Source organism: Lynx rufus, unplaced genomic scaffold, assembly GCF_022079265.1.
Source record: "Lynx rufus isolate CCGP_SWC_20201006 ecotype Redwood Valley unplaced genomic scaffold, mLynRuf1.p SCAF_2, whole genome shotgun sequence".
Taxonomy (NCBI): Eukaryota; Metazoa; Chordata; class Mammalia; order Carnivora; family Felidae; genus Lynx; species Lynx rufus.
The window spans coordinates 82289076-82426920 of NW_025814834.1; the positions used below are offsets into that span (position 1 = coordinate 82289076).

The 137845-nt window shown below is 37.0% G+C and overlaps 1 protein-coding gene across 3 annotated transcripts; it reads right to left on the minus strand.

Moving 5' to 3' along the window:
* Nucleotides 1-246: 246 nt before the first annotated feature.
* On the minus strand, nt 247-119335 carry EPC2 (enhancer of polycomb homolog 2). 3 transcript variants are annotated; one of them, XM_047082942.1, is made up of 14 exons: nt 118905-119335; nt 71743-71902; nt 39147-39292; nt 32779-32985; nt 26612-26760; nt 25709-25841; nt 23337-23528; nt 18959-19048; nt 17549-17694; nt 17114-17457; nt 5556-5686; nt 3998-4157; nt 2753-3086; nt 247-1511 (listed from the first exon to the last, which is right to left on the minus strand). In XM_047082942.1, exons 1-14 carry the CDS (start codon nt 119055-119057, stop codon nt 1439-1441), a joined length of 2418 nt encoding a protein of 805 aa, XP_046938898.1. In that variant the 5' UTR covers nt 119058-119335; the 3' UTR covers nt 247-1438. The 3 variants fall into 3 exon arrangements, with proteins under 3 accessions (XP_046938898.1, XP_046938897.1, XP_046938899.1); XM_047082941.1 differs by having other exon boundaries at nt 5556-5692; nt 118905-119334; XM_047082943.1 differs by lacking the exon at nt 23337-23528 and having other exon boundaries at nt 5556-5692; nt 118905-119334.
* Nucleotides 119336-137845: the final 18510 nt, after the last annotated feature.

Consider the following 137845-nt stretch of genomic DNA (forward strand, 5'->3'; position numbering starts at 1 on the left):
TTCAGTGAATGTTATACTGCAAATTACTTACATTCCGTAAACTATTTTAAGAACTTTTCATATCAAAGGTAGTTTATATTGGATTATCTGAAACCCAATAGTGCCCACAGATGAGCTTCTTACAAATCTTTTCATTAATGCTTGGAAAGCACTGTGAAAATGAAAAGTGCTGTTAAGTGCTATCGTCTCCCTTAAATTCTCACTTACGCTGTGTGCACATTGTGAAATAAACACATATGCAGCATGTCCATGTTTTGATATGTATTTTTATTTCCCTGCAGTTTTCACTTATCAAGAACAAGTAACAGGGAAAGTTGTCTGAACTAGTGCATAAACAAACATTCTGAAACACCACTACACGTATCTAATTTACAAGAACCGTATAAAAAAAGTCACTAAAACACTACACTATGAAGGTGTCCAACGCTTACAGTCAGACTTTTTCCAACCCGTTACTTGCCTTGTAGCCACAGGAAAACTCTCCAAAATTGAAAAGACAGTCTTGCCACAACCCTCCCCCCCTCCCAACACCTGGGATGGCTCGATATCTAGACTTCCAATAATTATTGCAATGATATGATGCAATACATACCTGGTAAAATATCCTTTATGTGGTGTGTTACAGTTTTAAAGCCAGTTAAAATATGCAGTCTTCAGATAAAATGTAATCCTTGAAAAATTTTCTTATCTGCACAGTTTAAATGTGCTAGATGCATAATTTTTCCTAGTCCGTTTTTCCTGTGTAATTATTTTTTATAAACTGGTATTATAAATAGAAATATACATTCAAAATATATGGAAAAGTGAGTTACTACATTAAATTTGCATGTATCGATCCATCCCTTTCCCCTGCACAGTAATAGAAAATACTATTTTGCCTTGAACTTCATATTTGACAGTGAAATGCCACTAGTATTTACCAAAAAGTCCATCTAGTCAAATTGTGAAACAAAATGAACCAAGTGAAAACTTTACAGTTTCTTTAGAAAAAAATTACAAGAATTTCATTTCCTAGCTATGAATCTTTAACTTTTTAGACACAAAGTTGGATTTATTTTTACAAGATACAAAATGTAAACATGGCAAAATAAATAGTTAAAACAAGTGATGCAGGATCCCATTTCATGCTCATGATCCCATTAAAGAATTATTTTTTAAAATCCATTCAGTTGCAAATTCAAGTGCAAAAGCATGATGATGAATATCTACTATTCAAGTAACAGAAATAATATTGATGATACAAATAAACTATTTTACAAGGTAGTGATTTTCCCAATTTTACAAAATATACATCATATATCGATTTCATATCCGATATACTGTAGTCCATTTAGGTCCATTGTTACGCTCTGTGATCCACAGAGTGTCGCCTTTTGCATTCAGCTGGAATATGAATGACTGCACACCATCAGCACAGGTCAAAGCCACACGTTTTAGGTTATGTCACTTCCATAGCTACTGTTGTCTCTGCTATTCCATTTAAACCCAATCTTTCTGGTTCATGGTTCTCTCTATAATAAGGCAAAGAGTAAAATAAACATTAATACTCTCCAGAATATGATATTATCACTCAGTATTTACAGATACGGTTTTACGTAACTACAACTAAACATGTACTTCACAAGAACATTTCCTACTTTTACAATTGCTATACAGGAATGAGGAAAAGTTTTGTGTATCTAAGAAATTCTATTATTTCCTAATTACTTGATTATAATTGTTTACTTAGGAAACACAGTAATTTAACATAATATTTCGGGGGAAGCCAATGATAAACTACTTATGAAAATATGTAACACAGGACAATCCAAGTTTTTTACAATAGATGAAGCATATGATGTTCAAAAAGAATAATCATCAGGGGTGCCTGGGTGGCTCAGTCGGTTGAGCGTCCGACTTCGGCTCAGGTCATGATCTCACGGTCCGTGAGTTCAAGCCCCATGTTGGGCTCTGGGCTGACAGCTCAGAGCCTGGAGCCTGCTTCAGATTCTGTGTCTCCCTCTCTCTGACCCTCCCCCGTTCATGCTCTGTCTCTCTCTGTCTCAAATAAACATTAAAAAAAAAATTAAAAAAAAAAAAAGAATGATCACCAGAAGCACAACAGTACTTAGATTACTTTCCACTACAGTTTAATTTTATAGGTTTAAGGTCATGCAGTAAGTTATTAACTCATGCACGTCAAGTTTTTTTCTGATTCGTTGCTCTCATGTACTAGTATCACAGAAATATAAAAACATACCCTGAAATACATGATCACAGATTTAGCTAATCCCAGAAGAGTCTCAATTTTAATATATACATAGAATAATTTACTTTCTTCTTATAATGTTGAAGAAAACACAAATTTTGATTTGAAAATTAAAGCTCTGACGTGGGAATCAGTAACAACTCTAACCTCCCCAAGTGTCTAAGCTACAAAAAAACAGTAGAAAACTCAAGCTTCTAAAATATCCTTTGATTTATTTTTTGGGCTTGATGGTCCCCAATTTGATGTGCTTTTCCCCCTTGTTTTTTATGCTTCTGGTTGGCACGTAAACATCCCAGTATTGACCTCAAACAAATAATCTAAGTCACAGAGCTTTACCCTGAGTAGAACTCAGTATGTGTTAAAAGCAAGTCAATCAATAGACATCTACTGCAGTAAAAAATGTCTTTTTCCTCCCATAGGACAGCCAGCAGAAAGGGACAGGATGGTACCAGAAATACACACACACACACACACACACACACACACACACACACACACACACACCTTGCTATGCTGCTGATGGCACTGCTGGGAGTAACCTTTGGCACTCTGTCCATACTGGCAGCAACCGTGGCAAGTTTTAAGGCTGTTGGCGATGGTGCTGAAGTCCGTGTATTGATATGCACATTGACTGGAGAAACAACACTGACGTTATTGAGGTGCACTGCATTTGTCAGGCAGGAATTGTTCATGGGAAGTGTTTGAGGACTGCTTGTGCACAATGCTGGGATTAAGTGGTTTGTAGTGGTGTGGCCAACTGTCCTTACAAGTTGTACAGCTGAAATCCCTGGGCTGGATGATAAAGCCATATTGGTGGAGTATAATGTTTTAGAGGTTCCTGGAGGAGAAAAATAACATCATTTAATTCGTATCATGAGACATTAATTAAACTCTCAGAAAATCAGAGTTTAATAAAAATCCGTGCAAACATTTGTATTCTAATTACATACCAAATTAACTTTCCACATAATGGCCTCTCCAAAGAGAGTTCCTGATCACAACATACTTACCTGTTACAACCCAAAGACACATTTTTCTACTAGCCTGCATAAAAGTCTACATTTGGAAAGTAGAAAACAACAGGGCAGAGAGGTCCTCTCTGGAGGTTGAGACCATGTGGAAATGACAGTCGGATTCCATCACAATTCACGCATGCAAGGAATCAGTAAGGCAGGGTAATCAGGATCATGGGTGTATCTAAAAGCAAGTGGAAAAACCCTAGGGTCTGAGTAGTAGCTGAAGGCTGATAGGAACAGCAAGTCTTTGAGGACTCAGGGTGGTAAGAAGCAGACAAGGTTTCAGAGTAATACTGTATTTCAAGAGGAGGAGTCAGAGAAAGCAGTCCCATGAGTATGTGCCAGTGGGAAGGTAAACCCAATTTCAAACTTACTGACAGACCAACCTGGATTATATTTTGCCTATCAATGCATGGATAATTCCAGCGTGATGGTTAGCGATTAGCTCAGTATGTTTCCTAAGATGTGAGGCAACTGACAGTATGTGGATAAAACCAGGCAGGATGGAGAGTTACACAGGAAGGTATCTAGTGGGAGCAGGAGGAAACAGGGAACAGGCTCTACGTGATTTCCAGAAAATATGCAGCTATTCCGCCACACCTATCCTCAGAAATTCTGGAGTCCTGACTTCTTGTACGATTTTTTTCCCCTTGTATTTAAAACAAACACCATATCTCCAATCAGTAAGTTACAACCTCGAGCTAGTAAGTATCGCATGAAACCACAGGCTTACCTGAAGGCTGGACAACACCGTTTATGTTGTTGTGGCCAGTGTTCTGTTCCTTGGCTACCTCACTGCGACTTGGAACAGGTGCACTGACTACTGCAGATGCAGCAAAGTGGGCGCTGGCTGAGTCAAGTGTTTTAGACATACAGTCAGAGGTGCTTGAGCCCTATAAAATGAACAAAATTAAACTCTCAATTTTTCAAATGTGATTTCATGAATGTGAATATTAAGAAATGGGCAAACCCAAAAGGTGGTTTCCTTTTTCATCTTGAACAGGTGTAAGTGCTAAGATTAAGAGATCCAAGGCTCCACAGACTATTTTTGGCATTTTTAAGCAGGGAGTGACTAAAAATTGGGAAGCAACTATTTCTGAGAAAGAACTAGGGGATTAAAAAACCTCAAACCTTTTATGCTCTATTAATTTTTCCAGTAAGTGTTAAAGAATGCCTTTAAAAATACTTGACAATCTAGATACTAGGGACAAAATGAAATTTAACCATCCTTTCTGTCACAATGTAAAAACATGTCTTGCCTAACTAACCTCGCAAGTAGGCTAGTTACCCGAGAGATTCAGAAAAAGCAAACAAAGGCAAGTTTAATGGCCATTCCTCTTGATTCTGCATGAAACAGGTCAGCCAATAGCTCCAGAATGCAGGCTAGTCCCAAATCCACCCGGATGCTAGAGGAGTGCTGAGGGCTCCTGGTGTCACTGAGATTTTCATGTTGCTGGATTCAGGATTTCCAAGGTCAGTGTATTTAGTGACCCTCTGAGAATGAACTGACCTACTATCAGCAGACGCTGGCCTGAGAGCTCACAGAATACAACAAAGATTGAGTTAACCTCAGTTATTACTTCAGAGTTACTTTTGGAATTATGAAGTAACAAAACTTAAGACCTAAAGTATTAGATTTATTTCTTTCAGATGGCTCAAATTTCAAACAAACTTTTCAATTACACTTTTATTTTTAGTGGCTTAACAACAGAAATTTATTCTCATACAGTTTTGGATGCCACAACTTCAAAATAAGTGTTATAGGGCTCATATCAAGGTGTTTGCAGGGTTTCTTTCTTCCGGCAATTGCAATTTTAGAAAGTATTTTTGTTCTTAACCCCTAGCATATTCGTCTAATGGGGCCAATGGAAAACGTCACCTAGTGGCAATTTTTTTCTTCAGGGAAATGTGATTCAAAGAGGCAAGGGACTATGTTGTTTGGATTTAGAGGACAAGTCAAGAAAATTACCTCCTAAGTCATGGGGCACACCCAAATGGCACTTAAAAACACAGTTTAGGAAGGGGTTAAGATTGGGGAAAAAAAGTTTTGGAGGCAGAGTAGGGGTAGGGATGATAATTTTAAGAGTATCTAATTCCTTCCACAAATTCTCAATACCCCTCTAAAACAATGTGGTTTCTTTCCTAAATTACAAATACCATATTTGACTCTAGTATTCTCCTCATTAAATATACATTAGTTTATCAAGGTTATCTTTGACTTGACAAAATTGTACAAAACTATGTAATTAAAGAAGAAAAAGGAAACAACCACGATTAAAAGACAGGTTCACCTGTGCTTTTGGGTGCGTCTGTTGCGAGGAATGCTGAGATTGCTGTTTCTGCTGAAGCTGAGCAAGCTGCTGCCTTTGCATTTGAACTAACTGCTGTTGATGTGTCTGAAACTGCTCTTCTGTGATACCCCCTGTTACTGGCAAAGGATATTCAGTTCAGACGTATGTTTTAAAGTACTTTGCACAACACAAATAGAACACAATATAAAATTATTGCACAATTAAGATGAAAAGCAAGTGCAAATCATACATCAGCAAGAAACTCAATAAAAAGCAAAAGTGGTTTATGTTAATATCCATGATCTTCTAAAATCACATGCCAAAAGAAGTTCCTACATGCTGTGTTTATACTGTACAAAATAGTCCTAACATGAGGATTCTATTACTTATTCAGACTTCGTGTCTTTGGAATCATTCTTAGCTCTCTACATTGTGGAAGTATATAATGAGAAAACTGATTAATACAAATAATAATGATGATTACTAAGTGATAGCCTTATTAAGAAAGCAGGACCATCTGCAGAACTATAAAGGATTCTTACTGCTGGTTCTCATCTAGGACATTTTCCCTGGTTACAAATCAGAGTAGAGGACAAAGGCGTTCACCTTGCACAATCAGTAACTGTAGTTCAAGCCAACAGATTTGATGCTAAAATAAGTCTTATCTATAGAAATATGGGTTAGAAATCAGAGAACTCTTCAGAAAACTAAAGACAGAATATATCCTCAGATGCAATCAAGGGATGACCAACTGTGTTAACAGTAGATTTCAAGTAAAAATGAGACATCTAAAACGTTTGTTTATAAGATTAGCCAAGAAAAAGTTATAAGAGGAAAGCATTTTTCTCAAAGAAATGTAAAAAATTTTCATTAACTTTCAAGTAAATCACTGGTAAACTGACTTAGAGGACATAAAGCTATTTCCATAGAAGTCAGTACATTATCAAAATCAAGAAGTATTAAATCAGATCAGAATACATGTACTACTAGAGTAAATTTGCTCTATTTTTCTTCATTGCTTTCTTTCCTCTCTCCTATCTCTTTCAGTCAATCAGTATTTACTATTTACGATGATGCAGAGTGCTACATTAAGAGTTAAGTGAATACATGGCAAAATAAAAGGCAAAATGAGGGTCCCAGCTATAAAGTCCAAAAGTGTAGTTGGAAAGAAAAGATACATATAAAGGAATAGCAACTAATATGAGCCAACCTTTAAATGCAAGTGAGCAATCTCATCAATTGGACCTAAAGTTTCATTAACAGGACCTAAAGGAGTTTAGCTAGAAGAGGACACAGCCTGAACCTAAGTTACTCTTGACTACTCCCCCAAGTTTTCCATTTACTACAAAGGAGAAATTTTAAAAAATGTGATGGTAAATTAGACATATAACAAGCTATGAATAAATACAGTCTATTTTCTATTAAAAGGGAGTTAGGCCCCAGAGATGGACAAAACATTAAATATGCCTTCATTTCTGTTCGACAACGTTATCATTTAAAATTTGTATTGGGCTATGAAGGAAAAAAAGTTCTTAGATAGCAATTTTATTTTTAGAAGATTCAAAGACCTGGGGCTATGATAGCGTGCACTCTAAAATTTTAATATTACCTGCATTTTTGAAGTACACATTAGTTATCTTACTGAATTACCAACAAAATCAAATGTTTTTCTTTGTTTGCACATGTTAAATTCACTGCAAGTGTTCTATTTTTAAATGTAAAAAACATTTTTAATTCTAAATTTACAATCTTCAAAATCAAATGAAAATGTGAAGTATTCATAAATTTCCAGTTGTTTGAAAACCTTGGGAAAGAGATGAAAAATAGTTTATTAGATAAAAGGCAGGAAGGAAAACTCTTAAGTTAAACCCAAATAAATATGTTTAATAAGTCTTATGTGTATAAAGGATTGTGCCAATTCAAATTAAATGAACTTGGTTGGAATCTGGTGTTAGCATGGTCTAGTCCCTCAAATCCAGTGTTAAGTTTATCTGGAGCTAAGTTTTTTGTTGTGGTGAAAAGGTGGGAGTCACAGTGATTAATTTTTAATGAGGAAGAAAATTAAGTGAATACAGTTTTAACAGCTACTTCAAAATTGAGAGAGAAATGAGAACAATGAGAATCTTCTTCTCTAAAATCTTTTAAGCCAGAAAATCATAAAATCTCACTAATTCAGAATAAGTATGTACTTAAATTAGTAGAAAGAACAAATAGCATTCTTTTAATTAAAAAATTGCTTTTGGGGCGTCTGGGTGGCTCAGTCGGTTGAGCACCCAACTTTGGCTCAGGTCATGATCTCATGGTTTGTGAGTTCGAGCCCTGCCTGCATCTGTCCTGCTCTGTGCTGACAGTTCAGAGCCTGAAGCCTGCTTTGGCTTCTGTGTCTCCCTTTCTCTCTCTGCCCATCCCCACTTGCACTCTGTCTGTCTCTCTCAAAAATAAACAAACATTAAACATTTTTTTTCAAAAATTAAAAAAATTACTTTTGGTTGGTAGTCCATGAGTAACAAAGTGTTGCCAACTATAGATGGTTCTGCTTGTTTTTTATGAATGGATGATCATTTACGTATATATTAAAAAGGAATGCTGATAAAATTGCCTGTTTTGGGGTGGGGTTATATCTGTTTATTGCCCTGTCTTGTTGAGACCATTAATTTGCTCAGGAACCCCATCTTTTTTCCCCATTAAAAATGCATTAAGGGGCGCCTGGGTGGCTCAGTTGGTTGAGCATCTGACTTCGGCTCAAGTCACGATCTCATGGTCTAGGAGTTTAAGCCCCGCGTCAGGCTCTGTGCTGACAGCTCGGAGCCTGGAGCCTGCTTCGGATTCTGTGTCTCCCTCTCTCTCTGCCCCTCCCCCGCTCATGCTCTAATAAACATAAAAAAAAAAAAAAAAAAAAAGAAACGCATTAAAATCCTAACCAATCAAGGCTCAATCCAAATCATTCAAATGGTCACTGTTTCCTAACCTTTTTAAACCCTGGCTGATTTTAATAATAAAAATGTCACCCCTGATCCCATTACTGGTTAAGAATTACTAATATAGGGGTGCCTGGGTGGCTCAGTCGGTTAAGCGTCCGACTTCGGCTCAGGTCACTATCTCATGGTCTGTGAGTTCGAGCCCCGCGTTGGGCTCTGTGCTGACAGTTCAGAGCCTGGAGCCTGCTTCGGATTCTGTGTCTCTCTCTCTCTCTCTCTCTCTGCTCCTCCCCTGTTCATGCTCTGTTCTGTCTCAAAAATAAATAAACATTAAAAAAAAAAAGCATTAAAAAAAAGAATTACTAATATAAACTCAATTTAACTCTATAATATGGATATGCCTTAAAAAATGACATTTATTTTTTTCTCCTCCCCGTTACTTCAAGCTCAGCATGTTATATCCATTCTTGACCTCTAGCTCTTTCTTTACTATAAAGTTCCTCATTCGGAATTTTCTAGAGCATTATTTCATATCATTTTCAACTCTTTAGACAAAAAGAGCAATTAGTACTCATGACACAGAATTGGAACACATACAAAACACCCTTTCTAACTGACCTCTTTCCTTTTGTTAGGTGGAAAGCAGTAAGAAATGTATGATTTTAATAGCACAGACACAGTACTGAATTATCATTCTTAGAGTTGACCTAATGGTAGGTGGAGACAGGTGTTTGATGGAAAGTACCTTTCCTACTAATTATGTTTCCTTTCATAAATTACTTAAATATTTCCACAAGAAATTTATTTCTTACGTTGACTTACAATCATCAAGAGGCAAAAGTTAAAACAGGTCAGAAAAAGTCATAGTTATAGTGTGAAGAAGACTGTTTAGAAATTAGGGGCCCAGCTTTGAGGTGGGGGGGTGGTGGTGTGTGTAGTGGCAAAAGGGCAACTGGGAATATGCAAGAAAGAAGCCTTACCTGCTTCTCTTGCTTAGGGCCAAGCCAAGTTCTTTCTACTAGTTGCTTACACGTTGCTAGCTTAAAAGTAAAATTTATGCTGGTCATAATCTACCCTACCCCATGCCCTCCAATTCCTGCCAGTTTAAAAGTAACCACAAAACTGATTGTTTTGTGAAGGTAGCAATATTTCCTTAAAATCCAGATGGATGGAAGTGTCTTTTTACCTGAGTAACTTCCAAATTTCTGTAGTTAACACATGCTGATAGGTATACATATTACTGAATTTTCCTCATTATATATGCAAATATGTCATTCTATACATTAGCGGCATACCTGCATTTCTAAATATTTTGTGTATATAACCAAAACTCTGTTTTTCAGTAAAGCCCCTAACCTTCCTGGCTATCTACTTTATACCTGGCTTATTACCTATCTTAGATTTATCAGTTGCTTTATTTACTAGATGAATCCATGTAGTTTTTGTGAGAATATTTGTTACCATCCTTGGAATGTTGATTTTACTTTCAAAAGTCCTAGGTATTCTTCATGTCATCTTTTACCTTTCAAGGATGTGATTCCTATATGGTGGTCTGCTAGGTTGACCCCTTATCAGCTTTCCCTCCCGTATTTTGACAGATCCACTAAAAATATACTCAAGGTATCTCCCCTAGACTTTATGCTGGTTTCTTAACCTTGGGGCCACAGAGATATTCTTCAGTATGTGTGAAATCTTTACAAGTATTTGCTAACTTTGTATAGTTTTGTTGATTAACTAAAAAGAAAAATCTAACAGAAATACATTGTGGAACTTTCGGATGACCATCTCATAACAGGGTATGAACATACGGTTTTTGTGCTTGTGTGTGCCTTTTTATTTTTTTAATTTTTATTTGAAAGAGAGGGCACCTGTGTGTGCGGGAGTGGGAAAAAGGCAGAGGGAAGGAGGGAGGGAGGGAGGGGGAGAGAGAGAGAGAGAGAGAGAGGGAGAGAGAGAGAAACCCAAGCAGGCTCTGCACCGCCACCGCAGAGCCTGACTTGGGGCTGGATCTCACCAACGAGACCACCACCCAAGCCAAAATCATGAACTGTCAGCAGAGCATGACAGATGTAGAAGTCGAACTCAAGAACCATGAGATCACAACCTGAGCCAAAGCTGGATGCTCAACCGACTGAGCCATCCAGGTGCCCCTGCGTGTGTGCCTTTTCAAAATTCTCTTTTAACACAGTATTTCTCCAAGTGGGCTAATACAGTGTATTCTTGGGAAGCTATGAACTTTTTAAAACACTAGTCTAGACCAAGTTTTCATAGCTTAATGAAGAACATCTAATATGGTAATAAAGATCTAAAAGTCAAGATGAATATATTATCCAGTATTCTCCATCTAAAAGGTAGGTCTTTGTTACAAAAGTCTTAATATACGCTTTATTAAGCAAAGCTGACTATATGCATTTTTGTCTGTTTTAAAAGACAGATTTGGGGCTGATGGGGGTGGGGGAAGATGGACAACCTATTTTATTTAAAAAAATTTTTTTTAATGTTTATATTTATTTTTGAGACAGAGAGAGACAGAACATGAGCAGGGGAGGGAGACAGAGAGGGAGACACAGAATCTGAAGCAGGCTCCAGGCTCTGAGCTGTCAGCACAGAACTGTGAGATGAACTGTGAGATCATGAACTGAGCCAAAGTCAGACGCTCAATTGACTGAGCTGCCCAGGCGTCCCTGGACAACCTATTTTAAACCTTGTATGTCTTAGTGAGGAGTCAGGTGAAAGTTCACATAAGCCACTCTGAGGTACTCTGAGGACAAATGCTTCAATCCTTGAAAGCTGACATTATGTGTCTAGGACTATATACATCCTGTAATGTAACTGTCACAGTTAAAGGCAAACTCATGAATAAACTGCAAAACTGTGGGTAGAAAGGGTGAAGATGAGAGGGGAGGTCAGGAGTGAAAGGTGAGGGGGATAAGGAATAAGGAACAAATGAAATGTGAAAATAAAAAAAATAAAGACCCATTTAAGGGGCACCTGGCTGGCTAAGTTGATGGAATGTGTAACTCTAGATCTTGCGGTTGTAGGTTTGAGCCCCACGCTGGTACAGAGATTTAAAAAAAATAAAATCTTTTTTTTTTATTTTTTAATTTTTTTTTAACATTTATTTATTTTTGAGAGACAGGGAGAGACAGAGCATAAGCAGGGGGAGGGGCAGAGAAAGAGGGAGGCACAGAATCTGAAGCAGGCTCTAAGCTATCAGCACAGAGCCTGACGTGGGGCTCCAACTCACAAACCATGAGATCATGACCTGAGCCAAAGTCGGACGCTTAACCGACTGAGCCACCCAGGCGCCTCCAAAGATAAAATCTTCAAAGACGCATTTAAACTTCTGACACCCAACCTAAATAGTTACAACTGAAATTTGAATATTATTTCCTTTAGCAATCAAACTAAAATCTTTTTAATTTCTGAAATCTGAATCTATTTCTCACCTTTGGAAGCAATCCTAACTCAAAAAATAAATCCTTGTGAATACCTTAGCTCATTGTTAAAATGTAGTTCTATCTATTGAAGAACTTTTTATACTTGCAAACATTTTATGGCAATTTAAGAAAGAATGGTGGGGGGCATGTGGGTGACTCAGTCAAGCGTCCAACTCTTGATCTCAGCTCAGGTTGTGATCTAAGGATTCCTGAGTTTGAGCCCTGCGTGGGGCTCCACACTGACAGTGCAGAGCCTGCTTGGGATTCTCTGTCTCCCTCTCTCTCTGCCCTTTCCCCACTCACTTGCATGGAGCTGTGCTCTCTCAAAAACAAATAAACACTAAAAAAAAAAAAAAAAAAAAGGAAAAGAAAGAATGGAAAAAGAAACAAAAAATCAGGAATTTCTGTTGGAACACTGTTCAAATTGATGTTCTTACAAATTGGTAATGGTAAGATATTTGAAGCTGATCAAAAAGGGTGCTGGTACCTACTCAGTACACTAAGATGAGGAAAAAAAGCATTCATTTGCAACCATGCATTAGTCAAAACCAAGACTGAATGTAAACTAATCCATCTCTTCAAATCTGAACAAAGCTTGCTTCATTCATTCATTCATTCATTCATTCATTTTTAAAGTAATCTCTATGCCCAACATGGGGCTTGCACTGATGACCTCAAGATCAAGTCACATGCTCTACCGACTGAGCCAGCCAGGTGCCCCAAGCAAAGCTACTGTTAGATGTGAAATACAATTTCATTTCGGAGTTTGGGATTTAAGAACAATATCTCAAAAAAAAGAGCTAAATAATAGTGCAGTTTCAAATGACTAAAAACTTTGATCTATTTATATAAAGAATGTAATACTTGCCATGTGCTGTAAGCTCCTTGAAGGTAGGGATTATTGTCTTACAAAATCTCGCAACTTTTAAACACTTAACAGAGTGCTTTCCATATAATAATTCTAAATCATTACCTATCCTTGGTTATTCACTTGCCATGTTCAGCACAATCCATCTTTCCTTTCTCTGTCCTACTTCTATTCTTTGAAAAGAGTTTTTCAATTAAGAAAACAGATCTTTATTTTACTTAATAGTTAATAAGATATGTCTTTGCTTTAAAATGAAGTCTTTAGTTCTAGTTCTAATACCTAGGACATACATTTTAATTTGTTTTAAGTCCTTTAAGTATGATATCAAAAATAACAATTAGATATTCTTTAGGACACAGGAATTATGACTCAAAAAAAAAAATTTTTTTAAATGTGTATTTATTTCTGGGGCGCCTGGGTGGCGCAGTCGGTTAAGCGTCCGACTTCAGCCAGGTCACGATCTCGCGGTCCGTGAGTTCGAGCCCCGCGTCGGGCTCTGGGCTGATGGCTCAGAGCCTGGAGCCTGTTTCCGACTCTGTGTCTCCCTCTCTCTCTGCCCCTCCCCCGTTCATGCTCTGTCTCTCTCTGTCCCAAAAATAAATAAACGTTGAGAAAAAAAATTAAAAAAAAAATGTGTATTTATTTTTGAGAGAGAGTGTGTGCAAGTGAGTGGAGGAGGGGCAGAGAGGGGGAGAGAGGATCCAAAGTAGGCTCTGTGTTGACAGCAGAGAGCCAGATGTGGGCTCGAATTCACAAACCGTGAGATCATGACCTGAGCCATAGTCAGATGCTCAATGATTGAGCCACCCAGGTGCCCCAGGACTTGAAAAATATTAACTGGGTTATTAACAGCATAAAAGTAGGAATATTCTTCGCCACTAGCCCTCAAGTTCAAGTTTTTTTTTCTAAGAACTAAGAAACTTGGGATATAAATAAATATTATGGTCAAAGGTATAGAGTTTCTATTTCTTTTTTTTTTTTTTGAGAGAGGAAGAAAGAATCTTTTTTTTTTTTTTTAACTTTTATTTATTATTGAGAGACAGAGAAAGACAGAGCATGAGCATGGGAGAGGCAGACAGAAGGAGACACAGAATCTGAAGCGGGCTCCAGGCTCTGAGCTGTCAGCACAGAGACTGACGTGGGGCTCGAACTCACAAGCCGCGAGATCATGACTTGAGCCGAAGTCAGACGCTTAACCAACTGAGCCACCCAGGCGCCCCAAGAGAGGAAGAGAGAATCTTAAGCAGGCTTCACACCCAGCCCAGAGCCCAATGCAGGGCTCGATCTCACAACCTTGAGATCATGACCCTGAGCCAAAATCAAGAGTAGGACTCTTAACCAACTGAGCAACCCAGGCAGCCGCAGTTTCTACTTCTGATTAAACCCTTTATTTGTTGAGATTCCCCAGCTGTGAAACAGAAAATTCAGTACTTATAATTGCCAAGATCAGTGACATACTCTGCAACATAAAAATATGGTCCTGTGTCAGTTTTGTTAAACTCTTAAAGACACACATGCTCTCATGACCAAGTCCATTAAGAAGAAGCAGAAGGCAACAGTATTAATAAAGACAAAGATTAAAAGAAATCAAATATACGAAGATTCAATTCTTTTGTCTCTGTCCATCAAATATAAAAATGTAACTTTTTAAAAACTCCTACATCCTTCTCTTTAGATAGATGAAAGAATTCTTATCAAAATTTACTGAATTGTAATGGAATCCACTGGTGCAAATGGGTACCTAAAATTGTCAGAGCTTTTCAACTTTTTACAAAAATGCTGTTAAAAGACTTGTTCCATTATGCATTTATATACCTGTTCCCAATATTTTGAAACCTAACATATTTATTGAAAACAAAACAAAAACCTTGTGGCCTCCATGACTAGAGGGTCACAGCAGAGAAGGAAAATTTCAAACAAAATCCTTTACTCTAGTAACAGATTTAAACATATATTTGACAAATTCTACTTAAAAACACTGACTCTATGTAGTTTAGCTGTTTCTTAAGCCTTGAGATTTGTCAAAGAAAGAAGGAAATGGTACTCTGTTGAGAATACTAAAAAATGTAAGGCAGGAAAAATTAATACAGACCAAAAAGAACACTTTTTTTTTTTTTAATGGTAGGGGAAAGGCAAAAAATAAAAAACGTTACTGTCTATGATGTTAACATCACGTATTTGTCACTTAAGTTACCTAAAAAGTGCACGTATGCCTAAGATACTTTAAAGCTTATTTATTTTGAGAGAGAGAGGGAGGGAGAATCCCAAGCAGGCTCCGTGCTGTCAGCACTGTGCCTGACTTGGGGCTCAATCCCACAAACTGTGAGATCATGACCTGAGCTGAAATCAAGAGTTGGAGGCTTAAACAAATGAGTCATCCAGGCATCGCATGCCTAAGATACTTTAAATGCTTATTTTATGCTGATGTATGGTAGTGTCACAAAATTCTACAGGTAGCTATTATGGAATTATTTAAGTTATATTAAGTTGTATTCTGGATCAAAACATACAGAGTATTGATGATACTGTAACATACACAACCATACATATTTTCTGGACAAGAGTCAAGTCAAATCCTTCTGGAGTATGTTGGCAATGTACAGCAGAAAGTTGCAAATATCTGGCTATGTTCAAGTTGAGATGAAACAAAATCATTATTTTGCTATGGTACACATTATTAGAGAAGAAACTCAATCCACTGTCAAATCTAATTATAAATGCCTATTTTTAGATGTTTCATTTTTTAAATGTTTATTTTGAGAGAGAGTGAGTGAGCACATGAATGGGGGAGGGGCAGAGAGTGAGGGAAAGAGAGAATCCCAAGCAGGTTTTCAGCATACAGCCCAACGCAGGGCTTGATCTCATGAACCATGAATTCATGACCTGAGCTGAAATCAAGAGTTGGATACTTAAGTGAACGAACCACATAGGAGCTCCAAGATGTTTTTAAACTCCTCTTTTGGCAAAAATTATTTTGAGTAATTTTTGATACAGGAGTTCTAGTTCAGTTAAATAATTTGAACATGGTCTTGGAGTCGGCAGAAATAAAATCTGACCTAATATTCATGAACTTCCTACTACCTTTAGATTTCTAAGAAGCCTGCCACCACAAATCATATTAGGTATTTATTTCGGCTTTGAAAGCTTATTAAACTTCGCAAACTCATGAACCTTATATACAGGATGCCGTTTTCCTTACCTAAGTTTGTTTAAGAGAAAATTAACCAACTAATTTGGAGAAATGACATGTCAACTTCCAATCATTCAAACAAATCCAATTTTCCATTATAATCTTTGAACAGATATATGTCTAGGTCAAGTCTGAAAATAAGCAGTCCAGTAACTAAAAATGACTGAACACTACTGAGACCAAATAAAATGCTTTAAAATCACTTTAAGGAGGTTCAACATAATTTCACTTAGTAAAATGTACATCCAGGAAAGAATTTAGAAACATTCACGTTTTACAAGAAGAAAGGATATCAACAGTGTGAGTCAAGTCACATTTAGTTTTGACTCTGGATACCATGCAGTGTTTGTATATATCATAAGGATATTCAAAATTATACCTACTTATATATGTGATAAAGAGAAGACTATCCACAGATAAAAACAAATCAAAATTACATTTTAGATTTTCTAGATACTATACATTATTTACAATGTACATGTCATAAAAATATTAAATTGAGCACAGTGTTTCTTAAAATGAAAAATGCTTTCTAGTCTCAATCAGAGGTTAGCTATCAGACAAAATTACAACTATTCATAGGGAGACTCTTAAAAAATCATTTTTCAGAAAGAAAGCTTTCAATGGTACTCTGGAGGAGCAATGCCTACATTTGAACAAAGTTAATATACACAAAAATGAAACTTGCCTTTAACAAATGCACACTATGGTTATGATACTCTGGTAGCAGCTTATAACCACTTTACCCGTAGGGAACTCCCTATGCATTCTGCCTACACATTCACCATACCAGGCACACACACTCAAAATATAAGTCTGGTTTAATAGGTATCATGACATTGGTTAAAATGTGAACCACAATACTAGGGTTTAGTTTCTTAGGCTGGAAAACAAAAATATAATAGGTTAAGATAAAATTCTTTTCCATGATGGGATCATGAAAATAAACCTTCAAAATTTACCCTGAGCCCTTATTTATTTATTTATTTATTTATTTATTTATTTATTTATTTCAATATATGAAGTTTATTGTCAAATTGGTTTCCATACAACACCCAGTGTCCTGAGCCCTTATTTAGTGGATAATGAAAATTAAGTCGGAAAAAAGAGCAGGATATATTTTTAACAAAGTGACAGCTTACCTGATATGCCATTCTTGCTGGTGTTCAATAAAGCTACAGATGCTGCAGAAACTCTTTTATTGTTCACAGTCTGCCCTGATTTTCTTGAGGTACATTCTTCACTATCACTGTCCTGTAAATTTAGTAGCCTTGGCTGGAAACACTGTAGTCGACATGATCTGATATTGCTTAATATTTCAGAAAGGGACAGTCTGTTTTCACAATGTTTACTGGAAGCATTGGTCCGAGTGAAATTAGAAGAGAAGTCTATAGTTTGGGAAGAGCTTGAAAAACCATTCAGCATTTCAGGGTCTATCTGTTTCAGGACTGGGTCATGTTCTGTGGATATTCGGTCCATTATGACCCTGAAAAGCAATATAAAACCAAATATTATCTGGAAGAATTAGTTCCCTTCTACCTTGTAAAACAAAAATCAGGTCAAGACAAATAGTATACCTTCCACCTCTGCCAATTCGCCTCCTTGCAAATCCTATACATCTTCTTGGGACTGTGAGTGTTGTAAGGCAATGCCTGTATCTCAACTTATCCAAATCTGCCAATTCTGAATTTTCAAAGGAGTGGTTAGCTTGGTCCAAACGAGGCTGCAAAGAAAGAAAAAAAAGAAAATCAAAACCCACGGAATAAATCTGAAAAGAAAAAAGGTTAAATCATGATAAAAATAAAATTCAGCATTAACAGAACAATTAAAATTTAGATATAAAACTGTAAAATTGTTTTATCTGTAAAAAACCAGATAAAATTTTACAAAACTGAATCAAAAGTTCACTCACCAAAATAACTCAAAGTGTATTTAATATTTTAGGGTATATTTTAAAAGAAATATATCTTTAAAGAATAATATGGCTTTTTAACATCTATGGCAGAAAAAGTAGAGATAGGAAAGTTAGTAATTTATAAGCTTCCTATTGAGATATATCAGAAAGAAATTTTTTTTTGGACCAAAAATTGTACTTCAAGCATGTATGGGTCAGGCTGACACTTCTTACTTTTAAGAACATACGGTTCATTTCTCTGCCTTCCTATTCCCTTTATTATTCTATTTTTCTGGGTCTTAAACTTCTCTATCCTTTCATAATATTTTTTTCTTTCTCTCATTAGCGTAACTTGTAAAAAACTTTCTACCTCTTCTATACTACTCTCTCTCTCTCACACACACACACACACACACACACACACACACACACATCCTAAATAAGTTGGAAGTGTAGATGTTTACCATAATGCAACAAGGCAAATGGTCTCCACAAGCCATACCTCATTTACTCTATAGTTACACTTTATCTGAAAATCTGAGCATCTGGGAATCAGGGTCCCTCCTGATAGAATGTTGCACGAAAACTTAATAACGCAAAGCAATTTCTAAGTGTGTCAAAAAGTTATGAATATAATTATTAGATAAAATATTGCCATGAGGAGAGTTTAAAGATGATTCTTTTATGTTTGATACTTACTTGGTATGTACATACAGGATGGGCTTGCTTAAAATAAATTTTAATGAACAGCAACTATCAAAACTTCAATTAGAGATTCTGGGCTTACCTAAGTCTAGCAGTGACAGTAAATTTTCATAACTGCTAAACTACAGTTAAAGCCCAAAGTAAAACTAAATTTTTAAAACTTAGAATTCTAAATTATCAATTTCCAAGTAAAGGATTATGAGATTTTTGGATATCCTCTGAAAGGACTAAGTACCTTTTAGCATCTTTTACTGGTATGTGTATAGGCAATATTAAATAAAAAATGCTGATGGACTTCCCATTTTTAGATCAAGACCAAGTTACCCTGACAAGAGTTACCTATGAACATCTGGTTCACAAAAACACTACAAAAAAATAAAATTCTTACAGCGTAATACTGGCATCCTGCTCGCCTCCTGAAAGCACAGGGACCATCAGGATCATTTTCTTCTTCAGGTTCTGATACTGGGGATGGTACCTAAAAAAAAAAGAGGCATGAGACATTCCATTTAGGAGTGATCAGAAGTCAACAGATCAATCTTTGTAATAATCTAAAATCAGAATCTGATCACAAACAGTATGCCTACGTTACACATAGTAGACAGTAAATTCCCCCCAAACAGCTAAAGGCTAGCAATGATTTTCTATGGTTAAAAATGATTATTTTGAAAGGATTAGTTCTTGCAGGTATGTTAACATAGTATTGTGTAATTGCTTCTGAACACGTTAAGTACTTAAAAAGAATTAGTACAGTTTTTATGTATCCCACTTATATTTTCTAAATAATAGATGCGGCCATAAATATTTTTATTTTGACAGTTATGGTTCACCTATATAGGCAGATGTATTTTTCTCCAATAACTTTCTTTCCCTGTAATAAAAGTCAAAAACTAGGAAGTAAAAAAGGTTTATGAATAGTGCCCCCTCCAAGGCCATAAAAGGTCATACGTTTTTCTCAAAGGGAGTCCCTACTCACTTTTTTAAAAACACTTTTTTAGTTTTTATTTATTTAAATTCCAGTTAACATATAACGTAATATTTCAGGTGTACAGTTCAGTGAAATCACGTTTTAAACTTGGCAGATGATAAGCAGAAAAATTAGAAAAGGACAGAAGGCTTGCTAAAGGTAAGCAGACTGGTTGCAAAGAGAAATGATAAGCCCATAGCCTGACAGCAAAAGAAAAAATAAAGACTTTCAAAAAGTCGTCACATAATTAAAATGCACTCTGCCTGGGAACCATGTGATCTTAGGTGAACTATCCCTATAAAACTTGAGTGGACCCCTGGGCAACACTGATACTTTGGAGCAAACTTTGTAAGTGTCATCAAAAACGGAGTAAATTATATACAAATATACTCTAATACAGCAGAGAAATAATATGGTTTAGATAAATTTCTACCCATAATGGTTAAAATTAAAAAAAAAAAAAGTTTTGGTACTTAAGTTTCAGTAGTCTCGCAATTTCACTTTGGAGTACATCTCTTTTTCTGACAACGCTGGCTCAACCAAATTTACTTGCAAATTTTGAACCTCACAAATCCCTCTCTTCCTATTTTGAGAGGAAAAATGTGTTCTCCACATTATTTCCAAACTGTGGTAATTACCACTGAGCAGGGTCATCCAGGGGAGAAAGGCATTTGGTGAGGTTCCAATATACCTCCACCAACCCTATGGGGGAGACACAGAAACAGTAAGCTGGGGCTGATTCTTCTTCCGGTGGAACCAAGCCCCAAACCTGAAATTTGAAAGGAAATCCCCAATGTGAATTTTATACTTTGGTTCCTTTGCAAATCCTCTACCTCCTCTAAAATACACACAGGGGAAGTGTCACAAAATCTCAGAAATTCTTTGCATAAAATATACCACCCCTTCCTCCCGACCACCATTCTTCAGGAGTGGATTCGAGGATTTAGTCTGAGACACAGGAAGAGAGAGCTGACATTAGGAGAATCAGAAGTGTGATTAAGAAAAGACAGGGCTTTAATTCTGCTCTGTTGCAAATCAGTTGGAGAAGTCTGGTTAAAATGTCTGTTCTCTTAAGTCTCCCTATTCTCTTTTTCCTTGTTTACTGGACAAAGAAGCAGCACATCATTATTTTACAGATCTTTTTAGCAATAAAATCCTGATTTTGTAAGAGTTCCAGCCTAAATAGCTGCCTCACTGAATAACATCCAACTGTATAGGTAAATACTTATTCTTCAGTGACAGGGGATACCATTATAAAAATTGATGAGAGTTGTCAAAGACCCAGTAAAAGGACTCAAGAGGAACTTAAAAGTTTCAAAATATAATTTGAAATTTTGATGTGGGTTTGAAGGCTGGGGACTATATGAATAAACACAAGAATTTAGAATAGAAACAAAAGCCCCCTAATGCGAGAGGAATATATGACTAATATGTAAGTGTGTCCCACTATCAGGAGGATGGACTGATTCCAGCACTAAAGGAAAAGTTTCCATAGGTCATAATATCCCCTGGTGTCATTCTTAAGAGCTGGGAGTGTACAGCAAAACTTTAAAGGCTCTCTTCAGTACCACCAATATAAGGCTATTATTAATATATACTGAAACCAAGTCATCTTCTTACTTAAGATTCTTTAATAATGTTCTAGTGTGTATAATGGTAGATAGAAGCCATCTGCCACCTGGCTACTACTGCAAGCATCATTCTGTTCAACCTCTCTTCCCCTTTGCATTTTATGTTCCAGTAATGCCAAACTGCAAGCAATTCTCACTTACATGCTGTTTCCTCTGCCTAGAAGCCCTCCCTACACTTTCTATCAGAAAACTACTATGTGTTCGGACGTTATTTTCCTCATTCCTCCAAAATGGCCACCTAATTAATATCCCATGGCTCTTTAATGCACTGAGTCTAACTGGATGATCCTTTGACAAAAGTAATCAATTATTTCATTAAGTGCTTTTCAAGCGCGTACTAAATTAAAACCTGTATTTGTGCATTTTACAATACATATGAATGCTAAAATATCTGGGATAGAAAAACTAGTGATAAAAGAGTAAAAAAACACATAGTCTAGTCAAAGGGAATACATTTTACGATTCTATATTTTAAATAGTTACAACCATAAAGTGTTTTATAAAACAGTTTGTTTCCAAATGTCTGTAATGTTGGTTAGAATTTTTTTTTCTCTTAAAGCAATGAAATAAAAATGTTAAAATATAATAAAATGTATTTGTTATAGCATTCTCTTTACATTGACTATACCATATAGACAAGAAAAAAGAGGGTGTTGCTAGACCAGGTGCTAAACTATAAATATGTATTTATCTTTTAAAATTCATCCTTTGATACATAAAAGTCTTGTTTTAAAAACAGCACTTGTGAAAGTGAAATTAAGAATTTAAAATTGCAGGGGCACCTGGGTGGCTGAATTGGTTAAGCAACTTCAGGTCAGGTCACGGTCTTGTGGTTTCATGAGTTTGAGCCCCATACTGGGTGGGCTCTGTGCTGATGGCGCAGAGCCTGCTTATGATTCTCTCTCTTTGCCCCTCCTATGCTCTCTCTCAAAATAAATGTAAAAACTTAAAAAAAAAAAAAAGATTTTTAAAATTGCAAACATCTTGCTATAAACTGTTGCAATATAAATCAAAGAATTATCTTCATGATTTACAATTTGCATTAGTTCTTTGGAATCTTTATAATTAAATGATTATTGCCAGGGGCGCCAGGGTGGCTCAGTCAGTTAGATGTCCAACTCCTGATATCGGCTCAGGTCGTGATCTTGAGCCCTTCATCAGGCTGCATGCTGAGTGTGGAGCCTGCTTCAGACTCTCTCTCTCCCTCTTTCTTTAGATAAATAAATAAACATTAAAAAAATATAAATGGTTATTGCCCAAATTAGCAAAGTTTACATTAAAAATTGCAAAACAAAATGCTAAAAAATTGTTAAAAAATTATTGTTGGTTATTGTTGGTGAATATTTACAATTATGTATTAAGTAGCAAAATATTGATAACCTTTGGTTCAGTAATTCTACTTTTTTTTTTAAGTTTATTTATTTATTTTGTGAGAGAGTAAGCATAGAGAGAGAGAGAGAGGGAGAGAGAATCTCAAGTAGGCTCTACATTGTCAGTGCAGAGCCTGAAGCAGGGCTCAAACTCATCAACTATTAGATCATGACCTGAACTGAAACCAAGAGTTGGACTCTTAACTAAGCCACCTAGATGCCCCTCAGTAATTCCATTTTTTTTTTTTTAACGTGTACTTATTTTTGACAGCCAGAGGGAGGGAGAGTGAGAGAGAGAGCATGCATGTGAATGTGAATGGGGGAGAGGCAGAGAGAGAGAGAGAGAGAGAGAGAGAGAGAGAGAGAGAGGAACAGAAATACCAAAGCGGGCTCTGCTCAGACAGCAGAAAGCCTGATGTGGGGCTCGAACTCATGAACCGTTGAGATCATGACCTGAAGTTGGCCGCTCAACCAACTGAGCCACCAGGTGTCCCAGCAATTTCATTTCTAATAATCTACTTTAAATACAGACGGAAAAAATAGAAACATTCATTTTTATAAAAAGGAACACTGAAAACCACCTAAATATTCCAGAGAATAAATTCTATCCAACTGAGAGAACATAATGGAAAGTAAATACCACATGAGTGGCTACATAAATAATGTGGAAAATGTTTATGCTATACAACATTAGGTGAAGAAAGTAAGAATCAAAACTAAGAGGTCAATTATGTTTTAAAATATAGCAATATAAAAGACTAGAAGGAAATGTCTTTAAAATAGTTTTAAAACAAGCACCTGTGGAAATTCATCTTCATCTGAGCTGTGAAAGTCATATTGCTTAATGTCACTCTTATTGATCACAGGCAATGTCTCAGGAGTGGGTTGCTGAGATGTTATCAAAGCCTCTGCTTTAGGCTTCTTTGGGTACTTCTTCTTTTGACGAACCACATCAGAAGCCTCTTCTTTCAAAGACAAATGATGAGGGTGCTGTTTACATGACGATTTTTCCCCCAAAAGGAAGAAATGAAAATCATTTTAGAAATCATGAAAAACTATACTGCTCTTTGAAAAACATACATTTTTACCCAGGAGGTGATTTTATTTACTGTTTTTAATATGCAAAAATTGTGGTCATAAATTGAAAAATGTTTTACTTTTTTCAAGTTGTGATTAAAAATAATAATGGTACCTAAATTTGCTTTTTATATTGTTATTTATACTGTAACTATGATGTTAGTGATTTAAAAAAATTACTCTATTATTATGCAATCCAGCATTTAAAAGCACTTACATTTAATTTTAATTTTATTTAAATCCACTGTATTAATGATGATTAATAAATTTATTTGAAAAATAACTTGAATTAGATTATAAATTCATTAATTTATTTCTACACTTACTTTCAATTTTTAAAAATGTCTATGGCTGGTAATCTTTTTGAGGAAAATGAGTTTATTAACTAGAAAAAAATTCGCTTTTTTAGAATTACTGCCTCAACTGAACAGTAATCAAACTGTTCTCAAGTACCCTAGAGTTCTGTGATAGCACTTTAGAGGTCATCTGGCAACCAGACTGACAGATGGGGTGGGTTTCCAGCGCCCCCTGCTTTCCACCCCTCAGCAGAGAAGCTCTGTTACTGTTTTGACATACATAGTGGTATTCCTCTTAATAAATAGGGTTCTACTACTTAAAAAGTTTGGAAATGATTGTTCTAATAGAGCACCAAAGTACAAGCAATATTGAAGTGAAAAAATATTTAAGAGGTTCTACATTTTCCCGTGTAGTCCACATTTTTGTTAAAACTACTGCAGGGTCAAAAATGGTACATACAACGAAAATGTTGCTTAAATGGCAAATTATTTAGTGATAGCTAGGTTTCCTACAATGGTTAAATCTATGGCATCAAAAAGAGAACCTCACCCTCTTAGAAACTACCTATATTTTAAGGTGGGATGTGTGACAAGGTAAATAAAGTTAGCTATGTGTAATGGGGTGGATCAACAATGAATGAGCAACCGTATCTCTAACACTAGTAAACATTCTGAGTGTTTTTCCTACAGATGATCTAAAATAAAAACCTAAAATATAGGAAAGGCTGATTCTGTCAGTAATTTCAGGTTGAGATTTTCATCTTCTCTACCAATCATATACTTGGAAAAAGCATTGGTTTATATAAAATGGATTTTAAAAAATAACTTAGAAAATAACATTTATTGCACTGATAACATTTTAGGCTATAGAGGCAAGTGTGTTTTAAAAAGAATCAAGTAGGTGGGCTAGATGCCTGTGATTAATAAGAAAGAACTTTTGTGTTTGAATTGACATCAGCTGATTAAAGGAGGAGTCTTCCTGCTCCACATTCTTCTTTGACCTTTAATAACGAACCCAGGAAAAGTAAGAATTGTGTACATTTTTAAAAGATGAATTTTCCACAAACACCCTATGTTGCTTTTTAAATCTTGCTATATACAAAGTTCCACTGTCTAAATGCTCAGTCAATACCTATTTCTTAGTTAAATCTAAGCTCCTTAAAGGTTTTATTAATGAATACTTTAATTAATGTACCAAGTGAATACTGAATAAATACAATTTCTTGAAGCCTAAAAGACTTAAATAATCACTGAATCTGGCTCTTTATTAGCAAAGAAAATAGCATCTGGAAGTTACAGGACTTCTTCAAATCACTCAAAGTAGATAGCAGTTGATTCTGGAAGTGATAATGAAACTAAGAATAACTTTCAATAATAAATAGTCTCAATGAAGAAAGCTTTAATCTTAGATTTTGATGCCTGCCACTACAACGCACGATTTGCTAAGGCTAGTGATAACAACTCAACTTTAATTACCCATATTCTCTAGAGAAGCAGATAGCACAGTGAAAAGCACATGGTTTTTGGTGTTAGACCTAGACCTAAATCTCGAATCAGCCACTTATTAGCTATATAATCTAGAAGTCACTCAGAGATAAAATCTGTGTCAATGGGCTGCTATAACGATTAATGAGTTAATATGTATGTAAAAATTCCTAGCAAAGTGCTTGGCTAATAGTAAAAACTAACGCATGTTAATTACTTTCTTCTTTAACCAAACTATACTAAGACAGCTGATGAAACCCCTAATTGTCTAAACAATATTATCATATGTGCTTCTCCCCAGAGGATATTCACCTTAGTTTTACATTCTTGGACTTTGTGATGATTTCCATTATGAAGAGTTGCTGGAGTGGCATATAACTCTTTTTCTGATCTATTGATTTTCACTTCATTAAGGATTTCACCGCCATAGTCTCCCAAATGATATCTTGAAAAGGTCACAAAATATAAGAAAATGTTTTGTAGTTGAAAAATAAATTAGAAAAAAAAAAAACCCAATGATATCGCAATTAACTAGAACAAACTAATTAGTCAGATTATTCTTTTAAAAAAAAGATTATTCTTGAAAGAAAATTTACAGGAATAAAGAAGTTCATATTCGGGATATAGTAAGACAAAAACCAAAAAAACCTCTAAGGTATACAGAAGACAAATTTCTCATATATTTAATATTTTCAAACAGTGGGAAATGATGTTTAGAATGCTTACCTCAGGAATCACATAAAATTCTGTCAGGTGTAGTTTAGTCTATTTAGTTATGCAGGAAAAGGACTACTGCATTAGAGACACATTTTTAAAATGTGTTGAAACAAAAAATGTTTTCTACCTAGTTAGAAAATAAAATCATTTAAACATTTATTTCCCTCAAATTTTAATAGAAACTTTAATAAAAAGGATGGACAAAATGATCTCTAGATTCTTTTCTAAATAAAACTAAAGGATTCTGAAAAAAAATTAAGTATATTAGAGGATCTACACATAATACACACAAAAATATACCCCAAATTCGCAATCCAAACTGATAATCTAACTTAAAAAAAACTAGCAATACCCGGATTCTTCAAAAAATGTAGATTTCATTTAAGAATCCATTTTAACTGTTTTAAAGCATGGCAAAAAATAAAACAAATCATTTGGTTATATTCTGACCATCATTTAGCTAAAGCTACCATTAGTATACAACAGCAGCAAGGTTACCTTTTTTCCACAACTTCTAAGGTTAAGTGCAATAATTCTCGTTTTGTTTTCTCTCTTCTCTTAATCATTTCCAAAATTGTTATGGCTCTACTAAACTCTCGTCTCAGTTTCAACATCTTTTCATAAGAGGCTTCATCATTCTTACGATTCTGTTGAAAACAACAATTTTAGAAGAATAAACAATCCAATCATCATTTCCATTTTCATTCAACAAAATCTTATGAGATCCAAAACTGTTTCATAAAGCAAAATGTTAAAAAAGTATTAAATATAAAAATGTTAAAAATCATCTTAAACAGCAACTGCATAAGAGAACCTATTTAACTCTGAAAACAGAAGTATAAGCAAGTATCTCTCAAATATTAAAAAAAAAAAATGCTGCCCACTGTTGAAAAGATGGAATGATAGAAGGGATAATTCCAACGTACACACATTTTTAGAAGTCTGCCTGAAACAAAACCTAGTGTATCAATCAGAAAATGCAGTCCATTGAAATTGATGCAAGGCATTTTCCAGTGACAGAAACAGTTCTGTTAAATCAAGGTTACCTACCAAAAAAAAAAAAAAAAAAAAAAAAAAAAGCCAAAATGGGTCTCTATCATTCACCTCTGTAACTGCAGGTTGGAAGGTTCAATATACCACAATGTAAACACTCACAATGACAATGACAAGCAAAACCCCCTATCAGAAACTCAGATATAAAACTGAAAGTAGGATATAAAGTATCTCAAAGAACTGGACTGTCATGTTTCAAAGTAATAACACCTCACTGCAGGGCAGAAAACAAGTGAAAACTCTAAATTTCAGAGTGTTGTTAAGAAGGTCCCACTGTGAAGCCTGAGATTTAATTTGAACAACTCCAAATCAAAGTCCTGCTTAATAATGAAAGAAGGCTCAGTTGTAATTAGCAACTATTTGCATAAAAGTTACTGTTAATATAAAATATTGTGTTTAATCAAATAACCATAGAATATTTATAGTAGGCATGGAACTATTTGTTTAAAAACAGACCATTACCACCTCTCATTCTATGTATCCAGACACTGCACTTAAGCAATCTTCCCATCCTTGAGTTAATAATACAATGACATTAGAAAGAACCTGAAGCCAGGTTTCATATTGGAGGATTATAAAACAGAAAATAAAACTTAAAGATTCAAAGTTTTACTTTTTTCTTTAATGTATAGTTTCTTGTATTTGAAACTTAATCATCACCTATAAAACATAACCTAAACTAAATCTCATTAAGGTACTGCATACCAAGTATTTTAAATGTTATATTAGTCATTCTTTTATTTCATCAAAAGGAAATTAATTTTTTTACCCCTTCAGTACTATGTGACAAAAGGCAAAATCTACAGCATGGTTTTAAGCAAGAAAACTTGGCAAGCAGGCAGAAATACCTCCCAATTGAAAAAAAAAATTAACATTACCAAGAGCAAATATTAAAGTGTCCCCCTGTACAGAGTACTGCACATGTCCCCTATCCTCAAAAGGCTTACAGTCTAGTAAGAATGAGACATACAGATTCAAAAGACGAGTAATAATATAAGGCTACATGCCAGCTGAACAATATTCAAAAGTGCACCAGAACCTTTTAAGATCACCCCCCTCTTCACTAAGTGTTTTTTGTGGACTATATGCTTCTGCCCTGTCTTAACCATTCATTTTCTGCTCTCTTTAGGCCCAAATTAACTACCCTTACTAATTTTTCCTTTCTCTAGTCCTCTCTGTTTTTTTACTTTTTATTTTGAAATAATTTCATATTTACATAAAGTTAAAAAAATAGTATGAACAATTCTTCTGTATTTTCATCCAGATTGCTCAAATGTTATTTATTATTTTACATTTGTTTTATCTCTGTCTCTGTATGTATTTATTTAGTCTATGTTATGAGGAACTAAAATGTTTGTGTCCTCTGAAAATTCATTTTGAAACTCCAAGGCCCCAATGTGATGGTATTTAGAGGTAGGGCCTTTGGGAGGTGATTAGGTCATGAGGGAGGAGTCCTCACAAATGAATTTGTGCTCTTATAAAAGAGACCTCAAAGAGCTCTTTCTCTTGCTCCTTCCACCATGTGAGGACACAGTAAGATGATCACTTCTGAATCAGCAAGTAGGCCCTCACCAGACACTGAATCTGCTAGTACCTGTATCTAGGACCTTCAAGCCTCTAGAACTGTGACAAATAAATATTTGTTGTTTAAAGCACTCAGTCTATGGTGTTTTTTGTTACAGCAGCCTAAACGGACTAAGGCACATACACATGAATGTATAATAAACACATACACAAATATGCAAAATTAGCATATTTTTTTAGAGTTTATTTTGAGAGAGAGAGAGAGAGAGAGAGACAGACAGACAGACAGAGAGAGGGAGGGGGAGAGAGAAAGGGGGAGAGAGAAAGGGAGGGAGAGAGAGAGAGAGAGAATGCGGGGCTCAAACTCACCAACTGTGAGCTCATGACCTGAGCCAAAATCAAGAGTCGGATGCTTAACTGACTGAGCCACCCAGGTACCCCTATTTAAAAAACATTTTTTGAGAATGGTTGGGATGTGTACTGTCCCTTCATCTCTAAGCACTTTAATATGTACTTTCTAGAAACAATGATACTCTCTTATATAACCAGTAACCATTATCGAAATCAAGAAATTAACACTGATGTTATCGTATTATCTAATTTAAACACTTTATTCATGTTTCACCGGTTGTCCTACTAATGTCCTTTATAGCAATAAATATAATTGTTAAATATGTATTTTTATATGTTTACGTAATTGATGCTATAAAGGACATTAGCAGGACAATTATTTTTATTATTAAATTCACTCATAACAGTAAATTTTTTCCTGGTCTAGGGTCTGATTCAGGATTACAATTGCACTTAGCTGTCATGTCTCTTTAACGTCCTATAATTTGGAATAGTTCCTTTGACTTTCTATAGTGATCATAGTCTTGACATTTTTAAATAGAGGCCACTTATTTTGTAGGATGTTCCTCACTATGGGTTTCTTCAATGTTTTCCCACAATTAAATTCAGGTTATGTATTCTTCATAGGATTATCACAGAAGTGATCATTGTATCCGTCTCTTATATCAGGAGTTAAATGATAACTATTTGTCCCATTACTGTTGATGGTAATTTTTATCCCTTGATTAAGATGCTGTCAGGTTCCTTTAGTCAAATTACTATTTTTAATTAAAAAGGACACTGTAGGATTATGTACCTTGTTTCTCACCAAATTTCCTCCCACTAATGTAGTATCCACTGATTCTAACTTTTGCCTGAAACAATTATTACTATCGTGGCGGCCAAATGGTGATTTTCAAACTTCATCATTCTACTGAAACTTGGTAATTTTAAAGTTCTACTGTAAGGAAAAGTGTTCCCTTCTCTTTTATCAGTCAATCTACCAACCAACCATCCATTCATCCATCCGTCCCTCCCTCCCACCCTCCATCCATCTATCCATCCATTTATATTAGTATGGACTCATGGGTTACTATGGGTTATTCATTATTTATTTTGACATTTAAAACTTTCCCACATCTGGTTAGTAGAGTCCCCCTTCAAGCTGGCTCTTGAGGCCTTCTGACATGGGTCCAACATGCTTTTATCTTTAATTAACAGTCTTACTTTCTGGCATAACAGAATTTTCAAGCGTATCTTTATATTTCCCACCCCTAGACCTGGAAACACTATTTTTCTAAGGATTTCTGGTTCCTTTTGATGGAAAATGGCATTTAAAAATCAAGATCTACATGCTAGGCATGCTCACTGCTACTGAGTATCATTGCTTCTAGACTCACCGAACAGAGCTAGAAAATACACCTGTAATATATGTATGTACACATACATTCACAGATCTATTAAAAACAATGAATTCATACTGATATCTTTTCTGTGCTTTTAAGATGGCCCTATCCCTGTTTTCAAATCTATTCACTTCCTTTACCGTTCCTCACAATGGTCTCTGCTCTGGACCAACTCTTTTTTCCCTATTCCCAGTTACATATTATAGTTCTGACCTACTGCCCAATCTTCAAGGAAGTAGTTCTCAAACTGCTGCACTTTAGATTTAACTGGAGACCTTTTTTATAACCAAGGATAATTCACAGGAGATTGTTACATGTGGCCAGACTGAGAACAACTACTTTGAGTTTCCTCTCTTGTCTTTCTCGTTTATTCTGGGCCACAGAGAGGGAGGAGAGAAAGCACAGATGTTAACAGTTGTATATATGGGGTTAAACATATTAAACACACATGCTGATTTAAGACTTCCCAATCAGCACTTTCAGACTTGTTGGTGCCTTAAGACTGTCTCATTTAAGAATGTCCTAAAAGTACTTAAGCACTCCCAAATTAAATATTAGTTTACCAAATTAAAATTAAATTCTAGCCTGCCAAGCAAATATTTCAGAAGTCCTTTATTTTAGCACCTCTGTATGTAGCTATACATGTGTTTTCAATCTGTGGAAACAAAAAAGTAGAGAACCTTTGCTAGCAGTATTCATTTTTGCAGATCCCAGTGCTTGCCCACCTCTGGAACATCTAGGGGTATTCATTGTTGACTGCGTTCCCAACTTTCTCATTTTGAACCATAAACATTTTGAAGCAGCATCAGTGTGCATGAAGGGGAAAAGTCTTTGGTCCCAAAATTGAAAAGAGAGAGGAATAAAAAGACTACTGGAAAAGAAAATGTACCACTCTGCAGAGGAAGGTGAAAATAACAGGCAAGAGAAAGGGAAGAAATCAGAGTGTCAGGAAAAAGCAATACTAGTTATTGCACAATGAAAGCACCTATACATTGGAATGCACTACTAGCAATTCCCAATATGCACTGGTTAGAAAACAGTGATTTAACCTATTTAAGAATAAAGCTGATTTAAACACTTAAAATGTTGTTTACATGTTAATAAATACTGCCTAGTTTTCAGTTCTTCACACCCACTCACTGAAAGTCTAATGGTATACTTCCTTCAAAAGACACTGCTAAAAATCTGTTTAGGAATGTATCTGAATTAATTACATTTCTTTTAAAAAGCAATTAGTAGTTCATATTTTTCAATGATTCAGGTAAACTTCCCCTTCCTCATGTCTAATTGCCTATATTTACAAATTTACCTCATTCCAATCTTTTCTAAGCAAGATGTTACACTTTCATAAAATATCTCAGACTATCTTATCTAAGAACTAAAACGCCAAATTGAAAACTTAGCCTGGTTTAGGCAATGTCATCTAAACTTGGGACATCTAAGACAGACTTACAGAAACTGGTTATTAACCGGTAGTAGAATTTTTCCTAAAATATACTATTCCTGGCAGCTGTTATGTTTCACAGCTGTTACATTCACAACTGACAAGGACAAGCTTTTCATGTTAGGAGAAACAGGAATCCATAGAAAAGGCTTTGCCTCCCATCATAATTCCTCATGGCTTTTACATTTATATGTTCTAATTTTTTGCAATGCTAGAGAATGTGTTATTGTGTATGGTGTTTACTGTTAATTATGAGAAATAGAAGACAATGAATACCACCTGTACAATAACACTTTCTTCTATAACATATCATTCCACAGCATGAGACCCTGTTTCTCTTATGTAAAATTCTGGCTCACACTGCTTGTGAAAGGCAGATGGGGACAAGTTCATCAATTAGAAATCTGACACAACTGACAACACAGAAAAGAAGAAAAAGATTCCACTGTTACTTCTGACTATGGGAAGAACAGGCTTGAAAAGAACCTTTCCTTCCTTCCCATGACCCCACAGTAGCTAAAGGGAGTCAAGTTCTTTTTTATACCCAAGAATTAGAATATGGTTTCAAAAGAGCTATAAGCTCTTAAGCTTCCCAAACAAGAGGATATGTATAAAATGTATAGTTTACTGAAGAGCTCAAATTTCTGAGATATATAAAGATATAGAATTCCTTTTACTACTTCAACTGTAAGTCTGAAATGGTAAAATCAGGAGACTATAAAGGGCATGGATATTGGTTATTGTACCAACAGAAGCTACTGAAGAGCAGGATTTCTAACATTTGGTTCAACAATGTTATTAGCTCCTCTTTATGTTCAAGGTATTCAAAATTATTGAAATTATTAGCAGAAAAAAATTGATCTTAAATACTATTAAGGCATACTAATTAAATCTAATTTGCCCATTACCTTTCGAGTTTGCATTTTCTCTGTTCTCCTCCGAAAGGCAACATAAGGGTCATTGTTGGTGGAGCCATCTCTTTTCTCTTGTTTTATCTGAGGAATGAGGGACGGCCCTCTACAGTTTTTACGTTTTCTTACCCAGTAGTCATACACAGCTTTAATAAGGTAATCATCTTCGTTTAGCAGCAGTTTTGCTTCCTGAAGTGTTACAAGCTAAATGAAAAACACAAATTGTCATCAACTATGTTTGAAAATGAGAAATCAAAGTTAAACTATTCCTATAGAAAAAAAAGTGATCAGTCTAACGATGATCAGACATCATGATCGCAGAAAACAGAATTCAATTCAATCTAACAAAGGATTTGTTAATAAGGAGATTCATTCAAAAATTTACATTTTGCCCTAAGAGGTAGTAAGAACCACAACTTAAAATACTTAAGAAGACTGAATGAACAGTAGTTGGGAAGACTGCAACAGATCTACGCCTCAGGTAAGTCTTGGACTAGAAGACACCTCGGGTCCATCAAAAATCTGATAATCTGTGATTCTATACATTTGAAGATCTAGTTTTCAACAGTCTACTAGGTTCTTTCTGTGCTTTTGTTTTCCAACAGAAACCAGAAGATACAGAAGGTTTCCTTCTATATCTATCTACAATGAAAGATTAATATTTTCTAATATATTACAACTAATATAACAACTTTCTTTTGAAACTGTGAAAGAAAAAACTTAGCATGTTTCCAGAGGTTTAACATTAAGCAATCTTGAATTTCTTGTATGAATTACATATAAAGGCAATTCTTCTAGCGAAGCTACTTTAGTACTAGAGAATCCTTGTTCTCAACACTCATTCTGCTAATAACATTGTTACGTCTGTGACAGCAGCCCTCAGATGATTCCCTTGGAGTTTTGACACAGGTATCTCAAGGATGTCCTTCTCTGTTATCAATACAGTCAACATAATGTTGACATATCTCAAACTAAGGTTTGTAAAAATTTGCTTGGTCACATCTGTTTCCTTGTTCCTTGTGAAGACTGATCAGCTTGAGCAGGATGGATTATGGGTTATCCATACCCATTTACAGGGAACTCTAGAAAAAGATCATGGAGTTAAGGCTGGAAAACGTCAACGAAGTGCTGTTATCACAATCTTTCTACTTTATCACTTTGGAAATGAAGATTCATTTTCAAAACAAGTTGAGATATCTCTAACAAATGTTTCCCTGAAACTCAGAAATTAAGGGAAAAATTTTCTCAATGAAACTGTAAGATCAACATATGAATCAATATGAGGGTTATATGAAGTCAATGGAAGACGGCATGACCCACCAAATAAATTTGATCTCTGATTTCTCATACTGGTATAAATTCATAGAATAAATGCAATAATCATTTGGATTTCCAGTCCTGTGATGGTGATTACCAGGGTTAATTAATTAGTTGGTTTCTTATTATAATTTGGCTGCCAAGATTGGCCACAGGAAGAGACTACACTGACAATGTCAACTCAAGCATTCTAGTCCATGTAATGATTACTTTTAGTGTAATGAAATTATATGTGCCCATACTTTGGCTTATTCAATGTCTCAGTGGAGTCAGCTTCAACTCATCTGAGAGTCTGAGTAACTTGGTCTTTAAAGTGGAGGGCCACAGCCTGGAATAAGAGACCAAACCAAAAGCAGCAATACTTCCAAACATCACTCTAAATGGGCAACTCTGTTAGCTCAAGTTCTCTGGAACGGCCCAAAGTCTACAAGGCCAGTGGTAGAATAAGAATCAAACTTTCTGGATCCAGTAAAATTCTACCTCAGGACATCTGAGTGGCTCTCTCGGTTAAGTGTCTCTCAATCTCTGCTCAGGTCATGGTCTCACAGTTCATGAGATCAAGCCCTGCGTCGGACTCTGCACTGACAGTGTGGAGCCTGCTTGGGATTCTCTCCCTCTCTCTCTGCCCCTCCCCTGCTCGCTCTCTAAATAAATAAACTTAAAAAAAAAAAAAAGAATAATTCAAAAAAACACACCTTAATAAAACACAAAAACCAAAAACCAAAAACTCGACCTCATGCTTACAGCATCATAGCATTACGAGCAGCTCTCATGTGCTCTGGGGACCAATGGTGTGATATGCTACACACCTTCAGCTGTTTGTGGTCATTCTGCTTCTGATAAAATTTTGTAACCTTCACTAATTATACTTTAACTCTAGAGTGTGGAGGAGGATAGGTTTCTTTCCATCAAGCTGCAGAGCAGTAATGAGTTTCTTATCCAACATTACTACCAGAATAACACTGCTTCCTATCTCCTGCAGGAAGTGTCATGGGATTAAAACACTGCCTCAGGTCTCCTTCTCTGGTACTTCTTGTTCCTTCTAGGAATGTCCTTCTGCGTGGTTGATACATACCCTCTTTATATCTCAGGTAACAAGAATTCAACACATTGTTTACAGTTAAAGATCCTGACCTTTCTTTCCAGTGTTAACTGTATTTTCTCAGTTGACTGATGTTTTTATGTTGCTATACAGTAAATTTTTATTTTAACCATTCTGTTAAAAGTATCTTTAGCTATTCTAAGGCAATTAGTGTCACTGGCATCATTATGATCACAGTGACAGCATCAGTTTGAGTGGGCAAAAACTATTTGCACAGTCTCAAATTATGACACACGATTAAATATCCACAAAATCAGAATCTTACTACTTTTCTATCTTAAGAAAAAACTTCTGCCATTTAACACTTTCTACCAGAAAGCAGTGGAGACCACTATTTACTTGATAAATTTTACTTGTGGTAAAATTTATTATTTTTAAGACAGCTCAGAGTTGTTTGGTTTCCTTACTTTGGGGGCCTGGAAGTGAGGAGATTAAAAATTATTCTACTAGTGGGCTTTTCTTCTAGACTACTACTAGCTCCATGAAGACAAAGATCATTTAGTTTGCTTACATACAGATTTATGGCTTAGCAATTTCAATAAACACATTTATAATACACAAATGAATAAATTATGCATAAAATTAATGTTTTTTTAATATAGTCAATTAAGCAGTAAGTAGTTAATAATCAACTCCTATCAGTCCACCATTGTGTTATATAGCTTGTAGGGAAGACAGAAAAAAAACTGATAAAACCACACCTACAGAAACTTACAATATGGCAATGGACGCAAGGCAAATACAATTTAAACAATAAGTGAACAACGTAAGAACTTTAGAACTGAGTATTAGTGCATTAAAATATATGAAAGAATCATAAAATACTCCATCTGGGAGTGCCTGTGTTGATAGCTTAAGATACAAGCATAAATTCTGAGGACAGATATTGAGGGAAACAGCAACAAACACGATGTAGAGGAAAAACGGAAGAGAAGATGAAGAAAGAAGACAAGACTCAAGAAATGTGGAGGTCAACAGCACCCACTACTCTAGGGACATTTAGTAGGTTACAGGCTAAAATGGATGGATGACAATGAGAAGGTCAATGGTGCCCTGTGTGCAATTTCAGTAAACTGAAATGGACTGTAGTATGGTAAGAGTTAAACAATACAGCTAATCTTTTAAAAATTTAACTAGTGACAAAAAAAAGAGGAAAGACACGGTAGTATTTTATAGAGAAATATGAGGTCGAATGAAAGGCTTCTCTTGGAAATAGGGACCCCATGACATATTTTTGGGCAAAGGTAGAAAGACTGAAGAAGTGAGAGAAGGGATAAAGATGAAATATTCAAGGAATATACAGGTGGAAAAAGAAGAGTGAGAATTAGAAATTTAGGGACCGAAGGGATTAAAAAAAACCCCACATCATTGTGAGTTTTGGGAGTCACTGGAGAGATGAGGAATACAGTACAGGACCATGTGGAGTTAAGAGAGTAAGTCAGAAAAGTTAAACTTGAGAGGTCTGGGGACTATCTAGGTGGAGAAGCCAACAGGCAACACGAAAAGAGAAAAAAGAAAGTCCTGGAGCTTGAGAAGGAAGTCAAGGGTAAAGATATATGTATTATTACCCTCAGAAAAATGCTTGCTAAGGTGGTATTATCCCAAAATACATAAGGTAAGAATATCAAGAACAGAATTTCAAGAAACCCTGATGTTTGCAGAAATTAATGAAAAGGACTCAGTAGAAGACAATTAGAAGGAATGGTCAAAGAAAATAATGTAAAAAATCAGAAGAGAATGAAGTATATTCCAAAGAGCAAAGGTGAGGTGTTTCAAGAAGTAAAGAGAGCTCAATTAAAATAAATGAATGAGGACTGAAATTAATCACGGCATTTGGCAATAGGAATTTTCAATAATGACTTCACTGCAGTAGTCTCCACAGAATGATGGGAGCAGAAGCTTTGTCTCAGTCTATCTTTTATGTCTTTTCTCTGTCAACCTAATAAATATTGCTTTAACCACAAACTTGATTCCTTGCCTTGAGATCTGCTACTATGTTAGCTGCCAAAAAGGAAAAATAAAGAAATCCGTGAATCCATAGTTCAGGTACCTGGAATGAGAAGAGTCTTTGGTACCTTTAATCCTTAGTTCTAATAACAGGACCATTATCTTGTCCCTAAGGCAAACTTTACCTTTGTCTACACTGCCAAAAGCAGGTGCTACTATGCTCTGAGCCTACCCAATTTTAGGGCTTTGAAGCTTGTCACTGAACAAAAAGAACTAAAAAAGGATAGTGTTGATTGTATGTGGACAGTTAAGTGTATTATTGTTCACGTGTGTTTTGTTTATCCTGCCCCACTTAGATGAGAAGCTCCCCAAGGGCAGAACTTCTGTCACCTCCCTTGTTCACCTAAGCACTAAGTAATTACTGACTGAAATGAAAGAAAGCAAATTACAGAACAGAGCATTGAAGGCTTCTGAGGATATTAACTTCAGCCACCAAGAGTAATTTTTGAGCAATCATGAAAAATAGCAGATATACCAAAATAAAGACTGAACCTAAGATTGCTAGAAGTTTGCATATAAAGAAGAAAAATGAACCTGTATCTTAGGAAAACTGTGAGCACTAATAAGAATATTTTCAATATTCAATTTGATAATTAAAACAAATTTCCAATGAAAAAAGACAGTCTTTCAAAAAACCAACTAAGTTGAATTTTACAACATTCGGTTTCCAATGTACTTTTTTTGATTGCACATCAAATATTACTTTCCATCCAAATGGGAGGAAAAGACTGGAAGAAAGGCTAAATATGCAGCAGGCATTTCACAATGGAAAAGTTTTGAAAAATGTTCTGAATAGCTGGTAATGCCTTAAGGATTTAAAGGACTTTAGTTGGGAGGTAAAGGAAAATAATGAATTTGTAATGGGTAAACTACTGAAAAGTGTTAACAGTCTACTATAAAATGTTTACTTTTATCTCTAACTTCTTACTACATTAATAACAATTAATATATTAATACACCACACAGATACACCAAGCAATTATTTTTTAAAACAATTTATTTTTAAAATCTAATTACAACAATCTATACATCTTCATTATAGTAAATTTGGAAAACAGAAACAGAATAAAGAACATAATAATCACCAATAATCCTACCACTTAAATAGAACCAATAGTGGTATTTTGTTGGATTTTCTTGATCTTTTATTCAATGCGCACATATAAATGTAAACACTTTAAATGAATCTCAGAGTTTTGCACTTAAACAATTCTGTATCCTTTTTTGAAATCTAACATTATATAATGAGCAATTTCTGTTAATATTCAAAATAATTATTTTTAATGGCTATGTGATATTTTACCCTACAGACAACTTGTAAGTTATTCTGAACATCCTTGTTCAAAAATCTGACATTTTTACCAGTTATTTTTTTTGAGAATGACTCCTAGAGGTAGGATTACTAAATCAAAAGGTACACACATTTTAAGGTTCCTGACATATGCTGCCTAACTGCTTCCCAAAAAGACCATACCCTTTTAAATTCTCTATACCATATTTAGAATGACCCACTAAAAAAATTACTTCTTTGCGAATAATTTTTTCTTCACTTAAAATTTTAAGTAATATATACGTAAAACTAAAATGATAATGAGTACCTTAATAAATCTGAGCTTAACTAAGCCAGATTTGGTATAAGATATCTGCCTTAAAGACCCAACCAAGCAAATTTAGTCCTATGAAAAGGATCGAGAAGGTATTAAATACTATTGCAGCTAGTAGTATTTTTATATCCAAACAAGAAGTCAGAATAGTACTATTCATACTCCTATTCAAAGAAATTATGCTGAATTATTCAGTTCAAGGAATACTGTAAACAGAAATTCTAAGATGTCAGGGAAATTTAAAAGGCAATATACTCAGGTCTAAAGAAAATGCAAAATAAAGCTACTAACTGGATTAACTTTAAGACAGGAGACATTTTTACAAGGTACAGTACCTGATTAGAACTGGCTTTTTCAAGTCTGTCAATCATAATTTCAAATTGCAAAGGCTTAATTTCCATCTTTCTGTTAAGTCTATTTAATAAGGTCTCATCTTCTGAATCCATATCATAATCTGGTTGCTCGTTGTCTAGATTAAAGGCTAGAAAAGAAAAGAAAAATTCTTCAAACTGAGGAGAAATTATGGAGTTACAGTGTGTTTATATTTGACCACAGAATACTACTAAATCACAACGCATTGACCAAAGAGAAGCTCATGAGCAGACATCTAAAAATTGGTTTCAGAGTACACCCAAAACTAATGTAACATACATCGTATGTCAACTATACTCAAATAAAAAAACAAAAACAAAAACAAAAAATTCGTTTCGGAGACTGGAAGCACAGTGTAAGAAAAAATAAAATCTGAATTCATAGATGTGAATTAAAGTTTAACAGAACAGTAAAAGCAGTAACTAAAATTAATCTATTTTAAAAATAGAGGATCACAACAACCTACTGAAGATATCTGCAAGTGACATATTCAATAAAGACTTAGTATCCAAAATACATAAAGAACTTACACAACACCAAAAAAACAAATAATCCAATTAAAAAATGGGCAGAAGACATGAACTGATGTTTCTCCAAAGAAGACCTACAAATGTCCAACTGACAGATGAAAAGATGCTTAACATCAGTCATCATCAGGGAAATACAAATCAAAACCACATGAGAGATCACCACACATCTGTCAGAGTAGCTAAAATCAAAAACCCAAGAAACAACAAGTGTTGGCAAGAATGTGAAGAAAAAGGAACTCTCTTGCACTGTTGGTGGGAATGCAAACTGGTGGAGCCACTGTGGCAAACAGTACGGAGATTCCTCGAAAAGTTAAAAACAGAACTGCCCTATGATCCAGTAATTGCACTACTGGGTATCTACCCCCAGTACAAAAACACGAATTCAAATACCCCTACATTTATTGCAGCATTATTTACAACAGCCAAGTATGGAAGCAGCCCAAGTGTCCATTGATAGATGAAGAGATAAACAAGATGTGCTATATATATAACAGAATATTATTCAGCCATAAAAAGAACTGAAATCTTGTCATTTGCAACAACATGGATGGAGCTAGACAGTATAATGCTAACTGCAACAAGACAGTCAGAGAGACAAAAATACCATATGATTTCACTCATATGTAGAATTTAGGAAAAAAAAAACAAATGAACAAAGGAAAAGGGAAAAGAGAAAGACAAACCAAAAACAGACCCTTAACTATAGAGAAAAACAGATGGTTACCAGAGGGGAGGTGGTGGGAGATGGGTGTAAGAGGTGAAGGGGATTAACAGTACGCTTATTTGGATGAGCACTGAGTAATATATGGAATTGGTGAGTCACAATATTGTACACCTTAAACTAATAAAGCACTATATGTTAACTATACTGGAATTAAGATTTAAAAAATGAAAAATAGAACATCATGAAATATATGCCAAAATAGTAGCAATTATTAAAAAAAGATGTTATATACTTGTCAACATGGTAGTTTGGTAATATAATGAGAAGCTATCTAAGAAAATTAAGAATCTAGAAATAAACTCAAGTGCAAAGTGTATGTATCATAAGAATGGTATTTCAAATCACTGAGGATAAAGGAGATTATTAATAAAAAGGGATTATACATACTAGTTACCTTTTAAAACTTAAGTTAGAATTCTACCTCATTCCTAATACCAATAAATGATGTATTTAACAAAATTTTATAGTAAAAAATAAAATGCAAAAAATGCTAGAGGAAAATGCAAGGGGAAAAATGTTTGGGTAGGTACAAGCTCAGAAGCCATAAAGCGAATTAAATAAATGCAAACACAGCAACAAGATATATTTCACTCATCAGACAGACAAAGATCTAAAACTTGATGGTATGCTATTTTGGAAAATGGAGGAAGGAAATCTCAAACACCATGAAGAGGAAATTAAAACTGGTATTCAGTTCAATTAGAGACACCTACTCCTGGACTTGGCAATTCTATTTCTAGGAATTTATCGTATAAATATACAAACAGACAAATATACATATACAAGAATATTAGATGTGACACTGTAAGAAGTAAAAAATATAAAAACAGGGGCGCCTGGGTGGCGCAGTCGGTTGGGCGTCCGACTTCAGCCAGGTCACGATCTCGCGGTCCGTGAGTTCGAGCCCCGCGTCAGGCTCTGGGCTGATGGCTCAGAGCCTGGAGCCTGTTTCGATTCTGTGTCTCCCTCTCTCTCTGCCCCTCCCCCGTTCATGCTCTGTCTCTCTGTGTCCCCAAAAAATAAATAAACGTTGAAAAAAAAATTAAAAAAAATATATAAAAACAAGCAATGTATGTGGGAATACAGAAATACTGTATATAACGGTTTGTACATACATGGAATAGACTGAAGCCCTAAAAATGAATGATAATGATGTATGTATACTGATAGGGAAAGACACCTATTTTAACAAAAAGTGAGAAAAGCTAAGGTACAAAATAGTGTATATGTGCACTTACTTTTAAAAAATATAAATAGAATATATATGTATACATATATACTCTTTTAAGTGCACAGATTATTTTTATATAGTGCACAAAGATACGTTTTTATTTATTTTTTAAATTGTTACATATTTATTTTTGAGAGAGAGAGAGCGGGAGCAGGGGAGGGACAGAGAGAGAGAGAGAGAGAGAGAGAGAAGAGAGGGGGGAGAGAGAGAGAAAGAGAGAGAGAGAGAGAGAGAGAGAGAGAGAGAGAGAATCCGAAGCAGAGCTTTTAGCACAGAGCACAACATGGGGCTCGAACTCACCAACCATGAGATCATGACCTGAACCAAGTCAGATGCCCAACTGATGAGCCACCCAGGTGCCCCAAAGATATGTTTTTAAAAGGGTAAGGAGAGGTGCGCCTGGGTGGCTTAGTCCCTTAAGCATCTTGATTTCAGCTCAGGTCATGATCTCACAGTGCATGGGATCGAGCCCCACACTGGGCTCTGCTGCACTGTCAGCACAGAGCTTGCTTGGGATTCATTCTCATTCTCTCTCTCTCTCTCTCAAAAATTACTTCTGGTTAAAGGTACCTTTCAAAGTCCCTTAGATTACCTTCTACTTGGATATATTCACATGCAAGTATCTGACAGGCATAATTATATAGTGCAATGAAAATATGAAGAATCCAGAAGTAATAATACAAGAAAATTTCTCAGAGCTAATAAATAAATGGCAAGAAGTTTTCAGATTAAAAGACTTTACCGACCATGGTATGAAACGAGTGGCATGCAATTCAATGCGGCACATAATGATGGGCTAGCTACTGCCCATTACTTCATGATATTATTATGAATATGAATATTACTACTACATAATATTATGCCTATTATATATTTTGTGTTAAAGGGAACTATGTGCTCCCCACATTTCCACTCAAATCTTCAGGAGGGAAAAGTACAGGAAAAATACTTTCAGCTTCTCTCTATCCCTGTACTTTCTCCTCAGCCAAGGAAGGCGTGACTTAGGCAGATGAATTTGCAAGGAGGACCTAATCAGTTCAATATCTTTGAGTGCATAATCTCCTGTGCTTCTTCCTTCTCTTGAAGAGGGGCATTCTAGTCAGCCCTCTACTACATGGTAAGCATAGGGGCCAATTCTGTCCTTGTATGCGGAGGCCTGCTTTGTCTCCAACCAGTGCCCAAACAATGGTGGGTAAGCTTGTCTAATTCAGGGGTTAAATATGAGAAAGTCCACTGAGGTCACGTATCTATGTCTTGTCTTCCAACACCATTTTTATTAGTATCCGTGTCTGTTTCTCAATTGGTTCCAAAGTAGAAAAGAAAAAAGAATATTGCTTTTTGTCCTCCTAAGCAAAATTTGCAGGCTACACTCAACAATTTATAAGTGGCAATGTTTTTTTTGACTTCAGAACATTCTATCTTCTATACTGCAGTCTCCATCATATGGCCTCTAAGATCATACATATTCTCTGTTCAGTTTATTCCACTCACCCTATTCTCTCTGGTTATTTGCATAACTACGATGCAATAGCACATGTGGTGTAAGTACTCTCTAACACACTGAATATAAGTTAAATGAGAGCGCTTTAAATTCCCAGCCTTGTAAAAACATAGTAAAACAAACATGGATAATTTCCCTATCTCAATTCTGTGAATTTAGAACTCTTCACATAAACCTATCCTTGTTATTTATAGATATTAATCACGATATCTGTCTGTGAACCCTCCTATGCCATGTTTGATACCATGTGACATTCCATTCCACAGGGTTAGAGTAACTGACCCTCAACACCTAACCCATTGGTAACCAGTGACCTATGAAATAGAACAGGGTTTAAAGCTTTTGTAACAGAAATGTGAACACAAAGACTGCTTCTGGTTAAATAAGGCAGAACGAACACAAATATGTGTCCAAACATTCCAAAATAAAAGCAGAACAATGTTTTTTTTCTTCAAATGGCATTTATCTTCAGAGGTGATGAGAACAAGGAGGTAAGAATTATCAATCAAATTTTCAGACTTACAAAAGCTACAGCTTAGCAGACAAGAGAACACTGAAATATAAAACAGTCAGGGCAGGGCAGTGGGGGAGGCAGGTGGAGAGAAAACAACTTGAAGCAGGAAAACTCCCCCTATCTATCTAAAGACTTATTAAGAGTTGAGATCAATGGTTACTCTCTGAAAGAAGGGGTAAAACACTTCTGAAAATAGGAAAATTAGTTAAAAATCTTTATATGGAGAATTAGATCCTTCTCTTGTCCAGTGTAGCTAACCAACTAGTTTTTCTCCCAAATGGTAGAAGCCTGGCAGATTAATCTGCAAAGGCCGATCCAGAAAGCCTGTGGGCTCTGGAGCACCAGGCATATACCGAGGGAAAGTAAAAGGCTCCATACCAAATGAGAAAGGGTAAGCAACAGGCTATGTGTTGAATCATGAAATCTGCCAGCACTGCCATCCACTGCCATCTCACCTTGCCATCCCCACCTCCCAACTCAGCTATAAAAACAAAAACAGGGGTGCCTGGGTGGCTTAGTTGATTGAGTGTCCCACTCTTGAATTCGGCTCAGGTCATGATCCCAGGGTCGTGGGATCGAGGCTCATGCTGGACTCTGCTGAGTGTGGAGCCTGCTTGGGATTCTCTCCCCCCACCCTGCCCCTCTTCCCTGGTCACACACTCTCTCGCTTTAAAAGAAAAACAAAACAGGAGCGCCTGGGTGGCTTCACTGGCCGACTTCAGCTCAGGTCATGATCTCATGGCTTGTGAGTTCGAGCCCCGTGTCGGGCTCTGTGCTGACAGCTCGGAGCCTGGATCCTGCTTCAGATCTGTGTCTCCCTCTCTCTCTGCCCCTAACCCACTCGCATTCTGTCTCTCTCTCAAAAGTAAATAAATATTTAAAAATTTTAAAAAAAAAAATAAAAGAAAAACAAAAAGCCAAAAAAAAAAAAAAGTTAGCCACCACATAAATGATCTTATTCCAATATAACTGGGACAGTCAAGTAATCCAGATATTTGAGAAAAGACAGCAAAACAAATATAATGAAAAAAAGAAACTCAGAGAAAAAAATGAGAATGAAGAGAAAGAAAAAAATAACCCTTACAGAGATATTACTGCATCCATGAAAGTAGAACAGAAACAGGATACTATATAAAAGGAACAGTTAGAGAACAGAAAGTTAAAATTTTAAAGTATAATAGCAAAAATAAATAACATCAGCATTCTCAACAACGCTAGATGTTAAAGACAACAGTGTTCAAAATTCCTAAGTGTTCAAGAGTTGAAACAACCTAAACCCTCTATCCAGCCAAACTATCAATCAAGCATGAGGCTACAATAAAAATATTTTTTTTATTTTTTTATTTTATTTATTTATTTTTAAAAAAATTTTTTTTTCAACGTTTATTTATTTTTTTGGGACAGAGAGAGACAGAGCATGAACGGGGGAGGGGCAGAGAGAGAGGGAGACACAGAATGGGAAACAGGCTCCAGGCTCTGAGCCATCAGCCCAGAGCCCGACGCGGGGCGAACTCACGGACCGCGAGATCGTGACCTGGCTGAAGTCGGACGCTTAACCGACTGCGCCACCCAGGCGCCCCAAGGCTACAATAAAAATATTATCAGACATGCAAGAACCCAAAAAATTGCACCTTCCAAACACCCTTTCTCAGAAAGCCACTGGAAAGTGTGCTCCATTAGAATGGAGTATATCTAAACATAAGAGAAGTCTGGAATCCAGGAAAGAGGGAAGCAAACACATGAGAGAAGCGAAGAAATTCCCAAGATGATGGTGACAGATGACAATCATATAGTAAGCCTAAGAGCAACCAGTCTAGAATAAAGCAGCAAAATTAATGGTTCCAGGAAAAAATGTCCATGAAAGAAATAAAATTAACAGATTATTTGACTATTTGAACATATTAAAAGAGGGGCGCCTGGGTGGCGCAGTCGGTTAAGCGTCCGACTTCAGCCAGGTCACGATCTCGCGGTCCGTGAGTTCGAGCCCCGCGTCGGGCTCTGGGCTGATGGCTCAGAGCCTGGAGCCTGTTTCGATTCTGTGTCTCCCTCTCTCTCTGCCCCTCCCCCGTTCATGCTCTGTCTCTCTCTGTCCCAAAAATAAATAAACGTTGAAAAAAAAAATATTTTGAACATATTAAAAGAGTTATACTTCTATGGGAGAACTTGCATTGAATTAATGAAAGGCACATAGAAAAAGAAACAGAAACAGATAAGAGAGTTGTCTCCTTTGAACATAAAAACCTAAGCAAGAAAGGAAATGTAATCATTAAGTACTTGTTTCAGTTGCTAATATTTGCAGAATACTGTATACACTGAATACTGATTTAATAATGTAATTATAGCCAAAAAAAGGGGGGGGGCAGGGAAAGTGTGTCGAGTAGATAAGTAAAATGAAGAACATTTTAACGTTTATTTATTTTAGAGACAGAGAGAGACAGAGCATGAACGGGGGAGGGGCAGAGAGAGAGGGAGACACAGAATCGGAAGTGTGCTCCAGGCTCTGAGCCATCAGCCCAGAGCCTGATGTGGGGCTTGAACCCACGGACTGTGAGATCATGACCTGAGCTGAAGTCGGACGCTCAACCGACTGAGCCACCCAGGTGCCCCAAGAAGAACATTTTAAATAGAGGAGAGAATATATTTTTCTAAAAAGTAGCTATCTCAGGGTGCCTGGGTGGCTCAGTCAGTTGAACATCTAACTTCAGCTCAAGTCATGATCTTGCATTCATGGGTTCGAGCCCTGGTCTCTGTGCTGACAGCTCAGAGCCTGGAGCCTGCTTTGGATTCTGTGTCTCCCTCTCTCTCTGCCCCTCCCCTCCTCATGCTCAGTCTCTCTGTCTCTCAAAAAAATAAAATGTTAAAAATAATAAAAATAATAAAAAAAGAGGTGGACATACATTTTTTAAAAAAGCAGCTATCTCTCAGAATGGGATAAAGACTGCCCTTATTAGGGGAAGAAAATCTCAACTAAGCCTATTGATAAGCGTATTAACCTGATAAAAACATGTGATTTAAAAGACCTAAAAACCCAAACCAACCCCCCCCCCACCCCCCAGAGGCAATATGTGTGTTAATGATGGGAACAAGTGAAAAGGTACCATTTATAATATGGGCCATGGAAGACCAAAGCTGTGAGGTAACAGAAATGAGAAGGAAAAAGCAAAAGAATTCCAGTTCTAGTTTATAAGCATTAAGAATCCTTATAAAAGGCACTTGGGTGGCTCAGTAGGTTAAGTGTCCGACTCTTGATTTCAGCTCAGGTCATGATCTCACGGCTTTTGAGTTTGAGCCCTGCATAGGGTTCAGCTCTGACAGTGCAGAGCCTGCTTGGGATTCTCTCTCTCCTCCCTCTCTGTCCCTCAACTCGCAATCTCGTTCTCTCTCTCAAAATAAATAAACATTAAAAATTTCTTTAAGAATCCTTACACTAATTCCCTTTTTGCTTTAGTTAATCTGAATCGTAATTGCTAACCTTATAATAAAAAATATCTATTTAATACACTTAATCCTTTGTAAAAAATGTTTCCCCGAGGGTTAGTACAACTTATTTTGAGGTTTTAGGTTTCAAGCAGAACTTTATTTTTCCTTTGATTTGTTTGTAGTCCTAAACATTTCCAGTTAGTATTCAGTAGCTTAATAAAACCCTAATTCAGTTGTTGCTTGTAAGTACTGTGAATTACAATTACTTATAACAATGGTTATCCCTGATGCAATTCCTATTATCCTCAAATGAATGCTTCACATACGTTTTCTCTAATGTTCCCAAAACCCGGGAGAGGATGGTATTGTATCTTCACTGCAAAATAAAATTGAGATTTTAGAGGTGTTTCAGTTAGTTTGCACCTTGTCACACAGAATTTGAACCCAAGTATGTTGGATTCAGAAGTACATGCTACTTTCCCTTTACCACAACTTGCCTGAAAGGAGTGCATTTATATGTGCCCCTAGTCTGTGGGTTGTTCTTACGATTCTTTGCTTGTACAGAAATTTTAAGTTTTAATAGAGTACAATTTATTAACCTTTCCCTTATGGTTTCTCTCTTTGCCTTAAGAATTCTTTAAGTCATAAGGTTATCCTTTTTTTTTAAATGTTAATATTTTGTGTTTCATATTTAGTCTTTATTTGGTTGTTCTTCCATATGGATAACCATTGTCCCAGCACTACTTATCAAATATTTTCATTCTTGGGGTGCCTGGGTGGCTCAGTCAGTCGAATGTCCAACTTCAGTTCAGGTCATGATCTCATGGTTTGCTTCTTGAGTTCAAGTCCCACACTGGGCTCGCTGCTGTCAGTGCAGAGCCCACTTTGGATCACTGTCCCCCTTCTCTTCTGCCCCTCCCCTGCTCACACTCTCTCCCTTAAAAATAATAAAAATTTTTCATCCTTTCCCCACTGACTTGGAATGTCTCTCTGATCACACATCAAATTTCCACATATCTGTAGGTGGGTATGTTTGTTTCTTAGCCTTTTTTCCTTCCATGGGTCTGCTTACCAGTCACTGAATAAAAGATTAATATCTCAAACCATAGAATTTTAAGAAAGCATTGACTATGAAAGGAAAAAATGAAATTGGGGCAGGGGAGGCAGAAAATGGATAGCAACTAGACTTCTTTGAATATGGCTTCTTTTATAGATATGACTTTTAGAACCAATTTTACATAATATGAAACAAAATAAAATCTTGGAACAAAATCCTTAAGAACAAAATTAAATGGAACAAACAAAGCCAACTGTCATTTGGGTTCTATTACAAGTATCTTTAAAATATAGTAAAATGGAATTTCTAGTGGGAAATACTCTTAAGACCAAAAGCAAAAACGAACCAACCAACAAACCAAAAAAACTTCAAACTGTTTTTGATAATTATATTATTGGTACAACGTGTTGGCATTATTATTCTGAGACTATTGTGGTGTAAGGTGGGATAAAACAAGGTAATTATTTGGCCACCCTTGAGAACTGATAGACGTGAAGGTTTTAAGTTTGTAAAATTAAAACCCTGTAGTCTTGATTTAAGTAAGAAATACTAGTAAAAAACTCATATGTATTTTACCTTTGAAATTGTAAAAGTACGTATTTCCCTGTGAGGTCCACTAAAAAGTCTTAGAGAAGCTGGCCAACCCAGTAGCAGTGAACATCCCTAGTGCCCAGATTGTAGTCTCCAACCAGAATATGCCACTAAAAGGAACATAAACTCCCTGGAGAAATGGATGCTTTCAGATCTGAGCCAGGAAATACAAAAGGTGAGCCTATAACATCTTAGTTTTCTTGCTTTTGGGTACGGTACAGCCATGTCAAAAGGATTTAAAAGCTAACCTGACTGTTTTTTCCTACAGGCCAGAAATGGATGAATATGAATATAAGGATAATAATGCAATGAATTAAATCATAATAAAAATATATGTAAGTTCATGATCCATAATGACTCTAATAACAATAAACATCCTCGCAGTCACTTTTAGAAGGTACTAAGAAACGAACCTCCATCAGGAAGTTCAGAATTTTTGGTTCTCTCCTTTTGTTTTTAGGATCTAGAGAATGAGACCCCACCCCCAAACCCCACCCCCAGCTACCAGCACATGGATAGGGTGGTACATGCAGTGGAGTCCATACAGGCTGGAGGCATCATGAGGGGTTAAGGGTGGTGAATGGTGCCCCATCCGTCCCTGGACTTCAGTGTAAAGTGACTCCTTCCAGGATGGGGGGAAGGAGGTGGCATTCCAGAGGCAACACAGTGGGGAGGAGACCTGGAATGTGATTTTCTTCATTGTTTGAGCCTCTGGTGGCAAGCAAAGACTGGCCACGGGTCTGACTCGCGCCTCTCCTTGTACCTGCAAGTACTATGGACAAGCTGTTCTACTGTGGAAGCCCATGCCAGGGCCTGGGAACTGCTTTATCCCAAAATATTTATGAGCATGGGGCCTGTGCCAAAGACCGTTTTTCCTAAATGACTCTGACTGTGGAGGGAGATGCTCATTTTGGTGCCTCTGCAACCCAACTATAGTCTATTTTTGCTTTTCTTTTTTTTTTTTTCCATATTGTATAATTTTATTTATGTGAAATGTTCAAAAAAGACATATAGAGAAAAAGATTAGTGTTTGCATAAGGCTGGGGGTGGGAAAAGGAAGTGACTCTCAATGGGCATGAGCTTTCTTTTCAGGGTGATGGAAATTACAATTACAACAGGAGGTGCGGGGGGGGGGCAGGAAAACAGGATGCAATGAGTCAGGTTAGCAAGAAGGTAAGAAACTCTGATCTAGATTCACAGGGAGAGGATGAAGAGATACAGTTTTCAGTCTGGCCAATTACACTGAAATAGCATCATCAGAAAAGTTCTCACAAGTGAGTGTGTTCTGCCTTTTGAAAATAAATCTAGACATTCTGTTTCCCTCCATTTATATAATCTGTCAATTTATTTGTGAACTCAGATCAATTCACAAAAGACTTGTGCCCATTTGAAAAGGGAATAGTGATTAGAGATCTGGGCCAGTGAGTCCTGTGTTTACTTCTTTTTCTTTCAACGCCTTTGTCAGGATATCATCTATATACCATATAATTCACATGTCTTTAAGTGAATAATGTATTAATAAAGCATTTAGTGTATTATGTCACCATTATACTACATCAGTCTAATTGTAACGTCTTTCCTTCTGTGACAGTGGCAACCATTAATGATCACTGCCTTGATCCATTAACTCCTCAGGGGTTGCAAAACAGTGACACTCTATCCTTCCTTCTTGTTTTGCTTTAGCTGGAATACTTCTATACAGAGAAACATCCCTGCTTCAACCACTTAGGGAGCCTGAGATACAGTTCATTAGAAAAAGGCAAGATAAATGTTCAATTTCCAATTATATTAAGAAAATGCTGTTTTTCTTGTAAGGAGTGGTGTGAGAATGGTATTATGTTTATATTTTTAAATTCCCAGATGAAATGACATTGGATTGGCTATATAAAATCATGGGGTGGGGGAAAAATGGTTGTAGAAGAACAATATTACAATGTTGAGTGATGAGTTCAAGGCAGTTCAATGTATGACTTTTTCTACTTATTCATCTTTTTAAAGTTTATTTATTTATTTTGAGAGAGAGAGAGAGAGAGAGAGAGAGAGAGAGAGAGAGAGAGAACTGCCTGTGAGTGGAGGAGGGGCAGAGAGAGAGAGAGAATCCCAAACAGGCTCTGCACTATCAGTGCAGAGCCTGATGTGGGGCTTGAACTCACGAACCGTGAGATCATGACCTGAGCAGATCCAAGAGTCACTGAATGAGCCACCTAGATGCCCCTACTCTTTCTACTTTTGGAGATGTAACTTTTCTATAATAAAAGCTTCTTAAAATATAAATATCTAGGGGCATCTCAGGTTAAATGTCCAACTTCGGCTCAGGTCATGATCTCACGGTTCATGAGTTTGAGCCTTGCGTCAGGATCTGTGCTGACAGCTCAGAGCCTGGAACCTGATTCAGATTCTGTCTCCCTCTCTCTCAGCCTCTTCCCCACTCACACACCATTTCTCTCCCGGTTTCTCTCTCTTTCTCTCAAAAATACACAAACATTAAAAAAATAAATAAATAAAAAATAAATACCTAAAATATATAAAGAATCTCTAAAAAAGAATCAGTAAATGGTCCCAAAGATATGAAGAGGTAACTTACATAGCAAAATGCTTAACGTCACTATAATTGGGAAAAGGCAAATTTAAATCAGCAAATACCATTTCATATCCATCAGACTGGGAAAAATTATAAAGCTTAACAATAACAAGTGTTGGTAAAATTATGAAAAACAAGAACTCTTTACACTTCTCGTAAAAATACAGACTAGTATAACCAGTTTGGAGAGCGATTTTGCAATATCTAGTAAAGTTAAACATGCACATACTAAAAGACCCAGCAATTCCACTTTACAAGTCTATATCCCACAGATGTACTCACAAATGTGGACAAAACAAGTACAAGGCTGTTCACTGCTACATTACTCACAAGAGCAAAACATTAGAAAAAAAAAAACCCTAAATGTTCAATAGAACAGAGAAATAGATATATTTATACAAAATTATATTTATAAAATGAAAACTTATGTTGACACAAAACATGCACATGAATGTTCATAAGCATCTTTATTCATAATAGCCAAAAATTGGAAACAACAATCCAAATGTCCTTCAACAGAAGGGTTAAACAAACTGGGGAACATCCACACTACAGAATTACATTCAGCAATACATAGGATCAAACTAAGGATACATGCAACACTTGGATTAATCTCAAGGGAATTATGTTGAATGGAAAAAAAAAAAAAAGCCAATTCTAAAGGGTAAGTACTATAGATTCCATTTATATAACATTCTTGAAATGATAAAACTACAGACATGGAAAACACATTAGTATCAGTAAAACAAGGTCAATAAATGCATCTATCTCATAAGATTCTTGTCAGGATTAAATAAAATAATTTGTGAATATCATAGGGCCCAGTACAGAGGAACAGTGCTCAATAAAGGTAGGCTGTTACTATTACTCAACTCCATTTATAGACAGATCAAGACTATCCTGTGATTTAGCAGAAGTGATACTAAAGTAATAGGTAGGTCTTTTTAGTATTAATGCCCTTAATAATCAGGTATATAGAAACGAGGGCTTTTAGTTTAAATTCTTTAAAGCAGGCCCAACTATGAATAACTGAAAACAGTAGATTATTGCAAAAAAGGTACTTTTTTCTATTTCTCTGAAGACTAAGACTTCCCATATAAGAAGAGCTGCTACATCTATTTCTCTGGCCTATTTCCTTAAGACTGATTTGTACCCAATGTATTAAAGTCACAAATACTTTGATAGAATCTGCAAAACTTTTCAAATTAACCCACAGTTTAACCTTGTATCTAGTCATGGTTATACTTGGAAGTAATTTTTTTCTATTATTCTTTAAGTCCGGACATGGGAAATTTTAACTTAAAGCAAAAAAGAAATAACAAACATCCAGGGGTGGGAGCTTGTTAAATGACTGACAGTTATGTCACAAATGACTTCTTCTCCTATATGTTTCACTTATCAAAGGAGAAAAAAATGATTTTAGGTGAGTTACCAGTGGATTTTAATTAGTATTTTAGTTAAAAATAGTTAAATCAAGGAATAGTGAACTATGGCCTACAATGAAATCTGGCCAGCAGTTTGTTTTTGGTAAGGCTGTGAATATGTAAAAAGATTTTCACATTTCTACAGAGTAATTAAAACAAACTGTTTTAAAGAGAAGAAAAAAAGAAGTAAAATATGTGGTAGAGACATATGTGGTACCCAAAGCCCAAAACGTTTACGATCTAGCCCTTCACAAAAAAAAAACTTGCTAACCATGGTTTAGATTAGTAAAGAAGAACGAATTGCTTCTGAAACACTGGGGTATGAAAGATAAGCAAAGATTTACTAGGGAAGTAGTTTTCACAATTTCACTCTGTGGAGTGTGGTTTCTTCTCTCTTGGCTATCTCTCAGGCTCATCACCCATGAACAAAGAAAACAATCAATATGGCAAGTTACTAGGAGATACTCCCTAAAATACTCTTAGGAATGTGAACTAACAGCAAGAAATCTGTTGTTGTTTAAAAAATGAAATCATCCTAAGGACTGTCTAGCTCTGAAAAGCTGAGGTCTGAATTTGGCCCTTACTTCTAGGCCCTTGCAGTCACCTACTTCTTTTTATGAACTGACAAAAATCAGAAAGAACTAGTCACTAATATGCAGAATGGACCACTATAATTTGATTAAGATTATGAAAAAGTATAGACAATTCTGCTATAACATGAGTTCCTAAAAAAAAAAAAAAATCCTCTATGTAAAATTATACACCAAAAATAACAGGCTTACAGAAACACTATATAACTTTATCAGAGACAAAACAAACTGTAACTGTTATATTAGCATATAAGCCACTCAGAGTGGCTGGCTACTACCTCAAGGGATACTAAAAATGCACACAAATAACAGTAAAAATGCACAAAAATAACAGAATAGATTGCTGGCTTGTGGGTGCTGAGACAATACAATCTGGAGTGGGTCTCTGCATTGGGGCTCCAGAGGAAATGTAACCTGGCACTAGCTAAGAGCTGTGCAAGGCTGGGTACACCTCTCTTAGAAGGGAAGCATAGGTTGCAGACACTCTATTTTAAATTTTCTTATAGAGCTGAAAGGGCTCTTGCATGTATAGCAGCCAAGCACTAAAGCCTTTGTGCCTCCCTGTTGAAGATTTTTAATTCTTTTTTTTTTTTAAGCTTATTTATTTTGAGAGAGAAAAAACAGAGGAGGGGCAGAGTGAGAGGGAGACAGAGGATCCAAAGGGGGCTCTGCGCTAACAGCAGACAGCTTGATGCGGGGCTGGAACCCTCGAACCACAAGGTCATGACAGGAAGTCCGCCACTTAACTGACTGAGCCCCCCAGCCGCCCGTGAAGATTTTTAATTATTTTCTCACTACTCCAGTCCCCTTTGGCAAGGAAAAATCATAAAAGAATCAGGACGACTTCCACGTAATACTGGGATCATTCCCCCCCACCACCCCACAGTGAGCAATCACTATTGTTGAGCTAACTGGTATTAGAGGAACATGTGCAGCATAAGAGACTGGACAACAAAACTGTATTCCTGAGGACAAAAGAAGTAATTTTATCTGAATCACCTGTCCTGATATTATTTTTCCTTACAAGATTCTAAATAATACAAATTGTCTATGCCACAGCTCTTTTTGTAAATAAGTGAGATAAGTGAATAGAGAAATGTGCATGAAAGTATTTCACAAGCACCCATCTACATAATTATTTAGACATCTATGCTATTATTCATGTCCAATTTGTACCCAAAGGATTTTTAAGGGGTGGTGGTGGGGGTTATAAAAAAAAAAAAGTTTGATTTTATTTTTTAATGTGGCAAAACATACATAACATAAATTTATCATCCTAACCATTTTTTTTAATGTTTTGTTTATTTTTGAGAGAGACAGAGCTCTCACTAGAGCCAGGGAGGGGGAGAGGGAGACACAGAATCTGAAGCAGGCTCCAGGCTCTGAACTGTCTGCAGAGCCTGATGTGGGGCTCGAACTCACGAACCATGAGATTATGACCTGAACCAAAGTCGAACACTTAACCAACTGAGCCACCCAGGCGCCCAGAAGAACCCAAAGGGTTTATTCCATAATTTCCTACTAACATTCCTTGTTATGTTGCCAAAAATAAGGAGATAATTAGTACTACCTAGAAATAATACCTATCTCTTACGTGTATCACAGGAACCGTTTACAGAGTGAATCAAATGATGTTTGTAAAACATACAAAATTCATGGCCTAGCACTAATTCTATTTATTAAGTGCTTACTAAATGGATCAGGTAGAGAGATACGTACAGTAGATGAAGCTATGTATCCCTGTCCTAGAGGCTTCCACGTCCTTCATTTTAAGTATGATAGTATTGATTATTACTTGCAAACACTCCTGGAGAGGGAAAAGAATTTTTTGTCCACCATGGTTTTCCTCACAAAGTGAACCTTATGGTCACTGGGCTTAGAACACTGTTTGTTCATAGTCCAACAAAGTGTTACCCTATATCCTTTGAATTACTTGATCATATCTAGTTGAACTTTTTTCTATCCTCTGATTCAGATGAGTAGTTTAGCCAAATGTCACCCTTCTTTCGGTTACTTGCAATAAAGAGGTAAATTTAGGTACACATTTCTGAACTTTAGTTCTTTAGAAGGGACTTATACCACTGCTGGATACTGTGTGCAATTGATGAAAACAATTTAATATCCCTTTCAAAGGAGCAAACCCTTAAAAGAATTTTGTCAATAATCCCTCTTGTTCTTCCTCCTCTACCAGGTCCCATGCGGCGTGGCTCCAGCAAAGAGAAAAAAAAAGAAAGCCGACCAAGGGGCGCCTGGGTGGCTCAGTTGGTGGAGTGTTCGACTTCGGCTCAGGCCATGATCTCATGGCTAGGGAGTTCAAGCCCCACGTCGGGTTCTGTGCTGGCAGCTCAGAGCCTGGAGCCTGCTTCGGATTCTGTGTCTCCCTCTCTGTCTCTACCCCTCCCCTGTTCATGCTCTGTCTCTGTCTCAAAAATAAATAAACATTAAAAAAATTAAAAAAAAAAAAAAGAGCTGACCAGAGGATACACTATCAATATTCACAAACATGACCATAGAACACACACCCCACATATTAAGAGACCTAAAAAACTCACTGTGAAGGAGATGGAAATACTAGACGTGTGCACTGCTAACAGGTTCAACAAAGCTGTCTGGTTTGAAGAAACAGGAATGTACCCTACCACATATGGGTACGTTTGTTCAGAAAACACCATTAATATAAAGATTCGCCAAAGAAGCTCTATATATTGGTCACCTATGTACATATCCTCACCTTCAAAAACTTGCAGAGGGATGGACAGGAGTGTATAGCACTGGCTCTGCATTTCTTCTTTCCACCCAGAGTACAGTAATGAGCATTCGTCCAAACAATGAGCAAACTAGGGTCATCTGTGTGGTCTACAATGCATTTAGTAATAAACTGCTCTGCACCAAGACCCAAGAGAAACTGCACTGTGCTCATCAACAGCATACAATACCTAGCAATGATACAATCCTCACTTGCACTGTCCCTGAACCATTAGGGGCAATGCTGACTCCTGAAGACATTTTAAACAGTATAAACAAACAAACAAACAAAAACAACAACAACAAAAAATATAATTAAGAATAAAAACTTCTGGGATGCCTGGGTGGTTCAGTTGGTTTAGTGTCTGACTCTTGATTTAGGCTCAGGTCATGATCTTGTGACTGTTGAGTTTGAGCCCCTCATTGGGCTCTATGCTGACAGCACAGAGCCTGCTTGGGATTCTCTCTTTTCCTACCGCCCCCCCCGCCACCACCCCTTTCAAAAATAAATAAACATTCAACAAATTTTAAGAACAAAAATTTCTGAAGAAGTTCCTCCTCCAGGGCAGAAAAAGCCTCTTGAGGCCATCATGTTTGAGGGTCTGGCCAACGTGGCCAACTGGCTAAGCTGATAGCTATGTTCTGGAGAGCAAGAAGTTGGGAGTTCGATCTATGGAAGATCAAAGCCCAGAAGAGGGAGACCTCCTCCCTCTCATCTTAGTTGTAATAAAATAGTCTATTAAGGAAAAAATAATCTAACAAAAACCCAATAATTAATGTGAGTAAAAACTGTTTAAAATAATTACAGTTATAAAACAAGGTGGGAGTGGGGTTGGGGGTAGGCTGTCAAATCCAGCTTGAATACTTCCAGTGAAGGGGCAGACAGATGTATTGCTTGACAGTTGTTTTCAACCTTAAGTCAATATTTGTCTTATATACTTTCTTCCCTCACACTTCTAATAGTCACATTTACTTTGAAATTAAAAAAAAAAAGTTTTCACCTAAAAATTCACTCATGCACACACATATTCTAATTTGATATAGCAGCACACTGTAAGCAAAATTCAGATTTAAACAGTTTTACAAATGGATGAAGTGATATAAATGAGAATAGCAATTCCTGATTTAAAATTTTTTAGCATCAAAATTACTCCATTTTTATTAGGAAACATTTTTAACCTAAAGTTCCTTGTGTTCTGGACAGGAATCAAAGAAAATAAAGAGACTGTAATATAAAATATAAAATAAAGAGACTGTAAACACTAAAGGTAGTGAATATGGAGACGGTATTTATTACTACTCTTTCAGAGTCCTTTCCTTACAAGCTGATTTTTCTCAGAACTGAACATGTACTGTTGAGGGTCTATAATTTGCTAGGTACTAAACAATAGAAAGGAGGACTATGGATGCCCAAATTAAATGCTTCCTGAGAATTTTTTTTTTTAAACCTCTGTGCAATTTGTCAAGAAGAAAAAACTAGAACAAACAGAGATGTGTCGGGATATCTAGACTCTAATTAGCTTTACTCAAATTATATAGCAGTTACTCTTTTCTAGTAAACAGAGGTAAAAGTCTTAAAAATTAACAGTTCCTAAGGGTAGTCACAGACCAGAACCCAGGTGTTCAATTAATCACATGATTCCTTTTCCTCATGTTGGTGGAAAAACACCAGGTGTGGGAGAAAATTATATAACTAAGGTTACTCAAACAATATTTTAATAAAGTAAAAATCTCAGCGTCATAAAGTAAAATCTAGATAGTTTTCATTTTTAGGAAGTTTTTTCTTATTCCTGAAATCTATTCTGAATTTTTTCCCTCTTTCAAATCTTCCCTTTCCTCTTCCCTACCACCTTTTTCTCTTTCTAATAAACCAGTGCTGCAGTCATATTTAAAAACAATACAAAACAAAAAAAGTAAGGTAAAGATCAGATGTATCAGCTAATTTACATGTTAAGACAATTTAAAAAGTAACATAATCTAGAGCTGGAAATACCTTATCTTACAGATCAGAAAACTGTGAGAGGTTAAGAACCTTGGTGAGTTGAGCACAGGTTTTAGGGTTTTGATTCATAGGGCTCAGAACTTACCCCATTACACCACAGACATGAAATTAAACCCTTCTAATCATAACAGCAGTAATGAAAAATTCTTTGAATTTCAAAGGGAGCAAAAATATAGATAAATCAAAAGATTGTTTTTGTTCCACTTTGGACTTAAATGTTTAAGCTTATAAATTACATTTAATAAGCAAATATCATGCATATCAAACCAGCTGTTGTGAACCAAATGTATTAGGTACTCAAGGATTTGTTAAAAAACAAACATTAAAAATTAAAAAGAGAACAAACTCTAATAGAGTTTTTTACTTAAAAGTTATTTCAGGTCAAGAACACTTCCAACATTTACCTATGAATTATCAGTGGTACTTTTTTATTGTAAAAGGAAGCAACCCTCATTTGTATAAACTAAGCCCCTACTTTCATGCATCTTTAAACTTTGTAAGTGTTAACTTCTGGAAACTATTTGCCAATATCTGATCCCTTTAGTTCAGGCAACAAAATAAGACCTAGGTACAAGTGCACCTTGTTTGCCAAGGCCCTTCTTTGAAAGTATTAACAACACCACTTTCTAAGAGTGCCATTTACTTATAAACTCATTGGTGTATCTCTTCTTCCAACTCTGCATTTCCTTTCCATACAACTTTCCAAAATTATGTTTATTGATCCAATGAACCCGGTAACAACCAATACTGTCTGTACCTCAAGTACAACATGTATGACAGGCTCCCTTCTAAACTGGAATAAATATCAATGCCATAAGGCATAAGAAAAGGTAGATACAAGGACATCCCAGAGAGAAGAGCAGAAATATACACAGGGAATATGCTTAACTACAAGAGATAGAAATTATCAATAATGAGTCTGGATAGAGGGCTCTATGATCCAAATCCACCTTTATATAGCAGAATAAGGAGTCAGAACTATACAGCCATGAAGCTGCATGCACATATATAACATGTGTATTATTTTTTTAAAAAAAGCAGAATTGAACAGTTTTACAAGTCTTACATCAGCAATGCTATCGTATACCTACCTAAACCTCAGTTAAATAGAACCTAGTATACATTAAAGTGGGCTCTGACTAGGTAGACCTATGAACTAGGAAGCAGTTCAAATAAAACACCTTCCTGGGATTCCATACATACTTCTTAAACCTAAGGAAGTCCAGGGATCTGACAAACGCTCACAAGTTTCTCCTTTACATGAGTATCAGCCAAGCCTTTAAACCAGTGTTTCTCAAACTTCAACATTCACCAGAATTATCTGGATGGCTTGTTAAAACAGATTGTTGAACTTGACCACCAGTTTCTGACTCAGCAGATCTAGAGAAGGGCTTGCTAATTTTCATTTTTAACAAGTTCCCAAGTGATGATGAGCAACTTTATGAGAACCTCTGATCTAAACCCAAGTCTTTGCTCTTAAAGATCATAAACTTTACTTATGCCTAATTTGAAATATGCTGAATTTTTAAAATTTGTAAATTTTTAAGGTCTCAGACTTCAAGTAACTTTCAAAGACAGCTGATGACAGCTTAGTGTATCTCAAAGTTCGGAAGCAACATCGCCTCTGCTTGGAGCTCTCCAAGGTTCTAATAACCTCCAAGCTCAGCAGTTCTCAATAGAGTACCAAGAGATCATGAATGCAGATATAGCCAGAACTCTAGACTTTAAGTCTCCAAGATTTCCTACAATTATAAGACTCAGCTACAGACCTTACTTATATTCCTTACCCAATGTACAAATAAAACAAAGTGCAGAAGAGCCCAAGACCATTTCTACAAGATCACATGCTGATCCAAGTCTCTCTACTCTCCCCTCCAAAACAAACAAAAAAACCAAACCAGGTTTATACTATAATCAGGATTATTTTTAGTCCTTCCGCTGACTAGCCAACTATATCCCTCTCCCACTCTGAAAAACTCATATTTAAATAAATAACAAGTATTACTAGTCAAAATTAGTAGCAAAGATGACAACTATGGGAACCACAAACTATGAGAATGGGAAAGTGGATTCTTTGAGAGTTTCATGGAGAGATTTCCATCATCAGAGAAGGACTACAGCCTAATGATATTAGATAGGACCTAAAATGATGTAACGGTGGTTTAAAAAGAAAGTCTCCTAGTCTTCTCTCTTCTCCTTCAGACCATTCCTCTCTTGTTTTCTAACAACTCAGTAGGCAACTTGGGTAAAGGACAGTAACAATTCAGAAGATAAAAATGTTAATGGCTCCTTTAAAAGTAAGAAAAAACACTCAACCTCATTCATAGTAAGAAATCCAAATTAAAACTATACTAAAAGAAACTAAAGTCTGGATTTTGATCAACAATGATGTTCCAATATTGGTTTCTTAGGTTTGACACCAGGTGCCACAGTAATGCACGATAGTATTAGAGGAAACTGAAACTGGGTGAGAGGTATAAAAGAATACTACCTTTGCAACTTTTCTATAAATCTGAAAATTTTCCAAAATAAAAGGTTTATTTAAAAGAATAATGCACTGAGGTATATCATCTCTCATCTATCAGACTTGGAAAAAATTAAAAAATTCTAAGGCAGTCTTTTGACCAGGCTGTGATGAAATAGCACTATAATGCATTGCTAGTGGAAGTGTAAAACTGTAGAACTCCTATAGAAAGCAACTTGGCAATTTCTGGAATACATATAATCACACCTTTATGAAATTCTGTATGTTCACAGTTCTTCACAGAAGCACTATTTGCAATAACAAAAGACTGGAAACAATCCAAGTTCCCTTCTATAGGAAATGGGATAATAATCTTGCACAACCAAACACAAAGAACTATTATGCAGCAGTAAAACAGAAATGAGGACACATTCTACATGTTGATATGGGCTAGTTTCCAGACTATACTCTTACGAAAAAGAAAAAAAAAAAAATCAAGTGCCAAAATGTACACATAGTATGTTAACTTTTGTGTAAAAGGGGTATAAAAATATAAATTCTTAAGTGCTTGAATTTGCATAACAAAACCCTAAAAGAAAACATAGCCTTAAAAAAAGTAGTTTCTTATAAGGGGAGGGTGACTGGAGGCTGTTTTTCATATACTTTCTATTTTGAAATCATCTAAATGCATTACCTATTAAAAATAAAACTGTATTACTTTGTGAAAACAATTTTGTGTTTTATAAAAATATTCTGAGTCAGTGATCTCTGCGTTCTACCTGAGATTCTCCCCTACTTTCTGTTCAGACCTCATCTCTTTCTCATTCACTCTCAATGAATCATTCAACAAATACAAAATGAGGGCAAAGCCTCACTTAGACATCTGGATGCAGACAGTATCTTAGCTTAACCAGTACAAATTAATTCTACAATTATATGTGCAAAAATATACATGCTATTAATAGCTAATAGTATAAATAATAAATAAGTCAAAGAAAAAGAATGTATCTCCATAGCGCACTAAACAGTTGGAAACATGAGAGATTAAATACCAATATTCTTATAGATTTAATTTTAGCAAAGCATTGAGTGGACCAGGAAATTAAACTTAGTACAGATATCATAAAGTTTTGAAATAGAAATCCTAAAAGATTTGAAAAATTCCAAACGTGTAAAACATAAACTGGAGGGCAATGAATAACTAATTTCCTTTACTAGAGAGACTCTTTGCCAAATAAGATTTCATCAAGCTAAATAAGCTTCCGACTCTTGGTTTTAGCTCAGGTCATGGTCTCACAGTTTGTGAGTTCAAGCCCCTCATCAGGCACTGATGGTGCAGAGCCTGATTGGGATATTCTCTCTCTCTCTCTCTCTCTCTCTCTCTCTCTCTCTCTCTCTCCCCCTCTCCCTCTCCCTCTCCCTCTCCCTGCCCCTCCCCTGCTTGCGCTGTTTCTGTCTCTCCCAAAATAAATAAATAAACTTAAAAAAAAAACCCATACATTTTCAGATTTCAAAACATATTACAAAACTACAATAATCAAATTAGTGTATAGGCATTAAAAGAGACTTGCAGACCAACGGGATCAGAGAATCATAAAATAAACCCTCACAAGATGATCAAAAAGGGTGTCAAGACTACACAATGGAGAAAGGACAGTCTCATATGGTGCTGGGAAAACTGCAATCCACGTGCAAAAAATATTAAGACAAGCCTTCTTACATTATGTACAAATATTAACTCAAAATGAATTAAAGACTTAAACACAAGACCTGTAACTATAAAACTCTTAAAAGAAAATACACAGGAAAAGCTTCATAATACTAGGTTTAGTTATGATTTCTTCCAGATGATACCAAAAGCACAAGCAACAACAACAAATGGGATTGCATCAAACTTAAAAACTTCTGCAAAGCACAGTTAACAATCAGGAGAGTGAAAAGGCAACCTATGGAATGGGAGAAAATACTTTCAAACCATATATCTGATAAGAGGTTAATATCCAAAATACATCAAGAACTCCTAAACAACAACAAACCATCCCAATTAAAAAAAAATGCAAAGGACCCGAAGAGACATTTCTCCAAAGATATACACATAGCCAACAAGCATATGAAATGCCGCTCAACATCACTAGCCACTAGGGAATTACAAATCAAAATCACAATGAGATACCATCATTAGGATGGCCACTCTAAAAAACAAACAAAAAACAAACAAAAATCACACTTGGTGTGAATGTGCAGACATTGGAATGTTGCACATTGTTGGTAGGATGGTAAAATACTGTAGCTACTGTGTGTAACACTAGGCAGGTTCCTCAAAAATACAATCACTATGTGATCCAGCAATTACTCTTCCAGGTATATATCCAAAAGAACTGAAAATAGGATCTCAAAGGGATATATATGCGAAGACCCATGTTCACTGCAATATTATTTACAACAGCCAGGAGGTAGAATCAACAGATGAATGGACAAACAAAATGTGATATACACATACAATGAGGTATTATTCAGCTTTAAAAAAGAATGAAATCTTGTCATATGCTACAATATGGATGAACCTTGAGGACATTATGCTAACTGAAATAAGCCAGTCACAAAAAGACAAATACACATGATTCCACTTACATGAGGTAACTAAAGTAGTCAAATTCATTGAAACAAAAAGTAGAATGGTGGTTGTCGGGGGTTGAGGGGAGGGTGTAGCAGGGGAGTTGTTCAATGGGTACAGAATTTCAGTAAGGCAAAATGAAAAATTTCTAAAGATCTGTTGAATAACAATGTGCATAGAGTTAACGATACTGTGATACAGACTTACAAATTAAGAGAGAACATGTTATATTTTTTACCACAATAAAACCACCACCACCACCACCACCACCACCACCACCACCACCACCACCCCATTTTAACCCGAAACAAATCATGAGGAAACAGGCTGACCCAAACTGAGGAACATTCTACCAAATACCTGGCCCGTACTAAAAAATGTCGTGGTATGAAGCACAAAAACACTAAGGAATAGCCTGAAGAGACAGGACAACTGAACGCAAAGCATCATCTGAAGTAAATTAGGCTTTATCTAAAAAGAGTTCACTGTGCACTAGCTTTTTAAAAAAAAAAAAAATTAATTTTTTCAAAGCCTAAAATCCTGTTTCTCTTTAAAATGCAAATTATATTTTACTAATGAAGTTACTAATTTGCCAAGATTTACTAATACACAAAGTTGTATTTTACTAATAACAAAACCACAAATAATCCTGGGTCTAGAACTCCTTGTTAATTAAAGTGTAAACAAATAAAAACCTTCAGTATTGGCTTGCTTTCTTAGATTCCTGCTGACTACTGAAGGATGTAAAACAAATTCCTTGTAATATTATATAGCTTTGAAAATTATTAAAGCTAGTTAATGACTTGGAAAATGCTTATTGACAGTAAGTAAAAAAAAAAAAAAAAAAAAAAGCAAAAACAACAGACCTATACATATATACATACATACACATCACACAAATTTGGAAAAAAGGGAAGACAACTTTTATCTCTGTTGCTTACCTTTGCAAGATGGGATTATTATTATGATTTTTTTTTTTCAAGTAATCTCTATACCCAACATGGGTCTCAAACTCAAGACTCTTGAGATCAAGACTCACATGCTCTACTGACTAAGCCAATCAGGCATCCTGGGATTACTATTCTTTTCTGCAATTAACACTTTATTTATTTAATTCTTTTTCATCTTTGTTTATTTTTGAGAAAAAGAGCATGAGCAGGGGAGGGGCAGAGAGAGAGGGAGACACAGAATCCAAAGCCCTACCCAGGGCTCAAACTCACAAGCTGGGAGACCATAACCTGAGCTGAAGTCAGACACTTAATCAACTAAGCCACCAAGGCACCCCAAGCCCAGGATTTCCTTTTCTATCAGCTGACAACCTATCCTCTATCCTGCAATTTATCCATCACATACACACAAAACTACTGGAAAAAACGAATCCTTTACTCCCATTGTTGATTCTATCATCAACCACATTTGAATGGAAATGGATTTGTTTTAACATGTATCAGTATCTGCATCTTAGAACCATGAGCCATGACTGAAAAACAGTATACCAGAGTTAAACAGGCACACCCTAGAGCCAGAGGGCCTGGTTCCAATTCTGACTCTTCCACTTGCTAGCTCCATTACTTTGGGCTCTTTTTGTAATCTTTCTTTAAAAAGAAAGTACCTCATAAAGTACCTTTGAGGCATAAGTGACATAATATATGTAAAACACTAACAGGACCTGGGCACGGCAATCGGTACAGGTCAGCTATGTTACTAAGCATTTTACCCATAACTGTGGAAAGAAAAGTTTAGTCTTCTATTAAAATTTTCAGAAAATAAGCATATAAAAAAGTAAAAAATGGGTAGGGAGCCCATTAAATTATACCAGTGGGGTAAAATGGAAGGAAATTTAGTTTTTGGTGGTAGATAGGGAGAGAGACAAAATCCTACAAAGCGCCAACACTCAGGGCAGTGTGGTGTCACTGAAGAATCTTCCGTGGAGATGCTACCTGCTAGGTGAATATGCTGAAAGCTTATTTCTGGTTAACACCTATTAACAAAATCTGGTGTGCTGGGTTATATCACAGTATCTTCTTTGTGTGGCCCCACAGGAGGTTCTAAATGCTTCAGTGCCAGGAAACATGCACTGAAATATGCACCTTAAAACCAATCTCACTTTTTTGCTTTGTCTATTAATTACATCATGCCTATAATATGCACTACTATGCATCAAATTTACCTCTTTGTTTTCTCCTGAATCTTTAACCAAGGTCTTTAATCTGTGATGCTGTATTTTACTCAAAGTCACCCCAATTTTTCAAATTTTTTAATAGTGGGCATAAATAAATGCATAAAGGCTCAAGGGGCACTCTCTTTGTACTCATTTTTATCTCTCTACCCAGACCACCAATGATTATTTTGCTTTTTCCCAAAACACCTGGCATTACTTTAATACTTTTGAGTTTTGGGTTTCTTCCTCCTTCCCAGATTAGTAGCTCTCCAGGTACTGCTCTACATTTCAGCCTTCATGCCCACAGCTTTACCTAAGGAGACTCAGCACAATCCTGAGGAGAAAAATCCTTACAACCAGTTGATCTGAATGTGGGTTGTCCTCAAGGCCTGGCCTGGCTCACTGTCCCTGTTACCATGCCTCCAATCACCTGAACCTGGGATCTAGCTTCACCTGGAATGTGTTCTCCACAATCCACTTCTATACTTGTGGCACTTTTTTTCTAATATTTATTTATCTGAATGCGTGATTCATTTCACGAGATGTGTGCTCAATTTAACTGCTTTACACATACCTGGCAACATTTTTACAAAAAGTGATGTTCCTAGAATGCATCCTTTTCACCAAGAAGTTTTACTGTATAAACAAAGTAGTGCTCTTCATTTGGATTCTCCAATCAAAACATGTTTGTCCCACCAGGGTAAAAGGTCATTATTTTTGTTAAAAGAATAGCAAAGAGCATTGCAAGGATAATGAGACTGAAGTCGAATGTTAGGCCAGCATCTATCTCACTCTTGCTGAAAACCTAGTGGAACATACAGGTCTACTTTATATTGAGTAAGGGGAATTTTTCTTCTTTTCCTAATGTAGACTTGACAATGGTCACCTTTATCAGACTGAGAAGAAGCCACCTTCACGTGTACTAAGGTATATAGGAGCATACACACAATGACAGGCACTTTCCTAGGGCTTTACTATCCTGGCTGCAGATACAAATAGCAGACTTCAATCTCCTTTTGGTGAGTTCCTCTGCCTGCCCAACAGAGAATGAGGAGGTGCTACCTCCCACCTATCCTTCCTCCTGAACTCTCCTCTTTCAGCCAAGAAGCAGCTGAGACGGTCTACTGATCTGTGTGTGTAGGTGCAGTGCAGGGAGAAGAGGAAGAGACCTTTCCTTTCAAAACAAGATAAGGAGTCTTATTTTCAAAGACCATTTAGGTGAGTTCAAAACTAAAGACAAATTAACTTCAGAACACTTATGAAACAATATTGAAACAATATCTCAAGTTCCTTCATGTTTAAAATTCTGAGATACTTAATGTCAACTATAAAATATTACCATATTAAATAAAAGGAATAAAGGAACATCAAAATAACTTACTGCAGTGTAAACAAAGTCATTTCCTTAAGGAGAAAAGTTTGGGTTCTGAATTTGATGAAGTTCTTAAATTCCAAAAGGAATGAAGGAATTATAACATCTGGGTTGAGGTACCCAAAGTAAATCTGTTGTAACAGTAAGTAAAATGGAGGTAGCATCTTATGCATGTGTCACACAACTGACCAGTGAGGAACAGTTTCAGTATCTTAGGTATCAAGACCACATGCCTCCAAGATGCCTCCATCTGTTATGCTGGAAAGACTACTCCAATGTGCTCTGATAACTTCCTCAGATTACCAATATGGGTCACTATGGAGAACTGGTACCACAAGAGAAAAGGAAGGAACAAAGTTCTTGCATCCATATCAAGACTGGTATCATTCCATTCCCAACTCCTTCTTGGCCTAAAATGACACTGTTGTAAATAACAGAGCTCACTTTTCATTTCTAACTTGGATCCACACGGATCCTCAATTTCACTACACACACAAATAATTTTATTTTTTTCAATGTTTATTTTTCAGAGAGAACGTGGGGGAGGGGCAGAGAGAGCGAGGCAGACAGAGAATCCCAAGCAGGCTCCACACTGTCAGCACAGAGCCCAACGCAGGCTTGAACTCATGAACCATGAGATCATGACCTGAGCTGAAATCAAGAGTTGGACACTCAACCAACTGAACACCCTGGCAGCCCAATAATTTTGTTCTTATGTTTGATCCTGTGTACAATTTTGAGTCCTACAAGATCAATGTCTCAAAAATACCAACGTGTATATACTTTTACCTTCAATCATCCATTTATTCACTTGTTTACTTATTCAGCGAACATTACACTGCTTGCCTAACCACATGCTAGGTACTATACTAGGCAGTGAAATTAAAAGAAAAAAAGTCCCTGCTCTCAATGACTGGTATAGCCTAGAGAGACAGCAGAAGGCAAACAACCACAACCAAAGGTGGCTCATGCTACAGTGAGGGTGTGTATGACACAAGAGGGCTTGAGGTAAACAGTGCCAAGAATTCTGCTTGGAGGGGCTCAGGGAAAGGCTGTTAAATGTAATCCTGGAGATGAGATGCAGAGAATAAGTTATATTCTAACAAAGGGAAGAGAGAAGTAAAGGGGTATAACATGGAGGTATAACAATATGTGGCATAAGTCAGAGAGGTGCAAGGAGCTCATTATTTTGTAGCTGAAAAGTATGAAGGGTCAGGGGAAATGGAAAGAAAATTGTACTAAAACCATATTCTGGGGCTGTATGGTGAGTGAGATGGAATTCTGCTCCTGAAAAAAAACAGACCTTCACTTCTAACAGCTCATTTTGGTAAGTAAGGCTGGTGTCCTAGCGGTAGAACACACAGGGAAAAGTTAGGGGCACCTGGGTGGCTCAGTCAGTTAAGCATCTGACTCTTCATTTGGGCTCACTTGAGATGGAGTCCCAGTTGGGCTCTGTGTGAAGAGCGTGGAGCCTGATTGGGACTGACTGACTGACTCTTTATCTCTGCCCCTCCTCCACTCATGCTCTCTCTCAAAATAAATAAATAAACTTTAAAAAAATCATACAAAGTTAAAAGTACATCCGATGGACAAAAGAATCTTTTAAAAACTCTAAACGGGTAATAGTCACATTAGTAGCACTGTGGAGTAATAAAGTAAGTTTTCTGCCAAAGCTCAGGGAAACGATGTGATGAACCTGAACTAAGCTATCGTACTGTGGCAATTATGCAATGTCTTTTCTTAGGTAGGCAAATGGAGATTCTTTCAACTCTATCATGTGAAGAAGAAAACGAAAAAGCCAAAGCAATATCTTCTGTAATTCCTTATATTTCAGAACTCAAAAAAAATGTTTAAAAGCCCTTCCTTGAGTGCCCGGGTGGCTCAGTCAGTTAAGCGTACGGCTTCGAATGGCGGGTCATGATCTCACAGTTCGTGAGTTCCAGCCTGCGTCAGGGTCTGTGCTGACAGCTCAGAGCCTGGAGCCTGTTTCAGATTCTGCGTCTCCTTCTCTCTCTGCCCCTCCCCTGCTCACGCTCTGTGTGTGTGTGTGTGTCTCTCTCTCAAAAATAAATAAACATTAAAAAAATTTTTTTTAAATAAATAAAAGCCCTTCCTTGAGGGGTGGGCACCTGGCTGGCTCAACTGGAACAGCCATCTGACTTTTGATCCTGAGGTTGTGAGTTCAGACCCCACATTGGGTGTAGAGATTACTAAAAACATAAATAAACTTAAAAAAAAAAAAAAAAAAAAGCTCTTCCCTGAAAAAAAAAAATCTCAATGATAATATGAGTTTAAATTTTAGTATACACAAGTTTAAGGCCAGTAATAGGCATAGAAGTAAGCAAAGTGATAAATATCAATTTGATAGAAAATTAGTAGACACTGAAAATGACAATCACAGACAATATTCAAACGTGGGAAACTTAAAATATAAGTAGAAAAAGGAGTATGAAAATTTATATGTGCAATAGGATCTTATATATAGCATAGCATGTAGAACACATGTTGACAGACCAAAAGAGAAAAAACGAAAGTGAAAATAATTTTCTATTATTTTTTATTCTATTTTCTGTGGTAACAGAATAAAATGAAATTTAAAAACCAACACAATTTTAATGTTTACTGTATCTAATGTGCCTGACCCAGATGGGTTACATGCAACTTCTTCATTCTTGGTTTTCTATAATGGTTTTTACATATGGTCCTGATGTCCAGCTACAGTGTTATTAAAATACAAAACAATAACAAATGGATACTTTGGCTTGAAAAATACTTAAAATTCCTATTATGAACCCGCTCTTTCCTGATACACAGGTAAGACAAATGCAACAAACTAAAGGGATTCAAAGAATACAGAGTCACATAAATAATGGCTGTATCATATTTCTCTCGAATGCTTAAGAGAAAAAAAAATTTCTGGAAATGGTTGTGATACCTAACAGCCTTTTAAAAGCCATTTAGGGGCGCCTGGGTGGCGCAGTCGGTTAAGCGTCCGACTTCAGCCAGGTCACGATCTCGCGGTCCGGGAGTTCGAGCCCCGCGTCGGGCTCTGGGCTGATGGCTCAGAGCCTGGAGCCTGTTTCCCATTCTGTGTCTCCCTCTCTCTCTGGCCCTCCCCCGTTCATGCTCTGTCTCTCTCTCTGTCCCAAAAATAAATAAACGTTGAAAAAAAAAAAAATTAAAAAAAAAAATAAAAGCCATTTAAAAACAATTCAGTCAACAAACATGCTATTTATTGTGCATCTATAAGCCATGCACTTCACTCTAAAGATATGAAGAGAAAATAAAACATAATCCTTGCCCTCAAGAAGCTCCTAGTCTAAAAGAAGAGAAAGAATGGTTACAAATAATTGTAATAAAATATGGCAAGTCCTCTAATAGAGGTATGTACAAGATACTGAGATTAAGTAAAAAACAGAAGTAGGATGACAAAAGTCAGGATAAGCTTCAGAACGAAGTTAGGTGTTCAGTGAGTTGCAGGAGGTGAAAGCTGACTTGACTAGCACATGCAAGGGAGTGTGAAATGTGAAATGTAAAATAACCAGGCAAATATGAGTAATTTCAAGTTAGTTCCTATGGTTAAGAGAGTGTGAGGAAGAGCAGTCAGGAAATGAGGTTAATGGAGTAGACAGGGGAAACAATCACAAAGGGTCTTGTATTCAAAGTAGAGAATTTGCCTATTACTGAAGTGTGAAATCTAAACTGCCACCAGCTACAAGGTGCACCATGACTTTATGTACTATTAAAAAGAAAAAAAAAGCTTTCTGCTGGAGTCTATTAACAAGGTTAACAGAATACTCCTGCATAAACATACACTACCAAATGGTAACAATCTCAGTGTAAGATAAAGAAATAAACCAACTATGCAGAAAGAAACAGCAAGGAACTTCATTTCTCAACTTGCCCTTACATGAAAGGAGAGAAAAATCTCCCCCTGAGAAATGAACTCTAAGCAGGTCTGTAGCCTGAACTAAAGCTATCAGTATGGTCTAAAAACAAACAAAACAAACAGGGAAAACTTTAAAGTGGTCTGATGTTGGTAGTTTCCCTAAATGCTTGGCAGAAACAAATGCAAATTTTCTTTAGATAAACTAGACTTGTATCCAGGACAGTAACAATTTAATATGCAATCTTATTTCAAAGATTACCAATAAAAAATGTGCATCTTAGATGGAAAATAGTCAATCTTCTAGTCAGTCTTAAATCTGGAGGGGTTTCATAATTACCTGGGAACTTTTAAAAATACTTATTACTAGGATGCATACCGATGATTCTCATACAGGTAGGCCTGAAGCAGAGCCCTGGAATCTCTATTTTAACAAGCTACCCAAGGCTTTTTCTTACACAATCAGACAAGATACCAAGACATCAGCATCTGTCTACACCATCAGCTGAAAACTACTGGAGACAATAAAGAACAGCAGGATTTTAAGCCAGAGAATAATTTGATCAGACTGACACTTTAGGAAAACCACTCTGGTGCTGGTGGACTTTGTCGAGAAGGCATATTAGAAGAGGGTAAGGAAAGGCGATGGAGGGATAGTAAATTTAACAGGAGGTTAGTGAAACAGTTCTAAGGCAAGAGATGGTGATCATTTAAATAGTAACAATGGGGAGAAAAATAAGAGAGTATCAAGGAGGCAGAAACAGAATTTTATAAAAATTAGACGTAGGTAGAGGGGTAGAATCTAATTCTAAAAAACTTCTGAAGACTCACCCCTAATCAGCATTATAGCCACCAGGGATTTAAAAATAAATCTTAAATTTGAGTACAACAATCCACCAACTTTTAGTTGTATAATAAAGTTTAAGTACCACACCAAATCCTAATCTACATAAACATCAAATGTTCCAAATGCAACTAATGCAAATTCAGATGTTAAGCATACAGAGATTTTATTCTTTAATGTTTTACATTTCTATTAATCAGTGTGCATGAACTGAAAAATTAAAATCTCTTTGGGCATAGAAAAGAAAGGATATTCACTAGTAGATAAACTTAAATTACAAACAGAAAACAATGAATCAACAAACTTACGCTGAATATGAATGAACTGTTTTGGCTGTTTAAACTCTCCTTTGTACAAGCGATTGTAATAGTTGACGTTGCTCTCTGCCTCAGGAACTGGAATGACCATGCTCTCTTTTTTTTCTCTAAATACTTGCTGTGCTGAAATAGCTCGCTGTAAATGATGTTCCTGGAAAATGTAAAGTAGGCAACATAAGTTGTTTTAATAATGTTAATTCAATGCATAATTCTATTTAAAATTTACTTTAATAACTGCAAGGTGCTTTAAGAATTATTTATAAATAGTTCCTTCACCACAGAACTATAGAAAACATTGCCATTGATGTCCCTTAATGCTGTACTCATCCTGATATCACCTTAGATATTTATAACTTTAGTAAGTAGAATTTTCTTCAAAGGTTAAATATACACATATTCGCAAACTAGAATTTAACATCTCAATTACAAGAAAATTGATCCCGTTTGCTAAATTAACAGAGGTGTCTGGCACCAATACCAGAAATACGGGAACACATGCAAATGACAGGAAAAGAATTGTGCCACAGGTTTTAATTATCTTCTGCATTTACACACTTGAACTTTAACAGTACAAACTAATTCCAAAAAAAAAAAAAAAGGAAAGAAAAAACCATGTTCAACAGAGTACATTACTATCACAGCAGGAAATATTTCTAAACTAAGGTTAAACAAAAGTTCCTATGAAATACATCTTGATTGCAGTAACTTTTATTGCGCCTCTACCACTTAATGCCTACTTTCTCCCAACCACAAAAGGGACCAATGCCATTCCCAACAAAGCAGTATTACTTTGTAGATGGCAAATTAGGTCAAATCACTCCCCAATAAATCCCCTTCAAACTCAGGTTAAAATTATCACTGACTTATAAGGCCTTGTTTCTCTCTGACTTCTCCCTACCCATCCTTTATCCTAGCCACACTACCTTTCCTTAAGGTTCCTAAATTGCCAAATGGATTGCTTCTGAAATTCCTTTAAGTCTCAACTTATCAGAGATGGCTTCTGTGATTTCTTTATCTAAAAGATAAAAGAGTACTGGCTAAGAATTTTTTTTATCGGTGTCATTCTTTCAACACTTTTCAGAGCATCTAGTAGACACCAGATACTACTCCTATTACTCAGAATTGTTAAAAGTGGATGAGACAGACTCTGCTATGAAGCAACTTAGCTAGTAGAAGAGAGATATCTCAGTATGCAATCATGTTTGGGCTTGACAAGCATGTCTCCTCAATTAGTGAAAGACTGTCTAAGGAGGATAGAGAACTATATCCAAAGAAAGTAAAATCTAAACTAAGACTTTCAGGATCAATAGGGATTTAGCAAGGCAAAAGAGAGAGAGGAAAAAAAAAATCCAGGCAGAGAAAACACAGCGTCCAAAATGGACAAAAGCTCAGAGACATTCAATAAAAGGCAAGCAGTTGAGGTAAGGGACAGGCAGGTGGATGCTAGCTTACATTTGAAGAGTTTCTCCATTTTCCATACCAGGAAGAAATACATTTTCTTCATAGGGTGGGATCCCAAGTTGGAACATTAAACACACTTCCCTATACAAATATTACTATCAATTTAGAGTCGATTAGTAACAATTTTTGAGTTAACTAAAAAATTGTGAGAGGATCAAATACACCCACAAACAGTATCAAGAAATTAGGAAAGCCAGGTTTTGAAAGAGCAATTTCTGCATTATTTAAGCCTATACTTTTCTATTACCTTGCTGACATTTCACCTCTCCTGGTCAAATAAAGTGATTCAATATGTGATGCCACCTTGTATTTATATAATGTTTTATACTTCTCAAAGTATATCCACAATCACATGCTTATTATTATGCTTATGCTTATTAGCTCCTCAAAATTTTGAGACAGGGATAGATACTATTACATTAATGAGACTCAAGAAACAAATGATTTGCTCTTAGTTGTGGTATAAATTACATGAGGGAGTCAAATTTCAGGACTCTGACTTAAGTATTCTTTGATTATTCCATCTTTACTAGAATAGGCTATTAAAAATTAAAAAAAAATCTTTTAATTCTAGTAATCTAGAAATATGGTTGACAAGAGGAACTGAGCTAACTGGTGACACATTTTTGATTTGAAGAGATTCTTTCTCCTCTAAGTACAAAACATTTTTAGGTATTATCCAATTACTGAAATACATCTTTAATAGACGAAGATTTAATATTATTTTAATTTTACATGTGAGGAAATTTAAAAATAGACCATAGATGACTCTCTTCTTAACACAGCTGGCAGATGACAGAGCTGCAGCCAGAAATTAAGGAGCCGACCATGACACACTCCCCCATTTTAATTTACAGACCAAATTTAGCTCTAAAAATAAATTCTCAGCTATCATTTCCTTCCCCATATTATCAGACAGCTTCTCAAACTAAAAACTCAGAAAAACACAACAATAATATGGCTTCTAGAGGCCTGTGTTTCATATAATAACCATAGTCAGTGACAAACAGACAAAATCCTGGAAGCAGGTAGAAGAGTTTTCATTTATCTTTATTAGGGCAAGCAGTTGGCAGGAATAATGTTGATTCCCTGTTACATCCTGCATTATATGTTGGTGAGGTTACCTGGGTTTTTAAAAGCATATTAAAAACCAAGCATGACTTGATTTCTTTTCCATTAAGAAGGCATTCTTTTGACCCACCAACTCCACTTTTGAAATTCATCAAAGGCAACAGACAAATGGGCAACAATGACTAAATAAAACGTTCATCAGTGGCTCAGTTGATTAAGCGTCTGACTCTGGATTTAGGCTCAGATCATGATCTCTTGGTTGTGAGACTAAGCCCCATGCTGGGCTCTGCACTAAGCATGGAACCTCCCTGGGATTCTCTTTCTCTCTTACCTGGCCCTGTCCCCCAAATGCTCTCTCTCTTAAAATAAGTAAATACTACTACTACTACTACTACTACTACTACTAATAAATGGCATTATTTAAACACCAAAAAAAAAAACAAAACCCATGAAGTCTAAATGGGAATAAGTAGGGAATTATAAAAATTTATAATTTTTATTTTATATTTATGTAACATAATTTTATTATATAATTATATATACTATAATTTTATATATTATAAAATAACATGTATAAATATAAATGAATATGTGTGTAGAGAAAACAGACTGAAGAATACAGTCTTTTATACACCACAAAATACTTTTTAGGTGGGTCTTATATTCTTCTGTGGTGTGTCTGCTCTCTATTTTCTGAAATAAATCTGTATTAGTTTTTAAGTTTAAACAGTGAAATAAAAGCTTTGCGTCTGAAATTGAAGGGACTCACCACCAAAATACACAAAGTCACTTCTTATGATTACTTTGACATTCTAAAATAACCTTTCAAAACTTACTATGTTATACCTAAATAAGCATTTTTTGTTTTTCTAGATATTTACATCCTTTGTACCTTCTGTTTTTCCTAGTAATGTGTGAAATTATACGATAAATCATTAAAAGAAAATGAAAATAAACTAAATAACTCATGACTTTTAGTCATACATAAATACTACCAAGCACAATCTTGCAAAGTGCAGGAGAGAATTTTGTTTTTTCTTTTGGAGAGGAATAAATTAAAGTTCTATGACTACATTGGCAGAAATCAGCAGTGCTGAAATGTGAATTTTTGTATGTGTGTCTCTATTCCATCTTACCAAGCTCAAGCCCCAACTTGTTGGGTCTTAGAGTGTATTAATTGAGATAGGCGGCATACAAAATCAAAGATTATTCATTGGTATTTTAAAAATTCACATGCAAAACCCCCAGCAAAAGACAGCAAACTGAATCACTACATTTATCTACTTCACCACCCTACAATAGTAAACTTACCAGGAAAGGACTAAGATGCTTATAAAGCCACAATAACAAAGAGAATGAAAAATAAGCCATCAGCACAAAACAAAGTGTAGCAAAATCCTAGGAGATCAAAATCAAAAGATCAAGTTTTGAATCCCTGCAGAGAAGGAAAAAAACAAAAACTGAGCCCATCTGTCCTGCAGAAAACAAGATAATGGGGATTTTGAAACACTAGCTAGAAACAGCTAGAATAAGACAAGTCCTTCTTTGCCTATTCCTCAAAAAGGAGATCATTCTACACAAACAGAAGAGGGCACCACAGAACCAGTAAAACTGTGAACTACACACTTAACTACAAAAATGAAGAGAAAACCTAGAAGTCTATGTTATTATTAAAAATAAAATTTTAAAAAATGCAACTATGGTTCTAATGATAAATTCTTTCCACTCTGCATGAGGGAAGAACAGAAAAAAACTTTAAGATAAATACACCAAACTTAAATATGCCCCAAAGAAACATTCAGGGATATGAAAAATATCTTTGAATCAGAAACTCAAAAACTAAGATGAGAGAAGGAGGGTAAAAGACTCAGGAAAAAATGGGAAGAGTTGAGTAACTCAGGAAAAAAAGAAAAGACAATTATCTCAGAGACAAAGACTAAAATTACTAGTAGCCAGGTACAAAATATATTCAAACAAAAACGTGTTGCATAAAGGTTGTCAAAGGACCAAGAGAATGAAAATCAGGTAAAGAAAGTAGTAAAACGAATAAGAAAGATGGTAAGATGTAAAAAGAGACAAAGAAGGAAAGACAGTCATATAAGTGGAGTCTCTGATGAAGAAAAACAATGCAACAGAACTAATTTTTAAATTATTATTTATTATTGAGAGACAGAGAGAGACAGGGCATGAGCATGGGAGGGGCAGAGAGAGGAGGAGACAGAGAATCTGAAGGGGGCCCCAGGCTCCGAGCCGTCAGCACAGAGCCCAATGCGAGGCTCTAACTCACAAACCGAGCAAGATCATGACCTGAGCCAAAGTCAGACGCTTAACCGACTGAGCCACCCAGGCATCCTTCAGAACTAATATTTAAAACACCCCCCTACCAAGTGTCTGGAAATAAGATATGAATCTGCATATTGAAAAAGCCTACCAGGGAGCAAGATGGCATACAAAACTCTGCTCCACCACAGACACAAACTGACAGTGCTTGGTGCAAACGGGAGAAAACACTCTGCTCACAGCTACCCTCTTGGGAGGGAAAGGGAAGAGTAGAATGCACATCCAACATTCCAGCTTTGGGGGAAACTGCCTAAGGGACTATAACTTCTGTCTCCCCTAAATCAGAGGGCTGAATGAACCAACATTCTTTGGATGCCTGGTAACGGTGGAGAACAAAAGAGAGCTCAAGCTCAGAGCCTTGTTGCAGCACCAAAGAAGGTATGGTACTGCAGTGAGACCAAAGGGAATTAAAGATTACAAGCTCCAGAAAACCAGTAACACTCTCTAACTAGGAAATTATGTGCACATGCCCAGAGAAGATGTATCTCCAGAAAAGGTTTGAAGGGTTTCCAGATTCCCTGTCTGGGCTAACGGAAAAAGGTCTTCCCTGGTATGAAGCCAATTTTTAGACACTGGGAGAGGTGGCTATTTTTTTAAAATGGACAAATTAGGGGCAGCTGGCTGGCTTGGCAGGATGTGACTCCTGCTCTCAGGGTTGTGGGTTCAAGCTCCACTTTGGGTGTGGAGATTACAAAAAATAAATTAAAAAAAACTGAAAACTAGGGGCACTCAGGTGGCTCAGCTGATTAAGTGTCCAACTTTGGCTCAGGTCATGATCTTAAACTTCACGAGTTTGAGCCCTGCTTCGGGCTTGTGCTGACAGCTCAGAGCCTGGAGCCTGCTTCATATCCTGTTTCTCCCTCTCTCTCTCTCTCTCTCTCTCTCTGCCCCTCCCCTGCTCGTGCTCGCTCTCTCTCTCCCTCTCTCTCTCAAATAAATAAAAAACATATAAAAAATAAAAAAATTTAAAAACTAAAAAAAATAAAATGCACAAATTATAGCAAAAAACAGGAGAGAAATACAGCTCAAAGAACAAAATATATCTCCCAAAATGACCCTAAAGAAATGGAGATGTGTGAATTATTTGACAACAAATTTAAAATAATCATCTTTAAAAAATAATAAAATAAAATAAAATAAAATAATCATCTTAATAAAGCTCAATGTGCTACAAAAAACCATAAATAGACAACTAAATGAAATCAGGGAAACTGATGCATGGACAAAATGAGAATAGCAACAAAGAGATAGGAAATACAAAAAAGAACCAAACAGAAATTATGGAGCTGAAGATGGCAATAACTAAATTGAAAAATCCACCAGAAGGATTCAAAAGCATTCTTCATCAGGCAGAAGAAAGAATTAGTGAACTCAAAGATCGATCATTTGAAATAATTTAGTCAGAGGAACAAAAAAAGGGAAAAAAATGAAGCCTAAGAGATTTATAGGACACTAATGACAGACCAATACATGCATTAATGAACCAAAAGGAGAAAAGAGAAAGGAGCAGTGAGCTTGTTTGAAGAAATAATGCCTGAAAATGAAATCTGGGGAAGAATATGGACATTCAAATTTAAAAAGCTCAAATAATGCCAACAAAGATGAATTCAAAGAAGCCCACACTAAGATACACTGTAATCAAACTGTCAAAAGTTCAAAGACAAAGAAGGAAATCTTGAAAGCAGCAAGGGAACAGCAAGTCATCATGTACAAGGGAACACCCATAAAATCATCAGCAATTTCTCATCAGAACTATTACAAGCCAGAAAGGAGTGGGCTGATATATTCAAAGCGCTGGGGAAAAAAAACTGCCAACCAAGATACTGTATCTGGAAAAACTGCCCTTCAAAAATAAGTAAAGAATAAAAACCCACTCAGGTAAAAAATAGATGAGGGAATTCATCTCTGATAGACCTACCTCATAAGAATTGCTAAAAGGAGTCCCTTCCAGTTGAAACAAAAAGACACTAGAGAGCACCACAAAAATATCCAAAAACATAAAAATCTCTAGTAAAGGTATATATAGACAAATACAGAATCTTGGAATACTGTAATGGTGGTACATAAGTCACTTTTAATTCTGGTATAGAACTTAAAAGATAAAAGCATAAAAACAGGTATTAAACATAAAACTATGTTGATGACACAAAACATAAAAAAAAATTTAATTTATGACATCAATAATTTTAAAGCAGGGAAAGAGATATAAACAGCTTGAGCTTTTCTATGTAACCGAATTTATAAGTTTAAAAAAGACTGTTAGGATCTATACAAAGTTTTATGTAATACTGATGGTTTACTCACAAAAAATACCTACGGAAGATCCACAGAAGAAAATGAGAAAAGAATCAAATCAGGTCACTTTGTGTTAATGAAACACAAAGGAAGAGTAGCAAAAGAGGTTTTAAAAGAGGGACAAAATAACTACAAGATAAATAGAAAACAATAAAATGGCAAGAGTAAGTCCCTCAGTATTAGTAATTATTCTAAATGTAAGTGGATTAAACTCTCCAATCAAAAAACATGGAGTAAATGGGCCACCTGGGTGGCTCAGTCAGTTAAGCAGTTAAGCATCTAACTTTGGCTCAGGTCATGATCTCATGGTTTAAGAGTTCGAGCCCTGTATCAGGCTCTCTGCCGTCAGCACAGAGCCTGCTCTGGATCTTGTCCCCCTCCTCCCCTCCCCTTTCTCTTACTCTCTCTCTCTCTCAAAAATAAACACTAAAAACAAAAACAAAAACAAAACCCAAAGATTAAAACAACAACAACAAAGAGTGACTGAACAGACTGCTATACACTGTCTACAAGGCACTCACTTTAGATAGAAGAACATATATAACCATAAATGAAGGGATGGAAAAACATATTCCATGCAAATAGTAACCAAAAAAGAACAGGAGTGACCATACCTAGATCAAAAGATATTACACAGTGATAAATCAGACAGCTCACCAGAAAATTATGACAATTATGAATATATATTATATGCACCTAACAGGAGTGCACCAAAATTTGTGAAACAATGACAGAATTAAAGGGAGAAAAAATAAGACAATCAATAGGAGATTTCAATACCCCACTTTATAATGGATAGATCAACCAGAATATCAGTAAGGAAAAAGAGGACTTGAACAACAGTAGAGAGCAAATAAACTAACATACATATCCAGAACACTCCACCCAACAACAGCAGAATACACATTTTTCTCAAACACACACACAGAACATTCTCCAGGACAGATCATGTGTTAGGCCACAAAACAACTTTCATAAAATTTAAGAAAAGATGAAATCATACCAAGTATCTTTTCCAACCACAATGGAATAAAACTAGAAATCAACAGCAAAAGGAAAACTGGAAAATGCACAAACATGTGGAAACTGAACACACTTCTGAGCAATCAGTGGATCAAAGAAGAAATCACAAGGGAATTCAGAAAATACTCAAGACATGAAAACACAACATAACAAAACTTAAGTGATGCAGCAAAGGCAGTATTAAGAGGGAAGTTTATAGCAGTAACTTCCTACTTACATTAGAAAAAAAAGATCTCAAATCAACAACCTAACTCTACACCTCAAATAATTAGGAAAAAGAACAAAACCCGAAGTTTACAAAAGTAAGTAAATAGTACAGATTAGAGCAGAAAAAAGTAAAATAGAGAATAGAACAAAAAGATTTAATGAAACTAAAAACTGTTTGGAAAAAAACCAAAAAACTGACAAAACTGTAGCTATGTGAACTAAGAAAAAGTCCCCCAAACCGGAAAAAGATGACATTAAATGAGAAAAAGAATCATAAGAGACTACTACAAATAATTATGCACCAACAAACAGGGCATCTAGAAAAAACAGACAAATTTCTAGAAACATATAGCCTACCAAGACTAAACCATAACAAATAAAAAAATCTAAATAAACCTGTAATTAGGAAGGATATTAAGTCAATAATCAAAAACATCCCAAGGTATTTGAAAAGAAAAGCTCAACACAGATGGCTCCACTGGTGAATTCTGCCAACATTTAAAGAATCAATACCAATCTTTATCAAGCACTTGTCAAATAATTGAGGAGGAAAAACTTCCAAATTCATTTAACAAGGCTAGTATTACCCTCATACCAGAATCAGACAAGTACTACAAGGGGAGGTGGGAAAAATGAGTAAAGGTGGTCAAAAGGTACAAACTCCCAATTATAATCTTAATAAATTCTGGGGATGTAATGTAAGCATAGTGACTATAGTTAAAAATACTGTATTCTCTCCTTGAAAGTTGCTAGGAAAGTAACTCTTAAAAGTTATTCAAAAATGTTCATGGATTGTAATACTTAATAAAAGAACTACCATAACATCCAGCAATCCCACTTACAGGTATATATCCAAAAGAACTGAAAACAGGATTTAGAAGAGATATTTACATACCCACATTCAGTGCAGTATTATACGCAACAGCCAGTGGTGGAAGAAACCCAAATGTTTACTAACAGATGAATGGAAAAACAAAATGTGGTGTACACATATAACAGAACATTAGCTTTAAACGGAAGGAAATTCTGACAGATGCTATAACATGGATAAACCTTGAGGACATTATGCTAAGTGAAATAAGCCAGTCCTGGTCACAAAAAGGCAAATATTGCATGATTTCACTTAAGTGTGGTCTAAAGTAAATTCTTTTTTTTTTTTAAGATTTTATTTTACTAAAAATTCTTTTTATGTTTATTTTTGGGAGAGAGAGAGACCAAGCATGCAAGCGGGGCGGGGGGGGGGGGGGGGGAGAGGGAGAGAGAGACACACACGCAGAATCCAAAGCAGATTCCAGGCTCTGAGCTTTCAGTACAGAGCTCAACGCAGGGCTTGAAATCATGAACTGTGAGATATGACTTGAGCTGAAGTTGGATGCTTAAATTCAGCTCCCCAGGCACCCCTAAAAAGACTCATTTTTAAAGTAATCTCTACACCTCTACACCTAACATGGGGCTCAAACTCACAACCCCAAGATCAAGACTTGCATGCTCTACTGACTGAGCCAGGCAGGTATCTCTAAAGTAGTCAAATTCTTAAAAATAGAAAGTAGAATGGTAGTCGCTAGGGACTGGAAGAAGAGGAAAAATAAACTGTTGTTCAACGGGTACAGTTGCAGTTTTCCAAGAAGAAAAAGTGCTTGATACCTGTTGCATAACACTGTGCATAGTACTGTACACTTAAATATGGTTTAGATGGTAAACTTTAGGTTATGAGTTCTTCACCACAACATTAAAAAAAAAAAAAAAGCTTATTAAGTACCTGGCAAAAGTAATCCAGAACAACCAATTCTGACATATATTTGAATAAAACTATTTCAAAACTAATGAAAAAATCCTCAAGGCCTCTAAATAAATAATAGTAACAATAATAGTACTTATTATAAATTAATGTTAGTACAGTAACTCAAATGGCAAAAAAATAAAATCAGACTAAAATCACACTTCAAAAACAACATAATGCAAAGCATCAATGAAGCAACATTTTTAGAAAGCTCAATGAAAGATATGAACCAAGGATTTTATACCCACCTAAGTTGTCCTTCAAGTATCAAGGCAACAGAAGAAACTTAAGAATTCTATTGGGCACTTTTGACAAATCTACTAGAATATCACTGTTAAACAAAAATATAATGCAAGCCACACATGCGAGCCATATCCTTAAATTTTCTAATAGCCACACTTAAAAGAGTAAAAAACAGATGAAAGTAATTTTAATAATACATTTTATCTAAGCCAATTACACATCTATAACATTATTCTTTCAACATGCCATCAAAGTTTTTTCTCCCATGCCAAAATCTAGTGTGTATTTTACACATATAGAACATTTAAATTCGAACTAGCCATATTTCAAGTGCTCAACAGCCACAAATGACTACTGGCTACATACTCCACAGTATAATACATCTTCATCTTGGCTTCATCCAACCAAGAGGCAACCAAGAGGCAACTCTAATAAAATTTTACTTACACACACACACACCCCTCTCATAGATGGTCAAAGGACGAAAGACAAATGTACAAACATCTGCACACTAAAGTGGAAATAATGCAACTAAAAACAGATGGACGGAGTGCCTGGGTGGCTCATCAGTTGAGTGTCCAACTTCAGTTCAGGTCATGGTCTCATGATTCATGAGTTCACACCCTACATCGGGCTCACTGCTGTCACACAGATCCACTTCGGATCCTTTGTCCCCCCCTCTCTCTGCCTCTGCCCCGCTTGCACACTTGTACTCTCTCTTTCAAAAATAAATATTTAAAAAAAAAAAAGAAGGAAAAAAAGCCTTCTCAAATAGAAAACATGCACTATAACACAATACAAAAAAACTGTTAAATATTATAGTAAGAGTTGGGACCAAATGTATTCAGTCCTATCAATAAATATGGACTTATCTATGAAAACAAAAAAATTTTCTACTTGTTTAATAAGACTCAACTATATGCTGTGTACAACATCCTCCCCCCCAAAAAAAAGTGGTTGGGGAAAAAGCAAAATTAAAGGAATGAATGAAAGTTTATCAAGTAATGGAAAACAGTAAGAAAGACAAACAGATCCTCATTATTAGATAAGTAGAGTTCAAGTCAAAGAGCATTAAGCATGACCCAAAACCCACAATTCACAATAAGGGTTTTTAATATCTACATATCATTCATGAATGTCTATATCTATAGATTTTGGATATCCATACAGATTTAAGAATATCTATACTTCAAATGACACGGCAACCATTTTATAAAGCAAAAGCTACAGGATATGTAAGGACCGATAAATAAAAACACAGTACTAATATTAACTAACTTTACCACACCACTCCCAGCATAAGGTAAGTCAAATGGACAAAGAATAAGCATGGACCTAAGCACCGACCTAACTTTAATAAGGCAGATCTTATAGCCATATATCAAACTTTACACCTAATGCTCCTCAAGTTCACAAGCAACTGATAAATGTAATCATTTATCAGTTAAGAATTACAAAGACTAGGGTATTATGAATGGAGTAAAAGGGATAAGGAAAGAGACAATTCTGAGTAAACCCCTTTGTATGGTTTTGAAGTTTTAAAACCTTATTAATGTCCAACATGCCCTAAAGATAATTAAAATCAACAAGGATGTGGGGAGAAACCAAAATAGTACACAAGGAGAAACAACAAATAAACCTCCCTCAATAGAAATGAATATTCCATACATCCACAATGAAGAGAATGGGAAACAAAGGTATTTAGGTTCCTTTGGAAAATAATGATTTGAAATTCATCTTTAAAACTTTGACAACATATACTTCAAAGGACTGTTGTGATGGTTATGTAAGTTTAAAAGGTGTTCAGAAGAGTTCATGGCACATTCTAAGGGATAAAAGTTTCCTGTTGTTATTAAAACATATCAGAGAACTACAATCCTCGAAACAGTGGCATTTTAAGAACAAGATAAAAAAAATTCAGAAATTTTGACAATTAAAACCCTTTTTTCAACACCCATTCATAACATAAAATTCCCTGAAAGAAGGAAATGTCCCGAACCTGATAAAAAGCAGGCACCCATGGAAAACCTACACTTAATAACCATACTTAATGGTCAAAGACTGAATGCTTTCCTCAAGTTCAAGTTCAAGCCAAGGAAGTCTGTTCTCACCACTTGTAGCCCACATTTCACCTAAGATTCTAGTCAGTACAATGAGAGAAGAAAAACAAACACAGACATGTAGACTGGGAAAGAAGTAAAATTATTTGTACATGATATGGTTCATGTAGGGAGACAATCCTGGGGTATCTCAAAGGCTCCTAGGGCTAAAAAATGAATTAACAAAGTTGCAAGTCAATATTAAACACTCAACTAAATTTCCATATATCAGTAACTGAAAAATGTAAATAAAAAGCAATACCACTTACAACAGCATCAAAACTACTAAATGCTTAGAGACAGACTTAACAAATTATGTGTAAAACTTACACAGCAACATAAATGTAAATATTACATGTTCCTGGATTGGAGGGTTCAATGCTGTTCCAAAAAAATTTTACTTGGGTAGATTTTCCCCTAAATTATTTAAATTTCTAATAAATCCCTATCAAAGCCCTACCACGTTTGTTCCTTTTTTTTTTTTAACAGAAATGGACAAGTTGATTATAAAATTCATATAGAAAGGCAAAAGAAAAATAGCCAAAATAACTCTGAAAAAGAATAAATGTGAAAGACATACACAATCTGACTACTAAATCATAAGTTTTAAATTATAAAGCTAAATTAATCAACATCACTAGCATATGAGCACATAAAACAACAGAGAAGTCTAGAAATAGACCCACAAACACACAGATAATGAATTTGAGACAAAGGTGTCAATCAATGGGGGAATTAAATGAGGGTAAGGATAGTCTTTTCAACAAATGGTTTGAACATGAGTTTGGGGGAAAAATGAGCCGATACTCTTAACTCATACTTTACACAAAAATTAACTCAAAATAGATCACAGACTCTAAATATAAAGCCTAAACTTATATCTGTAAGAAAATATAGAAGAAAAATTTTAGCAACCCTGGTTTTGGCAAAGACTTCTTAGGACACAAAATGCATTGATTATAAATGAAAGAACTGACAAATTAGACTTCCTAAAAATTCAAAAATTATGCCATTTAAAATACAAGAAAATGAAAAGACATGCCAGACTGAGAAAAATATTCACAATACATATGTGAGCCCTTCTATGCAGAATATATAAAGAACTGTTATATCTCAATAATAAACCAACCCAATTTTTTTTTAACAAAATGAGTCCATGATTTAAACAGAAACTTCACAAAGCACAGTAATAACCAATAAGCACTTGAAAAGATGAACATCTTTGTATCAGAAAAATGAAAAATAAACCCATGGAAAGTTTTGATTACACACTCACAAAATGACTAAAATTAAGAAACTGGCAACACCAACTGTTGGTGGCAATGTCAAATAATATCACCCCTAAGGAAAACTATTGGGTAGTTTCTTATACAGTATAAATATACCCTTATCACATGACCCAGCCATCTTACTGCTAAGTACGTACCCAAGAAGTGAAACACATGCTCACAAACAACTTGCACATGGATGTTAACTACTATTTTGCTCACAACAACCAAAAATTGGAAACAATACAAATGTATATCAACAGATACATAGACAAAATGAATATATTCATTCATTGGAATACTACTCAGTTAAAAGGAGGGGAGGGGTCAAACTAATCACACACACACACACACACACACACACCCACCCACCCACCCACCCACCCATAGGCACAACAATGAGTTATATCAAAAGTATGCTGAGAAATAACCAGACACAAACAGCCATATACTGTTATGGTTCCATGTATGAGATGTTTGTGGACAGAGTAAACTAACCTATAGTGATCAAAATCAGATCAGGAGCTGACTGAAATGGGGGTGGAGGACAGGACTACAAAAGGGCTCAAAGGGGACTTTTGTAGGGAATGAAAATGTTCTACTTATTTTTTGGAAGGGTGGTTACACAGATATATTTATTAAAACACAGAACCACACACAAAATAAATGCTTTATGCTGTATGTAAATCACTTCAATAAAGGTGATTTTTAAAATGAAGAAGAGGGGCACTTGACTGGCTCAGTCGGTAGAGCATGCCAATCTTGATGTCAGGGTTGTGAGTTCAAGGCCCACCTTGGGCTTTAAAAAGGGGAAGGGGTTTGCAGGAGGAGGAGGAGGAGGAATAATAATAACCTGTGATGAAACAAAAATTTAATGTAAACAAAACATGCTGGCAAGGCATTATTTACAAAGCTAGTGAATTGTAGTAAAACAGACACTTTCAAGAATGAGTACTAGTGAATGTGTTCAAGTGTAAATTGGTATGATCTGGAGTACAGTTTGGGAAGATGTTTCTAAGCTTTAAATACATCGTCCTTTGAGTCTTCTTAAATAATGTCACCTGAAAATATTTATGCATTAAGTAGAAAAAGCAGGAAACAAAACCACATACTGAAGATAATCTAAAATATAGTAAACAGAATAAGATGACAGCATGAATAAATGTAGAATTTTTTCAAAAGCTAGTAAGGAATGTGCCAAAGTAAAAAAAAAAAAAAAAAAAGATTCAAAAGTATTAAATAGTGAAATTATAAGTGATCTATTTTCTCCTTTACATTTTCTGAAGTTTACTCAAGTAATATGTATTACAAAAAGCAACCCGTGTCAATCTTTAAAACTACTCATTTGGTATCCCTGTCAGAGTCAAAGAAAGAAGAGACGGAGGAAGACAAAAGGAAAAAAGACTCTAGATAAGTCCTTATCCTATTCTAATTAAACCTGATTCTCTTCTAGCACCTTCTAAATCTGATTCTCAGTCCTAGCAACATATTAAAGTCACCTGGAGAAACCATATATGGACTACATGGGAGATAAAATTGTTCAAAGGATTCAGTAGCTGCCTTTCATTCCAACAAATGTGAAATACATACAGTGGAATATTATTCAGCCAATAAAAAAAAGTACTGACGTATGATACAACATGCATGGACCTTTAAAACACTATATAAGTGAAAATGATCAGATACAAAGGGCCACATATTGTATGATTGCATTTCCAGGAAATGTCCAGATATAGGTAAATCCACAAAGAAAGTGTATTCGTGGTTGTCAGGGAGTGGTAAAGGTAGTAGGATGGAAAGTGACTATGGGTATGGGATTTCTTCTTAGGGTGATGGAAGTGTTCTGCAACAAGATAGTTATCATATTGTATAACACTGAATTTATGACACTGTATAGCACTGAATGTATTAAAAACCACTGAATGCACACTTTAATATGTGAATTATGTTAAACTGTATTATAATAAAAAAAATTGCAAAGAAAAAAGATCAAGTGAGAAGGAATGAATTCACGCTTCTACCTGAAGCGACAAAAAAATCTGATGAGAGTTGAAACAACGGTTTTCCAGACACTGGACATTAGGCAATGAAGGACAATGATACTTGAGAGAAGTAAAACAACAAGTGGGGTCCTACAATTGCCTCAGCTTACTATTTTGGAAAAGTTTCCATGCCATGGAACATGAAAGTGACTAAGAGCCTAAAAGACTTCAGGAAATGCACAGACAGAAACAAGAGTCTGAGAAGATGAACCTAAGACTACAGTACCAAAAAGGAAAGAATTGCAGAGAGTGAACCTAGGAGATCTGCAGAATTCTCTGAAGTATTCCACATAGTCCTCATCAGCACAGGTGTGTGAACTACCTGACACTGGAGAAAGAGCTATCCCAAAGGATTAGAGGGAAAATTGTCTGTCACTCAGAGCCAAGAAGAGCACCTGTTCCCATCAACTAGCCTGGAAAAAAGACATGCTACACACAGAAGAAAGAAGTAAGGATGACATTAAATTTCTCATCAGAAACAGTGCAAGTGAGAAGACTAGAGCACCATTTTTTAAATACTAGACGAAAAAAAACTGTCAAGCTATAATTAAATATCCAGCAAAAATATTTTCAAAAACAAAGGTGACGTCAGACATCTGTTGTACAAAAATGCACATACAGTTAACAATACTGTAATTTATATTTATAAAAATGTTAAGGATAAATTTACTTGCTTTACCACATACAAAAATGGGGAAAAAACACTTTTAGACACGCAAAAGCTTAAGTATTCATCACCAGTAGACCTGCACTACAAGAAATGTTAACAGAAGTCCTTTTGGGAAGAAGGAAAATGATACCTAATGGAAGTCTAGATGAAAAGCAAGAGTAATAATAACTACAAGGATAAATACATACATCTTTCTCTTATCATTTACAAGTATGTGAAAAATAATTGGCTGTTTAAATAAAAATAATAAGTATGTACCACAGGGTTTATTACAAGTGTGAAATGTATGAAAACGACAGCATAAGGTCTTAGCAGGGAGAAATGGAAATACACTATTTCAAGGTTCTTACACTATACATAAGTAGTATATCACACAAAGGTAGACTGTGATAAACTAAAGATATACAGATGGTCCTTGATTTTTATGATGGTTCAACTTGCCATTTTTCCACTTTACAATGATTTGAAAATGATATGCACTCAGTATAAACCATACTTCAAAATTTTACTCTTGATCTTTTCCTGGGCTAGCACTATGTGGTACAATACATTCCTGTGATGCTGAGCAGTAGCAGTGAGCTACAGCTCCCAGTCAACCACACAATCATGAGGGCAAACAATCCATACATTTATAACCATCCTGTACCCATAAATCCACTGTGTTGCTCACTTTCAGTATTCTATAAAGTACATCAAATATTCAAAACTTTATCACAAAAGACTATGTGCTAGATGATTTTGCCCAACTGTAGAGTAAGTGTCCTGAGTACTTTTAAAGTAGGTTAGGCTAAGCCATGAAGTGAAGGTTGGGCGCATTAAATACGTTTCAACTTACAATATTTTCAGCTTACAATGAGTTTACTGGGAAATTAACTCATTTTAGGTCAAGGAACATCTGTATATTATAAACCCTAAATCAGAATTTCTCAATCTTGGCACTAGCGACATTCTAGGCAAGGCAAGTCTGTGTTGTGGGAGGATGGCTTGTGCATTGGAGAATGTTTAACAGTATCCCTCACTTCTACCCATGAGATGTTGGGAACACAAATCGCAACCTCCCCCACACTGTGAAAATCAAAAATATTCCTGGACATTACCCAATGTCCTATGGGAAATAAGAGAGACCCATCTGACAACGATGTCTCTAAAGCAATCACTTAAAGTAAAACAAAAAACAAAAAAAAAGTAATAGGAAATAAGCCAAAAGCGAAACAAAATGCAATCAGAAAAAATAATCTAAAAGAAGGTAGAGTAAGAGAAAAAGAAAACAAGAGAAGAAACAGAAAACACTGTTTGCTTCCACAGCACAGACACTAAATTGGAAAAACTGTGCAAGGATGAGATGCAAAATCACAAAGCATTCTACATTTTTTAGAGGCGCCTAGCTAGCTCATTTGGTAGAGCATGCGACTCTTGATCTAGGGCTTGTGAGTTCAAGCTCCACTTTGGGCACAGAACGTACCAAAAACAAAAAACACAGAAAAGAGTAAGATGACAGAGTGAAACATAACCATATCAAAAATCATATTAAATGTCAGTGAACTAGGAATAGAGGGGAACCTCCTCAACTCGACAAAGAGTATTTACAAATTATCATCTAACATCATCATAGTTCATGGTGAGAAACTTGAAGCTGTCCCACTAAGATAACTTACATAGGAAAAATGTCCCCTCTCATCACTTTGTTTCAACACTGGAAGTTCTAGTTAGTGAAATAAGACAAGAAAAGGAAGTAAAAGGTACACAGATTGAGAAAGAAGACACAAAACTGCTTTGTTTGCAAATGTTATGAACATCCATGTAGAAAATGAAGTATTTTGTCATTTCCTCAAACTAGTAAGTGATTATAAGCAAGGTTGCAGGATTCAAAGTTAATATACAAAAACTAAATCACTTTCCTATATACCAGCAATGAACAAGTAGAATTTGAAATTAAAAACACAGGATCATTTACTTTAGCATCTCCCAAAATTAAAGACTTAGATATAAATCTAACAATTATCTATGAGGGAAAAACTACAAAATTCTGAGGAACAAAATCAAAGAACTAAATAATTTATTCTAGATTCATGGAGAAGAAAGCTCAATTTAAGAAGTCTCCAGGGGTGCCTGGGTGGCTCATTTGATTGAGCGTCTGGCCGGCTCAGGTCATGATCTCACGGTTCATGGGTTCGAGCCCCACATCGGGCTCTGTGCTGAGGCTCAGAGCCTGGAGCCTGCTTTGGATTCTGTGTCTCCCTCTGTCTCTGCCCCTCCCTCACTCATGCTCTATTTCTGCCTCTCAAAAATGAATAAAAGTTAAAAAATTTAAAAAAAAAGTCTTCAACAAATGGTGCTTTAAAAACTGGACATCCACATGCAAAATAATGAAACCAGATACAGATCTTACCTCTTTTACGAAATACAAAATGGATCACAGATCTAAATGTAAAATGGCAAACTCTAAAACTCCTATAAGGCAACACAGAAGAAAATCTAGATGACGCTGGGCATAGCAACGACTTTTTAGATACAACACTAAAGGCACCATCCATGAAACAAATTGATAGATTAGACCTCATCAAAATTAAAAACTTCTGTTCCGTGGAAAAAAACTGTTCAATGTCAAAAAAAAAAAAAAAAAGAAAAAGAAAAAAAGAAAAAAGAAAGAAAAGCCAAGCCACAGAGTGAGAAAAAAAAACTAATGAAGAGCTGTTATCCAAAATATGCAAAGAACCTTTAAAACTTAATAAGAAAACAAGCAAGCTTATTGAAAAATGGGCCATGGACCTTAACAGACACTTCACCAAAGAATATATACACATAGCAAATAAGCATATGAAAAGATGCTCCACACTATATATCAGGGAAAACTAAATTAAAACATACCACTACACCACTATTGCAATGGCTCAAATCCAGAACAGTGGCAACATCAAAAGCTGGCAAGGATGTAGAGCAACAGGAACTCTCATACATTACTGGTGGTAATGCAAAAACATACAGTCACTTTGGAAGAGTTTGGCAGTTTCTCACCAAATTAAACTGCTCTTACCATAAAACACAGCTATTGTGCCCTTGATACTTAAACAAAACGAGCTGAAAACTAGTAACCACATAAAAACCTGCCCACAGATACTTATTCATAATTATCAAAACTTAAAGGACTCAAGATGCCCTTCAGTTGGTGAATGTATAATGTGGCACATTCAGACAACAGAATATATTAATCAATGCTAAAAAGAAATGACTTATCAAGCCATGAAAAGACATAGAAAAACCCTAAATGTATACTACTAAGTGAAAAAAGTCAAACTGAAAGGCTACCTACTATATGATTCCAACTAAATGCTATTCTGGAAATATAAAGCAATGTAAACAGTAAAAAGATCAGTGGGTGAGGAGGGTTGGGGGCAATGGCACTGAAAATACTCTGTGTATACCATTATGATAGACACATGTCATACATTTATTTGTTCAAACCCACAGAATGTTAATGTAAACTATGGACTTCAAGTGATTATGATTTGTCAATGTAGGTTCACTAACTGTAACAAGTTTATCACTCTGGTGGAGAATACTGATGATGGGGAAGGCTATGCATGTATGAGGACAGGAGATATATAAGAAATCTCTGTACCTGCCCCACAATTTTGCTGTGAACCTTAAACTGTTCTTCTAAAAGTATAAAATCCTGGGGCACCTGGGCAGCTCCAGTTGGTTAAGTATTGGACTCTTGATTTTGGCTCAGGTAATGATCTCATGGTCCAGGAGATAGAGTCACAGTGGGGCTCTGCACTGAGAGCTTGGAGCCTGCTTGGGATTCTCTCCTTCCCTCTCTGCCCCTCCCCTGCTCACACATGTGCACTCTCTCTCAAAATAAGTAAATTTAAGATGCATGCCTCTAGATATGGAACATTATTTTTAAAAAGTATAAAATCTTTATGTTTATTTTTAGACAGAGAAAATGAGAGAGCATGCACGTGTTGGGGAGGGGCAGAGAATCCCAAGCAGGCTCCATGCTGCCAGTGTAGAGCCCTACTGTCAGCGTAGAGTTTGACACGAGGCTCAATCTCATGAGCCATGAGATCGTGACCTGAGCTGAAATCGAAGAGTGGGAGGCTTAACCAACTGAGTCACCCAGGGGTCCCAACAATCTCTGTCTTAATAGTGGTGTTAACATCATTTACATTTAACATGATTTTTTAATTAGGATTTTACACTTTTAGGGGCCCCGTGTGTGGTTCAGTCAGTTGAGTGACCGACTCTTGATTTCAGCTCAGGTCATGATCTCGTGGTTCTGAGATCAAGTCCCGAGTCAGGACGCTCCGCACTAGGCACACCGGGCATGGAGCCTGTTTGGGATTCTCTCTCTCCCTCTGCCCCTCCCCCACTCGTGCGTGCACACATTCACTTTCTTAAAAAAAGAGACTGTCGGACTAGGTAAAAACAAGACCCTATTATAAGCTGCCTATAAAAAATGCACTTTGAATATAAAGATTTAAGTAAGTTAGAGGTAAAAAAAAAAACGAAAAAGATAAACCATGCTAACGCTTAGTCATAGAGATTTAATATGACCATATTAGCATCCAACAAAGATTTCAGAACAAACTACCAAGGATTAAGAGGTTTATTTCATTGGGGAACCTGGCTGGCTCAGTTAGAAGAGCATGCGGACATTGATCTCGGGGTTGTGAGTTTGAGTCCCACATTGGGTGTAGAAATTACAAAAAAAAAAAAAAACCCTAAAAAAAGGAAATTTATATTTTTAATATTTATTTTTATTTTTGAGAGAGTGCACACACAAGTAGAGGAGGGGCAGAGAGAGAAGGAGACACAGAATCCAAAGCAGGCTCCAGGCTCTGAGCTGTCAGCACAGAGCCCAATGTGCGGCTAGAACTCACGAACTGTGAGATCAGGACCTGAACCAAAGTCAGACATTTAACCGACTGAGCCACCCAGGCACCTCAAGAAATTCATTTCATTATGCTTAAAGAGATCCATCAGTCAAAAGGACATAACAACCCTACTCATTTATGCACCTAATAACAAAGCTTCAAGATACATTAAACAAAAACGAGTATAAATTCAAGGGTAAAAAGGCAAATTCACAATTACAGAGGTTTTAATACCATATTTTCAATAACACATAAAACAAGTAGACAGAAAATCAGCAAAGATATAGTAGTAGACTTTAACACTACTAGCTAACTTGATCTAACTTAAAAAAAATTTTTTTTTAATGTTTATTTTATTTTTGAAAGGGACAGAATGCGAGTGGGGGAGAGGCAAAGAGAGAGGGAGACACAGAATCCAAAGCAGGCTCCAGACTCTAAGCTGTCAGCACAGAGCCTGATGCGGGACTGAAACCCACAAACTGTGAGATCAAGACCTGAGCCAAAATCGGATGCTTAACTGACTGAGCCACCCAGGCACCCCTAACTTGATCTGACTTTTACACAATGCTCCATCCAAAGGCAGCATACACCTTCTTTTCATGTTCACAGGGACCATTTACCAAGACAGAACATACTCTGAAAAGCGTACTACATATTTCAAAAAGTTTATAAGAATTCAAACCATATGTCCTCAGACCACCATGCAATCAAGTTAGAAATTCATAACAGAAAAATCTCTGTGAAACCATTAAATATTTGGAAACTAAATAACACATTTCTAAATAACCCCAGGGTCAGAGGTATCAAAAGGAAAATTACAAAGTATCTTAAGGTGAACAAAAATTTAAACAAAAAGTTGCAAAATATTGCTAAAATAGAAAATTTATTGCACTCAATACTTACATTAAAAAGGTCTTAAATCAATAACATTAGCTTCCACCCTAAGAAACTAGAAAAAGAGCATATTAGACCCAAGTAAGCAGAAGAAAGGAAATGATCAAGATTAAAGTGGAAATCAATAAAACAAAACAAAATCAACAGAGAAAAACCAATGAACCCAAAAGCTGATTCTTTAACAAAATCAATAAAATTGATAAGCTTCTAGCTAGACTGATGAGGGGAAAAGTGGGAAGACACAAATTACCAATATCAGGAACATAAGAAGAAACATCACCCTAGAGTGTATTATGAACTTCATACCAGTAAACTTGTCAATAAGTGAAAAGGACAATTTCCTTAAAAGAAACAAACTTTTGCCAAAGTTCACTCAGGAAGAAACAGATAATTTGAATGACCCTCTATTACAGAAACTGAGCTATAGTTAAAAATCCTTCATACAAGAAAATTCCAGGGACAGATGGCTTCACTGACAAATTCTACAAAATATTTGAGGAGGAAACAGCAACTCTACACAAATTTTTCCATCATACAGAAGTGGAAAGAATACTTACCAACTCATTCTATGAAGCCAGTATTACGATACCAAAACCAGAAAACGACATTTCAGGAGAAGACAACTACAGATGAATATCCCTTCAGATACAATCATCCCAAACAAAAATTTAGCAAACAGAATCCAATATGTTAAAAGAAGAATACATGACCAAATACGGTTTATCCCAGGAATGCAACATTGATTTCAAAACCAGTGTAATTCACTATATTAATTTTTTTAAGCCATGATCATTTCTATACACAGAAAAAGCATTTACAAAATCCAACATCCTTTCTAAAAATTCACAGAAAACTAAAAATATATAAGAGAATTTCTTCAATCTGATAAAGGAGATCTACTAAAAACAAAACCCACAACATCGTACTTCAGTGAAATACTGAATGCTTCTCCCCTAAAATTAGGAAGACAGGGATATCTACTCTCAATATGCTACCTATCCATTCCTCTAATATTCTAAATACTGCTTTTGTAAGTAAAGTTATATGTATTTCATTAATTTTGCCTCCCAAAGAAATATATTAGCTTTAGCTAAAAAATCAGTCACATTACTAAGGTTTCTGTTTTTTTCTATAAAAGTGGATTTAAAGACATTTATCAACTAAACAGGTAAGTGCCCATTTGCAATAAATTCTTTTTAGAATTTAATAACAGGGTAAAGATTTTTCTCTTCTGAAAAACAGCTGTGTTAAATTTTAAATGAATAAGAACTGAATCACCCTCAGTTTCTCTATCTTAACTGCCTGTGGGGATTTGAAGAAGAAAAGAAGGTAAGAGGACTTTAATGGCTGGAGTAACTGATACCTTAAGCAGAAATGTAAAAGTGAAAGTAATCTTATTGTATAGACATATTTTATCACACACGTTATAATTCTAGAACCTGACTTACAAATCCAGTTTTGGAAAACAAGTCAATCAGAAGTTATATAACAGCAACTAGTTCCACTTGATAAAGTAACTAATGATTAATCTTTGTTATCTAATTGTTGGGTTTTTGAAACCTTGTTTTAAATTGAGAATTTCCTGATGCTGATTAAGACCCTGACCTTCAACATCAACACTAATTTAGGAAGGTGACAATAACATCAATGGCTGGCTTGCTCTTAAATATCTACAAACAACAACAGAAATGAGCAGTAGTAGACAAAACTCAAAACTAAGCAAAAATAAATCACTGACACAGGGTTTTAAAAAGCATTATTTGATACTGAGCAAATTCATCTATTGATTAACAAAGTCATTTCCGGTATAATTTTGCATTTCTTGAATACTAAGAGTAGAGAGACAGCTCTTACAGAAAATTTCAAGATACCTATATGTGAAAACAACCAAGAATTCGATCACTGGTTATGCAAAGGAAAAATAAGAACATTAAAAAAAAAAAAAAAAGCTAGCAAATTGGATTCATTCACCCTAGAAATTACACAGAAAGAAAATAAGTATCTCTCACCCACAAAAAAACTGTGCCAGACTATAGAGCTCTGTACTTGGAAAAATGCTTGGAAAGCAATTCTTCCGGAAACCACCAAATCTGAAATGGGCAACAGACAAAAACACTCTATTGCCACTATGAAGGAAGCAATCACATAGGGGAGGTGGGGGAGGCAGAATACTCTGCATTCATCAATATTATGTTAGATTTTAAAAAAACATCCTCCATCTCCTGGACCCATTTGAGAATTTCATAGAAATGTATCAAAACCCTCAGATGTTACAGGAAAAAAAAAAAAAAAAAGGTTGAGAACTACTGCTCTAAACCCAAGCTTCTCAAATTCTAATGTGCATATGAACCACCTAGCTATCTTTTTAAAATGCACATTTTTGATTCAACAGGTGTAGAATGAGACTTCAAATTCAAGCAATTTTAACAAAACTCCCAAGTAATGCCATATCCACAGACCAAACTGAACAGCAAGGTTCTGAACTATGCATCTCACAAAAGGTATCTTTATGGTATAACCACTCTGGAAAACAGTTTAACAGCTTTTCAAAAAAATTAAACAGTTTTAATATACCCACTATATAATCAAGCCGTTTAATCTCCAGGTATTTACCCAAAACAAATGAAAACAGATGTACACAAATGTTCACAGCAGCTTTATTTGCTCAACTGGTGAGTGGATAAACTGTGGTATATCCATAAAAGAGACTACTCTCAGCAATAAAAAGGAATGAATTATTGATACATGGTATAATATGTATGAATCTCAATCATGCTGAAAGAAACCAGACCAAGAAAGAATATATGCTTAATGACTCTATTTATATAAAAGTCTAGAAAATGCAAACCTCTAATCCACAGTGACAGCAGATTAGTGTTTGCCCGAAAAAAGGAGAGAGGACTTATAAAGGAGCATGAGGAAACAACTTTTAGAGATGGTAAATATGCTCATTATCTTAACTGTGGTAATAACAGTTTTACAGGTGTATATAAATGTCAACAAATTGTACATGTTAAGTATGTGCTGTTCATTCATCAATATACCTCAACAAATCTATTTTAGAAAGACATCTTTCAAATAGAAAATTTGCTATACATAAATAATTAAATTCTAACTTTTGAAAACCCATTAATACTGTGATAACAAGAAATACACATTCGATGTGAGTCCCAATTCCTGGCACAGAACTCCTAAAACTCTTGGAATTTCCTAAGTGATAAGTGTGACTTGATATTCCTAACAAATCCCTTTCAAGCATATATAGTTTATGTTATGAGGTGACTTTTGGAAAGCATCTAAGCATGGTGGCTGGTTGTCAAGAGAACCAATCATGTGATTAGAGAATTGGAACTTTCAGTCCCAAACCTAATCTCTGGGGAGAGGAGATGGCCTACAGGTTGTAGATCAATCACCAATAGTTAATTAATCAATTATGCCTATGTAATGAAGCCTCCATAAAAAACCCCAAAAGGACTAGGTTCAGAGAGTTCACAGGCTGATAGATACATGGAGGTGGCTGGAAGAGTGGCAAATTCCAAGAGGGTATGGACACCCCGTGCCCCTTTCCCCATATGTTGCCCTATAAATTGCCTTCTCCCTGACTGTTCCTGAGTTTTATCCTTTTATTAATAAACCAGTCATCTACCAAGTAAAACGTTTCTCTGAGTTCTGTGAGCCACTTTAGCAAATTAATTGAACCTAAGGAGGGGGTGGTTGGATATGCTGATCTAGAACCAGTCAGTCAGATGCACAGGCGACTACCTGAACTTGTGAGTGGCTGAAAGTGGAGGAGGGGAACAGTCTTGTAGAACTGAGCCCTTAACCTTTAGGATCTAATGCTATCTCCAGTGTCAGAATTGAGTTGAATTGTAGGACACTCCACTGATGTCAGAGAATTGCTTGGTGTGTGTGTGCGGGAGGGGGGGGGGGAATCCCCCACACTGGAATAGATGTCAGAACTGAATATATACACCTTTACACATATGCTAAGATTAAGAACTTTCCCAGGCAGGCAGTAGTGGTGAAAGGTGACTCAGAGGGACAGCCATTTAGGATCTTTCTTAACTCCAAGTAACCACTGAAAACATGTACTGTAGAGTAGATAAGAAAGCCAGTGGTGATCCAATAATAGACTACAATTTAAAAAAGAAATCTTAGTCTGTTTCAGTAAAACCTGGAATTTTGCTAACTATGTAACTATATAAACAGGGTTTTGCAAAATACAAAATTATAGTTAGACACCTTTTGAGAAGTCAGTCTCACTCCCACCAATGTCCACTCTCTCAACTACCATTGTCTCCCCAGGAGTGGGTTGCTATCCACCAAGGTAGTCAATCATCTCACCTTACCCCAAACACAGTCAACTGAATCAGGCTAGATACCTTACCTGAATTAGGTCAATCATATTACATCTCCTGGGAAGTTAGAAATGAGAGTGAATCACTACTCTCAGCCAGAGATTTCTGCTTAAATAGATATAAATTTAGAAGCTATCGAGTGGCCACCTTGGGCCAACAAGACGCCAAATCTCTGTAAATCCTGTTACAGAGAAGAATGTATTAAGACTAAAAATATTTTTAAAAAGAATAATACCTCATCACCAAATGGTGTTCATTCCACAAATGCTGGGGATGGTTCAATATTATAATTCATCAATAATGAACAGATCTGAAGGGAAAATCTCCACAAATTCCAAAAAGGCATTTGAAAATATTCAAGACTCATTTATGGTAGAAACACTGGAGGTTTTACATATTATTTTTATGAAATTACATACATATGTATAATATTCTACTGTAAGTACCTATATATTTTTTTAACATTTATTTATGTTTGAGAAGCAGGGGGTGGGGGAGGACAGAGAGAGAGGGAGACACAGAATCTGAAGCAGGCTCCAGGCTCTGAGCTGTCAGCAAAGAGCCTGACGCGGGGCTTGAACTCACAAACTGTGAGATCACGACCTGAGCCAAAATTCGACCTTTAACCAACTGAGCCACCCAGGTGCCCGAGTAAATACCTATTTTGTTTTTTACGTCTATAAATCAGTCTAGAATAATCTACATCTTATTTAATGGAGAAACACTACCAGCAGTCACACTGAAGTAAGAAACAAAGATGCCCATTATCCTTACTACTATTCAATATGGAATGGAAATAATTTTCCAACAGAAATTTTAAATAATGAAAGGTAATGAGAAGCACACTAGTTAGAAAAGCAGAAATAAACTATATCTGTAAGTAAGTTACATGATATTTATAGCTCAATAACTCAAGAGAACTCATGCAAAAGTAAGTACAATCAGGTAACTTAAAGTCACAAGATATAAAATTAATATATAAAAATCAATAGTTTTTAAAAATACAAATAATAACAAGTTATAAAGTATAATAGAAAACAAGGTAACATTTACAATAGCAACCAAGTAAATAAAATTCCGAGAAATAAGTTTAACCAAAAACAAAGCAAACAGAAAAAGAATGCTCCTGAAAATAAATATAACTAGACTCTAACAAATGAAGAGACAAATCATGTTCTTGGATAAAAAGTCAACATCACAAAGATGTCAATTATCTATAAGCTAATTTACAAATGTATGGTAAGTGCCAGTAAAACACCAACATTTTCTTTCTGAAGTCAGACAAAATTATAAAGGTCATATGGAAAAATAAACGAGCAACAACAGTAAGGAAAACTCTGAAAAGGAAAGCAGTAAGAATGTTAGAACTAGCCTCACCATGTATTTTTTAAATGATAAAAATATAAAAATAAAACAATGAAATGATTGATATTACAACAGTATATCTTCAAAAAAACGTGTTTTAAAAAGTCTTCTGCCCAATGAAACAAAATAGAAAATTTAAAAATAAATCCAAATGGCTAAGAAATTTCAAAGATGATGAAAGTGGCATCTCAAACCAGGAAGAAAAGATTTTTTTTAAATGGTGTTTGGACAACTGGACATGCATTTAGATGGAAAAAAAAAAAACAACGGACCTACAGAGCCATGCATACTAGAACAAATCAGACAGGTTCTAGAAGAAATCTTGAGGTAAATTTTGAGAGAGGTGGCAAAACAACCTTAATTTTAATTAAAAAACCAGAAGCATTCTTTCATTAAGAAATGAAAATTTTGGCTACATAACAACCAATATCCATCAAGAGGACACTGATTAAATGTACAATGGAACACCACCTACTTATAGTATTTAACAAATCAGAATCAATGCCTATCCCACAGGAATTTTTTTTAACAACTGTATTTATGCCTTAATCCCTTGTTTTGGGGAATCCCTGTTCCTTCCTCCCCAAACTCCCTTTACACCAATGATCAAAATGCAAACTGCCATTCTCTTATACCATCCACTTCTCAGGCTACAGTAACTAGGGTTAATCCAATAATTGACAAGATGACTCAGGCTGGGCCACAGATTTCTCAATCTGAAAGGAAGAGATTAAAAAGCAAATCTCTCTCTCTTAACACACACACACACCCCCTATACTTATATACCTATAAATACATAAATACAGAGGGAAAAAAAGCAAGGAAGGAAGTACATCCACAAAGGTCAAAAACGTGGATATCTCAGAATGGTAGGATTGCAAGGGATCTGTATTTTCTTCTTTATACTTATGGGTATATTCTGAATGTTTTACATATAAGCATATATGTATGAATGCTGCTACAGAGGAGAGGTGGGTATTTTCAAAAACAGATAAAACAAGCTGGATGTTTTGGGGGTTTGCTTTTCCAATTTACAGAGACATTAGCTACTTCAGACATGCTCAGGTGGCTGAGCACGTTTCCAGTGATCATGTGTACTGCATTACCACTCTATAGAATGAGTATCTTCCTGTGCTGTATCATGCCCTAAAAACAAAAAACATATTAGGCAAATTTTAATTACACCACTGTTTCTAAACACAAATTCACAATACAGGCAAACAATTATCTAAATTTTACTTTTGTAAAGTACGATTCAAAGAATCTTCTTTACATTCAGTACATTTACTTTCTTCAGTAACGTGCTTCCACGTAAAAATTCTGCATTTCATAATAACACAAACTCAGTCTAAAGCTTTTTAAATTTTTTAATGTTTATTTTTGAGAGAGAGAGAGAGAGAGAGAGAGAGAGAGAGCGAGCAGGGGAGGGGCAGAGAGAGAGGGGGAGACACAGAAACCGAAGCAGGCTCCAGGCTCTGAGCTGTCAGCACAGAGCAGGAGAGATGTGGGGCTTGAACTCATGAACCATGAGATCATCACCTGAGCGGAAGTCAGCTGCTTAACTGACTGAGCCACCCAGGCGCCCCAGTCTAAAGCTTTTTAAATACCTCCTTAGAATTCTCAGAAAATTTAGAACTTTGTGATTCATATACAATAAGGATTAACAATGAAAAAAGCAATCTGTACTATCTACTAAACTGTAATTCTTAACCTCCTCTAGGTCATTTTCTTCATTAATAACCTGATGATGAGAGGAGTAATCAGGAGACCTACATAAAACTGTGGTTAAAAAAAAAAATCAGTAAGGGGTGCCTGGGTGGCTCAGTCGAACATCCGACTCTTGATTTCAGCTCAGGTCATGATCCTGGAGTCATGGGATTGAGCCCTGCATAGGAAGCCTGCTTGGGATTCTCACTCTCCCTCTCTGCCCCTCTCCCCCACTTTTGTTCTAAAATAAAATAATTTTTAAAAATCAGTAAGTTCACAGATCCCATTAAGTCTATCTAGGTACTAGAAATTTCAATTAAGAATCCCTGATATAAAATTAAGACTTAATTGAAATCCCTTAATCCACAAAGCATCCCAATTGTCTTTACTCTGTCACAAATCTGCTGAAAATACATAGCTAGAAATCACATTTCCAGTGCTTTGGCCTTGTAACTCGCTTAGTCTCTGTTCTGCCACCTCTGCCACCACCACTATCACTGCTAGCCATGTGCTGCCCTCCACAACCCATCCATCAACAATGATCTTTTACAAATACAAACCTGATGATGCACCCTCCAAAACCACAGCTCCCCATTATCAAGATTAAACCTTATATACTCTAAATGAAGGAAACACACAAACACGCGCATATATATATATATATATATATATATATATAGCTTAATATCACTTAACTACTTAACACTGCATAACTAGTAAGTTATATGTAACATGTGTTGCTGTATCAGAACAGTGTTTTTCAAACTATGGGTTGAATCTCTAGTCAATCATAAAATCAGTAACTAACTCATTTAACAAAACAAAAATAGCTATTTCTATTGGCTATATGTATAGCCAACCCTCAATACTCACAAATTCTGTGTTTGCAAATTCACCTCACACAAATGTGTGATCCCCAAAATCAATATGTGCAGTACTTTCACAGTCATTCAAAGAATGTGCAAAGCGGCTTTCAAATCATCCCAATCATATGTTCCCAGCTGAGGTCAAAGGAGGTGACACTCTTCTTTCAGCTCTCATACTATAAATAAGTGTATTTCTAACATTCTATTTAGTGCCACTTTTTTGCATTTTTATAGTTTTTTGATGATTTCATTGTTTATGGACTCCCCAAATGCAGTAGTGAAGTGCTATAATGTTCTTAAGCACAAGATGGCTGTGATGTAACTTACAGAGAAACTGTGTTAGACAAGTTTCATTCAGGCATGACTTACAATGCTGCTGGCTGTGAGTTCAATGCCAAGAATCAATAGTATATGTTAAATAAAGTATCTTCAAAACACAAACATGCATAAAACAAGAATTTGTATTGATTTGTTTGATGAAAATGTTGTGACCAGAGAGGTTCCTATGAACCAGCCCTGTATTTCCTTTAGAAGCAATGGTTCAGTATTCATTAATCCATTGTTTGTGGCAACCTGACAGAACATAACTACTGCATAAACAAACACCCAACAGTATATTTGTGTGTGTAGTGTGTGTGCATGTCAAGACACACTTTATTTCAGTTTTATTTCAGCTACACACACACACACACACACACACACACACACACACACACACACAGAGTGAGTCAATCAAAAGAGTTCAAAAGCCAATGAATAAGAGAAATACTCCTTACTGGAATGGTAAAATGGCAAGGCAGACATGCAGGGGACATGGGCATACATAACTAACCGTTTTTTCGACCTAGAATCAGAATCACCCATAAACTGTGATTTGGCTGGGAAGTCTAAGGTAAACACATGTACTTTACAAAAGCACCCCAGATTGTTCTGCTATGTGGTCAAGATGGAACTGCTATTCTTCCTCCTACAGTGGTAGTTTTCAGAGTGGGGTCACTGGACAGGCAGCATCAGGAACCTGTTAAAAAATACGAATTCCTAAGTCCCATTCCAGATCCACTAAAAACTACAATGTCAGAATGAAGCTCAGCAATCAGTGTTTTAACAAGCCCTCCAAGTGATTCTGATGCATGACAAAGTTTGAGAATCACTGACCTAAACCTTCTGTATTTCTTTTGGAGGTATTTTGAAAGCCCTGATGAATGTAAGATGGCTGAGCTGGTATTTCAGATAAAGTTGAAGGGGAACTACTGCTGTCTGAAGCACCTATAATGTACAGAAAATCTTCTAAGTACTTTCTCCATGGAAAGTGTCCTCTGTGTTTTAAAGCAAAATAAATAAAATCTCCACATTACTTGTACAATAAATAAGGCAGCACTAGTTCTTCAGATCATCCTTCATATCACAAAGTTTCTCTTCCCACAGCTCTTTACACAGGAACTGCTCTTAAAACCAAAACCAAAACAAAAACAAAAACAACAGGAAATGCTCTTAACACAAGTTTGCCTATCCTAAAAGGTGACTCTACACTAGACCACAAAAATTCTTTCAACCCTCTAACAACTCTCCAGGACATCACACACTTTCCAATATGAAAAGCAATGACATGTACCAGGAAAAAAAACATAAAAAACTCATGACATCGTGGCATATGAAATAACTTCAAAACTCATTTGTAAAAAATAATTCAGTAGTATTTTTTTTTAAGTTTATTATTTGAGAGACAGAGAGAATCCCAGAGAGACAGCAGAGAATCTCTGCTGACAGTACAGAGCCCAGTGCAGGGCTCAACCCCACCAACACTGAGATCATGACCTGAGATGAAACCAAGAGTTGGATGTTTACCCGACTGAGCCACCCAGACACCCCAATTTGGTATCTTCTACTAGCTATTACATGAACTCAGACATACTCTTGTTCAAATCACGTCCTTGTGACACAAATTTCCACAATATAATTTTTACTTTTTACATAACACATTAAACCTTATATGCAGTCATCCATGTACAACTCCTTTCTTTGGGACTACAAACTGCTTGAAGACAGGTACCACCTCTATTCCTTTCTGTAACCTAAAGTACATAACAGGCGTTGCTCGTTCCATCAGCAACTATTTAGTAAGCAGCTACCATACATCATTCACTACACCAGATGATGGATACAAAGGTAATACAGACACAGTCCATGCATTCATGGAGCTACTTAATGAATGAACACAAACAACTGCAATGAAAGTTTGAAAGAGTGCAGTCTGTGTGAAAGATCCAGCTTACCAATATGATAACCCGAAATAAGATGACTTTCTTCAAAAGGGGAGCCTATTATTGCTCTTCTGACCTAACCTGCTACTTAAGGCCATAAATAATTGGTAAAAAAAAAAATTCACCGACAAGACATTTAATAGTTAATCGGACTTTAAAATACTTATTTTATATATAGAAAAATAAACAAAAGTCCTATGCACAATGCAAGGCTTACAGACAGCCAAACTGCAACATGGGAATAAAAGATTAAGGTTTTATATCTAAACTCCAAACAATCCAATTAGAAAGCTACAATTTGCCAATTCTCAATTCCTCAGAGATTTTTAAATTTAAAATCAAAATTACCTGACTTAATGAATGACTCTAGATTAAGTAACTAACTCTAAGGTCACATATTACTTACAAAATGAATACAAGAAATAAGCATTTGTTTAGCAGTTTTCTAGGATACACATGCATGATGCCAACAACAGCTGCCTCTGTAGAGTGTCTGGGATGTGGGGAGGAAGGACATTTACTTTTCATATATATCATTTTGTGGTATAAATTTTTATCTTTACATCACGTGGGTATATTATTTTCCAACTTAAAAAACGTAGAAAATATCTTAAACACAAAAATAACATATTCTGTTTACAGTAACATCTCCTTTATAGTAATTAGAAATAAAATCTTTAGCCTAACTATATATTTGGGACAAGGATGACATGGCAATAAGGTTGCCATTTGGGCCAAAGAAATTCTTCTGAGGGATTCTAAACCTCAGGTCAAAGACCTTCAAAACTTCCAAAGAAAGAATTGAGGGGCCATAAACTTGGGTGAGAAAACAATCATTTCTCTTATTCCACTAACTTCTATCAAATTTAACATTTCCTTCAATTACTAATGTAGGCAAAAGGCAAAATAACAGTACTAGTAATACTCAGGACTAGCAATACAACAGAAATCACAGATCGTTTCATTGTCCTATTACAGTGGTTGCACTTGTCCAAATATTTTTTATACTTATCACTACTTAAAAAGATAATTAGGGGTTGTTAATACTTATCACTACTTAAATATTGTTTATACTTATCACTACTTAAAAAGATAATTAGGGGTGCCTGGGTGGCTCAGTCAGTTAAGCATCTGACTTCAGACCAGGTCAAGATCTCATGGTTCGGGAGTTCGAGCCCCGCATCCAGCTCTTTGCTGACAGCTTGTAGCCTGGAGCCTGCTTCGAATTCTGTGTCTCCCTCTCTCTGCCCCTCCCGCACTCGTGCTCAGTCGCTCAGTCTCTCTCTCTCTCAAACATTAAAACTAAGATAATTAGATTCAACTCTAAATCTTGTCATTAATGTATTACTAAAGCATGTAAATTACAAACTTATATTATTTTGATAACTTTCAATATAATTGGCTTATGTGATTCTATTTTATGCATTTAAAACCATACTGATTCAGGCTCTCTGCCCATTTTTTACTTGATTCTTTTTGGTATTGAGTTGTATACGCTCTTTATGTATTTTGGGTACTAGCCCCTTATCAGATACATCATTTGCAAATACCTTCTCCCATTCAGTCTTGTCATTTTGTTGATGGTCTCCTGAGCTATACAAAAGTTTTTTATTTTGGTGTAGTCCCAATAGTTTATTTTTGCTTTTGTTTCCCTTGCCTCAGGAGACCTATCTAGGAAAATGTTTCTATGGCCCATGTCAAAGAAATTACTGCCTATGTTTTCTTCTGGGAGTTACACGGTTTCAGGTCTCACGTGTAGGTCCTTAATCCACTCTTGAGTTTGTTTTTGTGTACAGTGTAAGAAAGTGTTCCAGTTTCATTCTTTGGCACGCAGCTATCCAGTTTTCCCACTGTATATTCTTGCTTCCTTTGTCACAGATTAACTGACCATATAAGCACAGGTTTATTTCTAGGGTCTCTATTCTATTCCATTGATCTCTGTGTGTATTTTTTGAGCCAGTACAATACCATTTTGATTACTACAGCTTTCTAGTATATCTTGAAGCCTGGGATTGTGATGCCTCTACCCTTGTTCATCTTTCTCAAGACTGCTTTGGCTATTCAAGGTCTTTTGTGGTTTCATACAAATGTTCATATTATTTGTTCTATTTCTGTGAAAAATGCTATTGGTATTTTGATAGAGATTGCATTAAGTCTGTACATTGCTTTGTAGAACCAACAATATTGGTTCTCCCGATACATGAGCATGGAGTATCCGTCCATTTGTTTGTGTCCTCCTCAATTTCCTTCATCACTGTTTTATAGTTTCCAGAGTACAGGTCTTTCACCTACATGGTTAAATTTACTCCCAGGTATTATATTCTTTTTGCTGTAATAGACATTTTTCCAAAGAAGACCTACAAATGGCCAACCAACACATGAAAAGCTGCTCAACATCACTATTCATCAGGGAAATGCCAATCAAAACCACAATGAGACAAAATCAAAACAAATGAGATCACAATCAAAACCACCTTACACCTGTCAGAATGGCTATGATCAAAAAAGACAAGGAAAAACAAATGCTGGAGAGAATGTGGGAGAAAAAAAGGAACGATATGCTCTGTTAGTGGGAATGCAAACTGGGGCAGCCACTGTTGGAAACGGTATGGAGATTCCTCAAAAAATTAAAAGTAGAATTACCATATGATTCAGTAATTCCCCTACTGGGACAAAGAACTGGAACAAAGAAAACAAAACCACTACTAAAAAGATACATGCACCTCTATGTTTACTATAGCATTATTTATAAGCCACAGTCAAGCTATAGAAGCAACCTGAGTGTCCATCAATAGATGAAAGAATAAACAAAATGTGGGGTGTGTGTATATGTGTACACACACACACACACACACACACATAATGGAATATTAGTTGGCCATAAAAAAGAATAAGATCTTGCCATTTTTGCAACACCATGGATAGATTTAGAGAGTAAAATGTTAAGTGAAGTAAGTCAGACAAAGACAAATACTATACGATTTCACTCTATGTGGAATTTAAGAAACAAAACAAATGAACAAAGAAAAAAAAAGAGACGAACCAAAAAAACAAACTCTTAAATACAGAGGACAAACTAGGGGTTGCAGCAAGGGATGGGAAAAGCAGGAATTTTATCAAGCTGTCAAAGTCCCAAGTCACAAAAGGTTAAGAAGCCTTGGACAATGGTTCTTAAATCAGATCCCACAGCCCTCATTTGGAAATCGAGAAAAAAACATTTCAGGGTTATCGCAATTAGCAGGCAGGATATCAATAAACTTCATGATATGCCTGTGACAGTCCCATACACCCAAAAAACTGAATGCCAAAACCATGCCAGTTGAGAAATATCTCAAGGATCAAATGGCAAGATTACCTCTTTGGTACCATGCTTTCCAAAGTTCCAAACTTAAGTGTTCATCCCAGAGTTCATTGGTATATTAGAATGTCTCTCGTCATTTGATTCTCTAATGTATACCACCCACTGAACAGATTTTCATCACTAAAATTTATTTTCCCCATGACCAACTAACAATCAAAAAAATAAAGAAGCAGGGGTGCTGGGTGGCTTTGTTGGTTAAGTGTCCAGCTTTGGCTCAGGTCATGATCACAGTCCGGGAGTTGGAGCCCGTCAGGCTCTGTGCTGACAACTCAAAGTCTGGATGGAGCCTGCTTCAGATTCTATGTCTCCCTCTCTCTCTGACCCTTCCCACCCCTTTCTCTCTTTCTCAAAAATGAATAAACATTTTTAAAAAAAATTTAAAAAGGAAGAAGAAAAAGAAAGAAAAAAGGAAATCACTTTTAAAAACAAATACAGTATCAATTATTCAGGAGTCAAATATTACTCTGAGGATTAGCTGAAAATTTAGTTTCTTTGCTAATTTTTAAAGTCTTTAATTTTTTAAATCATTTTGATTGTTAAAATGCTCTGCCAGGAAGAGATGGAAGGAGAAAAATATACGTATCAATCTGCTGATGTTTGACAACTATAAAAATATATTTAATTGACTGGAGAAAAAAATGTGAAACTATTCCACAGAATAATGTATGGAGATACTCTGTACATTTTACTCTTCCATATTCCTTCACATTTATTAGCCTATATAACTGAAGACTGTTATTAATAATAAAAAAAAAAAGCAGTTGCCTGTATAAGGCACTGACTTAAGTCCACAAAAAGATAATCTTTAAGATTACCTTTCAAAATACTTCTCATTAAACAGATGAAGCAAAGTGGCTTAATGAGATGAAGTAATTTATCTTGCCCAAAGGGAAAGTGACAGAGGCCAGGCCTGGAACCTAAGGCACAATTCTGAAGTACCAATTTCATCAAATTAACAGTACAAATAAGGGCTGCTTGTCAACTCCCCAACCAACAACCTCCTATCCTTTGCCCACATTCCTCCCAAAAAAGGGAAGTGAGAAAGCTGGAAGTAAAGATATGAGTTAGAGAACTAGCAGAGAGGCTGACTCTTTCACTCTGCATTCTTCTGACTGCACGGTGATACTAGCTGGCAAGAAAAAAGAAACCTAAAAACAAATGTAAGGAAATGGTGCTAAGAAGAATCTGGAAGTGGCTGTCATCTTCCTCCACTATTGATCCCACAAAAAAACAGTGGTGGATGACAGACTAGGCAAACCCAAAGATCTATTTCATGCAAGTGTAAACAAGTCAAAATATCAGCAAGGATCAGTTTTAAGATAAAATCAAATAATCATGATGGACCTACTGCTATCTACATTGGTCTCATTCATGGCTTATTCCTACCAGCTGTCACCTACACATCCATTACTGGTTTTTCTACCTCAACTGTACTTGAAATGAAGATGCAGAGCTGTACGTTTAATAATACAATCAAATCCAATCCCAGTGGCCAGTATTATGGTCAATGCCTGTATCACAAACTTTCTACCACGTAAGAACCTGCATAGGTAATCCAGCCTCTGCTGAGTAAAACAAAGACTTTATACCTTCCTTAAGGCATTTGGTCTAAATGGGAAAACAAGTATCTATCACTCTCTCATGCATATATCCATATCCATACATACACATACATCCCTCAAGTGAGAAGCGGGAGATACTAAAAAATTTATTTTAAAACTCAAATTGTCTGGGCTAACAGTATACCAAAATTCAGGACATTTACAGTAAGAGACAGTAAAAGAAAATTCCATGAAAAGGGAACTGATCATATCCAAAACATACAGAGGGGACTTCTCTTTTGATCTCTAGGAAAAATCAGTATTAAACAGTGGATAAATATAACTGAACCTCACAAAAAAAGGACTCTAAACCAAATTAACAGGATTACAATAATTAACTCTTGAAATAAAGCTTAACTAGTAGTATCTTCCTAATATTTAGTCTTTCGTTAGTTCTTTTCATCTAATTAACATTCTGGACAATATACCTAGTAGATAGATATGTGGATTCACAGAAGCAAGTAATTTTTAGACCCAAAGGTACTTTAACGGTCACTCAATCCAATTCTACTTCACAAATGAGGAAACTAAGGGCCAGGAAAGTTAAATAACTTCTTTGAGGTCACACAAAATGCATCCCTTACTATTTGGAAAATTAGTATGAAGGGTATGCTTTCTTTAAAAAGATTCTGGAGACTTCTTTTATAGTCCTTAATTTAAATTTCATTTAAAAAAGGCAATACACATCCTACCATTATATTGTGAAATACGTAAAATATCGTTATCCCATTAAAACACCTTACAAACTTAAGGTCTATAAAAATACCCTAAGTATCCAAATTCACCTTGGATCAAACTATGGATTAAAACAATTTAATTAACAACTTAACTTCATAACTTTTGGTCATAATGTTATATACACACCAGCAGTAAATGTCTAAAGGGCAGCTCCTGACTAAAGCCTCATTCTCAGGAAAGTAGCCCTTAACAGCACTTATGTACTAACCTCCCCTGTCAGACTGTCAGACTTATAGGTACACAGACACCTGATTCAAGCCAAACCAATAACGACCAGGATCTGCGATTCTGAAACAAAAGAAACATAACAATGATGATAACAGCTAATATTTATTGACTGCTTACTGAATGCCACAAACTGTCCCAAGCACACAATTCATGCTCTCAACAACCCATGAGATTTTATAGATGAACTCAAAACCATTCAGTCTGGCTCAAAGAAGAAGATATGCACTTCACCACAACACTATACTACTACCTCTCAAATGACTGGGAATTGTTAGAGTTTAGTGATATTAATGTCACTTGCTGCTAAAAAGCCCATAGCTGCCCTGGTTCCTGGCATTCTCAAGCCTTGACCGTTCAAGCCTTCTTTGGGGTCTTCAAGGCAACACCTAGGAATCTTAAAGAAACCAGATTTGGTTTCTGTTACTTGAAATCAACCTAATGATCCTACCTGTTAAACATTTTTAGGCCTCGTTTTTAGAGACCTGATACTGATGAAATCTAAACTTACCCCACAGATAAATCATTCCTTAAAAGTTTGTGTTAAAGAAATGTGTTTACCAAAAAAAAATTAAATAAAAAAATTAAAAAAAAAAAAAGAAAGAAATGTGTTTACAAAAGGCATACACCTTAAAGCTTCTTTCATATCATTCCCCGAGGCAAAAATTTTTAATGACTCTTCCATGGTAGTATAGAACAATGAAAATGTAATAAACTTAGGTATCATCTAGTTCTCAACCCACTCATTTTACAGATGGAAGCAGTACAGTGGTAACGGTCAGAGCTCTAGACTCAATCACTCACAGGATTTGAGTTCAAATACTGGCTTTACTATGTTCTAGTCCAAGTAGGAGTGAACTTCGGCAAGATACTTAATCTCCAAAGCCTGCTTCGTCTTCTAGAAAAGACATAATAGCACCTACTATACATCCTATCGTTATAATGAGTCGTAAACCACCTACTGAGTTTAACAAAGTGCCTGGCATGTACTCAACACACTCACTAACGCACAATAAATGGTAGCTGTGATGGTAGTGATGAATGACCTGAGATTCAGAGAAGGTAGGCAACTTTCCCAGATCATGTGGCCACTAAAGAACAGAAACAAAACTAGAAAGAGACGTCACACTTGCAAGTCAGTGCTCTTTTTTCTACACCATTCTACAAACCCCTGGGCTAACATTTGAAACTATCTGTCATCTGGTATAATTGTACCCCTTTTGCAGCCTTATCTCCACCTCAACTTCTATTCATTAATTCACCAAATATTTAGTAAGTGCCTTCTTTGTTACAAACAGTTTCTAGTGTTGAAGATATAGCACAGAACAAAGTAAGGAGAAGTAAAAGCCATCTGTAAGTCCAAAAAAACCAAAGAGAAAGAGCTAAGAGAATGGCGTGCTCAGAAATGATGCAGTACTACCCTCCTGAAATCTCTATCAGCAGGGGATGATGGATTGAAAAGGGCAGATAAAATACATGCAAAATGGAAGAAACTTCCTTTACTCTACTTAACATCCACAGAAATTGCTGTAAACATTCCTGGATTCCGGGTGCCTGGGTGGCTCAGTCGGTTAAGCGTCCAACTTCCACTCAAGTCATGATCTTGTGGTTCACGAGTTCAAGCCCACGTCAGGCTCTGTGCTGACAGCTCGGAGCCTGGAGCCTGCTTCAGATTCTGTGTCTCCCTCCCTCTCTGCCCCTCCCCAGTTCGCACTCTGTTTCTCTCCCCCTCAAAAATAAATAAAAACATTTTAAAAAATTTTTTAATAAAAAAAAAACAAACATTCCTGGATTCAAGTATTTGCTTCAACACACACCATACAATCAAACCTGAAAGCCCAACTTGTTAAATCTCTCTCCAATCCCTCTATACATTCTAGTAACAGTTTTCTCTAATTCTTAACTATACTACAATTTAACTATTTCTAATGCTCTTTGTCAGGTCAACTTAACCTGGTAGTTTCTGCTTCTTTCCAGATATGTTTTTGACTTCAATGACTCATTTACATTTCCCGAAGTCAAGTTCTGTATCATATTCTTCTTTTAATTTTAATCCTAGCAGCACTCCAGCACACAGCCTTACAAATACTCTTATCCATGGTTACCCCTTCAAAAGTTTCCTGATGTCATATTTAGATAACACCTGGCACTCAGATGATAACTGGCTAGTATATGCTTTTGTTGAAAGAATAAATGCTCAGTGTTTTTACAATATCAATTTACGAAATTTTATTTTATACCCTCTCTAGAACTCCTCTATAATGAAACATGAAATGTATTGGTGCCAAAAAAAACTCTGAAATGTAAGAAACACTGAATATATTCCTACTCTCACTGTTGCTTAAAATATTAAGAGGATATCAAAATTAGGCAACTAAAGTATAAAAGGAGAAATGGCAATTCAAATCAGTCATGATCTTTTTCTTTAAAAATAAGCAGAATTAGGGGCGCCTGGGTGGCTTGGTCGGTTAAGCGTCCGACTTCGGCTCAGGTCATGATCTCACGGTCTGTGAGTTCGAGCCCCGCGTCGGGCTCTATGCTGGCAGCTCGGAGCCTGGAGCCTGTTTCGGATTCTGTGTCTCCCTCTCTCTCTGCCCCTCCCGGGTTCATGGTCTCTCTCTGTCTCAAAAATAAATAAACATTAAAAAAAAAAATTAATGGGGCGCCTGGGTGGCGCAGTCAGTAAAGCCTCCGACTTCAGCCAGGTCACGATCTCGCGGTCCGTGAGTTCGAGCCCCGCGTCGGGCTCTGGGCTGACGGCTCAGAGCCTGGAGCCTGTTTCCGATTCTGTGTCTCCCTCTCTCTCTGCCCCTCCCCCATTCATGCTCTGTCTCTCCCTGTCCCAAAAAAATAAATAAACGTTGAAAAAAAAAAATTAAAAAAAAATAAGCAGAATTGGACACCTGGGTGGTTCAGTCAGTTAAGCATCTGACTTCAGTTCAGGTCATGATCTCGCAGTTCAAGAGTTCGAGCCCCGCATCAGGCTCTGTGCTGACAGCTCAGAGCCTGGAGCTGTCTTCAGATTCTGTGTCTCCCTCTTTCTGCCCTTCCCCTGCTCATACTCGGTCTCTCTCTCAAAAATAAATAAAACACTTTTAAAAATTGAAAATAAGCAGAATCACATGTTTCATAGAAATTTTGGTTCACTCTAATACAAAAAGGTATCTTATACAAATCTACATACACCTATGAGAAGGGTAATTAACACAAAATAAAAATATTGCAGCCATACCTATGTGTTCAAAATTGTGTATTTAAAGGGGCCTCTGACTCAAGAGGGAAAAAATATATACATTTAGCATTTAGGTACATGTTGTATCAAAGTAAGAAACCAAAAAGAATTCCATGAATAATTTCCCAAAATCTGCTAATGAATTACACACACACGCATGCACGCACACACAGTGTTTCATAAAAACATAGATCTAAGTATAGAAAGAAAAAAAAAAGAGGCTCATTCAACACTTAACCAACATTTAGCAAACATATATTATGTTCCAGGCACAGTTTCAGATACTTGGAATACATTAATGAACAAAATATGCAAAGATCCTTGTCCTTACATAGATTATGTTCTATTAGAATAAAATCTAAACAATAAAAAATAATAGTTTCCCACAAATTTCTTACATGCTTATGGTAATGTAAACATTCAGATAAACATAATGGTACCACTACAGAGAAGCAAAGTAAATAAACTTCTAAGAAAAAAGGAAAAAGAAACAGAAAATCTGAAAAGCCAAAAGCAAAAATCATACACAATTAAGTGATGAAAAACTACAGTTAGCAATTTACTTACTTATTTGTTTTAATAATTTATTGTTTTTAATGTTTATTTACTTGAGACACACACACACACACCCCGGGGATGGGCAGAGAGAGAGAGACATGTACAGAATCCGAAGCAGGCTCCAGGCTCTGAGCTGTCAGCACAGAGCCCGATGCGGGGCTCAAACTCTTGAACTGCAAGATCATGACCTGAGCTGAAGTTGGACACTCAACCGACTGAGTCACCCAGGCGCCCCTAGTTAGTAATTTAATATTCCAATCAAATCAATGTCATCTTTCAAAGTTCCCCAATTACAAAAAGTAAAACAATGTTTACAAAACCTGTAATGAACTTAACAGTTCAGAAGCTAATTTGGGATTCTGTAAGAAGTCAACATGAATCACAGTAGTTATAAGAATGGGTTTTGTGATATTAAAACCAAGGGCATGAATTATAGCCCTGCCGGTTACTAACAGTGAGACCCACAGTTTTTTCATCCATAAAACAGAAACAATAATACTACATAGACTGTTGTTACAAAGATTCAATGAAAACCAAAAACAGGAAGCAATTCAAATATCCAGATGGATGGATGAATATATTGCAACAATTCACTAGAATACTGTTCAGTAATAAAAAGGAATGGACTGATACATGTAACAAGGATGAATCGTTAATGCATCATGCTGAGCAAAAGAAGCCTGACACGAAAGAGTATGTGAAATCCATTTAAATGTAATTCTAGAAAAAACAATACTAAAATCTATAGGGAAAGAAAACAAATGAGTAATTGCTTAGAACTACTGGTGTAGATGGAATGACTTGCAAAGGAGCACAAGGGAATTTTTTGGGTGTTTGAAATGTTGCTTTATCTTGATTGTGGTGGCATTTCCTTGTGTGTACATGTTTGTCAAAACTCATAAACTCTATGCTTTAAATGAGCACATTTTATTGCATATAAATAACTCAAGAAAGTTAATTTTAAAAAGGATTAAATGAACTAATCGTATGTAAAGTTATTAACATAGTATCTGGGACACAAGTAGTAGTCGAAAAATGGTTAAGTACTGTATTATCAAAAAACATCAACTATCTCTATACAACACTCAAGGGGTGTTGTGATGATCACCTGATCATTCTGGTTTAGATTCTAAATAAACACAAGTTAACAGTATTTGACCTAAATCAAGTGTCATGTAGAGCACTATAGAGACCAAGTTTAGGAGGATGCCTACTGGCAGACCTTAGGCAAAAGACAAGGAAAATGAGGAAAGGGACAAAAGAAGATGCCTACATGTCCAAAAGAAAAGAAAGAGCTAAGAGAATGATGAGAGTGCTACCAATGTCAAAGAATGCCTAGATTATCTCATCTAAGTATTATCAAAATATAACTCAAAACTGAGTCAATGACTATATAAACAAAGTCTAATAATAATCCAATAGACACAGTTTTTAATTTTACCGGGGCGGGGTGGGGGCGGAGTGAGAATGGAGGTTAAGATTCATGAAGGTGGTTCAAGTGAAGTCAAAAGATTCTGTCAACCAAGCAGGAAAGGAGTCATATTGTGGGTAGTTACAAATGCAAAGCAACAATTACAAATCCACAAGCCAAGGTTGTTATTTTTTTTTTTACAAGTCTATATAATTTAAAAAATACTTACAAAAGTAACTAGAACATGTTGGTAATGGAAGTTGAATTGAAATACAACTCAGGGGCACCTGGGTGGCTCAGTCAGTTAAGGGTCTGACTCCTGATTTCAGCTCAGGTCATGATCTCATGGTTGTGAGTATAAGCCTGCTTGAGATTCTGTCTCCCTCTCTCTGTGCCTCCCCTGCTTGCGTGAATGCCCTCTGTCTCTCAAAATAAACATACATTAAAAAAAAAAAGAAATACAACTCAAATGAAACACAAAACATTTATGAAATTTATATTTTACTGCTGCTTAGAACTGCTTTTCAAGGCAGAACAGTTTTTTAATTTTATTTCGAGAGGGAGTGCACATGAGCGAGAAAAGGGCAGAGAGAGAGGGAGAGAGAGAGGGAGACAGAGAAACTGTCAGAGCACAGCCCGACTTAGGGCTTGATCCCACAAACCATGAGATCATGACCTGAGCCGAAATCAAGCGGAAGCTTAACTGACTGAGCCACCCAGGTGCCGAAGGCAGAACATTTTTTTAAAATTAACAAATAATTCTGCTTAATAACAGAAGTCCTGTAAACAGGACCAGAAGAACTGAATCGACTGTCACTCATGTAAGCACAAGTCTTCTTACACGTTAATTTAAAAAAGAGGAAAGAGGGGCGCCTGGGTGGCGCAGTCAGTAAAGCCTCCGACTTCAGCCAGGTCACGATCTCGCGGTCCGTGAGTTCGAGCCCCGCGTCGGGCTCTGGGCTGATGGCTCGGAGCCTGGAGCCTGTTTCCGATTCTGTGTCTCCCTCTCTCTCTGCCCCTCCACCGTTCATGCTCTGTCTCTCTCTGTCCCAAAAATAAATAAACGTTGAAAAAAAAAAAATAAATAAAAAAGAGGAAAGAAAAAACGAACACCCCAACTGTACATTCTGGGAAGCAAAAGATAGTTATAAATCTTAACTGTCAGGGTTTGTTCAGTTTTGTTTTGATTTTAAGTACCACCACTTGTAACATCAAAGAGGCAGAAAGGACCAAAGAGTCAGAAGTCCTGGGTTTCAACTCTAGTTCCATCATAAATTGGATTTCTTCTTCCCTGGAAGTGGGCAACTGAAGCAGGCTACTGAAAATAATCCAATATAATCTGATTTCCAATCTCCAGATTGAAAATCACAACTGTTACTGAAAAAGTTAACAGTGAAAGGGTTTAATTATTTGTTTTTAATACATCATTAAAAAAATAACTAAACTGCAAGTTTTCTTCCTAAATTCAGGTAAAATACCAAGACACATGTGGCAAACTAAGGACCAAAAGCTGTAAGTATATTGCTGCTCAGTTCACAAAAAGTAACTTATCTTTCGGGTTAATTGTTCATTCTAGAACAAGCTTCTTGATTTTAGTTCTTCTCAAACCCAAATAACTGGATCCAAGTAATTACATCACTACTGATACTTGAAGATTCATAAGCTACTTCTCCTCTTGGGTCAAATCCCATACAGTAATATTAACAAAAATTTAACTTTGTGGAATACAAAGTTGTGTTTTTTAAAGTCCAATTCAATTCTTGTACATACTATAACTTTATTTTAATTATCGTTCCCACGGAAAATTGAGCTGCTAGAAACAAACTTCATTTTTAAAACAAAAAGAATATTCTCATATGACTTAGATCTAAATCTACAGCAAATGTTGGGTTTTCATCTTATTTTTTGAAAAGCTGAATACTTAATGTTCATCCCGATACCGTTGCCATATTCATTTTCTCCTGAAAGTGTAAGACTTCCAAGTAATCAAAGACCAAAGAAAAATGTGATTAAATCACAGCAGAAAGTAGTAATAACAGGGTAATATAATGAGGTCAGAACTGGAGCAGCCAATCAAAGGCATAAAAGCATTTCCTGCAATATTAATAGTCAAAAGAGAAAACCAATCACAGAAACCTCGAGCCTTCTTCTGACAGTCACAGAAGCAAGAGAACCAATCCACGCACACCCAGGGTTGACAATAAGGCGGGACCGCAGGTTCATTGAAGAAATCCTTGAGGGTGCAGTTACTATGAACTTCGCACGCAAGTTAACACCACTCCAGAGTCATAAACACAGTCAAGCCAGACAAAATTAAACAGTATGCCAAATTCCATCAGGGAGAAAAGCAGAATCTTTGCAGAAACCGTTGTGTTATCAAAAATGCAACCGTCAATTTGGATGCATTAAATCCTCAACTTCCAAAAGACTACCCTCTATGATGACAATTCCCGGGGACGCGGCGCGGGGACAGGGCAGCGCCAGCGGCTCGTAGGTGAACATCCTTGTTTGCCTTCTAACGCTGTGTGCCGAACCGGTGCCGTCCCGGCTAGGTGGGCAGCGCCGTCCCTCTCGCCGCCGCGGAGCTAGCCGGTCAACGGCTCTCTAACGCTACACCCCGCTGGGTAGTCGCGGCTCCCGCCCTCCCCCGCCGCAGTGCTGCACCGCCTCATCCCGCTGCACCACCGCCGGCCGGGGAGCCGGGATTACCTTGCTAGGAGGAAGGTGTTTGTTATGAACGCGCTTTACTTTCCACAAGTAATTTCAACGAGAACCCAATGCAAAACTAAATTTGAAAGTGGGAAGAGAAAACCTTTCCTAGCCAAAAGATTCCTCGCCCATTAATTAACCCCGTGCCGGAGGAAGGTTCGGAGTGGAAGGTAAACAGAGGCCGTACGCCAAGTGCGGCCAGAACATCCCCTGCGCCATTCCCGGCCGCCGCTTACGGCAAGGCCCCCTTACGGCAGCGTAAGCGGCGCTGCGAGCTAATCACAACACTGGGACGCAACAACATGGCGGCCGCGGGCGGGCGCTGCGCCGGCCGAGAGGGTTTACGCTACTCCGCCGGCGTAGGGTCCCATGCGTTGGAGCGGCAGCGGCGCCCTCCAGCGAGCGTAAAGCGCTCTGTGAATGGCGAGGCCCGACTGACAAAGGGGAGGGGGGAGGAGGGAAGGGGGGGTAATAAACACTCGAGTCCCTACCGATTCCTCCTCCTTCTCCATCCCGGTGGGCATCTGGGGCACGGCCCGGTTGATGGAGACGCAGTCGTTGAGATCAGGCATGTCCTTGCCGCGGTAGATAGGCAGCGGTTTGGCGGCGTCCAGCGCCCGCGCTCGGAAGGAGAGTTTACTCATTGTCTCCCCGCCTTACAGGAACAGCCCGGGCGGCGGCGGCGGGGCGGGCGGGGAGGGGGGGAGGACTCCCGCCGCCTCCTCCACCTCCTTCCTCAGTGCAGCGCGGCCGGCCCGCTCCTCCTCCTCCTCCTCACTGCCCCCGGCCACAGCATGGGCGCCCACCCCGCCCGAAAACAGACCCCCGCCGCCCGCGGCCGCTTCCACACACTAGATCCGCCGCTCGCCCGCCCGATCCGCTCCCTGCGCCATGGCCAACATGGCGGACATTACCACAGCGGCGGCGAGCGATCCCGGCAGCCCGCGCGAGAGCGCGCCCCCGCCGCGGGGACGCGCCTCGCCCTCTCCCTCCCTCCCTCCTTCCTCTCCCTTCCCCTCCCTCGCCTGCCCACCCACTCTCTCCGCGGCGCTGCCGGCCCGCGGGAGCGTGCTCAGCCTCGGGCCGCTCAGGGGAGAGGGGGCGGCGGTGGCCCTCGGCTCGTTGGTCCGCGTCTCGCCGTGTGGCAGGTGCCAGGTGCGCAAGTTAACCCGCGCCCCCGAGCGTGCACCTCTGCCTCCGCGGCCCCGACACCCCGCTCGCAGAGTGCCCCGAGGGAAAGCGCCGGGCAAAGCTCTGCCGCGCGGAGCAGCGCGTGTCTGCAGAAGTCCGTGAGCGGGAAAGGAAGATGTCAACCAGTGCACAACAGCCACCAGCGAGCCTGTACTTAGCGCTGTCTCCACCGCGCCCCGAACGCCAGCTAATTCGCACATCCCCGTGAGGTGCGAAAGGTCCCCTCCGTCTGCCCACTCAGAGCGGCGCAGATCTGCGGAGTCCCGCCCGCCCCGAAAACGGTCAAGCAGCCCCTCCACCCTGTACCCTCTATTCAGTACCTGCCCCAAAGAGCTCTCCGTGGTAATACATCCTCGCTCATCCTTCGCGGGGAGGATGCTAATGGCAGCAGTGAAGGTTAATGTTTGAGGCTGCCAAATGCAACAAGTGCCCTTGACCTGTCACCCAAACTTAATTAGAGTTATTTAGTGGATGGTAGATATTATTCTGATTTCAAAAACAGAGTTCTTAGGAGTTAAACTTGTGAAAGTTAATCAAGGCAGCACACATTTCCGAAGTGGCAGATGTGTGTGAAATACTGGGTATTATGGAAGACGCAAAGAAGTTTGAAATAAAGTTCCAACCCTCAGAGATCTTTCACGTTAATGAGATGATAGGTTGGTTGGAAAGATGAGTAACAGTAAGAGATGTAAATAGTTGAAGAACTGGGCAAAAAGTAATATAAATGATGGGAAAAAATTAAAAGTGTAAATACTTTACACAGGAGATGACACAAGGCAGTAGGACATGATTAGTTGCCAAGTGAGTTGCACAGGCAGCAATGGCTATACGAGAGCAGAGAAAGGAGACATTACTTTAGCTTGAACTGGGTAGAGAATGTTCTAAAGAGGAAGGGAAATGAAGTTGACACAAATTAAGTAAGTACCAAGACTATTGTTGACATCAATCTTGGTTAGCCAAGAGTTCCTTGGTTAGTCTTTTAAGCATTACAGCTTTCTTACAAAATCCCTAGGAAGACTAACACATTTTACTATTTTCTAATAACTGATAAAAATTCTATTTAGCTCAGAGAAAAGTAGGTGGTTGGCTGAAGACTAGAAGTGAAAAAAATGATTTCTACAGTCATTTCTATATGGCATCAAAATTCTTCCTCCATCATTTCCCCCTCATCTACTTGTTCCCCTCTTCCTTTTTCCTCTTCTTCCTCTTCTCATTTCTCACCACATTCCCCTTTGAGGCAAAATGGTAGGTATGGACTTTGTGGCACAGTCTAACACATTTGACCCAGCAAGACCTCAAGCAGTATTTAGCACGGGTTAAGTGTTTTCCATCTACTTTGTTGTTGGAAACAATGGAGATGTTATGACTCACTTCTTGTAAGCAGTACTTTTCTCAAGCTTATGGGCATGTCCTGCTCGAGGTACTACCCTCTGGAGCAGTTCTAGTTCTCTGCAAAGAACATGATCTTATTGGTAGTGGTCAACACTGCAAGTGTAAAAGGGGGTAGAGGGAGCCATGGTTGAAGAAATGAGTCATCCAGGGTTTTTATCTGGGTGCCTAGCACTTCTCAGATTCAGAAAAGATAACTTTTCCCCCCTATATATTGTTATTCTCTTCCTCTTTTTTTAATGTTTATTTATTTTGAGAGACAAAAAGAGTGCGAGTAGGGAAGAGCCAACGTTTTTTGAGTTTCCTTTTTTACAAGTCTATATAATTTAAAAAATACTTAGAAAATAATTAGAACATGTTGTTTATAATGGAAGCTGAAATACAACTCAAATGAAACACAAAACATTCATGAAATTTATACTTTGCTGCTTAGAACTGTTTATCAAGGCAGAACATTTTTAAATTTTCTTTTAAGTTTATATTTATTTTGAGAGAAAACGTGCATGTGCAAGTCAGGGCAGAGAGAGGGAGAAAGAGAATCCCAAACAGGCTCTGTGCTGTCAGCGCCGAGTCTGACGTGGGGCTCCATCCCACGAACCCTGAGATCATGACCTGAGCCAAAATCAAGAGTCAGAGGCTTAACCGTCTGAGCCACCCAGGTGCCCCGTTACTCTCTTTCAAGAAAGGAAATATTCAGTATCTATTATATACCAGGCACTACAGTAGTACTTTAAAAAGTACATTATCTCAATTAATTGAATTCCACTTTGTTCTCATTATAACCCTATGGAGAAATGTTATAATTTTACTAATAAGGAAACAGGCTCAGACAGATAATTTGCTGAGTTTCAACACTAATTATTCACATAAGTGGGTTAAAATCCAGGTCTAGCCTGAGTCCAAAACTCTTGTTTTCTCATCAGTGCCACCCTGCTATCGAAGCTCTTCAGTTTACTGATCATTCAACATTCTAAAGTTGCTCTTCCAAAGTCCTGAGACCTCCCAACCAGTGTCTAATACAGTCATAACCCAAAGCCTAAAAGATGCAGTAGACTTGAGGAGAGCAGGAGCAACATCTGCCCCGTTAATCACTGTATCTCTAGTTCTGTGCCTCACATATAGCAGGACCCTAATATATACATGTAGACTGATATTCCCTGAAGAAATTTACTGATACTGACCCCGATCCATTCCAGCTTGGAGTTCACATACCCTATTGGCCTGTCATTTGACCTAGCCATTGCTGACAATATTTGCTCTTATTATGGCCTACCCTGAATTTTAGAACCAATTAAAGCAGTTCAAAGAAATTCTTTTGAAACCTGAAATTCTATTACAGTAACAGATTTTTGCTGTAGTTATTGTTTTATTCTTTTTCATTGACCATGTAACAGATTTCTTCCCCAAATCTTCACTATCCTCTTGCCCTGTAGTCAATGACTATAGAGCTGGTAATAAAATAGTTTGAGGTTGAAAACACAATATTCTTTTCGAGTGAGACACAGCCTGTGTATTCTTGGCTTCCACTTCAGTGCCCAAATCAGAACGCCTCTGTTTCATATTTGGAAAGCAACTTTTATTTGGATACAAATATTATTTTTCATAAAGTTTGTTTCTTTTTAAAAATGTTTTAATGTTTTATTTATTCTTGAGAGAGAGCATGAGCAAGGGAGGGGCAGAGCGAGAGAGGGGCACAGAATCTGAAGGAGGCTCCAGGCTCTGATCTGTCAGCACAGAGCCCAACGCGGGGCTAGAACTCACAAGCCGTGAGATCATGACCTGAGCTGAAGTCAGACACGCAACCACCCAGGAGCCCCTCATAAAGTTTATTTCTAATCTCTTTGTTAAATGCCCATATACTTGTTAGAGCTAAAAACAGAAAATATCTTTCCAACTTTTGAGGTAGATCCTGTTATAAAATTTTTTGTCAAAACTTGTTTCAAATGATTGTGCTGCCTAATAGCCTATTTTAATTTCCACATACAATGCACTGAGTACAGTTATTCTCTAATCAGTCCACTTCAAATATGCTTTGGACCAATTCCAAATGGCATGCATTTAGCCAAGCAAGTGTAATATATACACACCCAAGAATTAGAAATAGTTTTAAAACTACTGTCTAAATGTAGCCTAGATTAGCATAAAGGTCAAATAGCTGTTAAGTATTGGGATTATATTCCAATTTCCATTTCCCTGTACTGCAATCAGGGCAGGCAGCTTCCAGATAATGAACAAATTACTTTTTGAAAGAAACCTTAAAACTAGTAAACACAGTTGCTATTCAACTATTTCAGAGTTTTGTAAATGTCACGTTCTTTCTAATTGGCTCCCTATTTCTGAAAACCCAATTGAGAGTTAATTGGGTTGGTATGTGAACGGCATCCCTCCCCTCCGCTTATGTTCCAGGAATGAGCCCAGTACCAATAAAGCTTCGTTGTTTTCCATATGTAATCTGAATGTGGGGTCTGCACTCATTACAATCAACTGGAATCAGTGCCTTTGACTGAATCTTTGAGACAACAGGGATGGAGACTGCACTCAGAGGTGACAGGCCAAATATCTACTTCCACCTTTATATTCGCCACAGTGGGAAAACCAGATGCTAAATAAAAATTTGTGCCTGTAGCTCACTCAGCAGCATTGCTCCTCTCAGACCTGGTTGGAATCACAGGGTGCCACCTTGTGTATAAGCTGATGATTTACTTCCCAGTTCCACAAAGGATCCAGATAGACTCAAAAATAATCAGTGCAAAAGCTCTCTATTAGTGAAGGAAAAATGAAACAGGTGTAATTAGAGGAAACAGATTTGAAAACATACAACTCCAGAGGCTCCATGACACTCCGTTTTGAATCACACAAACGGTCTATCCCATTTCTCGCCCCACCCTGACCAGAAAGCACACTCAATGCCGCACACGGGGAATAGATTGCTGCTCTCCACTCGAGCTCTTTGATGGGGATACCAGAAATTAGTAAAGTTCTTGTGACAAAGCTAATGAATCCACTAAGACAACTATTTGTGTTCAAACAGTAAGCAAGCTCCATGGATTTAATTTCGGGACTTTTGATTTCTGAGAGGAACTAGGTTCTATCGATGTGATGAATATGATCCTCCTTATTTTTTAAAAAGTGCTGAGTTTGAAACAGGGAAACACAATTGATGGAGCAAGGCCACGGGTGGTAAAATAGGATCCTTTCCAATTCAGCTACCTTGCCCTCGAGAAATTCCACGCTTCGCTAAATTCAGCATAGCTGCCATTCAGCTGAAACCACCATTACATTTATGGGACTGGCTGGACCTTTCATATTATTTTCAGGAGGCAGTTGAAGAGCCTGGGGCTTTGGGGCTCCAGGTGCACATCTCCTGTCTGGTTAGGTCTCCTGTAACATCTATTCATCTCAGTTGCCTTCCCTGGCCCCTTGTATCAGCACATTTTTTTCTCCTCAAGCATCTCTGAAAGGTAACTTGGAAGGTGCTTGCTCTCTCCTTGTGAAGGCAGTTTAGTCTCGCTGGTGTGCTGGCACATCTCAGACAACTGAAGCAGACCTAGAGTGCCAAGCTAGCTGGGGTCCAAAGTGTTAGCTGAGAGAAGTTCCCTGTCAGGAACCTTGTGTTACTCATGTAAATGTGGGTCCCCTCACCTATGTTTTTAATCTCTCCTGCCACCAAAGGACTAATGTTTATAAATACAGATTTGTGAATGAAGTATGCAGTTGGAGTCCTGAATTAAAGAAAATTAGTGAATTGATTTAGTCACAGCCATGCCTTATTGATCTTATCTTTGTTGTTCCCAAGAACGAAATGGCTTGTTTCCTAAGAAAAGGTTCTGGTATTAGCATACTGAGAGCCCCCTAAGCTCCAGCATGACTTGTTAGGAGCCAGAAGGGAAAGCAATTTTAAGTCTCCAAGTTAAAAAACAGGTCTGCTAGTCTTTCATCAGCTATTAAAGGTGATTTGGGCAGAGGAAGAAACCATTGAACTAAAATACACCAATTACCTAGATATTTACTGGTTCACCCACACCCTTCACCTTATTTTAGAAGGGATTTCAGGTGGCTTTTGAGAGTAGCTAAAATGTGTGAGGATAGCATTTGGGCTCTCAATTTCCTGGTAACATGAAATTTCCTAGTCATGTGAAAATAGGAAACCTTGTCAGCTTCACAGTTCACAATGTCCATTAGATACAATGATTGCTCAGGAGCTTTATGCTTGTTCCTGGTCCTAACCAGGATACCCGAGAGTTCATAAATAGAGCAAATAGGTGGTATGACAGACACCTCAACACTATCCTTATGGAAGACACAAAAGAAGCATCCCAGGGCTGTTTCTTATAGTGATTCTCCATATCAACTAATGGCATCATATGCAATCCAGCACAATTCTGCAGGTATTAGGATGTCTGATGCCATGAGCCCCACCCCATGCAGGTCTGGGAGTATGAATGGACTCTATGATCACCCATGCAGATCTGAGAGTGTAAATGAACTCCATGACCTCCAAGCGATCCTCCCTGAACAGTGTTTTTGTCTCCACTGCCTCCTGATAAACTGTGTGGCCGAGAGCTCAAAACTGTGCTCTATTACAATTGCCTAAAATGTGGCCCTTCTAAATGCCCAATTAAGGGTAGACCCCTATGCCTCAAATGACTGCATTGTGCAGTATAGCAGTTAACATTCTTTTAGAAAGAAAGAGGCTTACCAAGGACCAGTGCCTGAATAGAAAGCTGTCCCTCCTACTCTTGCAGTGAGTTAAGGGTGTATCCACTGGCAGGGCCAAGAGGTAATTTTGCCTTTGCATAAACAAGGTGTGCATTGCTGTCTCAGCTTAGATGGTATGGTTGGTGGGACGCAGAGAAAAGGTGTTCTTGCACTCTATATCCACATGAAGGCTCTCCTCTAGTGGGTAGCAATAGCCAGCTTTGTTTTCTAGCTCTGACTGCTTCCAGGGCTTACATTGGTGTGCCTTTACTTACAGAGCAGCCCCATCTCTGCTACTCACCATAGGCAGCGTTTGTAGCCCAGCAGCTGTGCCAAGGCTAGTCTTGAAGGAAACTAAGCTTCAGAGTATCTTCTCTTAAATGAAGACATCAGTTCCTCAACTCAATGCCATGCAGGGGATACTTTTGTACTAAGTCCCTCATCTTCCATGCTTACCCACTCCAGCAATCCTTCACAGGATCACTGGGCTTTCCCCTTGCTAGTACATGGGCTCATGCCTACAGAATACCTAGACCTGCCATTTTAGGTTAGCTTAGTGGAAGTTCATGAACAAAGGGATTCCAGAAGTAGATGTTGGTTTGAAGGCCCCACACTGATGTCTTTCACTAAGCTTGGGGGCAACTCTACCTTGGTCCAAGACTTGCTACTTTAAGGCCCTGCTGACTGTCTTGGTCCTTTCTTCTACTGCCTCTCTATTTCATTGGGATAAAATGGCCTAAATAGTATGTTTCAACCCATGTATACAATAGCTCCAGCTATTTAAAATGTACCAGAGTGGTTACCCAAAGAAAACAACGTGTGAAACCTAGTTTAAGCATAGAGATGAGTCTGGAATATTCCACCAAAATATTCCCTCTAGTGAGGGAAATGAGATTGCAGGAAAAGAGGTGGTAGTAAAGAGAAATCCTTAGTTCTTACTTCATAAAGCCCCTCTGTAGGGTTAAATGATTATAATTCCACATAGATGGTTTAAAAAATCATTTAAAGAATTAAAGTCAGATAGTGGAGCATACTTGGGCTTTGGAGAGAGACAAAGCTTGTTTCTAGTATTCTATGACCCTTACTATATTGTTTAACCTCTGTGACTTTATTTGCAAGCTGGATGTAATGTGCCTGTCTCATAGGCTCCTGATGAGAGATAAGTGAGATAACATGATATAAATTGGCTAATACGGTGCTTGACAAATTGATAAGCCTAATCAACATTAAAACTAATGTGTTTTTCTCCCTTCCCTCTGCCTTTAAAAAAATTTTTTTTTATGTTTATTTTTTATGTTTGAGAGAGAGAAAGAGAGACACAGCATGAGCAGGGGAAGGGCAGACAGATGGAGACAGAATCTGAAGCAGCTCCAGGCTCCGAGCTGTTAGCACAGAGGCTGATGGGGGCTCAAACTCACAAGTAGTGAGATCATGACCCAAGCCAAAGTCAGACCCCTAACCAACTGAGCCACCCAGACACCCACCTCTGCCTTTTTATTTGCATGGCTTGAGATGATTCAGATTAGAGCTGTGGCACATATAAGACAAAACCTTGAGTTTCTACTCTGGCTTATGGTTTACTTTGACCTTTTTAATTTAGAGCTAAACTAAACAGAGCATTTCTCCCAGCCCCACCCCCAATAACACCTCATTCCCTGTCACTATTTTGGTTTCACCCATGGAATGGAACTATTATTCAAATCATTACAGCCATAGGGCCCTGCCAAAGAGGTAACATTAGATTCTTAAAAAAGAGAAGATCTTTATTAAGGATAGACACACTTATATCTAAATACCTAATCTGACTCTCTGAAAAGCCCAATTTATTTTCCATTTTCCAAGAGTTCTGTTCAATAATTATGATAAGATGAATCACATGACCTTAAGACCCAGATTTGAAGGGAAGGATCTACTTTTTCTTCTTATTTCTGCCCACCTCTCAACCTCCCTCCTTCTGTCCCTTGCTTCCACCCTCTTCTTATTTTAGGACATTCTAAAGCTAATTTTTAGAAGTTAAAGTTTCCATCTGAACAGCAACATAGTTAGCTCCTGTTCAAAATCACAAACAAATGGGCTACTTACCTATGAAAAATCCCATCATAATCCATGAGCTAGCTTGTCTCTGAGTTTATGTTCATTTGTAAAATAATGCTACTGGGTTCACAAGTGAGATCATAAAGGATATTAGCAGGAGTCATAATATAACATAGTGGGAGGCCTTCCAAAAAATTTTACAAGTGATGTTTGAAGATAATGTTTGTATGATTGTTTCCAACAAATCTGTCAGAACTCATCCACCCAAATGTGTGCCCTTCGACACATCCACCTTAGCTTTATAAAAAGCTAGACATCTCTTAAAGTCAAACCTGGTGACTAAAGTGAGCGAACCATTTGAGGGTTTTTTGTTTGGTTTGGTTTTGGGTTTTTTGGTCACAGAGGAAGAAGGTAGTGATCCTGGTGTGCCTACAGGATTTGTAAACTATCTCTGTGGGCTTTTCCATAAGAAGAGTTCCACAAATACTGTAAACTTATCCAAGTCTCCACCTTGGAGGATCACATTGATCTGGATGTTTGTATGTTGGTGTGCATATTAAGCCAGGCCCGTTGCCTACTGACCTTCTCTCCTCTTTATTACCCATTGATACAATTTAATTTAGAGGAAAATATTAGAGCATGAGACTGGTAGCCTTGGTTTTACTAACCTTTCCCGATTCTTGAGATATGAGAAAAATTTCCAGTTAAGAGTTCAGCCAAAAAAGAGCAAACGTCCTTCTCAGTGCTATGTTGCCTGACAAGATATTTATTCTTTATTAATTTTACAACTTTACAAACAGTTCTGAAAGCATTCTATTTGAAAAAGATAAAGAGTATGCAAGCTTGATTTTATTTGTTAAATTTTATATAGCCTTAGTCTATACAAATTTCATCACTTTTAGAGTTACCTTGTCCTAATTGGAAATAATTTGAAATAATATGAAATAGTAAGAAAAGAGGGAATAGCCATAAGATACTTAGAATTGAGAATGTCAACTTCATTTCCATCTGCAAACTAAAGATTTGCTTCCCACCCTGCAAGTTGATGCTTGCTCTCAATAGTATAGCTAATAGCCCAAAGCAGGCACAATTATTGACTTCTGTGCCCTGTTGCCCGATCTATAGCAATAAATTCCCAGGGTGGCTGCGCAATTACACACAATGTGATCACTATCACAGCAGGCCCAGCTACATATGGATACACAACATGATCACTTACCCAGTAGGCACCGTTCAATATGGTTAGACAACATGATCACTACACAGCAGGACCTTTTCAATATGGATTCCTAACATGGCCATGACTGATTCGCCAAGCCAATTTGCATGTGTCCGAACTGCATCCACTATCCCTGAAGAAACAGTCTGATGGGGGTATGTCATATAATAGCTAACTGCAATATACACTCAAGAATAGACACCCTGCAAAGGTTGTTTAGCACAGCAGTTTCTGCTATATGGAGAGTTGACCACAGACCCAATGGAAATAGATTTGGCCTTGCAGACAACATGTGAGAGGACTTTCCAATGGGACTGCTAAAATGGTGGGCAAGATTCTGACTTTAGCCAAGTGTTAATAAGCAAAAGCTTAATGATGAACCAAAGATCTGTAATTTAGAAAACATCATGACAAACGGGCCTGAGGGAAAAGGCAAGGAGCACACTGTCTTATGTGGAGTGTGGATTTTCCTGCACCCACACCACCAGTGCCTCCATCAGAAGAGGATGCCTTTGACATTATCCTGCTACTTTTGTTAGAGCACATCCTTTTGAAGGAAGGTGCTTGTGTCTCTGAGCTGCTTTGATATACGTGAAAATACACCAACTTCTTTGTGTAAAGTAATGTTATCAACAGTTGTGCAGAACAAAAAAAGAAAAGCTTTTTAGGCAAATAAATGGAATGCTTCTTTTTTGCAAGCTTTAAAGAAGTAAATGAATTTGCAGATTTGAAATCAAAATAACAAAATCTGAAATCAAATTAACAAGAAGAAGAGTAATTATTTTATCAAAAAGCTTTTCATTTGCTTTTAAATGATTCTACTCCCAAAGATTCCAATTTGACTGATCTGGAATGTGGCCCAGAAATGTACATTTAACAAATATGCCAGGTGATTCTGCATCAGAGTATTTTATATAGCTACACCCCTTTGCTTCTCTTTCCTTCCTCATCTTTTCTCTAATTTTCATTTTCCTTTTGCTGTCCCTATGTCTTCTCCCCGTTTGCTTGTCTTTTCTTGCCTTATCTCTATCCTCTTCCCTTAATTTTTTCTTTTTTTTTTTTCTCTAGGTGTGGACAGGGTTGGAGAGGTTAGTTGGAGGGTCATGAGGAAAAGAGAAGAAAGAAAATACTGTCAACTTCATAAGCCTCAGGCCTGTTCCAAAATGATATAATGTCTCGCTGCTCTCCCCCGCACCCCTTTAATTGTAGAACAAAGATCACGGCCACCTACTTTTCTACAGTCATGCTTAATAGAGGGAGGTCACCAGGAGCCAGGAGAAGATAGGCAGAGATCTTGGACTGAGCCTGCGATTGCCCATATTTGCTTCTACCTACTAGAAGATGCTGCATTTAAAATACTTATAGCAAACCTGGGATTGGAGCAACTACTGTCTGAATTTCTCACCAGTGGTCTTTGTATATGAGGCTCCTGTATTTGTGGTCTTCCCTTTCCTCTGTCCTCCACCCCCATTCTCCACCTATTTACTGGTTGTCTTGTTTTGTTTATTTCTTCTGTGGACTTTTTATCGAACATGAGTGAAGCAATATCGTTTGAAAAGCCCCAATCCAGGACACAGGCAGCTGGTACCCACATCTGGCCCTGACACTAGCTAACCTGGGACCTTGGATAAGTCATGCACCCTCTCTAGTCTCATCGTCCTTGCTGTAAAGTGAGGGTGCATCTGTAATGTTCATTTAGTTCTAAAACTATACAGGGATGCCTGGGGGGCTCAGTCGGTTAACCAGCTGGCTTCGGCTCAGATCATGATCTCATGGTTCATGGGTTCCAGCCCCGTGTCGGGCTCTGTGCTGACAGCTCAGAGCCTGGAGCCTGCTTCGGATTCTGGTCTCCCTCTCTCTCTGCCCCTCCCCCCACTTGTGCGCGCGCGCGCGCGCGCGCGCGCGCGCGCGCGCACACACACACACACACACACACTCTCTCTCTCTCTGTCTCTCTCAAAAATAAGTAAAATGTAAAACTATACAGAATAAAAAGAAGTATGATTCCTCTTCTATGATGCTTCAAGATAAATGAGGCTAGGTGTAAATTATAGCAATGTTTTTAGCAATCAGAAGAAGTGATTATTTTGCCCTTAAAAAATATTAAAACTAGCAGTATCTTATCTAGAGTCAAACTTACATGGCTGACAAATTTCCTACTGTTTTTGTTAGAATAAAATCAAAGGTAGTCTGAGTGGTAAAATACAAACTTAAAAAGAGGTTAATGTTTTCAATTAAACTACTGGCTTCTTAAATTTCCTTATTATTAATGATATATTTTTATCATGGTTATCTTTTAAAGTAACTACTAGAAAGCTTTTTTAAAATTAAACAATTTGAATGGATTCAAAGAGTGGGTTTATTATTACCACAACTCATATTTAGAGTACTTTTAATTTTTTCTCAACACTTATAAAAGAGATAAGAATATAATACAGAATTAACTCATATGAGTTCTTAGGATACAAAATCTGTCTTCTCCAACACAAAGTATCAGCCTTTATGGTAATATTCCCCAGAAGAAGAGATGGGGAGCAGCAGGGAGGGAGGAGGGAGAGGGAGGAATAACACTTATGGAACAATATCATTTACCAGGTACTATACTAGACACTTTTATTTTTTTTTAATTTTTTTTTCAACGTTTATTTATTTTTGGGACAGAGAGAGACAGAGCATGAACGGGGGAGGGGCAGGGAGAGAGGGAAACACAGAATCGGAAACAGGCTCCAGGCTCTGAGCCATCAGCCCAGAGCCCGACGCGGGGCTCGAACTCACGGACCGCGAGATCGTGACCTGGCTGAAGTCGGACGCTTAACCGACTGCGCCACCCAGGTGCCCCTATACTAGACACTTTTAGTTCGTTTCATACGTAACTATTGAATCCCATCTATACCTAACCTAGGAGCTGAGCATGGAATGGTGAGCAAGAAAGACATAGCCATTGCCCCCATTTAATTCCATAACAATCTTTAAAAGTCCATATTATTGGGGTACTGGCTGGATCAGTTAAGCATCCAACTCTTGATATCGGCTCAGGTCATGACCTCACGGTTCATGAGATCCAACACAGAGCCTGCTTGGGATTTTCTCTCTCCCTCTCTTTTTGCCTCTCCCCCACCTCTCTCTCTCTCTCAAAATACATAGACTTCTTTTTAAAAAGGCCATATTAAATACATTTTTTAAAAAAAAGTCTGCATTAAATAAAAGTCCATATTATTGACCCATGTTCTTTGCACCACTCACCTTGCATTTTATTCTAAGTCACAAAGCTTAAAATGTTTCTTCCCATCCCTCACAGGACATAAATATACCTTTCCTCTTCTATCCTGTACCTAGTGTTGGTGATAAATTAAGTGCTATTGAGTAGAGAGCTATTCAGCATCTGTAAGGCACATATTACCTCCTTTTACTCAATTAACCACATTAATAAGAACATTAGTATCCAACTTTTACCATCTATCCAGACAGAGAAGTCAATTAAAAAATTAACAACAGCCTGAAATTTCCTTGGATTTCATAGAGTTCTATATTTTTTTTGTTTCAATTTTTCATTTTTAATTGTGGTTTTTAATTTAAAATTTATCATCTTAACCATTTTTAATTGTTTGGTACAATCACATTGCTGTGCAACTGGTCTTCAGAACTTTTTCATCTTATAAAACTGGTTTACCATATATCTTGACCCAAGTTGAATGCTCTACGCCTGGCTGACTTTGTGTAAGTAATTGGGTGACCCCCCCCACCCATAAAAATTAAATGGAAGGTACACTGACTGGGGATCTTTGAACTTTTCTAGAGTATGTTTCTGTTCTCAGCTCTGGAATAAAGAGGGGATTTGGGGGAGGGAAGGAAGTACTAGAAAACAATTTCTTCTCCAAAGATCATACTTTGGGACTTTTACTTTTTTTACTTCATTGATTCATTCAAATATTCAGTAATGCAAACTCTGCTGTCTACTTTCTTTTTTTTTAATTTTTTTTAATGTTTATTTATTTTTGAGAGAGACAGAGACAGAGACAGAGCATGAGCAGGGGAGGAGCAGAGAGAGAGGGAGACACAGAATCCGAAGCAGGCTCCAGGCTCTGAGCTGTCAGCACAGAGCCCGACGTGGGGCTCGAACTCACAGACCATGAGATTATGACCTGAGCCAAAGGTGGACGCTCAACTGACTGAGCCACCCAGGCGCCCCTCTACTTTCTTACTAAATAAGGCTTTCTACTAAGTGGAAAGCCTGTGATGATTCAAAGATGAGACAGTATCTGCCCCAGGTGCCTACTGCTTGGTAGAGCAGACAAAGCCTGTACACAGTTAACCATGGTGAAACACAAGAAGTGCTAGGTATCTTACAGAAACCCCACAAAAAGTCTATGGGAAGAGCAACCATGGAGAAATTACTTCTGGCTGATTGGCTGGGCATTATGACAGAGGAAGTTTAAGGGGGAAATATTATCAGAGCTTTGAAAAATACGTGAACACGTGGAAAAGGGGCAAGAAGTGCATTCCTGGCAGAAAGAAACGTGTGGCAAAGACATGAAGGAGAAAAGGACAGGATGCATTCCAGGATCAGGCACCTGAAGAATGAAACATGGTGAGTGAAAAGGTCTAGGAAACATCAGCAAAGCTTTCAATCTTGGTCCTGCCTATTAATGGCTATTTGGTCAATGTACTCAGTTTCTCTCATCCTCAGTTTTTGTTGTTGCAGATGGCAAAATATCTACAAGGTTATTGTAGATATAAAATATAGCAAAATGTGTGAAAATGATATATAAACCACAAAAATCTATACAAATGTAAGCAGTTTTTACTGGTAGGTTGGGGCCCAATGAGGGAGGGCTTAGGGGTTTGCACGAGCCACACCCAGAGGTTCTCTACCACAAGCTCCCCTTGTTTCCCAAGGAAAGTCTAGTTATCTCTTTTACACAGTGGAATATAATCTGGTACAGCAGCTCTATGTACACATTTGATAACTGGTGTAGGTTTCACACCTGTAACTCTTGTGATTAAATCAACTTGCTACAGGATCAAAGTTTTAAGTACAGCCTTCCCGATTTCCCTGTTTTCCTCTTCAATAGGCTGACAGGCTTGTCTTTTTGCCTGGAGGTTGGGGTCTCCATTTTGGATTTCTTGTTCTCAAAACCACACCCCCTCAGGCATCCACTAGGTCATTCCTCCCAACTCCATGGATTCCTGGAGGATAGGATTCAATCCTGGTCTAAGGCGCAGAGTCCACTACTTACCTTACACTGAAAGGAATTCCTACCTCACACAGCAGAAAACAATCTAAGTTAATTAAGGGTGAAGATATTTGTATGCCACAAAATTTCAAAGGATCTGCAGTAGAAGTTTAATTGTCATTGACTCTAAATTTCAGTTGGTTTTATTTTATGTTTAACTTTTAGGTTGTCATTAACAATGGATTATTTGCAAAATTAAAGCCATTCAAAGTAAAGATAAATTGAATTCCTTGTACGTGCAGTGGCCTCTTCATTCCCGTGGCACACTCATGGGATGTTCTCAGTTGTGGCACCATTTCTCCATGACCAGATGCTTTTTCCTGGACTCTTACTGGTATCCTAATTCCAGTGGTCTCCTAACTAGACACTCTTGCTCAGCCTTGCCTTCTTCCCATCCAGTCTCCACAGTGTTTCCAGAATGGTCATTCTGAACATGCAAATTCATGTTCAGAATTTCCTTTGCTTCCTTAGCATGGCACAGAGCCCTCCATGACCTCACCCTCTGTCACCCCTCCCCATCCCTCACTCCCCCAATGTGCACATCTTTTCTGTGATACCACACATCTGCTGTACCTCAAGCCAGCCATGCTCTTTTAGAATTTGCTTGTTTACATTCTATTCCCTGGAGTTTCTGCTTGGTATTCTCATATTCTATCCTCAAGGTTCGTATCTATCAATCCCTTCTCTGTGAAGATACCTTGATGGGGGGAGTCCTCCTATCCTCTCCTGACCTCCAGCATCATTGATTCAGGCCTTCTCTCAGTACTTCATGCAAAATTAAGTCTATTGGAACATTATCACTGTTTCACTGTTTGCTCATCTGTCACCTTAATTTTATTTTTTTCAAGCCCAGATATCTGGGGCAGTTGAGCCCAATAAATAGTTGCTAAATGAATGAATAATGTACCCACGGGCCTGGACTTTAGAAAGTACTCTACAAATCTTAGATACCTTTCACTCTTTTTCCTAACTCCCATTTCATTTAGTTCCTGAAAATCACAATTTCCATTTCAGCCCAACCCAGGTCATCCTATGGAGATTCCAACGACAAACGTCCACTTTTAGGAAGTCATATTACCAGTCATGATGAAGAGGCCATTTTCTATTTTCAAGCAGTTTTGAGTAAAAAAAATTTTTCAAATCCATTGACTATATTTCACTCTCTTGCCTGAATCAAGTTTTCAGTTACACATACACTCTGGAGACAAATGGTTTTGTCATATTCATTTCTAGCACTGCTTTATAAAAGAGAATTTTAACCAACAGAAGTATAGACAAAAGATAAAAATAGAGGTGATATCCCAGACAATTTAAACTGGAAGTTCACTTCAATATTGGATGACTTCTCTGCACCAAGCTAGGTATGAGATAGGTCTTTGAATACATTTTTCTCTCTGGCTTACATTTACCTAGTTCATGCTTCTCTACATCGCTACAATTGGCAGTTTGGACCAGATAAGCTTTTGTTTTCAGAGTTTTCCAGTGCATCTTTGGATATTTAGCAGCATCTCTTGCCTCTACCCACTAGATGCCAGCAGTACCCCTACCCCAATTGTGACAACCAAAAATGTCTCCAGATATTGCCAGATGTCCCCTAGGGGGCAAAATGAGTCCTACTTGAGACTCACTGACATAACTGATTCCTGCTTATCCTTCATATTTTAGCTAATGTGTCTCCACCTCTAGGATGCCTTCCTTGGACCCTCCAAGTGGCCCATTACATATTGAAACATTGTACACCATTCCTTCATAGTACACATCAAGACTTGCAATTAAGCATTTATTAGTAGGCTTCCTTGCTTATTATTTTCGTGTTGAGCTATAAGATCCATGAAAATGGAAACTGGGTCTGTTTTGCTCACTATTGTATGGTATCTGGTTCATACTAGGCACTCCATAAACAAATGGCTTGTAAAAAAGAGAATGGGGCTGCAGAGATGGAAGATGTAATCTCTGCCCTCAACAACAAAATTCAAAAAAGTTCAGAGGAAATATAGGTGTGAACCATGGACTAGAAGTATCTAAGAATTAACGCAATTCGAGTGTATGAAAGCTTTTAAATAATATTCTTTCTGTATAACTGAAAGACAGTGGAGAGCAGCTATGAAATTATGTGGCAGGAAAGTCTCAGATGAGACACTAGGGGGGATTGAAGGGATGGGCACAGAGAGGCCCGGGGTCGTCTGCAAGTATTGGGCCATGGGGTTAATGCCCAGAAGGGGCCGAAGCTCATGTAATGGACTACAGGAAGGACTTTACAGTCGCATGTTCAGATAGCAGGCCTCCACCTGCATGAAAGCAACAGGCAGCAGCTATAGCCCTTAAGGGAACCCAGGGCAGCGAGAAGCTTGGGGAACATGTGTACCATCATCACATCCAGCTTCTGATACGTTCTGTATCCATGGCTAAATGAAAAGCAAAGTAAATATTTTTTTTCTTTCCTTTCATGTATGAATAACAGACCATTTCCTTCATGAAGATGTAAGCAAAATAAGTACTAAACTATATCTTCTCTCTTTTTTAAACATAACATCTTCAGTGCTCTTACAATGACAGTTTAAAAAATTTTTTTAAATGTTCATTTATTTTTGAAGCACAGAGACAGAACATGAGTAGGGGGTGGCAGAGAGAGAGAGGGGACACAGAATCTGAAGCAGGCTGCAGGCTCTGAGCTGTCAGCACAGAGCCCGACGCATGTCTTGAACCCACAAACCATGAGATCATGACCTGAGCCAAAGTCAGACGCTTAACTGACTGAGCCACCCAGGTGCCCCTAAACTATATCCTCTTATCTGCTGTCAGCACCTTTTCCAAATAAGGGGTCTTAAACTGTTCTCATCTTTTTATTGCACTAAACTTTTTCCTTTGATTTGTTTGTTGTCTGTTTATTAGAGTGGTGTCAGAGGCAGGGTCTTGACAGGAAGAAAATGGATTGATAAAGGAATTGTTTACAGGATGTATTAGGAAATCAAAGGCTAGTGCCATGTCTGGGTCTAACAGTGAGGCACTCTTGTCACCTTTAGGCCTGAAGGAATATAGGAGGGGAGAGTGGTTACAGGAAGAGAGAGGAAGACAGAGAGAGCTATAGAAAGAGCCATCTGCAATGAGCTGTGGCCACAGAAGAGGATGCAGCCAGCTTGCAGGGATCAGGCAGGGAGGGAGCACAAAAAAGAATCACTTCCTAACCTTGATCTTTTTTTTCCTTTCTCTCTCTCTCTGTCACTTTTTCTCCCCCTCAACTGCTGTTGTTACTTATTGGTGGCAATCAAGTAGGCAAGGGTTACCTACCAACTCAGTCCACAAAGGTGAACCTCCTTGGGTCCAGGACAGGGGGGGAGAAGGGTGAGGACATGGAGGGGCAGGCGAAACTATTCCGCACAGGGTGTCATTATTTCCAATGGGTGGACGATCACATTATTTTGGACTTAATACCAATGATTTGTAAAATAGCTTTGATTTTGTGACCTAGTTTTTTACTGGGAGATGGAATATATACACACTTGAAAGTAATAAAGAGTAACACAGAGAAATCCTACACGACTATCTCAGAGACCTAATAATTTTCATAGTCAATGTAGTGGCTCAGATTAAAAACTATGTTGACATCAGCTTCCAAACCCCATTATATTCTTGAACACAGCTGTGTGAAAGACTGGATAAAACCTAA

Excerpts from the sequence above, each read along its gene's own strand:
- EPC2 (XM_047082941.1), bottom strand. The coding sequence starts at position 119,057 with ATGAGTAAACTCTCCTTCCGAGCGCGGGCGCTGGACGCCGCCAAACCG. Across the intron at positions 71,903-118,904 it reads TGGAGAAGGAGGAGGAATCG|GAACATCATTTACAGCGAGC; the intron begins GTAGGGACTCGA and ends TACATTTTCCAG. Across the intron at positions 5,693-17,113 it reads CAGCAAGAATGGCATATCAG|TAACAGGGGGTATCACAGAA; the intron begins GTAAGCTGTCAC and ends ATCCTTTGCCAG.